The following is a 144,179-nucleotide window of genomic DNA, read 5'->3' as shown; positions in this document are numbered from 1 at the left end:
CAGAGCAACCAGGACTAAAGCTCTCGCTGCTCATGAGCTGTTGACTATGCCTACTTCCTATACTCTCCCTTTTATCAATGTGTGGTAAAAAAAAATGTAGATCGTGTTAGAAGCTTTGAATTCTACTAGTGACCTTGACTGAGCTATGTATTCCAGGACTTATGTGTGTCCACATATATAAAATGTGGCTGGATAAGGAATAAGGTTCTCTATTAATGAGGTTCTGAGGCTATCCCGTAATTATTACTGACTTTGCCTTCACAGAGAAAGAAGTCATATCAGACCAGAAAAGAAGGAATCAACTGTAGTCTGGTTCTCTTCCTCTAGGACTGAAATTCTGACCAGTTTCATCTAGTTGTAGTTGGCTTTTATACCACCAAGACTCTATTACATTTAGGATATCCTGTTTCATCTGTGAGTTATAAGACTATTGCAATATTTCCACAATAAAAGATTACCTCAAAATCCTAACATTTCTTCCATTTGAGCTCAGTGCAATATTACTTCCATAGACATCTGTGAAGAGCCTGCCTTGAATAGTTATTAATGTTCCTAAAAGCAAAACAAAACAAAACAAATCCTCAAATTGATTCTGGTTGAGAGTATCTGTCTGTACATTTCATTCCAAAACATTATAGATTTTCCCAATAAAACAGAATCTAGACATCTATATTGATTTCTCAAAACTATTTTCAGCATTGTTTTGAAATAGCTAAAAATACAATAAAACATGAGAACATCGCTACGGAGTCCTAGAGTAATGTGCTATAAAATGAACAACAGGATGAATTCTTTAGTAAATATTAGTTGAGTCAGTATTTAGCTTGCTTGAAAAAAGTCCCACATTATTCCAAATGTTAAAAATGTAACTTAAATAAGAACAATATAAAAATGAAATTAAAAAATCCTGAAAACCAAGTGGAAATTTTATGTCCTATTATATAATCAGGATGCAATGGTCTTCCCCAGGATAAACAGGGAGAAAATACATTAAAATCTATAGATTGAATGAAGAAAATTACTTCACAGAAAAACTATTAATGGAAAATTTTTTTTTTTTTTTTGGTTTTTCGAGACAGGGTTTCTCTGTAGCTTTGGAGCCTGTCCTGGAACTAGCTCTTGTAGACCAGGCTGGTCTCGAACTCACAGAGATCCGCCTGCCTCTGCCTCCCGAGTGCTGGGATTAAAGGCGTGCGCCACCGCCGCCCGGCTTAATGGAAATTTAAAACAAATTATAAATTCAAAATATGTTTCCTACATATACGACAAATATAAACATCTAATATCACTGAAACAAAGAATTCCTCGTATGGAAAGCATGACTACCATGAAATTCAGGAAAGACCCAGGCATGGTAGTCACACCTGGGCTTGCACCACAGGTGCAATTTGCTGTGAATTCAGGTCCAGCCTGGTCTACAAAGTGAGTTTCAGGCCAACCAAGGGTACATAGCAAGGTCTTGTATCAATTTTTCGAAAACCAAATAAATGAACAACCATTTAAAAGAAGACAATGAGAAACAAATCTTAGATAAATTTGGTGGTAGACATCAAAAACAGGGGGAAGATTTAAATGCAGGGCTTTTAAGCAGTTATTTTTTTTAATCAATCTTTTTGAAACTGTCACTATGTATCAGCTAAGTCCTGCCTTTATCTCTGGAGTTCTAGAGTTATAGGTACATGCAACCCATACCTGCCACAAAATTCTTGACAACAATTAGGACATCCACTAGTCCAGGCTGAAGAAAAGGGCATTCTCACATATTTCTACAAGATTATAAACTGATAAGATCACATTATCAAAAAGAACACTAGATACCAGCTCCATCTCTGACAAGGAAAATACATTATTAGTGATTAAGATTCAACCTTTGAAAATAATTTTAAATTAGTCATTATTATTATAATCAGAAAAAATAATATTTATAAATTAAATATACTTTCGTATGATAAAAATAAATCAATTGCCACAAGTCTCAACACGTTTCAATTGCCATAGAACAGACCTGGAGTCCCAGATAAAGGCGTGATGCTTCTTATTGTTGGGGTTCTAAAACCTTTTGCCTGTAAAATATTAATAACCATGTCAGCTAGCATTCTTACCTCTATTTTGTTCCTAATTTCACAATTCTGTTTCCTCTATCAGTTTTATTTCAACATTACCCATAATCTGACTGTTAAAATAGTTTTTCATATAGAATATGAAATTTGGGACACTTTCTGCTTTTTTTCAAGATCTTTTCTTTATCCTCTAAAAATTGACTGGAATTTCATAATATTTGTAGTCGAATTTAAAAAGTCAATCATGCCTTTGTAAACAGTGTAAGCGAAACCACAGCAATAACCCTCCAGTAAAGACTTTCAGGAGTGGATGAAATACATTTTTAAGACTTATTTTTGATTTATCTTTTGAAGAAAAATAAGAAACAACATATATTTCAAAACACCAAAATGTAACATAGAAAGATCTCAGCAAGGCTAAGTCACCATGCAACACTGGTGTAATTCTTAAGAATGGCAGGGAGGTCATCAGTATGACATAAACTCCAATCCCTGGGACAACAGCCCCCAAAGGCGCCTGTGTTCCAGTCTGTGAGTCCATCGGGATACACACAGATGGCTAAGTGGACTGAAGATTGCTAAGTAGTTGGCCATGAAATGACGTTGGAAGCAAAGTGAGAGAGACGTAATGAAGCATTAGACCACCTTTGCTGGTTTCGAGACAGTGGGAGAAGACCAGGAGCTAAGGGATGTGGACAGCATACAGGAGCAAGAAAAGTCAAGGAAACATGTTCTCCTCTTGTCTCCGGAAAAAAATGCCACCCCTCAAGGCACCTTGCCTACTTAGACCGACACTGGACTTCTGATCTTCAGAAACGAACACTTAATGTTTCAGACATGCTTGAGTACATGCATGAAGGGGAGAGAGTCAATGGTCCAAATTGATATTTAAGCTCAACCACCTACTAGTCATGTGATTACATGCAAGTAATAAAATTTTTCTGTGCATCAACTTGGTAGAGAAAACAATATGAGACTGTTATATAAACAAAAAGTTTATAATCACTAAACACTTATAACACAGCCAGACATACAATAAATGATACATTGATTATTTTGAATAATTACATTGAATTATATTGATTAATGTATTATTAATAAAATAAACATGTCCATTTCTTTTTGCAAAGCAAAATCAGAGATAGCCAATAAAAAGATAAATACTAGTGTGCAAAAAAGTTAATATTGATGAAATAAAGAGTGGAGCTAAAGGAAAAATTGGTCATCCTAAGTAGCACTGAGACATCTCGGTATATAATAATAATAATAATAATAATAATAATAATAATAATAATAATGAAACCTAAGTGGAATTTTAAAGAAAGTATAAGACAATAATTGGAGAAACGTATTTTCCTAAATGTCATTATTTATAAAAACCTGAACTTGAGGGGCGAATATGTTCCTTTAGGCTCATTACATTGGCAATTATATAGAAGGAAGGCACATTAATATTACTATTTAAAATGGGGGGTAGCTCCCTTAAAAGAAGAAAGGAGAAAATCAAACCAAGAGCAGAATTTAGAAGGAGGGGAATAAATGATCAGCAGGAAAATGAGTTGAGGATATGAGCATTTAATTCATCGATAAAGTAGTGTAAAGGAAGCAGAGACGAAGCGGCAGGAAACGAGGTTAAGTTACCATGGAAGTCAATTAAAATGGAAAATTACATTTCGCTACTTGTTAATATATCTTTTAATGTGGAAATGGATGACAATCTATAAAAACTAAAAAAGGTTCAGTTTTGTGAGAAAGACACAAGCTCAATTATCGGCGATGAAACGATCCCACATACACTGAAGCTGCATGCTCGGCTGCTGGCCAGTCCTTTGCAGGTGTTGTTTTCTGCAATGGGCACCCCATCCACACTGACTCTGACGGTGTAGGTATCTTCTGGCATTGCTCTGGGAAAGACGTGAAGAACACACGAGACACAGTGACTTCTCCCAGGATAGAGTAATAATGAGAACTACTGCTTTAGTTAGAATCAAGCTTCAGGTCCTCAGTGATCTACTACTAAGTTCCACTTTTATATTATAAAACCACCTTCGTTCTAAATCACCCTACATTGCAAATTACAATACCATATAACGAATGTTCATTGTGGGTACACATATGGGTTTGTGTTAAAAAGTAAAATAAATGGTACCACATCCAGCAATAATAATCATGTTAAGTGTGCCATCTTGGTAGACTCAATGACCCTGTGCTATGCATTTCAAAAGCTGTTAACAAGGTCTCTCTTAAAAGTTTCTACAGCCCCCATACAGTCAGCAAGGGTAATGCAGACAGCGTCCTTCTGAACACGTGTTTGGGTCAGTACTAGAAGTCGCATTTTAAAATGGTTTAATGCGCCCCTAAATTATTGATAATGCTGATCGATTTAAGGTGCTAGCAATGAACTTGACATGTCACCACACAAAATTATCACCTTTAATTGTAGTAAATATATGAATATTTGAATAAGGTCAGTTAACCTGAACAGGAAGGCGTGATTTGAATATTTTGAGACACATCATTACTAACTACAAATAGCAGCCATTCATGTGTTAGAAGAGTCCAGGAATGATAAAATATGATAGTGCCCGCAACAGCAGAATGAGTGCAGGGTATATATTTATAATGTCATCATGTATAAAGGGCATTACAATTGACCATAATGAGGGTATAAACTAATATCAACATCATGAAATCAAATATAATGACTGTTAACTGTTAAAATACCAACACACATAACTGATTCCTGACATGATGAAAATAATGCGATTAAAGGCATGTTTAAACGGACCTAGTATAGCATGTAATTTGAGTCGAATGGCTTGAATCTTTTTCCACATCACAAGTAATTGACTGGAAAGACGAAACTAATTGCACATGGTTTCCCAATTCAGTATTGTCGGCTCCATAGTTGAACTGATTTGCTTGCGAAAAGCCTGCAAGAGTAATGAAACCATTATTAATGACATTCTATTTCTTGAGCTCTAACAGTCATAACCCAATATTGAACCATTCGTAATGTAATAATGAACAGTGCTGAAGGAAGAAGTTAAATTCATTTCATACTTATGCCCATATTAATACTCTGGGAGCATAAGTATTGGTCTTGAATTAACTTATTCATGCACATTTTTCTTCGATACGCATAAGGTGGAGAGAGAGGTCACACTTTCATTTATATACTCTACAATCTTGTATAATGAAGCTTCCTGTTGGCATGTACTATATAAGTTCCAGGGCTCTACGTGATTTGCTGATTTCATCAGCAAAGCCATCTGAGGCAACAAAGATGTAGGAACTTTGAGGAAGAGACAGGCACAGAGTGAGCCAAAGTGTATAGATGTCTATTTGCTGAGTTGTGATTAGAAAGTAAAGGGAGAACAAGAGAGTGTAAAACCAGCCCCTTCCAAAGCACGGAGTAGACACTATTCCTTATTCTACACAAAACCACTATGCTGTACACTTTCTTTCTTTTCTTTTCTTTTTTAATGAAGGGTATCCTACATCCCAGACAGGACTTGAACTCCTAATTCTCATTATAGATGCCTCTCATCCTTATCCACTTTCGCAGTGATCAGGGTGACAGCAACCTTCAGGTCTAGGTGGTCAGAAATCTTAATTGCCTTCCTTTTAATTAATTACAGTGCTACAATTACCCTGTCACAGTTATCCTTAGATACAGGAGCCAAGAGATATGCCCCCCAAATACCATAAATTCCAGATACACTCCCCCCCCCCATTATGATGAAGCAAAACATCATTACTTCTCTGTGATAAGCAGAATGAATTATCTCTAGTAATTAACTCAAAACGCTTGATGACATCAGGCTAATAAGTAGTACTGGCTATTTCCACGCAGTTAAGGTCAAAACATACATTGTAATCCTTAGGAGAAGCATTTCCTACCTAGGAACTTGGACAGCGAGTTCAAGTCCAGCATAACTTAAGATTTCTCCGCTCCTGACAGAAAAGGCTTTCAGTGATTGCTTTGGTGAAAAATGATGCCTTTTTCCCCCCATGTGCAGCCTCTATCACAGGGCCATTCTTCACAGACCCATCGCACAAGTCTTGAGCTAGCCAAGGAGAGAAACTGTTGTCTTGAGTCACGGAATCAGCTTGCGTGTTCCATTCCTCTGTGAGGACACTCCCTCATGGGAGTTAGCGTGAGACAAAGATTTGCCTACTTTGTTCTTGGTGCCATGAGTGTCTTCACCTGCTCATTTCTAAGAATTCCTTGTTCTGATCTTTCATTGCTTTTCCTTTCAGACCCTGTATAATTATCAGCTACTCCCTTGGAGCCATGCACAGATATCTCTTAATGCTGAACCACTCCCTTCTGCATGTGAAGTCACTGGCTGTATGATCTTCACTGCTCCAACTACCAGGGAAACTGGACGGGGGGAAAGGAGCCAAACATTGGCTGTGGCTTTGTGGTATCTGGACTGAAATCAGAAGTCATGGTGTTACGTGACAGAGATGCAGAAGACATATCATGAAGATGGTCGTGGGAACTTTTCAGAGGGTGGAAGGCCTATGAATATCTAAAAGAAATGCCTCTCAGGTAGAAGGAAGAGAATGTACCCAGGCAGGGGTCAGACCATGTTTGTTGAATCAAATAATAGAAGCTATGATTGGGGAAGTCTAAGTATGAAAACGAAGAGAATGTAAAACAGGGCAAGTGTTTAGATCATTTCTGTGTGTGGAGAAACACTCAGGGCTTTGAGGTCAGTGGCCTTTCTAGATTCACTGCTTTTCTGACCACGAACTTCTCAGCAAATGAAGGAAAATGTTCGGGTTAGCAACTTATCTAAAAGCAATAAGCACAGAAGACAGAGCTTACTAACATTGTCCAGGAATTTTACTATAAAAGGAGTCAGAGAACTTGGACTAGAGCTAGATATGGCAGGCACACAGAGTAAGGAGGCTAGTGACATTTCTTTAACGTTATTTTCAGGTAGACAAAATGAGAGTGTATCGTCAGGCTGATGGAGATAATGAAACTGAACCCAGCAAACGGCTAGTGCAAAACAGCAGAAACTTAGTTTAATCTTACTTATTTAGTTTAATCTTACATGGTAATGAGAAAGTATAGGCAGGAGTAATTAAAGATATACTAAGTAGTCTATCTTTATGATGTACAAACTCTTTTAAGATGTTAAATAATATTAATGAAAATAAAGCTAAGAATCACTTACTGCTATTCTATAAAGTATAAAGGTAAATCATGTACACTTATGGAATTATCTAAGGTACAATTGTTTTATAAATTTAATTTCCTACAATTTTGTCTACATTGCTTAAAATCCAAAATTGTTAAATTTTGAATTTAAAATTTAAAACTGTTAAATTTTGAATAAGTACACTTAAGAATATTTTCCTAAAAATATCAAAGCACTTTGAAATACTGCTATGACAAAATTTTTGACTCATAGTGAGTTTGAAATTACCAAAATTTTAATGCATATTTATAAGCTGTTTCCATCTCATAACATAATTACCTTCAGACTGTATCCCCAGAGCAGTCACTTAACACCAATGAAGAAGAAAAAAATGGTGAACCCTGGTAGGTCAATAAACTTTAATTCCTGTGTATAGTACTACTTATAATCATATAAATGACATAAATATCCTGTTTACTACTAATTAATTAATCCTAATTAATTTTAGGAAATTGTAGGTAAGTCTAGGAAGTTATGGTGTGACTCGCTGTCCAATTCCTGGACATTTTCATTGTTCTACAAAGGTCACACATATGCCATGCTGCCTGGTTGAACACAGGACTAGAGCAAGACTTCACTGTGACAGATGCCCACCCCACCCCACACTCCTGCCTCCGGCTCAGATAATGCCACCTGTGAGATAGTGCTTTTCAATGGAGGAGTTCAGGCTTCAGTCTGAGAGGTCCTGGGCTGGAGTCTCAGTGCAGGCACTTCCTGCCTAGTTGACTTTAACAAACCTGTAAGTTCTCTTGTTCTCCTCATCAGAAAATCCCCCATCATCTCTGCTGTTGGATGGTCAGATTGCTAAGCAGTGGTGTATAGTGCCTAACTTGTTAGCGGCTCAATACCATCTGACCTAGGAGTGCTTTAATTGGCTGCTGTCCTCATGGAAACTCTAACATTTAGGTCCAGCATTCATATCCTTTTTAAAAATAACACAGGATCCAACAAGCGCTGTTATTTGTTACCAATTCTAACTTCCACCATCCTCTATTGTTCAATTTTTCTCCCATCTTTTCTTTCATGGGCAATAAAAGTAAGAAGAAACTCAGCAAAGAATAGACCTTATTCCTCAAAATGGAAACTGGAATCAGAAAATGTATTCGGCATAGATTCACAAAAAATACATTTATAAATCTTCCATATGAAAGATACTATCATATAATTTGAAGTTTTAAGACGATCAAGGCAGTTAGTAATAAAATAGAGTTGTGAAAAAAAATCCTTAAAAAGCCCAAGACAAGCACTTGCAAACCCAATCTCTTTCTTTGCCAACTTCTGCTTATCTTTGGGGTTCACGTTGAGTTCACAGCATGCAGGAGGGCTGCTGGAAACTAAAGAATGGAATATTTTACTCGTGATATGCTTCAGGATGTGACACATGTGTTTGTTTTTATATCGGGTACATGCTGCATTAGTGATATGCTCACACAGGTCTGCACTTTGACATTCTGTAGACAAGTACAACATTCAATAATAAAATTCTCAAATGATGATATCAGTTTTACCTTGGGAGGATCTATAATATCAAGCATAAATGTGTGAAGTTTTCTAAGTAAAACCAATGAGAAAATATGAAAAATTAGCAAGATATTCAAACATTTTAATTATACATTTTGCCTTAAAAACAGAGGTTAATGGGACTGGAGAGATTGTTCAGAAGCTAAGAGCACTAACTGTTCTTCCGAAGGACCTGGGTTTGAGTCCTAGAACACACATGGCAGCTCACAAACACTTGTTACTCCAATTCCATAGAATTTCACACCCTCTCTGACTTCCACGGATACCAGGCATGTATATGATGCACAGAAATGCTTGTCAACCAGGTGAAATAAAAAGAAAAAAAAAGAAATGCTGAAAAAGTATAGAATATATCTGAAATTAAGTTAACTCAGGGAGTAAAAAGGAGTACAAACAGATTATTTGGTAGAATTAATTCTAAGTATAATTCTAAATAAGCCATTGGATAAAAAGCTGACGCCTCTGGAAGTTTCCCGAAGCACAGATTACAGGAAGGGTTGGGTGTAACCTGGAAACAGAGAGGATGAGGCTTTGGATGGAAAGTCCTGACATGTTCATGTACTTTTCTTTTCTTTCCTTTTTTGAAGAAAAGCTGGAGACAGGCATTGCCAGGTACACAGGCTGGGTCCGCTGATAGCAGCAATCCAGCAGTTACACCCATGCTGTTATCGTGGAAAACGGCAGTGCTGTTCAAACTGGCCGTTGTCATGAAGTGTAGGCTGTTTTGGTTTCTCTAGCTTACAAAGCTGGCAGGAGGGTGAGATGTCCTTAAATGTTGTAAAACCACGGGGAGGAAAGATTCAGAGGAATAGGTGGGAGGATAAAACCAAGCCTGTAGATATAGAAGAACAGAACTAAAACAACGACTAGAGCTTACAGTATGGAACAGGTACCTGGGCTCTGTTCCACAGCCATGTGAATACCAGAAGCTGGGAAATGATACCTGTTTGACCGATGAGAAGGCCAGCAATCACAGAGTTAACTTGCTGCAATGTAAAGTCCAATTAAAAGTCAGTTGGACTGGACCAAAATGTGTGTCTTTTCCAAAATATTGTAAAGTGTCTATGATTGAATGCTTCAATACAATGTGTCTGCCAGCTACTGTTATAGAGAAACAGAAAAAGTAACCAAAGTTTCCCTCATCTATTGTAACTTCTTAAAACAGAGACTTGATAGCGAAGCTTGGAAGATAACCAAACAATATAAAGTATAGCTCGAAAGCAACACGATCAACACAGTTTTAGTTAACCACAGAGAGTTACTGAAAAAACAAAAACAACAACAAAAAAAAACCCTTTTTTAAATTTTACATACCAATCCCAGTTCTCCCTCCCTCCCCAACTCATACTCCCCCCACCTTCTCCCTACCCCATACCCCATCCACTCCTCAGAGAGGGTGAGGCCTTCCCTGGGGAGTCAACAAAATCTGCCATATCACTTTGAGGCAGGATCAGGCTTTCTTTCCCCTGGATCTAAGCTGAGCAAGGTATTCCTCCACAGGCAATGGGCTACAAAATGCCAGTTCGTGTACTAGGGATACCTGATCCCACTGCCCACAACCCGACAAACTGCCCAAGGCAGACAACTGTCACTCACATTCAGAGGACCAAGTTTGGTCCTAGGCGGGTTCCCCACTGTCAGTCTGGAGTCACAGAGAGAATTATTAAAGCAGAGAAAAAGAAAAGATATAAAGATAAGGATGCAGGTGTCTCCAGTTCAAATAGGACCTGACTCATCTATAAACTGTGCCAAAGTATTTAGATACCAGGGATCACAAGGAAAATAAAAAAGTATATCTTAACACCTTATACTTCATTACTGAGAAGTCTAACCCTGATTGCCTCAAAGGTCACCAAAGGGCAAAGATGACAGCTGAGGGACCGTGTCTTTGACAACATTTGAAAACAGTCCCAACCAGACATGCTCTGACTCTGGGTAGCTAAGCTAGCCGAGGCTCTTGTGCCAGGAGTTCGGGTTTGGAAACAGAATGCAATGCTGGGGTGTTCGCTTTTCTTCGTTTTAACCCGAACTTTCTTCTTGTGGCATTTAAATTTATGATGAAACCTAACAGCTGCCAATATGACAGCATTTTACAATATGAAGTAGATAAGATTGTCTTAAAATCTTTAACAAATATGTCTCCCATTCCTAACTAACAAAAAAGGGGGGGCTGTTAAATGTATTGCTCGCCATTCAGGAATATAATCCTCTTTAATCATATCATTGAGGTACTGAATTTTATAGAAGTGTTAAATGTAATAAAAATATATTTTAATATATATTATAATAAGTATTTCCTTATGTCAATTCTGACTCCAAAGGCTTATTTGTTAAAGATCAAATAGAAGATTTTGCTAATGTTTCCTTTTTTAAATGCTTCTTTCATGTCTTTCAAACATTCCTACGTGTCTGAGTAGTAGTGCCACTGTTATTACAAAGGCCTGGTGGCTGACAGTCCATCTATTTATTTCATGCTAGGGGGAAGTGCACTTTAAATCTATCTCCCTTCTATCCTTTCATTCGGAGACCAGGCAAGGAGCAGGCGTCATACATAACTCATGTCTTGATGCAGCGTGTGATAGGGCTTGGGTGGCAGCGGGAGGGAGCCCACGTTTGGCTTCCTGCTATCTTTCATCTTTCACTAACATTCCATTTCTATCCCAACAGCCGGCCTCTCCACCCGCAGCGTGTTACATTCAAACTCTGAAAGAGGAAAATCACCAGACCTGGGAGGAGTAAGGGAAAGAACTGGAGTTCACTTAAACTGTTAAATCCAGATCTTGCAATGTCAAACAAGTCATTGCAATTAGAGTACAGGTCATCAAGCTGACAATAATGTGGTGGTGTTGCTTATTTGTTTATTTGTTTGTTTTGCTATCAAGGAGGAAGATTTTTAACCATGTTGGTCAAGTGCAGAAACTATACTAGTGGTGTGTGCTTTGTTTTGGGGGTTACTTTACACATAAAAGTCTAAGAGGGGTTGAGTGCCCACCTAGAATGTTTGAAGTCCTGAGTTATGTAGAATATTGAAGTGGATCCCCAGTACCACACAATTAAAAGAGGAAAATACCCCAGTCTTGGATATTTGCATGCAGGCCAACCCGGGGAAACCATACCTTCTCCCTTGATAGTCAGTCTTGTTGCTCCATTTATGCTGCCATATTTAGGTATAACTTCTGTCACTTTGGGGATTGTCTCAGAGCCATCTGAAAGACGCACAAAGATGGTAGTTGTGAATCAATCATGAGCTCATTTCAAACACCGCATTTCCCATTCGTATTGTAAGATGTGAATGAAGGTGACTAATGCCCAAACAGGGATTCAAATACTTAAGTAACACTCACTGGCCTTGGGTGAAAAACTTTTGGGGTTGACAAAGAGGAAGCATTACATAACCATTCTCAACATGCGCACACACCGTGTTATAACACACATGTAATTACATCTCACACTCCACTAGCTACAGATCCAGAACCACACGCAGCAGCTTGCTTACACACACAGGCAGCACCTGCCCGGAGAAACAGACTGCTATCAAGCACGTACGTGCAGTGATGGGGAGGTGCAAAGGCAAACACTGCATTACAAAGAGAGAGTGTGTCCTGTCACTTTAGGAATGACAGACAGTTCCTACAGCCTAAAGGCGTCCTAAGGATGCTGAGTGCTTAGTGGGAAGACCACTGATCCTCTCATTAAACTAGGCCAGCTTCCTGCAGAGAAGTGAGCATTAGTACCTGCTCCCCCAAAGTCTAGGTTAGTACAAAATGACAGAAAGAACACAGGGTTCCAGGTGTCTTGGAAAAAAAAAAAACCATTTTACTCACACTTCTGGGATCACACTAGTTTCTAGAAAGGGATTCCTCTGCTGTATCTCCAAGGGCAAATATGAGCTAGTGAGCCTGGATCTACCATCAAGAAATAGGAGGAAGGTTCTAACAGAGGGAGTTGCGTTCTGGCAGAGGAAGCCAGACATTTCTCTGGGGAACTGCTCAAAAATTTTTAGCATGAATTAGAAATACAGTGAGTGGTGGCCAGAAGTGTTTTATTTTCTGCTTAGAGTGGCATTTTAACTAGAAGCAAAAACAATTTGTCAGAGCAAATAGAAAATCTTAAGACACAAAGAACAACCACAGAAATTATTGCTTTGAAATGGATGCTTGGGAATTAAATGTTGAGGAAATTATGATTGTCTAGTTCATTGCGGTCTGAAAACATGTAGCACAGACTTGATTTATGGCAGCCGTAGCTCGTCAGTATAAAAGGAGGCAAAAGGAGGCACCGGAGCCGAGACCTGAGGTCTGTGAGCTTCAGGTTAGCATAGATCTCGAGTTTGCCACGTATTGCAATATGTTCCTACTTTCTGTGCCTGCCGCCAGAGAGCAGAGAGAGGATCTGCAGGGAGCGGGATCCTATCTCCAGACATTTCTGCCTCCCCTATCTCAAATTCATCCTCTCCTTACCTCAGCGCTCAACTCCAATTTCTTATCACTTTCTCCCCAGCCCGCTCCTGGGGATTGCTTTGAAGACTCTGGGCAGCTTACCCTGTAGTTGACTGACACCCACCACAAGGACCTATTCCTGGCTTCCTGGGACTAGTCTTCCCTTTAGTAGGGAAAGAGATCCAAGAAGATGAAGGGGGGGGGGATGATTCAGGTGGGGCCTACCGACTGTCCCTCACCCATCACCTAGCAGCTTTTCTAGTCTCGTTTTAACTGTGTTATTTTGATGGGAGGTGAGGAACTTCCTCAGTTCAAACCCCAGCACTGATAACATGTGTAAGAGGTTTTTGTTGTTGTTGTTGTTTGTTTTTTGTTTTTGTTTTTAGCTAGCCCTACCGGTATGGTGTCTTTCTCTGGACCCCACCTCTGTCTCAGTCTCTCTCAGTACTGTCTCTGTACCACATCAGAAGGCTCGTGTTAGGTCCTGGAGATCCAGGACCCCAGGAGTGCCTCTGCCCAGGGCAGATGGCAGGTGGTCCCGCCTCTCTGTGACATGTGGAGCTGGATGTCTGGATTGGCTCCCTACCTTCTCGACTGCTTACCTTTGCTGGCGTCTGCTGCACACCGAAACAGCCCCAAGAGAAACCAGGTTCCCGAGAGCCACAGGTGTCCCATGGCCAAGCCGGTGCTGCGAAGTCTGCACCAGCCGCTGGCTCGCAGCAGCCTCCTGCGCTGAAACTTGGCTCCAGACGCTGCTCAGGCGCACGGGACTCGCCCCAGAAGCCAAGAAGAACTTGGCCAACACAGGACCGCCCCGCCCCGCCCCCAGCTTGCCCGCTGTGCCTTTAGGATCACACACACACACACACACACACACACACACACACACTTTCCCTTTATTTCCCCCACCTTTTATTTTCCTTCTTTTAAATTCTGTAGTGATATATTTTTATTTGTATCTTTATTTGCCTGTCTTGCTCATTAATCGTCCGAGATATGTTAATTGCAAGACCAGCTAATACACAAACCCCACTCACTGTCTTTTACACAGGATAGCTGTACAGATAGCTCAAAGTTTCCCAAAGCCCGTGTCTACGGAGGAGCAGCCAGAACTCACAATTGATGACTTCCTTGCTAGTACTGGCTCCATTGTCTTAGGAGACTGAGGCAGAGTGACTTTAAGCAGTTTGCTCAGTGATATGCGACTACTGGAGGGAGGGCTTAGCTCTGTGCCAGAGTCGTCGAAGCGTGCTTTTTCTACCCAGAGACTCAGGAGGCAGATTTCTGCAGAGCTTGCTGCAGGACAAGGGTTAGCAGGCGCTGCTGCTCTGTGCAGCAGGGTGCCAGGTAGCAGAAGAATGAGCCATCAGTGCCCACCTCTGGACTTTGTGGTTCTCACAACTACGGAACACTCCTCGAGGCAATTCTAGAATCTACACTGTCCTTAATACTCTAACCGTGACTGTCCACCTCCTCCTTTTACTCCACACATCCTGCTTGTCAAGGTACCTGCACCTGACAGGATGCTTAAGGAAGCTGACTATGGACCGAGAACTAAAAGACAGGGTGGAAGGGTTTGTTTGAAAAAGTAGAATAACCGTGTTATTCCACGAGGGGAATGTTAATGTGTTAGAACTGCATGCAGCAGTGTTTAGGGTTGCAACATCATCGTGCCTAGAACTAATCTCATGTGTTTGACCAAAGAAAATATGTAAAATTAAATGTGAATGGTGATTAAATAAAATCCAGAATTTTTCAATAATTTCAGAATTTAGGGATCCATATGCTTTCCCGTTTTGAAAATTGTAATTTTGAAAAATTTCCTAACTAGAGCATTTAAAATTCTCTGTTCATATTTCCATGTTTCCTTCTTTTGGGAAGAAATACTTTTCTTCCATTGCATGCCCCCCTTGTGCACCCTCAAAGCCCATTCTTACCCAACTTAGTGCTTCATCAACATCTCTTTTGTCTCCTGATGAGTGCCCTCTCCTCCTGCCCACTTTTCCTAGAAATAGGCACAATTTTTATTATGTAAAGACTAAAAACAATGTGTTGTGCATGGGGGGGGGATGCATGTAATTGTGTGTGTGTGTGTGTGTGTTCCTGACAGTGTCTTACTATATATATATATATATATATATATATATATATATATATATATATATATATATAGCTCGGGCTATCCTCAAACTCTGGATCCTCCTCTCTACGCATTTCTAAGGGATGCAATTACAGGCCTGTGCCACCACACCCAGCTAGACCTTTATCTTTTTTAAAAAAAATTATGGTAGAATGCCAAACTTATGTTTTTACACTTCTCGAAATAGCTTTCAACATTAATAAACTCTCTGTCCAAGGCCACTGCTCATAATATCCATCTACTCCAAGAGGGAGTCCATGTTCCAAGCTCTGTCCCAAGTGCTTGAAGGAGATGGGGGACAGGTGGAATTTAGAGGGACACTTGTCAGATAAAGCAGTCATGTATTTAATTTTGCAAGAAATATATAGGTATAATTTGAATTCAAGATAATAGCAACCCTTCTTTTCTCCTCCTCTGCTTATTTATATCTGATGAAATGCACTGTTTAAGATATAACCTATACTAAAAATTTTCATATCATATCTGAAATTCAAATTTAACTCGTGTTTGTCTTGTTATTTACCAATGGCAACTCCAAAATTAGTAAGATAAATTCCTTGTTGTTTAGAATCTGAGGCACTGAGCCTTCAAAAATAACATTCAGGGCTGGAGAGATGGCTCAGCGGTTAAGAGCATTGCCTGCTCTTCCAAAGGTCCTGAGTTCAATTCCCAGCAACCACATGGTGGCTCACAACCATCCGTAATGAGGTCTGGTGCCCTCTTCTGGCCTTCAGGCATACATGCAGAGGGAATATTGTGTACATAATAAATAAATAAATATTTTTAAAAAATAACGTTCATTATTCAGGGCATTCTATAGCTCTAAGAGATCGCTGCAAACTGACCTTCAAATGACTGCTCTAGCTACCGCAAGCAGTTAGTGTGTAGACACACCAGGGGTCCTCCGCTCACATACATTCTGACATAGGAAATCCCATTCTCTGAGCAGACTTCCCTTTCTGGCCATCTCTCTCTCTGGCATTCTTTCTGAATGTCAGCATTGCTGTGGCTCAGTTCATACCACAGGGCACTCTTTTATAGATGCAGGGAGTAAGCAGGAAATCAACAGCAAGCAAAGTGAAACTTAATATGAGATTTTTTTTATTCATGGAATTGTTTGATTCCTTTAGAAGATTCAGTTTTAAAGTTAACCTGAATTACACTTTGAGAGGTTTACCTAAACTATAATTTTTTTTTACAGACATTTTCGTGTTATGCTTTGTGGAATTAAATCTGGAGACCCTTTTCACGCTGTGCAAATACTCTACCTCTGGGGTTTATCCCCAGCCTTTCAGATGCTTCTGAGTTTACAAAACAAAATGGATTTGAGGACGAGGCTAAGCGAAGCTAGAAGAATATTAAAATGCTTTCAGTACTAAAATTATGAAAATGATGCTGGAAGAAATTATTAAAAGGTTAGAAAAACAGTTGAAAACATTGGTCCTTGTATCTGGAAGCTATGACTTCTATTAAGGGGTCACTGGGGGAGACAAGCTCTCATGCAGAAATGATGTTTACAGTTAACAACAGAAAGGAAAACTCTGCTGCATTCCGGGCGTCAGTAGAGTGATAACATTTATTTTTACTAAATGTATTTGTCCTTAACGTTTAATGGTTTTAAGATTTCTTTTTTTTCTCCCCTAGCTTCTGCAGTTGGGGAGAGGTGAGGAAGGCCCAGCTGAGAACGAATCCAGAGTCCACCATGTGGTAGCTAAGTGCTTTGCCATTCAGCTATATACTTAGCACTGATTTCTGTTAGCTCGCTTGATTTTAAATCTGAGAAAGCCTTGCTAAGTTACCCAGACTGACCTAGAACTTACTTTGTAGTCCATATAGGCCTTCAAAATGTGGGATGCTCTTGCCTTAGCCTCCTGAATAGCTAGGATTACAGGCCTCCATCACCGAGGCCAGCTTTTACCGTTCTTCTAAAACTTTTTAGACAATATGGTCTAAAAAGTTGCATATAGTATTCACTACTTAATATACAATATTGATTACTTCAACTGCATTTTATTTTTAACATCTTAAAATTTACATTTATTTATTTACAAGAATGTTCATGTGTGGGCATGGGTACTTGTGCCACAGCGAGTATTTGGCAAACAGAAGGCAACTTTCAGTGGTCAGCTCCTCCTTTCTACCTTGTCAGATCCAGGGATCAATTTCAGAGCATTAGACTTGGTGATAAGTGCCTGCACTCTCTGAGACATCTTTCTGGACCTATTATGCCCTTATTTTACATTTCTACTTAACGAAGACTAATTATCTGATCCATTCCAGTTGTCTTCTCTACTGAGCCTCTCCTTCATTAACACTAGCCTTTTTAACAGGTTAAGTTTGTGTATGTACATGTAATTATATGTGTATGTGCAGAAAAATGTTTGCATGTATATTGCCACATATGTGGATGATGCATATGTGATATCCAATATGACTGATTTTATATTATAATAATATGTATCCCAACTAAAAAATCCTGTTAAAAACAGACAAATATTTCTACAGCCATTCTATTTGGCCACCTTGACAAATTGGTCACTCAAATACATCCTCTAGATCATTTGGCTAATTGGTCTTAAGAAAGTTAATTTTTTTAAAGGCTATTAGCCTGCTTTCTTATCATGCTTGACTTCTTAAAGATCCAAGCACTATACTTGGCATATATAAATTTTTAATAAGCTTCTGTGCAATGAACGAGCATCTTTAAATGATTTTCCCTCTTTACATGGTACTTATTTATATGATAAATAAATCCATGAGGTAAAATCACACTAGGGAGAGTCTTAATCTGAATTTTCAAAATAATTTGAGAGGATAATGTAGCAATAAATAAATGTAACCTAATGAAAATTCATGTAACTAAAGGTCTCCTAGGGTCCAAAAATGTGTCTATGTGTTTTATGACTAAAACTCTATTCATCCTCAAACTCTTTTGTAATTTAGAGCCATCATGAGCAGGAGCATGAGAAGGCACAAAAGCAAACCCTAATCATGATGTCATGTATTTCCTTTTTAAGATTAAACAAAACAAAACAACAACAAAAATCCTAGCTCTAACAAATCCTTGCCTGCAGGGCTGTGTTGTGGGCACCTGAGTATTGCTGTTTCCTGTGTAGTTTAGATCTGTCCTGAATCCTTCACAGTCTGAGTCAGAGGCTCCTTGTTCTCATTTTGCGTGCTGCTGGCGCATTGCACATCGTGCCGCTCTCCTTCTTAACTGTGTGCCGAGACATGGAGACATTAAAACCCGATCTCTTGACTCTAAAACAACCAGAAAGTGAAAGGGGTTGGTAAAAGTTTGTATGGAAGCAGAGGGAATGGAGCACCCACCTGTGAGTGTTTGACTTAACTTTGAAAACCAGGTGATGCTGAGGCCTGACTTTATGACTAGACTTACCTGTGAGGATAAACAAAATGAACTATGTACAAAACAGTAGTTTGCTTTTAGCAAATATTTAACATTAGGGGCAATAAGAATATAGTTATGCCTTGTCTTTAAATTTTCCATACTTAACAGAGGCTATATTCTTGCAGTAGACAGTAAGTGAGGAAAATGTGTAGAATATATGACAGTTGTATTCAGTACCTGGAAAGAGTTGAGATCTTATATTATGTGTTAAAGTAACACATAACTGGAATAAGTAAAATTCCTCTCTAAGAAGCTATATAGCCTAATCAGTGTCAAATACATTTGACTATTTAGTCAATTATTAATGTTAAAGTCATTTATTTTTGCTAAAAAAATTACAAAGAAATAGAGATCTTGTAGTTTGTTAATTTGTAGAAGGGCAAACTTTCTTCAGTTACTTTTTGTACTTTGTATACTGTAAAAAGAGGCATTTGATTGTGGTTATTATCCCACAAACATAGTATGTTGTCTTCATTTGCTTGTTTGTTCCTTCTGTGGTGGTGTATATTAAACTCAGGCCCCAGGGCATGGCCCACTCTACTCCTGAACTGCCTCCCATATTTTTAAATTAACTGCAAGAAAATTATAGCTACAAACCAAACTCAAGAACACATAAAAAAAATCATCCATAGCTATCAAGTTAGCTTTATCCCAGAAAAGCAGGAATAGCTCAGCATATGCAACTTGACAAAAAAAATCTTTGTGATTTATTTATTTATAATGTTTTTTTTATTTTGGAATGCTTAATATTTATATATATATATAATTTTTCCATTCATCCACTGATGTACATTGCTATTAATTTCATATCTTGGCTATGGTAAATAATTCTTTTGGATATATACCCAAGAGCAGGGTTGCTGGACCATGTGGAAGCCTTATTTTTAATTTTCAAGGAACCTCCATAGTATTATTATTATTATTATTATTATTTTGTTTTGTTTTCTGAGACAGAACTGACTCGGAACTGTGCCCTTCCTATTTCAGTCTTCCTCCTGCTAGGATGCAGGTACACACCACCATGCTGGTCTTTGTGTTGCCTTCCACTATAGCTGCACCGATTTGGAGCCCTTCCAACAGTTGCATTTTCTCCAGTTTCTCATCAGCATTTTTTATCTCCTTTATTTTGAACACAAGCAATCCTAGTAGGGGTGAGATAATTCATCACTGTGCTTTTAACTTGTACTTCTCTGATGACAGGTTCTGTTGAACATTTTCTGCATATTTTGAAATAGATAACTCTCGTGGAATTACTATATCCTTGTCTGAAAGAGAATGAATTAAATCAGAGATAAAGAAGTAGAGACGGCATCTATAGATCACCCAGTTGAAAACCCTTGCTTCTCCTTTAGTGGCATGGAAACAATGTTCTTGAGAGATGTTGGTGATCAAGAACGTTTATTAAAAGGTCAGATACCCCGTCAAGTGGCTGATGCAACACAGAGAGAGACTTCCGAGGGAAGAGGGGAACAACTGCACAAAGAATCTGTTGAAAGAAAAGTAGGGGGTGCTGGGATCTAGAATACACTTGCTGGAGGCAAAGCATACATTTCGGTCCAGATCTGTTTCAGGGAAGCCAAGAGGTTCGGTGGTAGGTTGCCGTTTCTCCACAAAGCTTGCGGTGGTGTGGTGAGTGCTGGGAAACATTTTAGTGAATGGGGGAGTAGATACTAGAAAAATACACTAGTCTTGGACAGGAGAACATGCTCACTTGTGAATGCGACCATTAATTTCTTTCAAATCGTGTGAATGGCTTGAAATAATATTGTTAGATTTTTCAGATGATATTGTTAGACTCTTAAAGAAATCAACAGACCTATTGTAAGCAACACTATAGGGTGACTTCTGTCTTGGTGCAGCCACAATGGGTTCGTATGTCCAGCGTTGGGGCATGTGAATTAGAAAAGGAGGAACAGAGATATGAAAGAAAAACAGAGACACAGGATAGTACAAGGAATGCAACTCAGTGAATACTGAACACTGAATTCACCTGTGTTTAGTTTTCAAATGCTTTTATACACCACCCCCCAAATGGGGAGGGGAAGGGAGAAGGCAAAAGATTGCTTTAACATGACGCAAAGGACAACCAAAACAGTTACTTGATTCAATACATGAGACACCAAGCTGTTATTTCCTGAGTAAAGCATTTGATGTTTTGGGCAGGGATATGCAGTGAACACACCCTAGACCAAGACCAAGTATCCTGTAGACAGCCACTCCCTATGCCAAACCTCCGATTTTAAACTGAAGGAGCGGGAAGAGGCTTGAACTCTATGACCTTCGGTCAGGGTGGAGCAGATCCACCTCTACGGCCATCTTAGTGTCCAAAACACCAAGTAACCACACCCTAGGCCAGGGTTTCTTATTTGTAGCCACACCTGTTGTCAGTGACTTGGAAAGAGTACAGATAAATTCCAACTCTCTGATCTTTAGTGGAACAGGCTCACATCTGTGTCCCTCCACACAGACCCAGTGCAACCCATACTGGCCTAGTTTGCTTTTTGGTTGCTGTGAAAGACCACTGATAAAAGGTAAGTAGGAGCGGAAAGGGTTTATTTGGCTTGCATTTTATAGTCCGTTGTTGAGGGATGCAAAGCAGGACACTGAGGCAGAAGCCATGGAACAATGCTGCTCATTGGACTGCTTTGCCTGGCTTGCTCAGTTTGCTTTTATGCAACCCAAGACAACCTGCCCAGGGTGACACTGTCCACAGTAGGCTGGTCCCTCCCACATAAATCAGCAATTAAAAAAACCTGCCACAGACATGCCCGCAGGCCAGTGTGGTGGAGGCAATTTTGCAGTTGAGGTTCCTTTTCTCTGCTGACTTATAGTTTCTGTCAGGTTGACAAAAGCTCACCAACGCAACTGACCCACTGATGTAGGTGTGTCTTCTATCTATCTGATGATTTCATTGGTTAATAAAGAAACTGCCTTGGCCCATTTGATAGGCCAGCCCTTAGGTGGGTGGAGTAGACAGAACAGGAAGAAGGAAGTGAGGCAGATGGTTCAGACAGCTGCCATGCCTCTCCTCTCCTAGACGGTCACAGGTTAAGATCTCTCCTGGTAAGCCACCCCTCATGGTGCTACACACATTACTAAATATGGGTTAAATCTAGATGTGAGAATTAGTCAATAAGAGGCTAGAACTAATAGGCCAGGCAGTATTTAAATGAATACAGTTTGTGTGTTATTATTTCAGGTTTTAAGCTAGCCGTGCGGAAGCCAGGCAGGACGAAAAGCAGGCCTGCCCGCAGCTCATCACTACAGACCCACTATCAACTTCATATACAAACGTTTCACTACTCAACCATCCCTTTCCCTCCCTTGTTTATCCTCCATGTCTCATGGTAAAATCACAATACATACACAGTTTAACTTTTTAAAGTACCACAGTATTCTAAAAGTTTCAATATTCTCTTTCAAAATTCAGTATTTTAACTGCGGAGTGTTGTAATATAAAGAACAACCTATATACTGTCTTATTCCAAGAGGGGAGGGTGAGGGTACAGTCACAATCAGAGCAAAGCCATGCCAACATTCAAGAGTGTAAATAGCTCAATGCCCAATATCTAGGACTCACCCATGATATTTTTGGATGAAAGGAGCTTGGATAGCCCTATGTCTATGGCTTTACCATCCACCTCATATGCCCAGGCCAGATCTACTTAGCTGCTGCTGTCCTTGGTGGTCATTCCAGAGTACTGGCATAGCCATACACTGGGATCTCCACTACGAATGAGGCTCTACCTTCACTGATGTCCTTTCTTGGCATCTTCAGAGACTCTGAATGGTGCCAATCCTTAACTTTTCTCTATGATCCTTTCAAAACCTCAGATTCCATGTTGCCAAAAGCAGTACCATGTAAAAGACTCTTAGTCATTACCAAGCATGGTTGCTAGTTTGAGATGCAGCCTTGAGCCTGCTCTTGACCACAGCTATTGTGTGTTGACTATGAGGTAATACTTCTTGGAAGATGTTGCCTTAATGATGCTAGTCTCTTTAATTGCAGCTGATTCTTCATATCCAGCTAACTAGCTTTGGTTGTTCCAGTACGTCAAAGGTTTTATTTCAGTGACCTGGGTCTCTTGTTAATCGTTGCTGATTATTCAGTGCTAGCTAGCCAGAAGCAACAGATTTAATCTTAAATCAAATTATCACACAAACGGCTCCTAATAGTTTTTGAGGGACTCTCAAACTTCTTCATAAAATTTGTAAGTCAGGCCTCCATTGTTTGCTCTCAACACCATTAGCGTCCAGGCTCCCACAGAATAGGCCATTAAGCTTGGAGAACAACTGCTTTTCCAACCCAAAGTTCTAAATTCCTTCTATAACTAACTGCCCCTGAAACCAACATGGTCAAGTCTGTCACAGCAAGATCCTACTCTCTGCTACCAATTACTGCCTTAGCTTGCTTTCTATTGCTGTAATAAACCCACCATGGCCAAAAACAACTTGGGGTGGAACAAATTTGCTTGTTTATGTATCCTGACCACAGTTCACCTTAGAGGGAAGTCACAAGAACTAAAGCAGAACCAGAAGCAGGAACCATGGAGGAAGGACATTCACTCAATTTTTTCCAGCCTCATATTCAGTCACTTTGTTGTTGTGTTTTTTGTTTGTGTGTTTTTGAGACAGGGTTTATCTTTGCAATAGCGCTAGCTGTCCTGGAACTAGCTCCGCCACGTTGTCCTGAACTCACAGGTATCTGCCTGCCTCTGCCTCCCGAGTGCTGGGATTAAAGTTGTGTGTCACCACCACCCAGCCAGCCACTTTTTTTTTTTAAATACCTCCCAGCCACCACCCACAGTAGACTGGGTCCTTTCACATCAATGAGCAGTCAGGAAAAGGTCCCACAGACATGCCCACAAGCTAATCTATTGGAAGCAATTTCTCAATTGAGGTTTCTTCTTCCCACTTTAGTTTTTGTCAGGTTAGCAAAAACAATGCAGCACATTTAATCAATATTTGATATACTTTGAATATAAAATGTCTCCCATGGGCCCATGTCCTCAATGCTTTGTTTCTATTTTGGGAGGTGGGGAGCTTTGCTGGAGGAAATAGGTCCCTGTCCCCTTTCTGTCTGACATGAAATAAAGGGCCTTCTCTACCATAGGTTTCTGCCAACATATTGTTCTGCCCAAGTGCACAAGGCCAAATGACCTTAAGCAGAATCCTCTGATACCACAATAGCGCCATATCAACACCAATGCCAAGTCATATTCAGAATTCTGTTATTTTTTTAAAACAAACTTAGAAGGACTATGAAGTATTCTTCAACAAGTTCAAACGGTAGATGTCTACACTGAGTAAGTTTGGGGCAGTCGTGTATAAGTTATATGGAACTGTGTGTGGTTAGAAACAAGGAGAAGCAGGCAAAGGGGTTCTAATGATAAACAATAAACTCTGAGCCCAAGGGAAGTACTTACAGGTCTGAGGAGTTACTATAGGAATAAAAGGCTCGGTGGTGGCCATGCTTTTAATCTCAAAACTCGGGAGGCAAGGCAGGATCTCTGTGAGTTTCAGGCCAGCCTTGTCTAGAAGAGCTAGTTCCAGGAGGTTCCAAATCTACAGAGAAACCCTGCCCCCCCCAATAAATAATTAAAATAAAAGGGGGCAGTGACTTCACTGAAGTCTGTACGAAGTCACTACAAAGTGACAGAATTGGAGAATAGAAAATGCAGCAGATAAATGTCGTATTTTTACTAAATATGCTTGTGTGTGTGGAAAACCTGTCTTTATGGATGGGAAGAATATGAAATACAATCCTTATGTGTAGCGCCATTTTTGAGGACCAAACATTAGAATATGTGTGCTAGAGTCTTTCCATTTCTTTGACTTTCTATCACCTTCCTTAGGAGGCACACCCATAATCTCATATTTCATTACACTGTGACTGTTCCCAGCAAAACAGGAGATATCCTATTGATAGGCACTGTCAGGTGGCACTCTTAGATAACTAAAGAAGTCCTTAAGCATACTGTGGTAGGAACAATACTCCTATGTTGGTAGTATCTTGGCCTCGGTGTCTGTATCTCCACCCGACTGAATATGCACACCACACAATGCACAGCATTACTTCAATCAATGGAACAGAACCAAGTTATAGTTCTGTGGGCATTTCTTTATTGATTATCCTGCCCTGTGGCTCTTACTGGTCAAAGCCCAACTTAGCTGTAGGTAACTACCTAGAAGGGATACATTTTGAAGGATATGTCTTCAACCAAAAGTAGGTCAACTGAAAGTCGTTTACTTAATTCTGGCGATTCAAGCACAACGCCAAACTATGCAGTAGTAAATATGGTGTCGCCTTCTACACTTTGAAATCTAGTGCAACACTGCGACATGAGCCTAGAGCCCATGTGCTCTTTGATTTGTTTTGATTGCTACTGTCACTATAAAACAGTGAATGTCCACAGGCTTTGGGTATTACATATGCCCTATATCTTTCCTCTTTGAAATAGAACAGAAAATGAAAAGGAAAAAAATGAGTATTATTCTTTTGGGAAGAATTAAAACATTTTTATTTCATTTGTTAAGACCCCTGGGCCTGGGATGCAGCTCAGCAATAACCATCTATAGTGTGAATGAGAACCCTCCCCTGTGATTAAAAACACAGGTTAATTAAAATCTATTTCCCTTTCTTGTTATAAATCAGTGAGATCACAGTATTTTAGGACTCATACATGCTCTTTGTATTTTGGGAATCATATATGCTCTTTAAGTCAAGTTCCTAAATTTCTGAATTGGCTTCTGAAGATCCTGTCATCTACACCATATGACAAAGGCACCTTATTTGTATCAGAAGCACATTATATGTTCTCATATTAAGTTTTAATCCAACAACACTTTTATTTTGAACAAGCTGGTTGGCCTCTAGATTGGAATTGGGCCTGGTAAAATGTGATAGTTCAATTAGTGAGTTCCAGAGAGGAACAAGTATGGGTGCCAGGGGCCCCCTTGTGGCTGACAAGCAGAGTAACCAAATACAATTTGAATCTGGAATAAACAGGAACATATTGACTGTACTTGCCACAAATTTATTTTTATCTTTCTTGCCGTTGATTCAGTTAAAAGACCGTCTTAAGGATTCTGTTAGGTACTGAAGACAGAAAGGTAAATGTGATACACTCCAAGCCATAGAGGAGTTAAGAGGCTAAAAAATGACTACATTTCAATTCTCCTTGTTATGGGCTTCAGTGACATTGATCCATAGAACCAAATTTGAATCATTCAGAAGTATGCAGCTAAAACTGAACTAGTCCCCAACCCCAAAAACACCATTTTTGAATGCATCTCACAGTGGTTAATACCATCTAGAAACTCCCGACTAATGGAATTCATTCCATACACGTGTAGGAAAATACACAATCACACCGTTTCTACAGTTTTTGGTAACATAAATCCACATGCTCTCATTACCCTATCAGTATTTAAATCTTTATTAATTCCAGACAGGATATTATATGATTTTCTATACAGAGAAATCAAGGCAAGAGTTGTTCTCATCTGTTAATCCAGTTTCATAAATGAGTTCAGAACCAGAATGATCTGGTTATATTTAACAGTATTCTTGATAGGTTCACTCAATTTCTGTTCAAAGGTTCCTAGTAGAAAATATGTAGGATTGTATGATGTCAAACACAAGCTAGGCTTCTGCAAGGGTCAGGCACATGCAGGTGCATGTGTGACACACACCCACACGCATGCAGGATCAGTTCCAATGCCAGCTACTGAGCAGCTGTCACAGTTCTCTTGTGTTGGGTGGAACTGTCTACCACGTCATATAAAGTCCTGTATCCAGTTACTAACCAGTCCCTAGCTCGGCAATGCTTAACCAAATGATACACTTGTAATGCCCAAAGTGATTGTATAAATAATTTAGTTGGGTCTTCTTTTACCCTATAACAGAGGATACAGTGATGCCGATCATACTAACCCAGAGCAGGCATGGAACTGTATTACATTTCCAACACTCAGTGTGAGGGTGAAGTGGTTTCAGTGTATTGCTTCTTTACATAAATCAATGAGAGCCAAAATGTTCACAAAGTTGATTTATTTACAAATACCAGTGATTCTAGATTCAATCTACAAGACATTTATAAGATGCCAAAGAAAAAAAGTGGTAGGGGAGTCTTAGCATTATTTTAAATCTAGACTTAGTTATGGGCCCCGGCGGTGGCACACACCTGTAATCCCAGCACTTGGGAGGTAGAGGTAGGAGGAGCAGGTATTCAAGGCTTACCTAGGCTACATAGCAAGTACAGGGAAAGCCTGGACTACATGTGACCCTGTCTCAAAACAAACGGCAAAACCCCAAAATAACATGAAAAACAAAACAAAAAAACACCTTCAAAACCCAAATCTATGTTCTTACTTAAATTTCTACAAAGTATTTTCAATTCAGCTATTTTTCCCATTTTCAAGGTACTTCCAAAACTTGGTTATTTCTTTTAACCTTTTAGGGTATTAAAACAGTATCTTTATAAGCCCTTTTTCCGTTTGTTTCTATGTACAGAATTATGAAGAACTACCCCTTATCTCTAGTATTTTATGTGTACCATGTAAGACTATTTCGTTTCTGAAAATGGGCGACAAATGAACCACCCTATCAATACTCTCTATTATGAAACTGAAACAATTACTTTGGGTAAGATTTTGTGTGTGTACATAGATCAAGCTCCAAATATAATTTACATTTATGCAAATTACTCGATGACATTTGAATTCATGACATTAAGTGTGTACTATGAACCAAAAATTGAGAAACCTTTTCTCAGTTACACCCCCATTTATCAGGACTTTATCTCATGTTCCTGCAGAACAGCCCATGCATTCCCTTACTCATCCATTCAGAAACATACATCATACAATGAAGTCATGTTTCCTCCCCTACAGATGTACCACCAAATGCCTGTAAACCCAGCTCTCAGGATTCATGTTCAAGGCCAGCCTGGGCTATGAGTTTGAGGCTATCTGGCCTATACAGGGACAGCCAATCTCAAAAGTCCAAAAAAGGAATCGGTGACAAAGAATTTAAATCATAGGACTGTCAGAACATTTAAAACTTAAGCTCAACTCTGAAGGGAAAGTAGTAATGAGATGACGTAGAGGGCTTCCCAGGCTGATGGGTTTTGAAAAGGACTAAGGGAGAGAACAATGTAATATGCTGGGGATGTAATATGTTGGGGATTCTACAGATTGGGGAGATGACTACACACTAGACTTAGGAAGGCCTAGCTAATATGTAGAGTTTGGATTTCATCCAGAATTGAAACATTTCAAGTAGGGGAATAAAATGATCAGACTTGAATTTTATAAGGCCACATAGGCAGTAACAGTAAGGGAGAGATAATGGAGGCACAAAGGGGTCACTGCAGTCACTTGGGCTTAAGAGGGCCAAAAAGGATGATCCAAGTTGATGTCGGGTATTCTCACAGCGGTTCTCAATCAGCAGCAGTAACACAAGCTTAGGGTGTCTCAGAAATAATCCTCTTATCTCTTACCCTCAGAAATAGCATTAACAATCATCTTGAGTCATCTGTATCTGAGATATTCCATGAATAAGGAATACAGCAAGGGGAGTTACCAGGGAGAAAGTTACTATTTAAAGTATGGTCATTTTAAGGTGTTTGTGTAATATCCAAGGAACTAGACTCATTGATAGGTATATGGGTATTGAGGCTGGAATGAAGTCTGGCTATGAGGAAGTTTAGCGTTTATCAATCTGTTGATATTTGAAGCCATGGTCAGACCCATTTCCTGGGTTTCAAGCCAGGGAAAAATATACTGTTAACTAGAGGACTCAAAAGAAAGTCCTACAGAACATTACTTGAAGGTTACATAGAACAAGAAGTACTCAACAAAACACCTGAAAAAAAACCCAAGCAACCAAAAACAAGCAGAAAGAACTTCCAATGGTAGTAAGCAATGCGAGGAATGGGAGGCAAAGTTCCAAATGGAAGGATGGTCAACATTATCACCCTGCGTCAAAGGTCACATTAACAGACAAGAGTCCATTAGATCTAGCAATCCTGATGGCAGAGGAAAGCTAATGGGTACAGAGTATTAGTTTCCATTTATGTTCTTTCTTGACCTCAGTATATAGGGATGCAATTTAGAGATGCTGCTTTCAAAGTTCAGATCGTGTGCAGCCAGCTTGTAAATGTTGTCTTCCACTAGATGGTAAATTCTTTGAAGCACAAGAAAGGCACATACAGATAAGACTCAGTACTAACCCTCTGAACTTGTAACAAATAAGACAAATAACCTACAGTACAAGATGGGGGCATAACAGTTATCAAATATGAGAATTCAAAAGAGGAACATACCATAAGTAGACAACCCAGAAAGCCTTCTCAGTTGTTAGTACAGAGAATCACACATAGAAATACTGAATTATAGTAAGTAATTGCTGGCATTTCTCTTAGCATATCTACTCAATCAGTAATAAACACAGTTCCATATTCCAAAATCGAAAAAAATTGAAACTCATTCATGAGATATTTATTAAAATAACACATTTAGGGAAAAAACCAATACAATGTATACATCATTACTGAAAACTGTATACCATCATACAAAAAAGGACTTTATTTTGGGAAATCAATTTCTAATTTATGGCAAGTTTTACTTTCAGAAATAAACCCACAGAACAACACATTCTAGTTCACCCTTAAAGACTGGCATGCTGAGCAAGGAATGTTCTTATTCTTTGTAGGAGTTCCTTCTTTACACTGTCAGGTACCAGGGCTGAAACATAAAAATCAAAGTCACATGATCAATTTGACTTGATGTTTTATTACAGATTACCAGTACAGGGATTTCACAGAACATTCATATTTGAATGAAGAAACAAAAAGATGGTATCAGGACTTTAACATTTAATCTAAGACCTAAACACCTAGCACATCAATGAGAAGCAAAAGCCTGGGAAATTCTTTAAATTAGATATATACAAGTCCATTTGAAAATGCAAAGGCACACTGATAAGTCCGACTTAACAAGACTGACACCAAACGTGTCACCTCTGAATTGTCTGACTATAAAGTCATTAATAGAGCTGAAGAGAATTTTTATGGCGGGGGAGGGGTGTAAACCTTCTAGAGGTGGTGGCTAAATAAATCTAAACATGTGTACAATATACACAAAACTTTTCTTTAAAACAGAGGTCATAAATTTGAAGAAGTAGGGGAGAGGCGGGAAGACTAAGAGGGAGAAATGGGAATGGAAAAATGTTGTAATTATAATCTCAAAAAACATCAATTTTTACTGGAAACCAATAGAAAATCTGAAAGATATGAACATATCCAAGACGGAAACATTGAAGGAGAAACAGGATAATTTCTTACTTAAATAAACAATGTCTAAGCAATGTTAAGAGATTAAGAAAAAAAAGTAGAAAAAGAAATCAGAGAACCGGGCGGTGGTGGCGCACGCCTTTAATCCCAGCACTCGGGAGGCAGAGGCAGGCGGATCTCTGAGTTCGAGGCCAGCCTGGTCTACAAGAGCTAGTTCCAGGACAGGCTCTAGAAACTACAGGGAAACCCTGTCTCGAAAAACCAAAAAAAAAAAAAAAAAGAAATCAGAGAAAATTATCTTAAAGTATAAACAGATAAAATGAACAAGTTTTTCCTGAGTCATAGTTGATGAAACAAATGTTTTTCAATGGTAAATAAACTTTACGAAAAGGACTATGGGTTTTATACTTCCTTCTTGACATGGAATGAGTATTCTGTATAATTTTCAGATCTTTATTTTATAGTCAAGGATTTTGACTGTGGTCATGTGTAAAGATATCCTACAACTCAGTTAATTTAGATGCTTTCACTTCAAGTCTTAAATATGTATCACCCTGAATTACCAAATTCTTAATTAGACATTCAAGAAGACAGACTTTCATTAATTGTTAATAAGGAAAGAGATAGTAGGACAATGACTCAGGACTGGAGTAAAACTCTGAATTATTAAATATTTAAGTGGAGCAGGCCATATCTAATAAAGTTTATAAATCCAAGATTCAGGTGACATTTTCCTGTATAAAATCTCATGTCAAAAATGATCTGCCTTACTAATACTAACCATCAACCTAACACCGCAGACAGGGAGCATGCCAATTTATACCAACTACTCCAGACTTTTCCAACAGTCAGCTGGGCAACTGTACTTAAACCTTTCCTACAGGAAGAACAACTCCATGATTTTGGCAAGGATGTTTTCTTACAGAAAGCCTGTATTTCCTCTGACACAATTTGTGCTTCTTACCTCTGCCTTTTGGAGTGATTTCAGCCACCAAGTCATCAACAGTAACGTGTTCTAGTCCTTTTTCTTTAATTACCTCTTATGCAAAAGCAAAAAACAAATCATATCATTTAAAATCATTATCTGTAAGAAAGATTTTCATAGAGGAAGGGTTAAAATCATGTTTTTAGAGTATAGATTGGTCTTTATATAAAAAGAGGACACTTTTTTCTTTTTTAATGAAAATTAATCACCTCATAAATGTATCAATCTCCAGATTACAGTTGGTTCAATCTTCCACTAAATGACTTAAGCAAACAAATAGCAGGAATGCTTAGGATAAATAAGAAATGTGCAGTGTCAAATGTAACTTTTGTAAAAATCTGGAAATTTGTAATTTAACAGATTTTATTATAATTATATTAAGCTTAAATGCATCAAGGAAATAAAATTTATTATTGGAGCCTATGTTATAATTTTATAAACAAGAATTAGGATGTTGAGCTACTTTGCTCTTTTCTCTTCTCCAGTCTGGACCAAAGGAAACAAGAGGAAACATAATCATATTTACTGGACCCTTTAGCATTTACGACTTTCAGTGCCCACAATAACACCCACGTCAAAGGCGAGGCAACTAATGCATAAAGTTCAGTCATTTGTACATGGCCAAAAATGAGCTCTGGGCAAGGTTTGCACAACTCAGCTTCCCCTTTATTTACTTGTCCAGATTTTTTTAAACAGTTAATAAAGACACAGTCTATTATTTTTTACTTGTAGGAAATGTAATATTAAAAATATTACATAAAATAAAATAATTAAAAATATCTAGAATTTCACTCTATCAAAAGCTGTGCCAGAAAAGGGACTCATAGCTACCAAAAACACAAGACTTTTATTGTATATTTTCTACAGTATACTTAGTTCCCTGACCACACTGTAACAGAACACATGACACAATCCTCTACACCTACCAACCATCAAGTGCTTTATTTAGCATTACTAAAAAACACAGGCAACTATACTTTGGTCCCAGAGAATCTTTAGTACTTATTCTTCAATTTTGGAAAATTCTAAAAATTCAGAAATTAAGTCTAAAAATATCACCGAGAAGAAAACTCTCACCATAAGACTCACTTTCCTATCTGCTTAAAATGATGACTGAGGATTGACACTGTAAGATATGAACTATTCTTTACTGTAGTGACTCCCAGACCAACCCAGTTCAGACAACAGCCATGGCGTATCTAAGTGAAACTGATTACCTTTACAGTGTGCCTTCAACTGATCCTTCCAGCCGCACTCGATTAATTTAGCTCGCAGCAACTCTTTGAGGCTGTTTTAAAAGAAAATGTTTTCAAATCAATCGTAGCAAGATACTTTAAATAGCAATGTCTGAAGCAATGTACCAGTACAAACTGTTCAACTAAAACCTTTGCTTTCTGTCCCCAGGCTTTACCTGGGGCCAAATCCCGAGTCACTGCTTAGTTTTCAGACGTTCACAAGCCAGTACTCGGCCTCACTTATCGTTGGGTTCCAAATCCATTCACTGACTCCAGTCTTAGCCTGCCCCACATCTGTCCCCATCCACTGACTCCAGTCTTAACCTGCCCCTTGTCTCTCCCGATTCCCACACTTCAGCAAAACTGGCATGGCTATTGTACTATAATTAGCAGGATTTTCTTCTCTTAAACACTCTTTCTCTGCAGACCACCAGTCTTTCAATAGCCCCAGAGACTGACTGACCATGTGACACGTCAACCCTGATGCCTGAGTAGGGCTTTCGAGAGCCAAAATACAACTTCATTTTCCCTCCCACTTTCTCCCCTTCTTCTCAAAATGATAATGTCATTCTTCTGGACACTTGGGAGCATCCTTCAACTCACTATGCATGCAATGTATGAGTAAATCCTGCACTTTCAGTTTTAAAATGTTTACCTAGAATTTAAATGTTTCTCTGCCAAGAGTACCATAGTTCTAGCCACCATCTTTTCTTGTCTGGACTAACACCTAACTTACTACATCACCTCCCCACCTGCTCCCTTGATTATGACATTCTCCTCAAAATCTCCCAGTGCCTTCCCAAATGATCAGGTTAAAAGTCTAAGATTCTACTACAGGCCAAAATGCTCTGCCTTCTCCTCAGTTACACTTCTGAGTCTATCTCCTCTCCCTTTACCCGCTTTATTCCATGGCTAGAATGTGCTTAGGAGACAAGTTTATCTTAGGACTGTGACTCTCTGAGCGCCCCGATTCCTTCATACTCGTCAGATCTCTTTACAAGAGATATTTTACTTTTTCTGTCTAAAACTTCAGCCTCTCTGCATATCCCTTGGCTTTATTCTTTCCCCAGTACTCATCACTGTGTGACATATCACAGTTATAATGTGTTTCCTCCATGTAAAGTGTAAGCCCCATGAAAGTACACATTACTACTGTATCCAGGGCACCTAACAGGTAATGGTGCATGGCAGCAGTGCATGAATAAGAAAGAGAACGGCAATTCTCCACACACATTGCTACCCATGCTGTCTGCACGCACTCAGCACAGCATCTGATCTCTCTCCATATGGGTGTCTGCTTTACCTCCCATTTGGAAAAAGTACACGGCTATGTCCTCCTTTCCAATGGCTGCTTTTCACCTTCACCCCATCACTTTTCTAACTAATTTTCCTACCGTCTATCTTAGCCCCTTCAAATCTACATTCACAATGCCAAAATAATATCCCTACAAGGACAATGTAGCTTAGTCACTTCCTTTCCAAAAATTCCCATCACCTAAGGACAAAGACAGCAACATACACTTTGTGCAAACTCAGTTTTCTGCTCTGTAACAGAAACACAACCAAACAGCTCTACTGAGTCACTCTCCCCATACAAATCTGGAGAAGATTCTTATTTATTTATTTAGAAGATTCTTGTAATTTGAAATATGACTTGGACATGGCTGATCATAACTTGCCTATTACCTAAGCATGATGGTAAGTAACCAAGTGAGGCTCTTTGCAGGTAGGATGTAAATTTTGAACTGCTAACCTCTGCCACCTGTGTGTAGGGCTTGCTTGAGAATAAAGACAACAGAGGAAAGGAGAGCTGAGGGAGGAAAAGACACAGTGTGCAACTGTTTCTAAGGGCCCGGATGCAGTGATGTAAAGAGCATCTTCAGATCGTCAATGTTTTCATTACATGGGCTTAAATACGCCACTGGTTATAACACTTGTAAAATTCAGTATGTTTTCAAAGGACAGAATTCTTAAACGAAATTCCACACTTCTGCACCCTCTCCAGTCACAAGCTCTCACACTCTCGCTATATTCTATATCCTGCAGTTCCCCGAGCACTTATCAGGTACCAAAGCTCTGAATGCGCCTCCTGTTCCACAAGCCTAGACCATCTTTTCCCTTTCTGACCTAGAGAACTGCTGATTCTTCTTCTATCCTATGTGAAAATCTTTTGGGAGCCTGTCCTGGAACTAGCTCTTGTAGACCAGGCTGGCCTCGAACTCAGAGATCCACCTGCCTCTGCTGGGATTAAAGGCTCGCACCATTACCATCCAGCTTTTATTATTGAAATTTACCCAATCACCTTCAGGTAAAATGGGAGAAATCCCCCTGTTCCTGTATATGCACATTCCTTTTGTAAATTTTTGTTTGTTTTTTGTTTTGTTTTTTGAGACTTGGTTTCTCTGAGTAATAGCCCTAACTGTCCTGGAACTAGCTCTTGTAGTCCAGGCTGGCCTTGAATTCAGAGATCCACCTGCCTCTTCCTCCCAAGTGCTGGGATTAAAGGTGTGCGCCACCACTGCCTGACTTCCTTTTGAAAATTATTGCTCTGCTCTGGGAGCCTTTTTGTATTTCTTTAAACATTTTCTCCTTAAATAAGGTTTTAAGCATAACGTTATATAATGGGTATACAAAGGCATTTCCCTCATGGAGCCTGGATTACACTGATGACCATAAACTAATGGAATACACAGCGGATACAAGAGCTAGAATTTGAAGATAAGTAACTGACTAGAAGAGGAAGAAGAAAGCACTTGAGCAAAGAGTAACAGCCCAATTCTGCAGAGCTAAGAGCACGAGGTAATTAAACCCAGGCACTACTCCCCGGCTGTAGTTATTTGTGTCCATGCTCTCTTCTCCGTTTTGTGAGACATGCTTCAGCAGTGCAGTTTACTGCTTATCTTTGTATGTGACTCTTCAAACCTTGCAATGCTTGTTTCGACTATTATAGATGTTAAGAACAGAAACTTTGGTGATCTTTCCTTTTCTCTAGTTCTTTCCAGATAGGTTTTGTCCCTGTACACTAGAAATTCTTCCATTCACACGTAGCCATTAAGGACGGGAAAACCTGACTTGTGAACCCAGTTGACTACTCACCGTTCTCTTTCTCCAGTTTCTATTAACTTTTGGTTAATCGCTGCTCTCATCTGCGCATCTTTGTTCATCTTGCTAACCTGGACAGCAACACGCAGTGTGAGATACGTCACATTTAGAGAACCGGTTCCTGCTAAGTCCTCTCTAGACAACCATCCTAACAACACATTCACCATTCTAGGAAGGAGAGGATGAGAACTTCAAGTATGTGACATGGCATCATTATTCCTAGTACTAGTTACCGCATCCAATTCAGCTTCGCTATGCTACCCCCTCCCGGAGTCAGTGCTCTTCATTCACAACTACTATTACAACATCATCAAGCGCTTACTATCTAACACCGAGCATCCTGAACTCCCACACTCGCTCTGTAAACACGACTTTATTTTACAGATGAGAACACTGAGGCACAGAAACAGAAAATGGTGATGGGTAAATTTGAACTCAGGCGCACTCAGCCACCAAGAGCCCCAAACACCTCACTGAACTGCAGATTAATGACTGACTACTGCTCTTTTCTGCATCTTAACCGCATTCAAATTTTGGGACAGGCATATAGTATGCACACCAATAAGAGATACTATCGTGAAGAATGAAATAGGACTTTGTGTGCTTTAGTGTTCACTAAAATTTACTGAGAATTACAACTGCCACCCTAACTGTAGGTCTCTGTGCCCACAAACACACTTTTTCTGGACGGTATGATAAGAGAAAACAAATCTCAAACTAGTCCTTAACTGAGAAAATTCTCCATTCTCATTTAAAAAAAAAAAAAAAGCAAGGTTAAGTTTTGAGGACATGTTTGCCCTTTAAAGGTTTAAAATAAAATCAGAACTAAGTTAATGTTTTCCTACTTAATGTCACTAACACGGGACTACTGGGTAGTTGCCTACTTCGTCTATATGAAAACTCGGACTGACAGAATTTTCAGAGTCGGGTTGGGCAAGGAACAGGAGAGCAGAGGGTTAATAACTAGGAAATGTCCTACTCCTGTGGCTGGCGTTTAACCTTTTCAAAATACCTGCAAAGTTCAGTGAGACCCACACCGAGCACAGCGAAACTTCACCTCGTCTGGGCCCCTAAAGAAATCACGGCTGGTGACCTTGGCCAAGTCACTTACTTCCCAAAGGCCTCAGTTTTCTCACTGGTAAAACAAGGGCGCTAGGGAACCCCTCCCCGCTCTGACATTCTTGGGGAAAAGGCACCCCGGCCGAGACAGCTGGAGAGGCGGGAGAGGAGGAGCCAGAAAACAAAAGCGAGGTCTGGCTCCGGGCCAACTCCAGCAGCACGCCCTGTCGGAGAGCCCTACAGGCCCGCGAGCGCGGGTCGGGGAAGCTAACGAGAAGACAGCACATCGAAAGGAGCCTGGGCTGGGCCCGGGTCCCGGCCCTGAGGACCACGGGCATAGCTCACCACCATCACCGCGGGCGAGGGCCGTCCCTTCCCAGCGACGAAATGACCCTTGCGCTGACGACCGTTACCTACCACACTCTTCTGCTGCCCGGACTTAGACCCTCAGTAGCTCGGGCACCTAAGCACACAGAAAGCTAGACCACGCATTTCCGGGGCGGGATCTGGCCACCCTGCCTATATAATGTGAGAATTCAACTAGCGCGGGCCGCCTTCTGGTCGCTTGGCCTTCTGGGGAGGGAAGTCCAGAGACAGCTTAGCGGGCGGGCGTTCGTCCTCGGTGAACTATACTTCCCAGGAGGCAACACGAGTCAGCTTTCTCATGGATACTACATTTCCCAGACGAGACTGGGCGCCGCAGAGTCCTCTGGGATGGGAACCACGCCGCTTCCCACCCTCAGTTCCAGGAGAGAAGCGCGGACCTTTCAACAAGATCTTTATTGATTCTCTCGCTGGGCTCCCGGAACGCTATGGAGGCAGCCAATTGCTCCCTGCGGGTGAAGCGACCCTTACTGGATCCCCGCTTCGAGGGCTACAAGCTGTCTCTCGAGCCGCTGCCCTGCTACCAGCTGGAGCTCGATGCAGGTGGGATCGGCGGCGCCCTCTCGCACGTGGTTCCTTTTCGTTTAGGCTGCCATCGGCGCGACCCTCTGTCACTCTGGCTGGCCAGGCGTGGTGGCCTTTCCCTGGACGCGTCCTGCGGGGCTGCACCTAGAGCGGCAGTCCCCGGAAAGCAATACCCACGCGGGGACCCGGGGGCACCCCCTTCGCTCTGCGTCCGAGCCTCGGGACCCTGGGCCCTGGCTGGCACTCGCAGCCGAGCTTGGAGGTTCACCGCATCCCCGGTCCCCGCTGCGCTGGAGGTTGCCTTTCCTTCCCCAAGCACCTTTTAGTAAACGTGTTCACCAGGAAGCCACGCCTCCTTGGAAAATTCCCAGCTCCCTTTTCTGACGCAGAATCATTTCTTTGGAGAATTCCCCCCCCCCCACACACACATTTAGTTAGCAGTTTCAAGTACCCAGGTCCCCGATACACACGCAACGACCCTACAGGTTATTGAGGGAAACAGATTTAGTGCTCTTAGTACTGCATACTGCTGCTACTTACTTCATTTGTAACGGGCCAGATCTCAAACTTCTCTCTCTCCTTTATATATTGTTTTATTTCTTTCTGTTTTTTCGAGACAGTGTTTCCTAGTAGCTATGGAGTTAGTCCTACAACTTGCTCTGTAGACCAAGTTGGTCTCGAACCTCTGCCTCCCGAGTGCGGGGATTAAAGACGTGCGCCACCACCGCCCAGCTCAAACTTCTTTTTACAACGTTCAAACTTCTTTTTACAACGTTAAGAACTGTAATTTTGCCGGGCGGTGGTGGCGCACGCCTTTAATCCCAGCACTGGGGAGGCAGAGGGAGGCGGATATCTGAGGCCAGCCTGGTCTACCAGAGCTAGTTCCAGGACAGGTTTCAAAGCCCCAGAGAAACTGTCTCGGTCGGAAAACCAAAAGAAAAAAAAAGAAACTGCAATTTTATTATTAACGAAAACGCCCAGAGATTTTTTTTTTACGTGTTCCCGAGGGTTACGCTTAGAGAAATACTGATCTAGAAGTATTAGTAGACATTTAAAAATTGAGCAAATGTTCATTTGTTTAGAGAGTGACTCTGTAGCCTTGACTGCTTGGCACTTGCTTTGTAGCCGGGGTAGGCCCCGAACTCACAGATATCCAGCTTCCTCTGCCTCCCGAGTGCTGGGATTTAAAGGCATACTTTCCCATGCCCCCATTCAGGCCAACAAATGCCTGTTTTTTAATTTGTTTATTTAATTTAGAAGTAATCTTGTGGGTCTATTTTGTGTTATACTGTGATGGTCATGATTGGTAGGAAACAGTTCATAAGAAGCCGACGAATCCTGATCCGTTTAAGAAGCATCTACAGTCTGGGCAAGCAGGGCTAGGAAGTGAGCACGCAATGGTGTATCAGGGAAAGCATCCTGGAGAGCTGAGTTGAGTGTAGTTGTTGGGCAGCGGCAAAGAGGAGCTTCCTTTCTTTTCCTCTTCCTCTTGGGCGTTTGATGTTTTTGTCTCCTTGCCAGTAACAGATACTGCTATGTTCAGTTAGCTAATTCATTGGAAACAAAACCTAAAGGCACAAAGCCTTTTGGCTCAGAACAGAAGGTATTGTTGCTCTCAAATGGACGGGTCAGCAGGTCCTCTCACAGGGCTCATTCATGCATCTTTGCTCAGGGATGGGTTGCCAGGGGCAGTTCTGGTCATCTTGGTCTGAGGAGACTGCTGGCTAGTCCCTTGTTTCAGATATTGTCATATAATCTTGACTTGAGCCCCCACGTGGTTGGTCATCTTTTCTGCAGGCCAGCTCAGGCCTTTTGCGGGAGGTAGGTCACTGTACAAGTGCTGGTTCAGTATGCTTTTGACAAGTTTCTACTTGTCCTATTGGCCAAAGCAAATTAAATGATCAAATCAAGAGTCACTGTTGGAAGGCCCTAGCAGAGGGTCTAGATCCAGAGTGATAAGTTTACTTTATTTGTTCATCTATTGATGAACATCTAGATTGATTCTGCTTCCTAGCTATTGTGAACAGAGCAGAGCACACTTGGATGTTCAAGGATATATTTTTTATTGCTCTACTTCAGACATCAAATGCCGTATTAAACAAGATGGAAAAAGTGAGTACTTTTGTCTCATCTTAGTTTTAAAAGAAATACTTTCAGTTTTTTTCCCACTTAACGTATAGGGTTGGTTATGGGCTTGTTACTTCTTATTTTGAGGTGAAGTCCTAATTTCTCTAGGACTTTCGTCATGAAGATATTATAAACTTAGTCTGGTGCCTTTTCTGAATTGATTAAAAAGATGACATTGTATTACATTTGTTGGGTATGTGGATGTAGAACATTTTTGCAATCTTACAGTCTTCTTAAATTTTTTTCTCTAGGCTATACTCAGTTACTTGGAAACATTATGACCAGTGGGCCTTGTTTTTATCGCGAAGCTGGTAGGGAATAGTGCTCAGGGTAGGACAAACTATCCTTAGTACTGAAACAAGACCTTCCCAATATTCCTTGAATAGCACATTTCCCATTCTACCTGCTGGTGTTAGTCATTTCCAGCCTTGTGTGAGGTCCAGCACTGTTCCTCTAATCCTTGCTGTGTCTCTTACTTTGGCTGTTACTTTCATCAACTCACACAGCTTCTGCTGTGCTGAGTGCTTGAGGAAGACCTTGTGTCCATCTCCAGCATGTGTCTTGTGCTCTTCGTCCTTTTGCTGCTGCTCTGCCCACGGAACTATGGCCCCTTAGGCTTTCTTAGAATCACAGGGCAGTGTCTTCAAGTCTAGGACTTTGCTGTCTTGTCCCATGCTCTGGAAGCTTTTCAGGACTGTCAGATGGGGCATGGTAGGCTGCCCTTCTGTGTGTCTGGTGTCTCAATGATCGCGGTCCTTAGCTGCCTGTGTATCAGTCTTGGAAACTGTTGTTTCATGTAGTTTTGTTAGATTTATCTTACTGCTTGTTTTGATGAAAGAGAAATTAGGTTCTGTTATCGTGCCTTGGTTGGAAATAAATATTGTTCAAGATGTATTTTAAGTGAAACAAATGATTTCTGTGTGAATGGGAAACAGTTGGGAATGGCTGCTAAGGGTGTGTAGAATAGAAGAGGACCAGCTCTGTAAAGAAGTTTGAGAAGTGCAGGGAGACTGTGTTAGTTGCTCGTTCTTGTCACAAAGTAAAGGAAAAGTTACGGTGCTCATGATCTCCAAGTCAACTTTGCAAACAGTGTTCCTTGTGCTCCCTATTGTAAACTAGTGACTTATAAACATATGAGATTGTTTCATACTTCATTGGCCAGGAGTTAAATACAGAGGATTTCATGGGTTCAGCAGAATACTATATTTCCAGAGGTCAGGAGTAGTAGCAGCGAGTAGTGTTGTTAACACCTTTAGTGCAGGAGTGACGTCGACTTTTCTCAGCAGTGTGTGCTCAAAGCCAAATCAGTCAGTGCCTGGCCTGTAGTAGATAGTCAGTGTATAACCACAGTGGCTTTTGAGGGTCTGTTGGGGCAGAAGTTGTAAAGGTTTAGGGGAGATCTCCTTGGATCCTGAGTTCTTTCTAAAATAATGACTTTTTTATTAATGCTTATTTATACTGCATTGTTAACATTAAATAATAAAACACTGACTTTCAGCTTCTCTGTAAAACTGATCTTCACCAGTTTCAAAGATCCAAGAGAGATCAGGTCCAGCCTGGGCCCTCGTCTATTTCTTGGGATGGGCAGGCTTTCTGGAAGAGTTCTTCTTTTGCTTAAGTTCTGCCATGGACCGAACTCTGCTTTCTCCTTTGTGGTGCTCTGTCCCCCTTCTTGTATTTAAGGTGATCGGCGTGATAGCTGCAGTGACAGCTCTCCATTGCTCGTCTGGGGCCAGAGAGGCAGCCTTTTTCTGTGACCTAACAAACAGATTTATAAAATACTCATCATGTTAGAAACCCACTGCTGGCTTTTGTATTCTAATGATATGTGAATATCTTATAAAAATCTGTCAATCAAATCCAGATCTATGTTTGTGGGTGGTGTTATAATGAGGCAAAAGGTTAAAGACTTGGTTTGTTTAAGGTTACCCAGGACTCTTTATCCAAATATGACAGAACATACTTAGCTTATTATTATCTAATATCATTACTGCTTTGAGCTATTATGTTCATACACGCTTCCTGTATTAGTAAGTTTCATCCACACGGTGGAGCTAGAAAACCAACTCACTCTTATTTAATAGAGTATGTATTTCTAACCGCTCCTTATAAACCAATACTTCCTTAAACTAAAGGGGATGTTTCCACAACCCCCATCAGTGTTTATATGCTTAGGAGTTTGCCTGTGAAGTTGAAGTGTTTCCAGGCTTCAGTCATCCTTTTGGATGTGAGTTGGATGTGACTTGATAATCTTAGTAGCTTGCTAGTGGTTTTGCTTCTTCTCTGTCTGCTGCATTAAGTACTGTCTCAGGAACCCAAATCTGAACTTCCCCCTCCTGTTTAGAAACCAGTGGATCCTTACAGTGAGTTTATAAAGGAATAAATGAAGATGAAGTCACATTGAATTATAGAAATCTAATCGTTGTCCTCATTCTCCAGCTGCATTCCTTTGCAGCTGTTCTTGGTACATAGTTCTTGTATTTTACAAAGCCAGAGTGGTGGCTAGTTCTACCTGTCGCCTTTACACAAGCTGGACTCCCCTTATTGAGATCATAAGGAATAGATTAGGTTGGCCTGTGGGTATGAGTATGAGAATTAATTGAGATTAATTAATTGTTCAGTTAATTGAGGTGGGAAGGCATACCATTTAATGGGTTGGGCCCTAACTTGAGTGACAGGAAAAGATGATTTTAGCACCTAGTGCACATTCATTCTCTTTCTGTTCTTTTTTTTTCTTTTACAAAATTTATCTCAAATTTGTATCAATATACAAATTTTGTATACAATATACAAAAGTCCAATCCAATGTAAAACATTTAAAACTTTTTGTTTGTTTTTTTTTCTGTTTTTTATTGATATTTATTGAGCTCTACATTTTTCTACACTCCCCTCCCTGCCTCTCCCCTTTTCCCCTCAGTCCTCCCCCAAGGTCCCAATGCTCCCAATTTACTCAGGAGATCTTGTCTTTTTCTACTTCCCATGTAGATTAGATCTATGTAAGTCTCTTTCAGTGTCTTCATTGATGTCTAAGTTTTCTGGGATTGTGGTTTGTAGGCTGGTTTTCTTTGCTTTATGTTTAAAAACCACCTATGAGTGAGTACATGTGATAATTGTCTTTCTGTGTCTGGGTTACCTCACTCAAAATAATGTTTTCTAGCTCCATCCATTTTCCTGCAAAATTCAAGATGTCATTTTTTTTTCTGCCGTGTAGTACTCCACTGTGTAAATGTACCAATTTTCCTTATCCATTCTTTAGTCGAGGGGCGTTTAGGTTGTTTCCAGGTTCTGGCTTTGTCAAACAAAGCTGCTATGAACATAGTTGACGCATGTCCTTGTGGCACGATTGAGCATCCTTTGGATATATACCCAAAAGTGGTATTACTGGGTCTTGAGGAAGGTTGTTTCCTAATTTTCTGAGAAATCACCACACTGACATCGAAAGGGGTTGTACCAGCTTGCATTCCCACCAGCAATGCAGAAGTGTTCCCTTTTCCCGATAACCTCTCCAGCATAAGTTGTCATCAATGTTTTTGATCTTGGCCATTCTTACAGGTATAAGATGGAATCTCAGAGTTGTTTTGATTTGTATTTCTCTGATGACTAAGGATGTTGAACTCCATCCATCAAAGACCCCAAAAGGGTGAAATGTTACTAATGAAAGGGACAATAGGCTGCCTGGACAGTCATCCAAAGTTTCTCTGTAATATTGAGGCATTTAACTCTGGCCTACAGTCCTAACATATCTGACAGATTTTCTGTGAAGCAGGGAATTCTGAAGGACTATCCTTCTATTTGTCCTCCTACTTGTTTTTGAAAAGTTTGGTAGTTACCTTTCTTGCATCCTGCTGGTCCAATTTGGATAGTAGCTGTTAGCAATTGAGGCAAGGGTAGTTTCTTTGCTCAGTGACTATCTTTTGCCTCAAAGAAAGTAAACTCCATATAGAGTTTCTTCACTGCCCATCATTTTCTTTGAAGTAGATTGGTGCTGCCAGAAATAGATATGTCTCACTGTCGTGAAAAGCCTTAGATATTAAACATATTAAATGTCATATTCTGAGGTCTTTGAAGTGTTTGAAGATTACCCATCTGAAATATATCTCTCTATGACCTTGAAAATATCTAACATAACTATAAGTTTGACTATTATAGATGACTATGAATCTGTATTTTTAATTATCCATTATATTTTAAACGAGCTGTATAAGCACAGTATTTCAAACAAAAGTAGAAAAATGCAGTATAACAGAAATAACTTTAAATTTGTATCAGTAAACTAAACTCCATGCCAACGTAGAATATCCTGAGATTAATAGCTGGTTTTTTTTTGGGGGGGAGGGTTAAAGTAGATTCAATAATCTATCCTTTTATCCTATCAATACTATATATTATCTCTTTTTTCCTTTAGAAAGAGATCTTGGAATTTAACTCATTTGTTTAGTTTTTTGTTTATTTGTTTGTTTTTTTTACCATGACCCATAATAATTTGAAAACAAACCCCTAAACAATGACAAATATCCATAAGTTATTTTGGGAATGTGGTCATAGTTCTCTAGACTTCTTGTTGATTGGGGGGCATTGGTAATCTTTGGGATTATGGTAAATACCTGACTGGAGTATTCTGTGAGGCTGGATTATTTTAGACAGCAGCAGCCTTGAAGGTATTCTGGATGCAGAACTCAGATGAAAGTGGAACAGAGATAGTCTGAAACATTGGATCATCTGGGCCATCTATTCCCATCAGAGATTTTTTTTCAGGGGTTCTTCCTCAGTCAAACCTGATTTTTCTTAATCCAGAGTGAATCAAGAGCCTCTCATTTCCTGTGGAAGTAAAAACAGAACCTCTTTTCCAATGTAACATATAATTTTGAAGTTAAGGTGTTTTAAAAATATATATATTGGTTTAATCTAGCAACTTTCATAATCAGATGTCTCTTAGTAGTTATCATTTGTTTATTAATAGTCAAAAAATTAAAGACAACACAATAACATACAGTATCTAGACTGTATTTTCCAGTTTTACATGGCTTATTATGGTTTTTATTACTCTATTTCCCTTTTAAGGACTTTACTTTAAAACTATATTTTTTAAATCTAAGACGATATATTCTTTTCCTTATCTTTCCCAAGCCTATGCATATTTTTTAAAAACACGGTGTCCCATTTAGAGGCTCTTTTGTCTGAATCTGCCCTTGCTGTGCACCTGTAACCTTTTCTGTCTGCATGAGCAAAAACATGTCTACATGAGCTGCTGTGTAACTTAGGTCATGGCGTGCTGGTACTGTCTCTCCTCCCTCTGTTCCCTGACAGCCTGGTCTTATGGCGGAGGCACGTTTATTGCCCAAACTCTGGGAAGTTTCTAGGTCCATGCCGCCACCGAGTAGTGTGCCAGTGGTTGCTCATAAACACCATGTGTTTGGTAGTAGGGCCTCTTAAAGAGCCACCACATTTTTGCTGCTAGAACTGAGCCAGGAAGCCATCTCTTAAAGGAGCTGTGCCCCTGCTTACTGCCAGCAAACAGAGCCCACTAAAGAAAAGGCAGCTACTGAGAAGCCATACTTGGCTCAGTATGTCTAGAATACTTTTTAAAACTTAGTCAGGTTTTATGTGGAAATTTTGGCTGTGTGTTGGAATGGCATATGTAAGCGAAAGTTTCCTGTCCTGACCACCTAGTCCCAAATTACTGACTCAGAGGCTGAATATGAATTATAAATGATGGGCCAGTAGCTCAGGCTTGTTACTAGCTAGCTCTTACTTAAATTAACCCATATTTCTATTTATGCTTTGCCACATGGCTAATGGCTTGTTACCTCATTTTCTACACGTTCCATTTGCTTGGCAGCTGGCTGGCGTCTCCTGACTCTGCCCTCTCCCAGCATTCTCCTACTCTGGCTCTCCTGTCTAACCTTATTCTGTTCACCTGCTGGCTAGTCAGCTTGTTTATTAAACCAGTCATAGTGAAAAATCTTCACAGCATATAAAGCTATTATTCTACAGCAGCCAATTCTTTTTTTAATATCCTTGTGGTATTTGTATTCCTTATATAATGGTTTAATTATATAAAATTTGTTATAGAACATTTGATTATTTGACTAGTGCCCCTTTGCTTTGTTTGGGGTGGGGTTATCATCATCATCATCATCATCATCATCATCATTATTTGGGACACTATCACTGCATAGCTTTAGCTAGCTTGGAAAGTGTTGGCCTCTAAATCACAGGAATCCATGTGCCTCTGCTTCCCGAGTGCTGGTATTAAAGTGTGCACCTGGCCCATTATCCTTTTACTCACCAGATCCTAAGTTCTTAGAAGGTAGAGTATGTTCTCTGTGTGTCACTGGTGTCATTGGTGCTTATTAAAGGACTTGCTAAATAAATAAGTGAATAAATATGTAAGCTAGGACTCAGTGCAGGCATTGAAGATAGGAAAACTGAGGCTGGAGAGATGGCGCTGCAGGTAAGAACTTGTTTTGTTTTTGCAGAGGGTTCAGTGTCCAGGACCTAAATGGTGACTCATAAGCATCTGTAAAGGATTGGATGCTTTTTCTGACCCCACAGGCACCAGGCATATACATTCCTGCAGACAAACACATATAAAACCAAACAGAAAAGTAAAAGAAAGTGGTACGATATCCTGGGTGGTTTTGATTGTCACCTTGACACAAGTAAGAGTTATGCAGAAGAGGGAGTCTCAGTTGAGGTATTGCCTCGATCAGACTGGCCTTTGGTCCTGTGTGTGAGAAATTGTCTTTATTGTTGATTGATGTAGGAAGGTCCAGCCCACCATAGACAGTGCCACCTCTGGGCAGATGGTATACAGGGTGAGTATAAGAAAGCTGGCTGAGCACAAGTTAGAGGAAATCAGCCAGTAAGCAGCAACAGTTCTTCCTGATCTCTACGTCAGTTCCTGCTTGAGTTCCTGCCCTGACTTCCCTGTGAGGAACTGTGACATGACGTCAAAGCTGGAATTAACTGCTTCCTCTCTGAGGTTGCTTTTGGTCATGGTGTTTACCACCAGCAACAGAAAGCAAACCAAAACAGTGGGCAAAGAAGAAAATAGTTGCAATTAGAATAGAGTTAAAGTAAATTTTATATAAAGGGAACATTTAGGTTTAGCATAGTTTTCTTAGTATTTCTTGTTACAGCAGAAATTAGTTGTAGGACATGAGTAGTCTTGAGCTGCAAGAGTTCTTACCTGCACAGAATCACAGGAGTGTGGGGGAGAAACTGTATTTGGCCAATTCAAAATTAGGAAAACAGCTAATGTTTTAGTTCAGAGAGCCCTGTTCTATACATAGAAAACCTGTGTATGTAGAAACTGTGATACTGTTTTATTCTTTTTATTCTCTGTAATTGAGAAAGATAGACTGTGGTGGTGAAGTCACTATTTGTGTTTACACATAGTTTTCTAGTTGTAAAATCAGATAGTACAGTTTATCTGTATCTCTTTTTGTGTGATAAAGATGAACAATACACTGGGGTAAGAATTTATAAGCCAGGCTTGTTTGCTCTTAGATTAGAAGTCCTTTGTTTTTAGAATTTCTATTCTTGTAATTCAAAATTGTAGAGGTCCATTAAGGAAGAGGATTGTACTATGAAAGTCCTGCATGTTCTAGCCTCTGTAGCTGGCACTGCCTGATTTCTGTGACCTGTAGGCATTCTCCACAAAGGAATGATCTGACGTGTGTTTTGATGATTGTGTTCATAGCTATATATATGTAAACATATGTGTTTATTTACTTATATTGTCTTTCAGCTGTAGCAGAAGTAAAACTTCGGGATGACCAGTATACACTGGAGCACATGCATGCTTTTGGAATGTATAATTATCTGCACTGTGATGCCTGGTATCAAGACAGTGTCTACTACATTGATAACCTTGGGAGAATCATGAACTTAACAGTGATGCTGGTAAGAAAATCATGCAGAGTGTAAAGACAGAGCTTATCCTGTTGTGTTTGCTCCTTATAATCTCTTTGAGTTTGATACCCTACAGTCAAGGTGCACATTCCTCTGGAATGTGGAAACATGTCATCAAGCTGTAACGCTCCTTTCTGCTTATGTCAATTGGAGCTTTTACTCTTGTTCTTGTTTTTATAACCCCTCCACCCAGCCATTTCCACCTATGTGTTGTACATCCTCAGTATAATGAGGGATTTCCTCTTTCCTCTTAGTTAGTGTTTAAATTTTGTAATTTAAACTATATTAACATTTATGTTTTGTTGTTTGAGTTGATTCTTTTAGCATTATGAAGTAGTCCTTTTTTTCTCTAGGTCTTGGGAATAATTTTCTTTACCTTGAAATCTCTTTGGTTTGATATTAATAGAGTCACAACTGACTTCAAAACTAAAATTCTGGCTAGGGAGAAATCTCAGTCAGTAAAGTACTTGACTCTTGTGAATCTGAGTTCCATATCTAGAGCCTGTGTCAAAAGTCCTGGTGTGATGACACTCACAGGTACACACACGGTGTTCTTTTTCTTTTCTCTTTTTACTTATTAGTGTTCTTACTTTCAAAGGGTTAAAGTTAAAAGTGCATCTCTTATAAGTAGCTTGTAGTTAATTTTGATAAGGGTTTGTCAACCTTACTGTTTTTTCTCAAAAACCCAACTGTATGCTTTACTAATTCTTTGTATTTGTTGTTGTTAGTTATGTTTTTTGGTTTTCTGGTTGTTTCTGTTTTACTGATTTCAGCCCTGAGTTTGATTATTTCCTGCTGTCTACTTTTGGGTGTGATTTATTTTTGTTGTTATTGAATTCTCAAGTGTACTGTTAAGTTATTACTATGAGATTTCTGTTTTTTTTTTTTAATGTAGGCACTTATTGCTATGGATTTGCCTCTTAGAACCACCTTCATTGTGTTTTGTAAATCTCAATATGTTATGTATTCACTTATCCAAGTTAACAAAATTAGAAATGAACAGAGGAGTATAGCAACAGATACCTAGGGAATTGGAGAACCCTAAGGACACACCTTAAAAACCTGTACTCCACCAAATTGGAAAATCTAAAAGAAATGGCTAATTCTCTCAATACATACCTACCACTCGCCAAAGTTAAATCAAGACCAGGTGAGCAATTTAAACAGACCTATAACCCCTTGTGAAATAGAAGCAGTTATTAAAAGCTCCCAACCAAAGACAGCCTCAGACTAAATGGTTTTAGCACAGACTTTCTAAGAAGAATTGATGCCAATACTCCTCAAATCATTTCACAACATGGAAACAGAAGGAGCATTGCCCAATTCATTTAAGAGGCCAGTCACCCTGATACTCAAACCACAAAGACCCAAAGAAGAAAAATAATTACAGACCAGTTTTCCTTGTGAACACAGATACAAAAATACTCAATAAAGTACTTGCAAACTGAATCCAAGAACATCAAAAAGATCGTTCATAACTCAGTAGGCTTCATCCCAGAAGTACAGGGATGGTTCAACATACAGAAACTGATAAATGTAATCCACCAGATAAAGAAACTGAAAGACAAAAAACACATAATCATCATTAGATGAAGAAAAGACCTTTGACAAAATCTAACACCTCTTCATGATAAAAGTCCTGGAGAGATTATGGATACCAGGGATATGCCTTAACATAATAAAGGCAGTTTACAGCAAGCCCATAGCCAACATAAACTTGAATGGAGAGAAGCAAAGAAGCAATTCCACTAAAATCAAGGACAAGGTAAGGTTGTCTACACTCTATACAAATTTGGTATAATACTTGAAGTTCTAGCTAGAACAATAAGAAAATTGAAGGGGATCAAGGAGATAGAAAAAAGAAGAGGCAAAATACCTTTATTTGCAGATGATGCTAAAGTATATATAAATGACCCTAAAAATTCCACCAGGAAACCCCTCTAGGTGATATACACTTTCAGCAAGGTGACTGTATACATAATTAACTCACAAAAATCAGTAACCTTCCTAAGTACAAATAACAAGCAGTCTGAGAAAGAAATAAAAGAAACAGCACCTTTCACAAGAGCCTCAAATAATATAAACTATCTTGGGGTAACTCTAATGAAGCAAATCAAAGACTTGTATGATAAAAATTGCAAGTCTTTGAAGAAAGAAATAGGAGATGATATCAGAAGATGGAAAGATCTCCCATGATCATGGATCAATAGGATTAATATAATAAAAATGGCCATCCTACCAAAGCAATTTAAAGATTCAGTACAGTCCACATCAGAATTTCAGCACTATTCTTCACGGATCTTGGAAGGACAATTTTCAGCTTCATAGGAAACACACACACACACACACACACACACACACACACACAAACAAACAAAAAACAAAAAACCAGGAGAGCTAAAAAACAATCCTGAATAACAAAAGAAATGCAAGAGGTATCGCCACCCCTTATTTCAAGTTTTACTGCAGTGTTATAGTAATAAACACAGCATGGTACTGGCACAAAAAGAGACATTATCAATGGAATTGACTTGAAGACCTAGACATAAATTCACACACATATGAACACTTGATTTTTGATACAGAAGTCAGGATACACACTGGAATAAGGGCATCCATCATCTTCAACAAATGGTGCTAGTCAAACTGGACGGCTGCATGTAGAAGAATCCAAATGGATCAAAGACTTCAACATAAACGCACATACATTGAATTTTATAGAATTAAAAGTGGAGAAATAGCCTTGGACTCAATAGGACAGGAAAAGACTTTCTGAACAGAACTCCATCAGCATAGGCACTCAGATCAACAGTTAATATATGGGACCTCATGAATCTGAAAATCCTCTGCTCTGTAAAGGACACTGTCCTTTGGAATAAAGCAGCAGCATATAGAATGGGAAAAGATGTTTACCAGCTACACACCTGATAGAGGATTGGGTAGTTTTATGTCAAGTTGACACAAGCTAAAATCGTCAGAGAGGAGGGAACCTCAATTAAGAAAATGCCTCTGTAGGATCGCGCTGTAGGCAAGCATGTAGAGCATTTTCTTAATTAGTGATTGATGGGGGTTGGTTTCGCCCATTCTGGGAAGTGCCATCCCTGGCTGGTGGACCTGGGTTCTATAAGAAATCAGACTGAGCAAACCAGTAAGCAACACTCCTTTTTGGCCTCTTCATCAGCTCCTGCCTCCAGGTTCCTACCCTGCTTGAATTCCTGTCCTGATTTCCTTTGATGATAAACTGTGATGTGGAAGCATAAACCAAATAAACCCTTTCCTCCCCCAGTTAAGGTGTTTCATCACAGCAATAGTAACCCTGACTAGGGCAAGGGCTAATAATCAAAATCTATAAAGATCTGAAGAAAACACATAACCCAATTGAAAATGGGATATGGATCTAAATAGAATTGTCAAAAGTAGAAACTCAAATGGCTGAGAAACACTTAAAGAATGTTCAACATCCTTCATCATCAAGAAAATACGAATGAAAACTACTTTGAGATTTTCTTACACCGATCAGAATGACCAATACCATATTCATTGCTGCTCTATTCATAATAGCCATAAATTGAAAATAATCTAGATGTCTGTCAGCAGAATGGATAAAGGAAATGTGATACATTTACAAAATGGAGTATTATTCAGCTGTTTAAAAATGAAATAAGTAGTTTTGCAGGTAAATGGATGGAATTAGAAAAAAATCATCTTGAGTGAGGTATCCCACACTGAAAAAGACAAATGTAGTCTGTGTTTTCTTTCATTTGGTAGTAGCTGTGAAATCAATTATACCCAATTTACAATGCATAGAAGCACAGAAGTTAGCTATAGAGTAATAAATTAGGAGGGACAGATAGATGTTGTTAGGTACAAGACATAGAGCATATTAGTAACTTATTTTTACTTTTTAAATTAACTTAAAAAGTAATAGATTGCCATATATTTGTGTTGTTTTGGCTGATTCTCCCTCCTCCTTTACTCCCCCCTTCCTCTCTGTCCCCCTTGCCTGCTGTAACCTTTCACCTTTGGATTGTCTTCTCCACTCTCCACTCCGTTAAAGCCTCTTTTTTTGGCCCTATTCACTTGGGCTTTTTTCTAGTTTCCTGCCTTTACCCATATTTACTTCCATCTGGAAACACATGTTTAACACTTGGAGTCTAGGATCTGTTTATGTGTGCCTGCATCTTTTTATACAGTATTTTCTGGTTCTATCCATAATTTCATAAGTATCATTGTATATATGTTCCACATTTTCATTATCCATTCATCTAGCTTGACTCCATTTCCTTGCTGATGTGACTAGAACAGTATTAGCAATGGATATGCAGGTGTCTCTGGGTTTTGTGTATACGTCCAGAAATGGTGTACCTGGCTCACATTAGTCCTAAGGCTTGTGTTTTGAGAAGCCCCTGCACTGGTTTCCATAGTAGCCACACTACCTCCAACAGTGGATACGGATCCTCCCTCCTTTATTTTTCCCAGGATGACTCCAGGGGCAGCTCTGTGTGTTTTCATCTGCTCCATATGGTTGGTTGGCTATTTATCTATCTATCTATCTGTCTGTCTGTCTGTCTGTCTGTCTGTCTATCTATCTATCTATCTATTTATTTATTCGTAGAAGTTCCTGTCCAAATTGGGCATACAGAATAGCAATCAGTCTAGAATATGATTTTATTCTTATGTAAATCTTAATGGATCATTCCACAGAAGGTACTTTTTGAATCCCAGGTATAGTGGTCATTCCTTTAATTCTGGCCTATGGATCTGCTGGCAGGGAAACTTACCTGGTAAAAACCACAGGCCTGCATGATCCACAGGTGACATTGTGTTTCTGAAATAACCACTTGCACTCTATATACATTTCTAACTCTCGTCAAACGATTTCTTAGGGTTTTTATGTGATTGTCACTAGAGTGTTTGATATTGACTTGAATTAGTAAGGTAAGAGCGAACCTCGTTAGCACACGTGAAGGAAGAAGAGTGGGTGGCTAAGGTGGATGCTCTGATTCCCATGTAAATAGCCGATCAGACTGCCTCTTTTGGTCTTTGTCCTCTGAGTAGTGTCTCTGAGCTCCTTGTATTATGTGCTGAGGATCAATTTGGCCTACTTTAGACATGCAGATATGCTACCATTATTCATCAGGGAAATCATATTTCTTTGTTCATTTTTCTCTCAAAATTTTTAGTAAAGTAGAAATAGCTTGCTATAAGGGGAATATTTTCAATAAAACATAGTGTTCTTGAAGGGGAAAGCTCCATTAGCACTCCATAAAAGGCTCATTTCTCACCCCTTTTATTCTGTTTTACTAATTTTTCACCATTTAGTATTTTTTTTAAAAAAACAACATGAATACACATTCTTAGTTATGTTTAGTTTTTGAGATAAATTAATTTCATGAGTAAAGAAATATTTTCTTCAAACATGATTGAATGTTTCTATATGATTAGTTAAAAATAAATTGCTAGCATGCCAAAGTGAAGGACAGCAGTGAGATGCGCAATGGTACACGGGAGCAAATGGCAGATGCTAGGGATGCTTGTTGATGTCACCTCCACAGAGATTTGAAGGGTGGAGTAGAGTTTGCCTCACAGGAGCTGGGCATGACGGCGCACACCTTATTCCCATTCCTCAGGACATGGAAATGGGAGAACCAGAAGTTGGACTCAAACTGAGCTACCTAAACAAAACTGTCTCTAATGGGGAAAGAAAGAAAAGAACTTGCCCTTTACATCAGGGTGATGGGCATTCTGGCAGCATAGAAACACACTTGACAAAGTTAAGGCATGGTGACTCCCTATAGGCACTGTGTTGAACTGGGAGGGGTGGGTGGACAGGGTCTCAGTTAGAGCCACGAGCGTGGTTGTTATCAGTTGTCTTGCTGATGACCAGGACTTGCAGTACCATGTCCAGCTTAAATACTTTATTGGAAATCTGAGGTAAAACTTATTTTCCCTGGAAATCAACAGAACCACTGTGGGTTGGTCCAAGTATTTTTCTCTGTTGGAAACTACCCCAGGAAACAAGTTACTGTAATTATACCCAAACAGATTATTTGATGTGTAATTGGGGCAAATAGCAATACTTCTGAAATTCATTTTTTCTTACCTAATTTCTCTTCTTTATGGGCAACTTAGAGAAAGTGGTTATACTTTTTTTTTAGTTTAGTTATTGTTTTTTCTCTTTTCTGTAATATTCCTCTGTTTACCCCATCAAGTTTTAAAAAGATGCTGTTACTCTAATGTATATGTTGTATTATAAAAAGCCAGGTTTCGGGGGTTTTTGTTTTGTTTTATTTGCTCTGTTTTCTTCTCCATCAATTCAGCTTTTTTCTTTGATTTTCCAATTCCACTTCACTTGAGAATAATGCATAGTACTTAGCTAACATAAGAACTAATTTCAGAATCCCATTTTCAAAGACTGAATCAGAGTGTTATGGCTGACAGTGGTCTGGAAATTTAGAATTTTATCCAGCACAGTAGGCGATTTTCCCAGGGCCCTAGTGGTGATGAAGTCTTGCTGCCCGGTGCTGGCCAGTGGAATAGTATGCTTAGTATTTTTTTCTCCTAAGCAACAAAATAAATCAGCACATTCTTTGAACTGCTCTGTTGAGAGCATGTGAAGAATGCAGACCACTAATTAGAGACCAGCCTTTCCTTGTTAAGTCTGCAAAAGGACACTTTGTGAAAATGAAAGAGCCTTCCCTACCTGTGAGAGCCAGCAGATGGCAGCAAATCAGTGTAGCTGTAAGGTCTTCCACGCCAAGCAAGTTTCACTGTAGGCTTGCAGTATTTAAGCTTCTAGGAATGTCAATGAGGAGAAAGTGTGCTTAGGGTGTAGAAAAAGCCTTGGGGGGCTACTGCTACTGCTCAATTTACTGAAACTTGCTGCTTCTCAATATTTAGAATATTTCTGTCATAACAGACTTCTGTTTACTTGGCAAGCTTTCTTGTTTTCTCCAGTAACAAGAACGTCATTTTCTGTGGTGACTTTAAAGTGTGGATAATAGCTCTTGGATTTCATGTAATGTGTGACTATGCCATAGAGACACAAGTTATAATTACCTTGTAGCCCAGATCCTTGGGTGCCAGCAGGCTGCTTCGAGTCCTGAAGCGTGCCTTGTTTATTAACTTTACTATATTAATTCCACCTACCCAAGAGCATGGGAGATCTTTTCATTTTCTGCTGTCTTCTTCAATTTCTTTCTTCAAAGATTTAAAGTTTTTGTCATACAGGTCTTCCACTTGTTTGCTTAGAGTTACTCCAAAATATTTTATGTATTTGTGTCTATTGTGAAGGGTGATTTTTCTCAGCCCATTTATCATCTGTATAAAGGAAGACTACTAATTTTTTGAGTTAATCTTGTATCCTGCTACATTACCGAAGGTGTTTATGAGTTATAGAAGTTTCTTGGTAGAATTTTTGGAGTCACTTTTGTAAACTATCATATCATCAGCAAATAGTGAGATTTTGACTTCTTTTTCAATTTGTATCCCCTTGATCTCCTTTTGTTGTCCTATTGCTCTGCCTGGAACCTCAAGTACTATACTAAACAGCTATAGGGAGAGTGGACAACCTTGTCTTGCTCCTCATTTCAGTGGGATCACTTTGAGTTTCTCTCCATTTAGCTTGATGTGTGTTGGCTTGCTGTATATTGCCTTTATTGTGTTTAGGTATGTTCCTTGTATCCCTGCTCTCTCCAAGACCTTTGTCAGGAAGGGATGCCATATTTTGTTGAAGGCTTTTCCAGAATCTAATGAGATCATGTGGGTTTTTTTTTCCAGTTTGTTTATATGGTGGATTACATTGACAGATTTTCTTATATTGAACTATCCCTGCTCTCTGGGATGAAACCTGCTTGGTCATGGTAGATGATTTTTCTGATGAATTCTTGGATTTGGTTTGCCAGTATTTTATTGAGTATTTTTGCATCAATGTTCACAAGTAAGAGTGGTCTGTAATTTTCTTTCTTAGGTAATGTCTTTGTGTGCTTTGGGTATCAGGGTAATTGTAGGCTCATAAAAAGAGTTTGGCACTGTTCCTTTTGTTTCTATTGTGTGGGACAATTTGGTGTTGGTTCTTGAAAATCTTGTAGACTTCTGCACTGAGACAATCTGGTGCTGGGCTTTTTTTGGTTGGGAGACTTTTGATGACTGTTTCTATTTCTTTAGTGGTTATAGGTATATTTAATCTGCTTATCTGGTATTAATTTAATTTTGGTAAGTGATATTTATCCAGAAAATTTCCATTTCCTTTAAGTTTTCCAATTTTGTAGAGTACGGGTTTTCAAAGTATAATCTGTAAAGCAAAGGACACGGTCAACAAGACAAAATGGTAGTCTACAGAATGGGAAAAGCTCATCACCAACCCCACATTGGATAGAGGTCTGATCTCCAAAATATACAAAGAACTCAAGAAATTAGTCATCAAAAGAACAAATAATCCAATAAAACAATGGAGTACAGACCTAAACAGAGAACTCTCAACACAGGAATCTAAAACAGCTGAAAGACACTTAAGGAAATGCTCAACATCCTTAGCCATCAGAAAAATGCAAATCAAAACAACTCTGAGATCACTTTTACACCTGTCAGAATGGCCAGGACCAAAAACACTAATGACAACTTATGCTGGAGAGGTTGTGGGGTAAAGGGAACACTTCTGCATTGCTGGTGGGAGTTCAAACTGGTGCAGCCCCTTTAAATATCAGTGTGGTGATTTCTCAGAAAATTAGGAAACAACCTTCCTCAAAACTCAGTAATACCACTTTTGGGTATATATCCAAAGGATGCTCAATCATACCGCAAGGACATGTGTTCAGCTATGTTCATAGCACCATTATTTGTAATAACTAGAACCTGGAAACAACCTAAATGCCCTTCAACTGAAGAATGGGTAAGGAAAGCGTGGTACATTTACACAATGGAGTACTACACAGCAGAAAAAAAATGACATCTTGAAATTTGCAGGCAAATGGATGGATCTAGAAAACATCATATTGAGTGAGGTAACTCAGACCTAGAAAGACAAATTGCATTCACTCACAAGTGGCTTTTAGACATAAAACAAAGAAAAAAACAGCCTAAAAATTCACAATCTCAGACAATTTAGACAACCATGAGGACCCTAAGAGACATATGTGGATGTTGGGAAGTAGAAAAAGTTAAGACCTCCTGAGTAAATTAGAAGTGTGGGGATCATGGGAGAGAGTAGAAGGGGATGGAGGAGGAAGGAAGGGAAGCAGAGAAAAAATATATAGCTCAATAAAAACAATAAAAGAAAAAATAGAAAAGGAAAAAGTTTAAGAAATGAAGTTAATATTTCACAATGGTTGATGTTAATCCCATTGTAACAGCACTGCTGGGTGGCATCCCTCCCAAGTTCTGCTTGAACATGTTTTTAACCTCCAGTTTCCCTATGTTAGTGTAAGTATTAAAAAACAAAAACAAAATATTTCATTTATTCAAAGCTTTTCTGTTTCCAGCTGTAACTACAAGGACTCCAAAATCTAATTTAGATAAATATATGCAATATAAATGCTATTGACTATTCCATTATAATGTCATCCGCCTATAATATATGAACATTATGACTTATTATGCTTATGGCATAGGAGCCAATATAGCCAAATGTTTACAGACGGTGGCTGTACTGCACTGTGTATAATGCATTTCAGTACTGATATAATACATAATCTTGATATAATCCTGTTTTACATTGTCAGTATTCAGATTTGATGATTCTAAAAGCAATTGTTGTTTGCTATGCTTGCTATTTTATATTTCTTATTTAATTTGACATTACAAAATATAATAATGTGAATAAAAAATAAAAGATAATTTCATAGATGACTAAAGTGGTTGGTTTTTTCAAAATCTTATAGTTAAAAAGTATAGATTAAAACAATTACAGAATCACAAGAATAAAATGCATTAATCAAGGATCACTTTCCTCTGTAGGAAACTCTGACAATTAAACATTTTTTAAATGTGCAATTGAATATAGAAATATAGTGATTTATGAGCATTTATTTCCTAAATGGTAAATTTTGAATATATTTTTTTCATGAAACATTTTGGTGATTTTTCTTATCATAGCTCTATATTGTAAAGGCAGATAACAACGGAAAATTTGTTAACAGAAATGTAAGTTTGCATTATCTAAATTTAATACTTACCCTTGCCTTCAGACAGGGCTTCCCTGTATAGCCCTGTCTGTCCTGGAACTCGTTCTGTTTACCAGGCTAGCCTCACTCACAGAGATCCAACTGCTTCTGCCTTCTGAGTTCCGGAATTAAAGGCACATTTGTTTTTCAGGATTTTTGAGGAAGTTCATTTTTGTTTAATAACACCTTTTTTTTTTTTTTTTTTTTTTTTTTTGCTATAGAACCTGTGGGTCATGACCCATTTGGAAGTCACAGTCCTTTCACAGGGGACGCCTAAGACCATTAAAAAGAAACACAGATACTTACATTGTGATTATAACAGCAGCAAAATTATAGCTATGAAGTAGCAACAAAAATTATTTTATGGTTGGGGGTCAGCACCATGTGATTAACTGTATTTAAAGGTCGCAGCAATACAAAGGCTGGAAATCACTGGTGTAGAATATTATCCACATAGGCATTTGAAATACAATGTGGTATGTCTAGTTAGAAAATTAACACTAGTGATCATTAGCTCTAAAGCTAAGAAAAAGAAATGAGATTACCGTGCTGTACTAGCATCTTTGACATAACAGCTACAGTACCCAGTACTTGGAAAGTAAACAGTGATCATCTCAGTCTCTGTCAGGAATTGCAAAGTGGCAGTCTCCCTGTTGGTTTCCCATGGGAAACTCTATGACAATCACAGGGTTCTGTGATTGTTGGGTTCCTCCTTGTGTGGGTCTTTACTCCCCTATCTGATCATCACCACAGCTTCCGGCTAGCCCCCTTGCAGCGTGTAACCTAAGAAAGGGCAAAGGTGATGATGTAAATTGTTTCGTAATCTCCCAGAGGTTGTACGCCACCTGTCCCATCTACTGTTCTTATTTGTTAAAATCAGTAAAGTTCATACTTGAAGGGAAATTGACGCAACTTTCAAATATGGAAGAATCAGCTGTACTGTAGGTATTTTGCATGTGTACGGATCAGGAAGAGGAAGGGATTTGTTTATAATCCTTGGTTTCGTTTCAGGACACTGCCTTAGGAAAACCTCGAGAGGTGTTTCGACTTCCTACAGATTTGACTGCATATGACAATCGTCTTTGTGCATCTATCCATTTTACATCCCCTACCTGGGTTACCTTGTCAGATGGAACAGGACGATTATACGTCATCGGAACAGGTGACCGTGGAAATAATCCTGACAAATGGGAAGTGAGTTATTTTTGTTCTTTGTAAGACTTGTGTAGAAACCAGAAGGTGTATGCAAACTAGGTGGAGAGCCACTTACTGCCTGTGCTGTGTGTTTTGTGAAGCACCCCTTTCCCGCCAGGATCTAAGTGATTGCTTTTATTTTCCTCCTGTCCATTCCTTTCAAATGTCCTGTTATTTGGTCTTTTTTTTTTCTTTTGTCAAGAGTGCTGATCATATTTCTCTTTTATAAACTATGCATTTAAAATATGTGTAATTTTTCCCCTACAGATTATGTTTAATGAAGAACTTGGGAATCCATTTATTATAATTCACAGTATCTCATTGTTGAAAGCTGAAGAACATTCAGTAGCTATGCTTCTTCTTCGAATAGAGAAGGAAGAATTGGACATGAAAGGAAGTGGTTTCTATGTTTCTCTGGAGTGGGTCACTGTCAGTAAGAAAAACGAAGGTAAAGTAAACAAGATTCCAAACCCCTCTAGTTAGCCTTCCCTTGTGTGGGCTTGAAATGGAAGATTTACTGCTTGCTTCTTGAGCAATGTAATAAACTTTGCTTCTAAAAAGGCTACGATATGCTTCTACAACCAACTATGCAGTTTGTTTAAAAGAATTACATGAATTTTCGAGACCTCAAATTGTAAACAGTAGTTTCTTGTCCCACCTGCCAGTTCCCAAGTGCCCAGCCACTGCTTCCCAAATTCCCACATAGAGGCTTAATAAAAATTATAAGTGCTGGGCCAGTAGCTCAGGCTTGTCACTAACTAGCTCTCACCTTTAAGTTAACCCATACGCCCTATTTACGCTCTGCCACGTGGTGGGACCTTTATTAACATGGCATGTTCATCTCCTGATCCCTCTACATCTGGCTGACAACTCCTCAGACTCTGCCTTTTCTTCTCATTATCCTTAGTTTGGTCACCTTGTCTGTACTTTCTGCCTGATTACTGGTCAGTCACCATTTTATTGAACCAATTTGAGTGACAAATATTTACAGTGTACAAGAGGATTATTCCAGAGCACATATTTATAAAAATATGAAATGTATAAAGGTATATAGTCATCTGAAATGATTTTTTTGTTTGCTCACTGGTTTGTATTCTTTCCTTCTTTATTATATTTTTAAATTATTACATTTTTAAAATTTTTGTGTAATTTATTTTGATCACATTCTTTCCCCTCCCCCAAGTCCTCCCAGATACTCCCTACCCAACATCATGTTCCTTCATTCTTTCTCAAAACACCAAAAGGTCCCAAAACAAAAAAACAAGAAAGCAAAATAAAACAAACAAACAAAAAAAACAAAAAGTGTGTGTGCGTGCGCGCACACACACACACACAAGAAAACCATCCTCTTGGAGTTTTACATTTATATTTTGCGAACCAAAGTATTGGTCAACTACTCTGCCCTGAAGTGTGCTTGTCTACCCAGTGATACTGCATTGGGAAAAGCTGATTTTCATTTTACCAGCAGGTATCTATTGCTAATTACCTCCTCATTAGTAGTGGGACTTTGCATACACTTTGACGTATACTTCTTTGTGCTTTTGTGCTAGAGTTTTATGTGGCATGAACTTGTACAGGTCTGTGCATACTGTCACACTCTCTGAGTTCATAGGTGTATTCGCCCTGTTTTGTCTAGATAACACTGCTTCCTTGAAGTTACCTTCTACCTCTGGCCTTTCCACTTCATCTTCTACATAGATTCCTGTGGTAGTTTGAATGTGATTGGTCCCCATAAGCTCATAGGAAGTGGCACTACTAGGAACTATGGCCTCCTTAGAGTAGGTGTGGCCTTGGAGCAAAAATGTCACTGTGGGGTTGGACTTTGATGTCTCATATACGTTCAAGCCACGGTCAGTGTCTCAGTTTACTTCCTATGGCATTCTGATTAAGATGGAGGCCTCTAAGCTCCTTCTCCAGCATCATGTCCGCCTGCACATTGCCAAGTCCCACCATGATGATAACGGACTAAACCTCTGAACTGTAATCCACCCAGTTAAATGTTTTCTTTGTAAGAAGGGAGTGACACTGTTAGGAGGTGTGGCCTTGTTGCAGGAAGTGTGTCTATGCAGTGTTCAGGGTCCCAGCCAACCGTGTTGCCTGTGGGGTTCTTGGTAGAGAGTAGTTCTTTTATCTGAAGTGTTTGGAGTATGTAGAAAACAATCTGTCTTCATTAGAGAATAAGTTCATTAAAACTTTAAAAATCAGTTAAATTGGTATTTATTGTAAAGGTTTTAAGTTGTTATTTCATTATTAATTATAATAATTGTATAGTTCTATTTTGTATATAAGAATCAATTACTCTGTTAATGTTTTATTTTTAGAAGCCTTCATCAGTAAAGAGAAAAAAAATTCATTCCGCACATTCTCTCTCGCTCTCAGCTAATGTCTCTTTTCAAAAGGTGCCTATTACATGCCTGCGGGGAAAGTAGTTAGTCCCCTTGAAGGTCTAGACTTTGTTCTCCAGACGAAATTGTGCAGGTTGGATGTACTTTACGTATGTGTCATTCACTGGGATTAGCCATCAGGCATGTGTGACTATTGAGCACTGGAAATGTGGAGAAGTAACGGAGGTAGTACATTTTAAAACTTACTTAATTTTAATTAAGCTGCCATTTGCAGCAAGTGGCTGCTGTACTGGACAGTACAATTTAGAGCAAATTTCATCAGACCAGTGTATTAAAGTAGGGATTTATTTGAGGTAGATAAAGTTGTCAGGAGTGTGTGTGTGTGTGTGTGTGTGTGTGTTATGGGAGTCAGTTCTCTTCTTCCACCATGTGGGTCTTGCAGATCAGACTCCTGTGATCAGGCTTGGTGGCAAGAGCCCTTACTCACTGAGCTAGCTGCCTTGGTGGCCATAAGTTGTCAATTTTCTATTCCTAAAAAGGATTTTTTTACATTGTAGCTTTTCATAATACTTCCTTTCCTACAGACAGTAAAAAGTATGAAATTACGAAGCATCATGTTCTCCGTGGAAAGTCGGTGCCACATTACGCTGCTATCGAGCCTGACGGAAATGGTCTAATGCTTGTGTCCTATACGTCCTTCAAGGTTACTTCGGTTGCTCAGGATCTTGGAGAAAGTATGGATGAAGACAGGCCAGAGAAGATCAAAGGTAATTTAACACTCCAGGGGGCGCTCGTGTGTACTTATAAACATATACATGTATGTCTGCTTTGTTATAAGTCCCACTAGGGCACAATAGATTGCTTTCTCTTAATTTTATTTCATGGCCCCATTTTTTTGGAAGATTCTCCCTGAATGATGTGAACTAGTTTATCTTCGTAATTTTGTAATAATATGGTGTTTTAGAAATTGCAGTTGGCTTACTTGATTCTCTGTTTAATAAATAATAAATAATAAATAATAATAATAAATAATAAATAATAAATAGTACTTAATAGATAATAAATAAATAATGCTTATGTTAATAATGGATAAGGCATTACGATAATGCTCTTCTAAAATAAAGTCTAGTATCCATATTATTAACCTTTTTTAAACTGGCAGTTTCTTGACGGTAAGTGGATAAAGGTCATGAGGTCATGCCTTAGAATAAAAACGTTAGCAAGGACTTCTGGAAGAAACTTGTATTTATAAATAAAGGCTATTTTTTGCATATCCCAGAATAGTATATTTAACAGAATTATATAGCATTTGATAATCACATATTCTTTGCATCTGCCTTTTATTCTGAAATGACTAAATTATTTGGAATAAAATTGGGGACTGAAGAGATGACTCAGAAGTTAAGAGCACTTGCTGATCTTGCTGACCTGGGTGTGATACCTAGGCACCCACATGGTGGCTCACAACCACCCTTATCTCCAGTACATACATGTGAGCACTCATACATATTAAATAGAAATAAAGAAAGCTTTAAAATAAAATTGGCCTCAGTATATTTGAGTACTTTTTAAAAAAAGATTAATCCTTGATGGCATATTTAAATATACTATTGTAATTAATGTTAAAAATATGTTCCCAAATTTATGAATATATGAGCCTCTGGATACAGAAAGAGTTGTGCCTTTAGGGCCTTTTCTTCTCTTTCTTCACTTTGTTTCCTCACATACAGTTTTTGTTAGACGTGGACTTCTTCCCAATAAATGCAGTAACCTTATTTCATTGCTAAATTACTAAAGTCTTTACCAAGTCAGTGTTCTTAAAACAAACCTCCGTGCCCTTAGAACTCAATCACTGAGCAGGTGTGAAGGACCAAGAGCCTTGATCACTGGGGATGTCTCCGCCTCCATGCTGCGACCACGGCAAACCAGTCCCAGCAGAGAGCACACTGTGCGTTTATGTCTAGCTGCTGGTTTTCTTGTTGATGCTTGGTGTTACATCTTGTGTTCCCTTGCAATTTATCAATTATTGTTTGTGATATTTTCACAATGATAAAGGAAAAGAGGATATTTAAAATTATATATGTTTGATTGGTTAGCATTCTTAACACTTCTGAGAATAGAAACTGGTTTCATTCTCTATAAACCTCATGAAAATGGTACTTGTGAATTATTTGGTATTATCATAATAATTTTCTTTAGTCTGTTTTCACTAAAACATGTAATTTTACAGGTTCCTCTTAGCCTTATTGTCAGAAGTTATCCGTTATGTGATTAGGTTGAGTAACTGATATGTTCACATTTCAGGGAGACTGGTGTGTGTGTGTGTGTGTGTGTGTGTGTGTGTGTGTGTGGTAAATAAGAGGGAGAAGGGGGGAGGTAAAAAGAGGCAGAAAGTGCAGTAACAAAGTAAGGGGTTGCTGTCAGTAGTATTTATGAGTGCCATCTCTTAATGTATTGGGTGAGCCTGGAAGAGGAAAGTATCATGTGCATTTGTTACAACTCTTTGTGTCAAATTCCTTGAAGTCTGTGTACTTACAATTTGTGTATGTGTGAGAGAATACTCACTAGGAAATACAGTGATTGGCTGGATAGGTTTTCTCTTCGATTTTGTGTGTTACGTCTAATTTTTATTATGTAATGCATTTTCTTTTTCCCAGTAGAACCTCTGTATTACTGGCAGCAAACTGACGATGATTTGACAGTAACAGTAAGGCTTCCAGAAAACTGTGTGAAGGAAGATATTGAAATACGGTTTTTGCCTGATAACATCAGCGTTATGCTGAAGGATGTCCAGGTTTTGGAAGGAAAGCTCTATTCATCTATTGATCATGAAAGCAGTGCATGGACAATTAAAGAGAATGACAGGTATTTTTGTAGTTTTACATTTGAAATTTTAATTTTTATGATTTTACTTTTTAATATTTTCTCTCTACAGTAGTTATGTTAAAGATGAATGTAATAGTTCCATCCATATTGGTGACTTTTTAGATAGATTAAAATGCTGAAACTACATCAAAAAGTGGTAGAGTAAAGATGCTGCTGGACTTCTGTGATTTTTTTCCCCTTTTTTTTTTTTTTTTTTTTTTTTGGTTTTTCGAGACAGGGTTTCTCTGTGGCTTTGGAGCCTGTCCTGGAACTAGCTCTTGTAGACCAGGCTGGTCTCGAACTCACAGAAATCCGCCTGCCTCTGCCTCCCGAGTGCTGGGATTAAAGGCGTGCGCCACCACCGCCCGGCACTGTGCTTTTTCATTATCGGCTGCAGATACACTGACAATAAAAGTTGAAGCTATTTATTTTAATTTGTATCTTAAAGCTTTGTAATGAAATAATATAATCCCATTCTTTAAAATTTATTTGAAGTGTATAAAAGGTAATACGGTGAGACATTTCCCTCAACCAGTCCTGCCAGTCATCAGTGCATCTTCCCTTCTGGCTATTGTTACTAATTTCCTTCTAGAGTCATCTTTTGTTATTCTCTTAAATGCTTTACTTTGTTTTTAAGGAAAAAATTCTCTGCTATATACTATATATACACATATACATATATATGTATATATGTTGGTTGTTTTTGCTCTTTTGGGGTATACACCAGCCAACTCCCAAATAAATCACATACGGAGACTTATTTTTTCTTATAATGCCCTGATGTGGGACTCTCCTCTGTACGCTGTGAATATATTTTATTGCCATTGGCTAATAAAGAAGCTGCTTTCAGCCAATGGCTTAACAGAGTAAAACCAGGTGGAAAATGTGAACAGAAATGTTGAGAGAGAATAGGGGAGTCAGAGACATGCTATGTAGATGCTAAAGGAGAAAGGCGTGAGCCGCCAGCCAGAACCTTATCAGTAAACCACAACCCTCGTGGTAAAATATAAAATACTAGAATTAAGGTGTAAGAGCTAACTAGGAATAACGCTTAAGCTATTGGCCAAACAGTGTTGTGATTAATATGGTTTCTGTGTGATTATTTCAGGTCTGGGTGGCCAGGAACAAACTAGCAGCCTCCGCCTACCATGCCCAGCCTCGGCTTGGTTCATTTCTAACCAGCTTTCCTTAAATTATCCCAAGTACCTTTTGCCTCTGGGCTTTTTCCTTTTCTTACTCCTGTATATATTATTTCACCTTACTCTGTGGCTGGCTGACAGGGTTGCTGGGTGGCGGCCCCTGCGTCCTCTCTCCTTGTTCTCTGGCTTCTTTTAGCTTTCTCCTGATTGTACTCTGTCTCCCAGCCCTGCCTGTCCTTTCTCCTGCCCCACTATTGGCCGGCCGTTCATCCTTTCGTTAGGGCTGTCAGATGTTTAAAGAGTCACAGATTCACAGAGTTAAACAAAGGAAACATAAACAAAAGTAACACACCCTAAAACAATAATTTATAACATACATATATGCATACATACATATGGCTATACATGCTGAGTTTTTTGCATTTGCAAACAATAAATTTTAAATATTTTTCCATTAAGGATGATTATTTTTAGTACTTTATATGTCTTTGTAAAGTTAAGTCTGTTAGGTAGATCATCATTTAAACAGTTTTCTGTTGTTGAACATTTAGGCTATTTCCAGTCTTTTGCAACAGTGAATAATTATCTGTTACTTTGCATATGTAGAGTATATATGAAAGATAAATTTCTGCCTTTGAAGAATTAACTTTGAGAAACAAATTTTACTTCGGTAAAACTGATCATTTATATTTCTTTTATATGTTCTGTGTTGAAGACACAAAAAAATTAAACCATAAAAGAAAGGTAATTGCAGTTGATCTAAAATGTTTCTGCTCTTCAGTATTAAAAAGTCAAGCCAAGTGTGGTGGTGTATCCTTATATCCCAGTACTTAGAAGGCTGAGAATCAGTAATTCAAGGTCATCCTTAGCTCTGGGTTACATGAAACCCTATCTATAGAAACCAAAATCAATTTTTAAAAATTGAAATTTTTTGCTCATCTAAAATGTTTTTTAAAAGCAAGACATGAACTGTTAAGAAAATATTTATGTAAAAGACATTTTCAATGTATAAAAGCTCTACAAACTCCTAAGATAACCAAGGGGCTTAGACTGTATTTCAGTTGATAGAGGGATTGCTTAGCATGCACAAATATACTGTTTTTTTGGTTTTTATAATATATGGAAAAATAGTTATGTTTGAAGTTCTTTTGAAAGGACAGTATGTTTCCACATCTGTTTGACTGTGTTTATGTATATGCAAAAGTCTTGATAGCAGTTAGAATTGGCAATTAAAAATCAGCCAATAGCCAGGCGGTGGTGGTGCACGCCTTTAATCCCAGCACTCGGGAGGCAGAGGCAGGCGGATCTCTGTGAGTTCGAGGCCAGCCTGGTCCACAAGAGCTAGTTCCAGGACAGGCTCTAAAAAAGCTGCAGAGAAACCCTGTCTCGAAAAACCAAAAAAAAAAAAAAAAAAAAAAAAATCAGCCAGTACAGTTGGTAGCTCGAACACAATGCTCAGTGCAGTGCTTTCCTAGCTTGCCAGTTGGAAGTTGCTTAACCTCTTAGGTGTTTTCCATTCCTATTTGGAACATGGACATAAAGACAGAACTTTATTTGGTTGTGTGAAGCATTAGATGAGGGAAAATATGAAGTGCCCGAGGTAGTCCCTCTCACAGGGTAGAGTGCTAGGTGAGTGTGAGCCAGTGTGGTTGCTCTTGTTATCATTCTCATCAGACTGGCGAATTCCTTAGAGAATGTAACTAAGTCTGAGCATTATTGATTGTGGTGGTAATTTTCAGTTTTAATGATGAGAATTTTTATTATGTAAGTGATATTATTTTGTATAGTTTCTTAAATAGTTGCAGAAAAATTTAGTGCTTTAATTGTTTTATGATTTCGTGATAACAGCCTTGCTAAAGAATAGTTGATAAGTTTGCATGTTTACTTTGATAATTACAATAATAGGTTATATTGTGTTCTTGGATTTGTGTGCTTGAAGCAGTGTTCTAGGATGTGAGTTAGTGTGCTACACATTTATCAGAGATGGTGCATGGAAAAGCTTCCTTACTGTGGAGGCAACACAAGGCCTGCTACCTGGGTTGCCTTTCCTGTCCAAAGGACACAGGCGGCTGCTTCCTCCTCTGCCCGTGGTCTGCCCTTACTCAGGACTTCATTTTCCTGCAGAATAAGTTTCTTATCACTGGGTCTCTGGTGCGGCCTGCCTAGTGCAATTGGAGTTTCTGCTTAACGGCTTAAATGTGTAGAATTGGATATAAAGCAAGTTATATAGACTGTATTAACATTTTTCCTGTGTTACAAAGTTTCTTTTTAATTCCTACATTTGTTTTCAGTTCTTTAAAAGTTCATGTTTTAAAAATTAACATTGACATTAATTTAACTTGCCTTCTCTTTGATTAAAATTGCATTTAAGGCTATTAGTTTCTGATAGTAAAGTGTTGAGTCTGTATCTTAAGAGGTTAGTTGTAGGTCAGTTGTTGTTGTATATGCTCCACTGCACATCTATCTGATGTGTCCCATAGGTCCATGCTGCTTGTGCTTTTATTACTTGGATTTAGTAGCACACTACATACCTGCATTCCATTTTCTGTTTTCTCAGTCACTCCAATTCTGTCTTCGGCCACGTGGAGCTCCATTTCTAGTGGCACTGTCATGTTTAGTTATGAAGTTTAGGTTATTTATTATTGGAGTATACATAAAAGTCAAAGTGGGTAAGATTTTTGTCAAAATACTCTCTAGATACTAGATAGGCAATTTTTAACTCCCTCTCCTCCTCTTTTCTCTCTACTTTTCCCCTTCACTCTTTTGCCTCTCTCTCTAGTTTTGATATGTGCCATATCCTCAAGTGGCCATGAACTCTTGATTCTTTGCTGTTTGAGCCTACTTAGTGCTGGGATACTGTAATGAAATACCACACCGGTTTAAATGAATAATATTTAATGTAGCATCATGTTTCTCATTTAATCTTTTAGCTTGGAGATTACCTTGATTAAGAAGAATGAAGGTCTGATGTGGCCAGAGCTAGTAGTTGGTGATAAACAGGGGGAGCTTATAAGGGACCCAGCCCAGTGTGCTGCAATAGCAGAACGCTTGATGCACCTGACCTCCGACGAACTGGTAAGCAAGTACAGTAGTATAAGGCACCGTCCAAGAATCCAGGAGGATCTTATATGAAGATTATGCCATGTCAAACATTAGTGTGCCTTTCCTTATATAAATGCCACCGATAAGTGATTATCAACCTAATTAATGTTTTCATATGGATTGAAATTCTAATATTTATATGTTTTACTATGAATATATATACAGAAATGTGAAGGCATATCTTACATGGTGTATGTGCGTAGCTGTATCTTGAGATTCCTTAAAAGAATCAACCAATGTTGAGAGCAGCAATTACAATTGTGCCATTTATATGCCAATAACCGAGACTTGATTGTATAATAAACTATTGTAAATAGTGCTATAATAAACGTAAATGTACAGATGTCTCTGCACTACATATGTAAGCAGTGTAGAAATTACTAAGGAGTTTCCTCACAAAACTAAAAGCAAAGCTGCCATGGGTGTGAGCTGTACCGCATTCCATGCCCAGCAAGTGTGTAAGTCCCTCCTTCCCCACGTCATCACGAGCATACATTGGTGAACAGAATAGTCAAAGCCTAACCAATATAAAACATAATTAAAAAAAGAATAAAGTGAGATAAAAATAAAGTAGAAACAACAGTAGCCATGTCTCTCTGGTAGTGTCACCGAGTCCCTGCATCCCTTTGCTGTCTCATGGACTTGGAGCTTTGCTCCTTTATAAGTCTGACAGTCAGTGTTCTTATCTTTATCTGTTTTGTGTCTGTGCTTATTGCTGTCCCTTGCCTTTCTGCTCCTCCTACTTCTTTCTCAAGTCCAGTCTTGAGTTAAGATTTGTGGGGAAGATTGCTCTTTGTTCCCACTTCACCTTCTTCTAGCTCAGTAATTGTTGTAATGGATGAAATATTCCTTGATGACAGTGTCCTGACAATGCTGATTCAGCTATGGGGTAGAAAATGTTAGTAACTTGCAATAGCCTATTGATAATTTGAAAACATTTACCAATGCTTTAGAAGGTGGGTAATATGATCATTTACCAAAAGTGCTATTGGCATGTGTAATTGTCTGACTTATTGCCATGTTGAATTATAGCTATAAAGAAGATTCTGAAAAATTATTTACTCTGTACCATTAGGTGCATCTAAGACTAGAAAGAGATTAAAATATTGAAAGTGAATGTCTTTATCAAAGAGAAGTCTGGCCCAAATAGAGAATACAAGTTTCATCTTTGCCAAGTCATTAACAATTTCAAGAATATTGGAATTCATGTACCAGACGATGAAGTATGATTTCCTAGCTCTTTTTTACAAAGCCCCATTTCTTAGACTCCTTTGATCAGCAGATTTTATTATGACCAGCTTTGTTGAGAGTATAATTTTCACACTAGAAGATACTGTAGATAATTAAGCTGAGGGCTTTTTAAACTTCATGGTTTCAAGGAAGCATTGATATTTATGAGAGAAGTTACTTATGCCCAAACAGTGTTTTGTGTTTGATGAAAATAGAGACACACAGTATTGTCATGTATATCTCACATCAGTAAGCTAGGGAAGTGGTAGATCGTAAATTGCTCTCTTTTTCAATATTTGGAAGTTGTCTATCCAAAATCGATACCTAGGTAATGTTTATATCATAAAATGGTTAGGGAAATCATCCTCCATCATGGAAGAGATTATGTAATGTTGCTGTTGTGTCTTAGCCATCTGAGCTTTGAGTTCCCTTTTTTTGGTGTTTTTAATGATTCAATTTAATACATAGAGTGTTATCTTAAATATCACTTTCTGTTGACTTTAAATTTTTTACACTCTTAATTGCTACATTTATCTCTCTTCTTTGCTTAGTTTGTTATTTTTCTGCTTTGAAGGTAGTTTAGATAATTAATTTATAAAATAATCATTTAATGTATACACTTTCTTGTGAATATTTGTGTATATGTCATGTAATATGGCTATCTCTGACATTATTTGTCTTTGAAAAAGTATTATTTTATGTACAACTTAAGAATTATATAATCTGTCCATTCCCTTATCACTTGTATTATTGTCATATACTTTATTTCTGTCTCCGATCCCTCATAATCCAGTATTTTTAGCCTGAGTCAGATTTTGGAAGAAGAGCAGAGGTGAGAGGAGACAAGCCACTCACTCGCGTGGTCCTCACGTCCTCTGCTCTCCATCTGTGTTGACTCAGCCGGCACTTACATGTTTTCTTCCTTGAAGAATTTCCCTCAGTGTTGCTTGTGGAGGTGTATATATTCTGGTGATTAATTCTCTCGGCTTTCGTTGGTAGACTTACTTTTCTTGCTCAGCTTCTTTCAGTTGCCTTTGTTGGGATTATAATGCAGTGGTAGCACAGTTATTGTTTGTTTTAGAAAGGCTGTATTGTATTTGGCTGAAACAGCTTTTGTGAGAAGTCAGATATTTGAATCCTTGTTCAGCCATGCAAAATAGTTTCTTCCGACTGCTGTTAGTGTTTCTCTTTGTCACTGCTTTTCAGCAGTCCTATTATTGTGACCTGCAGTGCTCTGATGTTTTTAACATACCGTGATTTCTGATGTGCTGGAGTGTTTAGTGTTCTCTCTATACTCATGCTATTTTATGTTTTGGTTTTCTATTTGCATTTTCATATGGAAAAAATTCACTAGGTCCTTTTTTTCTATCTTCCATATCTCAACATACCCAGTTTTCTTTTCGTCTTTGAGTATATAAAATATATTTACAGTACAAGTGTTTTTGTTGTTGCTGGCTGGTTGACTAGTTGGTTGGTTGATTGGTTTTAGTTTCTTGGTACAGGACGCAGGTCCAGCCTGAACCAGTCTCTCTGTGTACCCCAGACTAGCTTTGAAGTCATGATGTTTGGTCCTTCTGTCTCCAACATTTGAGTCCTGGGTTCATAGGCCTGAGACACTGTGCCCAAATGACCAAAGCTGTCATTTTGACATCTTTTTAAAGGATGAATAAATTATTTCTTATTGTTTGGTTATTACTTGTTATTTATTTATTTATTTAATTTTTTTTTTTTTTTTTTTTTTTTTTGGCTAAGAATCCAAATCCAGACAAAGAGAAACCTCCATGTAATGCTCAGGAATTAGAAGAATGTGATATTTTCTTTGAAGAGAGCTCCAGTTTATGCAGATTTGATGGCAATACATTAAAAACAACCCATGTGGTAAGTTCTTGATAATAGGGATTCTGAAAAACTGTGGATAATAAACAGAAAGTAGACATATAAAAATTGAACGAAATATATGTTTTGCAAAAATAGTTTGATTAAAAGGTATTGGATGTGATAAATTGCATAAGCACATTCTGCAATGCCAGAGTTTGGTATACCATGTATGGGGGAGGGGGCTACAATTCAGTCCATAACTCAAATCTTAGCAGTTGCCAGGATTTTGCCACCACTGTTTTTTTCTCTGTTCTTCCTTTCTTCTTCTTGCTGGAGAGTTTAAGAATGAACTGCATTTATTGTCCCTTTGCCTACTTGATGTAGGCACCAAAGATGAAGGCATTCTTTTAGTGTAACTACGATACCATTAAGGAAATTTAATATTGCTAGAACAATCTCACTGTAAAGCTGATACTCAGACTGCACTGTTCGAGTGCTGTGCTTTCTACAGCTCTTGGTCGTAACTCCCCCGCTCATCCCATGCAGCCCTACATTTAAACCTAAATTCACTTTAGAACAGCCAATTACAAAATGTTTTCGACATAAAATTCATTTGTGTAATTCATTCAATATGTTTATATTTTCTGTTTGAATACTTTGGTCAGATTTGATGACAGTTATGATTTATTAAACATCAAATATGATCAGTTTTGAAATGGGATCATGATAAGCATTCCAGGAACAGGTAATGACTGGACTGTGTGTTGGGGTTAAGAAGAATGTGTAAGAGGACGAGAGGCAGACTGGAATTTCTGGGCTTGTGATCAGTAGCACTTTGATACACTGTGTAGCACAAGTATGGGTAAACGGAAGAAGAGAACGAGCTAATGTTTGCATGGTTGATCTCTCTTAGATAAGCTTTTAGTTGGGGTTTGATTTGTTCCTTTCTCACTGCAGTCCAGTCATGCGCAGGAGGCTCAGGGATGTTAGTTCTATCCTTAGGAATGGTAATGCTCACTTCACAGTAAACACATTTTTATGCAAATTCTGCTGTAGCCTACCTGTACCTCAGTCCGGTTTGTGTGTGTGGGAAAGCCCTCAGTAATCCAGAGGAAAATGATGGATGTGAGGAAAGAGCTGAAGCAGTGCTGGGTCCTCCGCGGCTTTCGTAACAGGGCCACTTGCTAATGGTATTTTGAAAATAAGTCTCACTTAGCTACTGACAGTCCAGAGCAAAGGGAAGGAAGAAATAAACAGCAGCGAGAGCACAGCAGCCCATTTCCTTGCTGCAGAGTGAACTCTGGGACTCTCTAAATGCCCTGCTCCTGGGTTGTTCTCATGAGCGGGCAGCTTTGTAGATTGCCCTGGTGAACCATTGAATCCTCACGCTACAGCCTTCGCAGCTTTCCTTACACAGTGCAAGTCAGGCCTCAGCGTCCTAACCAACATCTCATTCTTCATTGGACTGTAGAATTTATGGACTCACGTCAGCATATATCATACACTGGGCCTCTCAGCCCTGACCCTAACCTTACTATCTACATTTGATATTATTTCTGTTGATATTTAAACCTCCGATAATAAAATGGTTGATGAGGAATATGGCTGCAACCTGGCTCTGTTAAAGAAATTTCCCTGTGAGTGAGATCCAACTGTGAGTCTCAAATTAGTGAAATGAGTTCCTGAAGTATAGGTATTACAATAACAGCTGCTAACAATATTATTGATAGTAATAATAACATGATTCAGGAACACAGTGGAGTTATTGATAAGTAGATCTGAGGCCTTATCTGATATTGTGATTTTTTTCCCTTGTAGCATAGAAGCAATTACTCAAAATCTCAAGGCACTGCTTTCAACTATTGCATGAAGATAACAACAGCCTCTTGAGCTATGGAGATTAGTACTTAGAACATGCCTGGCATATAGAATATGCTCAGAAGTTGTAGTGGCTGTTAATTATTCTTGGTATTATTTACAAGTTAGCACCAGCAAGTTTAATGTTTGTGTTCTGTGATTTAGCACTGTTCTTGTTTTCCAGTTGGCACTTCCTGTCGTCTGTTAAACTACTGGCATTGAGGGCTACATAGTGAAAGGACCCAAGGCCAAGTTCTCTGCACAAAGATTTCTTTGGCCCAGAGGGACAGAGGGCAAGGAATAAGAGACAAAGACAGGAAATAGAGGCTGGGGGAGAAGGGGAAGGGGACAAAGGACTGCCTCTGAATAGAGAGGAGACAGATGTGGCCCATAGGAGAATGGCTGTTTGTAAAGGTAAAGGGGGAAACCCGCATTAGGATGAGGTGTTTAATTTTAATTGTGCGTGTTAATTGTGTGAGCCAAAGGGAGATTTTGATTTCTGGACTTCCATACTTTGGTAGCTGGACCTTGGTAGTCAGCCTCAGGAGAAGGAAGTGGCCAAATAAGGGACTGGACCTTGGGGGCTAGCTTCAGGAATGTAATCTAATGGAGGTTAGTAAGGCAGAGGAAATAGGAGAGGGGCAAGGCCTGCCAGAGCCACATGTTCTAGTGGGCTAGTGTCCCTTCAGATAGCATAATGGTTAAGAACAGAGTCTGGGTCCAAATTTCATGTCCATAGCTTCAGTGCATCCTGACCTTGGACAAGTTAAGGGTCCTACATCATTGCTTCCGTCAGCTTTAATATGGGTGTAACAGAGACATTCCTTTCAGGATCTCTACGAAGAATCAGTCCAGAAACTAGGTTCTCAGAGTTTAGAGCAAGCAAAACATGGTGGCCGGTATGCGCTGAAATCCTAGGCTGGGACAGGACTGCCAGAGCTGCAGACTTAGACCTTGTCTTAGGAAGAATGGAAGAGGAAAAGTCGGTTTCAGAACAGTTATGTCTTATGTCCGTTTTCATTACTGTTACTAACTTTTGAATAAATTGATTTTTATCCCTTTAGGTGAATCTTGGCAGCAACCAGTATCTGTTCTCAGTCACTGTGGATCCTAAAGAAATGCCCTGTTTCTGTCTGCGCCACGATGTCGATGCCCTCCTCTGGCAGCCGCACTGCAGCAAGCAGGATGACATGTGGGAGCACATTGCCACCTTCAATGCCCTAGGTAGAAAGCGTGCCCTGCAGGGGTGTTTCCAGTCCGCCCAAGTAGTCGTCCTCTCAGATGAAAGCTGTTCTGTTTCACTTGAGCCAGGCCTGCTACGATTTGGGTGTCTGTGTTCTGTTGACCGGGGTTAAAGTGTTAAATACAAAGATGAACCTGTTATTACAGTTGCATGGAACATAACACAGAATGGACATGGAAGTGGCAATATAACCATTTGAATCTTTCTAATGAGTTGAGTTAAATACTGACTTAAAATACATTATCATCAGGGTCTTTGACATTGCAGAACATGTAACTTGTTTAAGTATCTTCAGAGTAATCTTCTAAAACGTTATACAGCTGCTGTATAGGGATGTACATTTTTAATGAGAAGACATACTTCTTTGAACTTAAGTGCAAAAGAAGCCAGACCTGGTGGTACATACCTACATTCCCACCACCTGGATGGATGAGGCAGGAGTGTGATGCCAGCCAGTTACATAGCAAGAGTCTGACTCAAAATCCAAACCACAGTGAAAACAAGAGGAAGTAGTAACTATAGTAACTACACTTTAATTGGTTTTATGTTGAAATATACCCCATATTATGTAGGAGGTCTGTTATATGAATTAGCTACAATTATTACTTTATTGGACACTTATTTTAAACTGGCAGCATAAATGTAAAATTGTGGGTTTTAAAGCCTATGTTTGTACAACTTTAATTGATGAGGAATTTATCATCTAGCACATGTGACTAAACTGCTTCACTTGGACTCTTAAGTGGATTTGTATGTCTTGGAATAGTTTGGGAGGTTTGATGGATTAACTAACTGCTCTACTGTAATTCCTATTTTGTAATTATCTTCTTTCAGGAAGAGGAAAGTTCTTGCGGGTCACTTTTAGATTCTTAGAGTCTTCATTGCATGGCAACACCTGTTTGCAGATGTCTTCTGTGCTTGATCTTAAGTTAAATCAATTTTCTAGTAGATAGGACTCTTGAGTTCTTATGTATGTTACTATTAAAGTTGCGTGTACAGTTTATGTTCATCTACTCAAATAGATCTCTGTATTTTCACTTTTCCCTCTTTGCATCCTACATCATGTTTTAAAAGCAGTATTGACCTGCCACATCTCATGACTTACTCACTTCACGTGTATATGTAAACCCATGTAAAGATTATGAATATATGTTTGCATTTAAATCTAGTTTGCATCTGAGAAAAACTGATATTTTGTCTCTTCCCTTTTCCTTCCTTCTTCACTTCCCACTTCCTTTAGAACCCTTCCTCTCCCTACATTGTCATCTGTCTGATCTACTTTTCTATCCCTCGCTGTGTTTGCATATATTGTGTGTATGTGTATGTATGTGCGTACGTGTGCATGTGTGTGCTTAAATCTAGAGTTGGTGTGTGAAAGAAGCCTGCAGTGTTTGTCTTTTGAGTCTGGTTGATTCCATCTAGCATGGTAATGTCCATTCACATCTGTTCCCTTGTAGATGACATAATTTTGTTTTTTCTGGTGGCTAAAACGCCACATTTTGGGAGTGTGTGTATAGCATTTTCTTTATGCATTCATTTGTTGGGTATCTAAGCTAATTCTGTATTTTCACTTCGGTGAATAGTGTTGTAATAAACATGGGCGCTACCTGGTTTCTGCCGTTAGGTGACCCTCTAACTGGATCGTATGGTGGTGCTGACTCCCATAGTCTGCACAACGTACACTCCCGTCAGCTCTTTTTGCCCACATTCTCCTCGACATTTATCATCCTTTGTTCCCTTAACAATAGCCATTCTGCCTACTCCCCAGTAGAATCTCAGTGGAGACATAATTTGAATTTCCACAATAAAGATGTTGAACATTCCTTGTATGTCTACTGGACATTTGTGCTTCAGCTTTTGAGAACTGCCTGTTCATTTTGTCACCCATTTATACACTGAATTGTTTTGGATTGGGGTGTTTGTGACCTCTTTGTATATTCTGGATACAAGTCATCTCTCCAGTGCATAGGTAGCTTCGATACTCTGTCACAAGTAGTTGTTCCCCTTGCTGTGCATTACCTCTTTAATCCCATGTGACCCAATGGCATCTTTTGGTTTTATTTCTGGAGCTATTGTAGTCCTTCCCAGAAATTCATTCCTTTTTTATTAATTATTATTTACATCTTTCTTTACTAGTTTCAGAATTACAGGTCTTAAAGTTTTTGGTCCACTTTGAGTTGATTCTTCAAACTGAGACTAGTCTCCTTCTTTTCCATGTGGATACCGTTTCCCAGTATCCTTGTTACCGAGGCTGCAGGGTGCTAATGCTTGTTAGCGGCACCTCTGTTGTCAGCTGTGCTGTGTTTATTTATTTATACCATTCCGTTTGTCCGTGTGTCTGTTGTTGTGTCTGTATTATGTATGCTGCTTTTGTCTTGTGGCTCTGTAGATGAATAAGTATTGTCGTAACCTCTAGCCATTATTTTCTACGTAGGATTTCTTTGTCTATTTGGGATCCTTTGTGTTCCCTTATGAATAGTAGGATTGTTTTTCTGTTTCTGTAAAGAATGTCATTATAATTTGATGAGGATCTTTTTTAAACTTTCAGCTTCACTAATATAGCCATTTCTCAGCACTACCAAGGGCATGGGAGCTCTTCCCATCATCTAGTGTTTTCTTCATTTTGCTTAAAAAAAATTTTTAAGACATCATTTTAGGTTTTTTATTTTTGACCTAGGCATTTAAATTTTATGTGTTTTGGTATTTAAGATTTCAAATTCTTATTATTATATCTCATGGAAATTAAATGGAACTGTATTATGCTTTGTTGAAGAGAAACCCTGTTTTGTTTCTTAGTAATTAAAGTTGTATTTTTGCACTTTTAGAAGAAACTGTGGCTTAGAATAATGACGCTGAATTCATTCATTGTTGACTATGGTATATGTCTGACTTAAGGATTTGAGTTTGTGATGGTTACTGTGAAATAGTAAGCCTTAAATCCTGACTTTTCTCCCTTTATTTTTAACATATCAATTTTTTTCCCTTATGTTTTTGGCAGGTTATGTCCAAGCATCAAAAAGAGACAAGAAATTTTTTGCCTGTTCTCCAAACTCCTCCTACGCAGCCCTCTGTGAGTGCCTTCGCCGAGTGTTCATCTATCGGCAGCCTGCTCCCATGTCCACTGTGCTCTACAACAGGAAGGAAGGCAGGCACGTGGGCCAGGTTGCTAAGCAGCAAGTAGCAAGCCTAGAAACCAATGACCCTATTTTAGGCTTTCAGGCAACAAACGAGAGATTATTTGTTCTCACTACCAAAAACCTCTTTTTAATAAAAGTAAATACAGAGAATTAATCCTCCAATATTTGGCTGAAATCAAGTATCTAGTGGTACCTGGAGGGCTGAACAGTTGTCCTGTAACTTGTTAGGTTTTACTGTGTTAACTACAAACATCCTTTATGAAGTTTTATTTTTAAAGGATATTGGAAATGCATTCAAGAGATTATGAATCTATAAAAGCTATGTGATAGATAAAGCTACAGATTTAGAGAAATTGGCTTCTGTTAAAAAAATGAAGATATTGGCAAATATAGTTATTTTTTAAAACCTGGTGATTAAATCTCGTCTTTTATATGAAAAATTATGAATTCATTGTTTAAAAATAAAACCATTTATCATGTACCTAGCTCATTGTTTAGATTGGTATAGTCACTCTATAGAATGTGTGGGTAGCAGTCAAACACTGAGTATTATAAAGTATTTTAACAGGTTGAAATCTACAGAAAATTGTTGTGAGTCTAGAGTTGTAAGAGTACAGCAGTTTTGATCATGTTTGCTTATAAGCCTTAATTATTTTCATAGTAAGCATAGATTTGCTTATGTAAGCATAGATTTGCTCTATTATATCAGAGAAGCATTTTCCTTTATTGCATAACCAAATACCACAAAATTCAGGTGTTTAAGAGATTATTCTAGCTCCTGGGAAGCTAAGGCTGGAGAATTACCAGTTCAGGGCCAGCCTGGGCCACATATCAAGACCTTGTCTCAAGAAAGAAAAGCAACTCAAGCTTTATGGTTTTTCATGGTTCTGTGAATTGGGTCTTCGTGCTCTAGATGGTCTCTTGTCTTCTCGTAGGCTGTCTGTGCGTCCTGCCATGAAAGAGAACACATTCTAAGAGCAAAGGTGTGCAAGGGTTTGCCAAGCTTGGATTTTCATGATTGCTAAAAAAACATGGACAGTGTGACTCACATGGCCAAGTCTAGACAGACAGCAGAGCTGTGATACGTTGGGGCCATTGATGTGACAGACACATAGAACAGATTATAATACATATTTCTTACTAAGATGTCCTTACTTTTCTGACAGTTTATTTATTTCCACATTTTTTTCTTCATAAATATTTGTGGCTCAGAATTATTCTCCAAACTTCTTTCAATTTGTATTTATTGTGGATTTGTTTTGTTTTATTTTCACATTATTTTTAGAGTTCATATTTTATAAATGTCCTTAAAAGTTTAATTAAAGAGAAAGAAAATAAAGGATCATGAGATAGAAAATATTTGTATGAATGTATGTTTTGCCTATCTGGAACAAACATGGGACTGAATTCAATTTAAAGAAGTTTCTGGTCTAGGGAGATGGCTCTGTCAGCAAAGTGATTGCAGCATAAGCATAAAGACCCGAGTTTAGATTCCTGTTACTCACATTAGAAAAAGAAAAGAAAAACAAGTGGGCACAGCTGTATGCATCTATAATTCCAACACATGCTAGGCAGAGACAGGCGCAGTCTAGCCAGATCATCTGAACTCCGGTCATGGCAATGTCATGTTCCTCGTGCACATGTGAACATTTGTCCTCCACATGCATGCACACACATGTGCGCATAGACTCATAAACATGAGAGAGAAAGAAAGAGAGGGAGAGGGAGAAAGAATTTTAGCCAGTATTTGACTGGGTAGTTTCAGTTAGGTGTAACGTTGTTGTTTCTGTTGTTGTTGTTGTTGTTGCTAAGTTCAATTTTTGAGACAGTTCTCACTGTAGCCCAGACTGGCCTGGAACTCATGATCATCCTTTTCTTACCTCAGTCTTCTGAAGGGCAAGGACCACAACACCTAGTTTCAGTTTAAATTTGACTGAATTTAAAGTTTAGTGTGTGTAAATTCTTGCATTCGCTCCCCAGCATAGTGAGTGAGAATAAGAAAGGAAGGAGCGAAGCAAGGAAGGCAGGCCATCTTGAGAGACAAAAGAGGAAAAAAGATTACACATCTAAATTCTGCATTGCTCAGTGGTAGAGCTACTATCTAGCACTGAGTAATAAGATTAAAGATCACTGCGCTTAGACCCTTTTATAATCATCGTGTAAAACAAGGAATGCAAACTGTGGAACCCTGATTAGTAGCCAAAAGAATGGGATCTGAGATCCCAATGGAACTATTGAAAAGATCCCAAGGTTACTATCTGGTGAGGGTTTCTAACAAAGAACAAAGATGCCCTGTTCTCTTCCCTTAAGAGTTAATTCAGATGAGCCTGTCAGTCACCTGGGCCCAGGAAGAAAAGGCCCAGGAAGGAGTTTTCTAAGGACTCAAAGAAATAATACGAAGCATACCTAAGAATGTAGGTCAGTACAATAGTCTCTCTGACCATTGCCCACTTCCACCTTGAGGTCCCCATGATGCCCCCCCCCCCCCCCAAGAGGCCGCTCTGGCCACTGCCCTCCTTGTTGTCAAGAATGACTCTTTTTACCTTCTAATAAACTGCCTGTCTTCTACACTGCATTGTGTGTGTGTCGTCTGAATTCTGAGCAGAGATCCCAAAGACTGGCAAGGCCAGGGTGAAAAACAGTAACACTGCTGAAAGCGCTGTTCGATGCCCAGTACTATAAAGTGAGCAGCTGTTCGATGCCCAGTACTATAAAGTGAGCAGCTCAGCCCTCCTCCAACGCAGGTTCCAGAGAGAAATTAAATGGCCTCAAATTCCTAGAGAACAATCCCTCCCCATGTAGAATAAAGATGTGTAGTTCAGATAGAGGAATTTCTGAACATTTTCAGGATTGAAAGATTCTGCAACGTTTATCTTTCCCTCTTGGTATCAAAGTATCAATAGTTCTTCTTTTTTATTTTTATATAAATATGTATCTTTGAGGAGTTACTAAACTGTTTGGAAATGAAATGAAAAATCTTATCCATAAACTGAAATGGAAGTAGAATAAGATATGGAGGGTGTAGTTACACACACACACACACAGAGAGAGAGAGACAGAGACAGAGAGACAGAGAGAAAACTCACATGAAGTCAGGCCTCTTCTGAGTACATATAGGAAAACCTGACCTAAAGTAACTTGGCCGAAAAGAAGCCATAGTGATTCACATTACCAGGAAGTTTAAAACCAGAGCTGAGCCTTGGTAGGTAATGCCAACATATCACAGCTCTACAGGCACTAAGTTCCATCTCTCAGCTGGCTGTGTAGTTTGAAAAGTTTTTGCCTGACTGCAATGACCAATACAAGTCTTTAAACCTCATCACTTGTAATTGGTTTAAGTGGATCAAGTGCTCACTGGAGCAGAAAACAGTCACCAGAGACCTTGCAACTGGCTTCTCTTTGCGATACTCTCCATACTGGTGCCAAGACCGGATCCAGTAACATACAAATACACGGAATTAGGAATGTTAGTGCGGCTTCCACCGTGAAGGGGAATGGATGGTGATGCTCAAAATACGAGAAATGAGTATTGAGAAGCCATGGCTTTATAAGAAACGTCAATAAAAATGGAACTGTAGCAAAATAAGGATTATATGGAGAATTTTGATAAATTTCAATCCCTATTTTAAACCTTATAACTGTCACTAAAGGATTGACTGAAATTCAGAAGAAAGATGTAATGCAATAAAGCTGGCTTTTCAGACTGGGAGCTATTAATCAGCGTATGCACAGCCCCAGGCGCTGCCTAGAATATGGCCCCTCCATTCCAGCCACAGGCATCAGACTCTTGGATTGTACTGTGCCCAGAGGGTTGAGATGTTAGCAGACTTGACATATGGACATTACTGCTCTGATCATACAATCTTTTTTTGCTGTGTCCTGTGTCCCCTATTTTTTCTCAGACTTCCGTGTCCCATTTAAGCTCCTACTTGTTACACCTTGCTTGGGACACTGATAGACAGCTACCTAAATCCCTGAATCTTCTCCCGAACTGCAATTATGAATTCCTCTTCCGCAAAGACAGTCTTTTTTTCTTAATCTTTGTGGTATCATTTGAACTGGTTAACATACAATAAGCTGCTGCACAATTATGAAATATATGTTGATCTAACATTCCTTTTATTGCCATATAATCCCTAAATCTATGGATGTGTTTTTGTTCATCTTTTAGAAAAGCACCCCAAATCCATCTGTGAAAAAAGCTCCCTGCTGAGGGCTCCTTGCAGTCACCTGTAGATAACTTCTGAGCTTGTCCTTAACTTTAACCGGGCTCAGGCTCCCTTCCTGGTAAGTGCATGCCTGCCCCTGATTTTAACCAGGTTCACTTTGCTCTCCTTGCCTGTATGGTACGTTTTCCACATAATCTGCTCTGCTTCCTTCTCAGACTGAATCCATTTCTACTCTCTCACACAGCAAACCCATAGTGAAGTAAGTGGAATAGCCATGCCACTGCCTGGACATTATGTTGTCTTGAAATGTCTTCTGCCAAAAAACCTAGTGTTGGGGGCTGCAGACCCCTGGCCCCTTGACTTTCTTTGCCTGCCTCAGACCGTTGTCCTGCTGGAGTGAACTGAGCAAAACAACTTGTTTTCCTGTGTTTGCAGCTGCGCTGAGCACGAGACCCTCATGAGTTCCTGATGGCAGGGGAGTGAATTCTGGTGGGTTTTACAGCTGGAAATCCCAAGAGCTGGGGCATGGCTATCAGCTAAGGATCCCTATATAAACTTCCCTGGAGCACAATAAAGTTGGCATTCTTGTTTCAAGGATGACCCGTGTCCCCGTGTCTCTGTGTGCATATGTTTTTAAATCTCAGCCTAGTTCCCGGCTCGCGTACTGTCCCGCAGTGCAGGTGCTACAGCTTAGTCCCTGGCTTTTGAATTTAGCCTCATCCAACTTTGCAGTACGCAGGCAAAACGATCAGGTCCTTTGTAATGGTTGGTTTTAATGCCAAGTTGCCACAATTCAGAATCAACTCAAGAGAGACCCTACCTGAAGAACTGACTTGCTGTGGGAAGGCTGATCACTGGGTAGCGAGCCAGATAATAAAGGACATTTTATTTTTTTATATGGTTTATATTTTTTTATATTTAAAAATTTCCATCTCCTTCCCTCCTCCTTCCCCTTCCCTCCCCTTCTCTCCACCCATACCCCCTTCCCTCCCTCTCCAGGCCAAGGAGCCATCGGAGTTCCCTACTCTATGTTAAGACCAAGGTCCTCCCAACTCCCCCCAGGTCCAGGAAGGTGATCAACCAAGCTGAGAAGGCTCCCACAGAGCCTGTCCATGCAGGAGAATCAAAGCCCAGCGCCTTTGTCCTTGGCTTCTCAGTCAGCCTCCACCGTCGGCCACATTCAGAGAGTCCAGTTTGGTCTCATGTTCCATCAGTCCCATTCCAACTGGAGTTGGTAATCTCCCGTTAGTTCTATCCCACCATCTCCATGGGTGAACGCACCCCTCATGGTCCTGACTTTCTTTCTCATGTTCTCCCTCCTTCTGCTCCTCATCAGGACCTTGGGAGCTCAGTCCGGTGCTCCAATGTGGGGCTCAGTCATTTTCTTCATCTATAGGTGGAGGTTCTATGGTGATATGCAAGAAATTCATCAGTATGGCTATAGGAACTGGCCTTTTCAGGCTCCCTCTCCTCAGCTGCCCAAGGAACTAGCTGGGGGCGTTTCCCTGGAAACCCGGGAACCCCTCTAGAGTCAAGTCTCTTGACAACCCTCAGATGGCTCCCTTAATTAAGATATATGCTTCCCTGCTCCCATATCCACCCTTCCTGTATCCCAAGCATCCCATTCCTCCGAGCTCCCTTTCGAAGGAAGTTCATCGCTTACTGACTTGGTCTTCCCTCTTGCCAAGCTGATTTGCCCTGTTGCTCCTCCCACTCCTCACTCCACCACCACCAGTAGCAGAATCAGCCTTCCCAAGCTTTCCTGAACTAGGGACCAGCGGCTCTCAGGGACTTTCCAGGCTTCCAGTACCAAACTGGGACTACTAAGGCACCCTGCTTTGTGGACTGAGTACTGCTGGTCATCACCCCCTAGTGAGAGAGAGCTCTTCTGGGACCATTCTGACTGTTGAGGCACTCAGCCTCGAGGACCCAATGCCGTGATTTTGCTGTCTTATTATTTAAAGGCTCATGTAATCCAAAGTTCTGAGGGGTGTGTGTGTGTGTGTGTGTGTGTGTGTGTATGTGTGTGTGTGTGTGTTTGAGAGAGAGACAGAGACAGACAGACACACACACACGAGAGAGAGAGAGAGAGAGAGAGAGAGAGAGAGAGAGAGAGAGAGAGAATGTGTGTTCATCTTGATCCTGTTCCTGTAGAGAACCTAACTGATGAGCCTCTATCAGAATCGACTGAAACCGTGACTCCCTGAATTTGGCATTTGGCTTGGCGTTCAAGTCTTCCGAACTCACAGGAGCAGCCCATAATCGCTACTTCCCCAGCTTCCCACCATTCTAGGACCTCTAACCCACAGCTGCACACTGTTGTGCACGAATCCACAAACCAATGGTCCGTGTTCGCCACAGCAGCATCTTTTCAGTAACAATTTTCTATCTAGTTGCTTTTCTCTCTGGGACAAGATGTAACTGAAGGACCGCAGGTTTTGCTCCATGGTTAGGGGATACGGGCTGTTACCACGGAGACCTATAGCAGCAGGAGCGGCTCCCAACTGTGGGAACAGAAAGCTGCTCACCCTGAGGTGGGGCAGGAGGGAATCCTGGAGCTCATCTGGCTTTCTCCTTTTTGCTTTTCTTCAGGCTGGGCCCCTCATGGGATGATGCCGCACATTTAAATGTGGAACCTCTACTTTCAGTCTTCTAGGTGTTTCTGAGTCTAGTCTTTGACAATGAAGACAGCCAAATACGTGTTGGGAACAAAAGTGTTCATGGTGGGCTGCTGTGATAGAATAGTGAGCTGATAGGGGCAGATTTGGAACATTAAGCTATCACCAAATTGGATAGGGCCTTAAAATTTAAGTTTTAGAAGACAAGGAACTGAAGGAATTTCGGGGCTAAGATGTACAGGAAATAAACAGACCCTTGCAAACCTTCTCCAGGTGGTGTAGCTCAGCAGCACAGTGTTTGCTTGACAGGTGTGAGGGGTGGGGTTTGTTCTTCGTTACTAGGAAAAAAGATTTTGTATAAGCACGTGTATAGCAGACAACAGAGAAACTGGAGGCATGAGTTCTTTGCAAGAGCTCTTGAGCAATGGCAGAGGCAGGCGGAGGAGAGGGAGGAAGAAACTATGAGGAAGGAACTAGCAGAGTAATGGCAGAGGCAGTCCAAGCAGAGGGCAAAGAGACAATATAAGACAAGCATGGCAAAGAAAACCATGCAGTGAAATATAGTACGAATTTCTCTGATTTCATGCTTTTAGGATTAGAATAAAGTAGAAGAAATACAGTTACACTTAATGAAGTCATTCTCTGTTGAAAACGTCAGTCTTAAATTCCTTTGAAAGACCTCACTTTAAAGACAGAATCCTCCTTTCAGAAACAATAGCAAAGCCTCTTGAGATCTTGAAACAAGATGAATGAACAAACACACCTTAAACTTACACATGTAGTGGCGGATTGAACGGCTACTGAAATAAATACGTTTAGAGAGCTACTTTGTACCAGCCAGTGTTAGGACACTTTATACATTAATCCTATTTTTATACCAACCTGAAAGAGAAATTAAGTAACTTGTCTAAGTTGCGTAGCCAGTAAGTGGCGAGGCCTTGATTTGAACCAAGATAACCAGGTCTGCTTTCGACAAACAGCAGCTTATCAGTGCTTTCCTTCCGTGCTGAGAACCAAAGGTTCCTGGTGTGCTAAGCTGGCCGTGTAGCACTGAGCTGGGTCTTAAGTTGATGGCCGAGTTTTCATGATTCTGATGGAGATGATTGAAATCTCTGCCCCACGTCTTTAGTATAATAGGCAGATAGAGCATGGGGCATGCATGCGTGTCTCAACAACTGCTTTTATCTTGGTGTTTGTGACTTTCCTTACAGTTGTCAAAATTTACTATCTTCAAGGACAAGGGCTTTGAAAAAATGGTTCAAAGCAGTGGGAAACTTGATTTGTGATGTTAGAAGCTCATGACTTTTTCCTCATACATGGCGGATAAGTTGCTTTCCACTGTGATTTTCATGAACGCTGTTTCTGAAATTGCTTCTAAATGAATTCCTTTTTATGACATCTGCTGTGCTCTGAAGGAACCAGCGACTCAAGCTGTGGGATAGGATGGCTCCAAATAGGCTTTAAAAGGTTAGCGCTTGGAACCATGGAAAGGAAAGGAAAGGAAAGCTGCCTGAGCCGCTCCTGAATATCTGTCTCTCAGGCAATGGTTCATTTGTGGGCTTATGTCTGTTCATTTATTTTAGGCAGAACGGGTCCTGTGCAGGTCAGTGAACATGGAGTCAGTTCTCTTTTCCTAGTGAGCTGCAGGATCCAACTCAGGTCCTTGGCTTTGGCACTGGTGCCTTTACCTGCTCAGGTCTCTTACCAGCTCCTCAGCGGGAATTGTTCGACTCTTGGCCCCGTTTTAGTTTTTTACTCACAGTTTCATGCGTGCACGTGATGTGCCTTGATGGACTGAGTGGATCGATCAAATCTCTTCACCTTTCCCTCCCTTCCAGTTTTTCCTACATCTGCCCAGCACCACCGCCATTTTTCCATTTTACCTTCATGTGCTCTTTTCTTTGTTTTTTTAAAAAAACTACTGAGTCCATTTGGTGTTTCATGTATGTGGGGGAGTGTAGGGCCACCGGGAGCGAGCATGTGTAGACTTTCAGGGATTGTACAGCTGAATGATATCGACTCTCGTTTCCCTCAGACCATTGGCAATAGCTCAGCTCCTTAGTAAGGATGGAACATCATGGGCCCCTCCCTCATCCTATTTGTTTAATAAGTTCTCTGGTTGTATTTTCTTGTTTCTTTTCTGTTTTTTTTTTTTCTTTTTGTTTTGTTTTTGTTTTGTTTTGTTTTGTTTTGTTTTAGAGACAGGGCTTCTCTGTGTAACAGCTCTGCCTGTCTGGAACTAGCCCTTGTAGACCAGGCTGGCCTTGAACTCAGAGATCCACAGTCTCTGCCTCCTGAATGCTGGGATTAAAGACATATACAACACAACTACTTAGTTTGGATGTATTTTCTTAAAGTACTATTTTAATGTTTGTTTCATCTTGGACTAAAAGCACTTGTTTCCTTGTTTTCCAAAAACAGCAATCATCTAAACTCCCTGATAAGCCTGGTGTTCATGGGTTATTAACAGAGCAGGAAAACCTGGGGACCTATTCGTCACATTTGCCTACTGTGAAGACCGATGCACTGACAGGCTTTTGTAGGTAGTTTTTGTAGACAAGTAGCTGGTAGCTTCCATTGTTTTCCTGGCAGTACTTTGAAAGCATGATTCTTGAGAGTTGCCTCATTGAAGAGAGGGTGAAGAATTGGGACACCATCTTAACCTTAAGAAATGTGTTCATTTGGTGTCAGCAAGTCTTGATCTCAGGTCTGACAACAATATGAAAACACAACACAGACTGATGTAGACTTAGAAACTCTAATTGAGTCATGATAAGGCGCCAAAAATAATGGTGTTTTGGGTCAAAAATTCTGATTTTTAATCAACAGAGAAATTCAGTTTTGCCATATGTATTTATTGATGTGGGATTCCCCTCTGTATGCTGTGAATACCATTGGTTAATAAAGAAACTCTCTTGGGCCTGCACAGGGGGTAGAGGGAGGTGGGGGAAACTAAGCTGAATGCTGGGAGACAGAAGGTGGAATCAGAGAGAAGCCATGTAGCCCCGACAGAACCAGATATTGCCAGTAAGCCACTGCCACATGGCAATACACAGATTAATAGAGATTGGTTAAATTCAGATGTAAGTGCTTGCCAATAAGAAGCTAGAGCTAATGGGCCAAGCAGTGACTTAAATAATATGGTTTCTGTGTGATTATCTCAGGGAACCAACAAGCGGCCTCCTCACAACAATTTATGACTGGTTGGGTGGAAGATTTAAGAATTATGTTCCCTAATTTCCCCCAGCAACGGCATTTGAAAGCACATTAGAAGGCGTTGTTCTATGTTTTTATCATTGGTTTCTTTTCACCAATAGGGAAATAAGGTGTTAAGAGAGAACATTCTTAAAATTACGTTACTAAGTTTATTTTGCCCATTCTAGGTATCCAAAAATAATCAGGGTAAGAATTCTAAAGATTCATTAGTTTGGGATATTCATTGTTATACTAGTGTCCTAATAAAATAGATATCTAAAGTAACAAAAACAAAACAGACTGGAATTAAGAATTAAGAATTAAGTTTGTTAGTTATATTAATATGCGCTAGCTTTATAACAAATAGAAAGATTGTCTGGGAATCCCCATGTAATCTAAAGGGCACGGAGATGTGGAAGTATTGTATAGCGTGGAGAAAACGCAACCATTGCTGGCTTCCAGGTGGAAGAAGACTGAGTCACGGAGTGCATGAAGCCTGTGGAAGCTGCAAAGGCAAAGAAAAGGGATGCTCCCCAGACCCTCGTGGACATGTGCTGCCTTGCCAGTAGCTCCCCTATGGTGCTGTCAGACTCACCTGGACCGCTGGTCTCCAGAACTCTGTATTCATCAGTTTGTATTTGTTTTCTCATTGCTGTGACCAAATATCTGATACCAAGAGACTTAAGGAAGTCCTGATTTCGGATTATGGTTTTAAGAAGAGGTGGTCCATAGGGAGAGGGAAGACATGATGGCAGGAGCCGGAAGCAGCTGCTCTCATGTCTGCAGTCAGGAGGCAGAGAGTAGCTAGAAAGGAGGCCAGTCTCTAAAACCTCAAGCCCTGATCCAGTGACTGACTTCCTCCAGTGGGGCCCCACTTCCTAAAGGCTGAATCTTCCAAAACAGGTAGGGTCCAAGTATGCAAACTCATAAACCTATCTGTACTTTTCCATTCGAACCACAGCACAATTGAATTTCTGTGCACAAAAACCTGTGAAGGACATTTACAGTCAAAGCACGATGTAGAACGTACTGTTTGTTGTAATTTGCTATTTTTGTGATTTGTTGTGTTAAAAAGTATAAAACAACATACCAAATTTAATAAATCTAAGATACATATTGTGATTGATATTAAATTCTATACATGTGTATATACCTACCTATCTACAAATAGATTAAAAGTAATCTCTACTTAAACTCCTGTTAGAAATAAAACAATACACAAGGATATTAGTGGAAATGTTTGCTAAGACAAAATAATTCATAAAGTGATCATTGAATACGGTAGTAAAAATGACCTGTTAAACAAACAGGAAGGTATCAAATTAAGCACCTTTCAAAGCGATTTCTGGAAAGCAGAAATTAGAAGTAGGCTTATGATGAAATGGGTAGAGGAAGATACACTTTGAGAAGGCTACTGAGGGTACAGGAACCTGATCACCAAGATGGAACTCCATGGTAACCCTGGACTCAGATTCAACCACCTGACAGCATGAGCGATCCACAATCAGACACAATCAGAAGGACTACTTAGACAACGCTCTTGTTTCTGTAGGAGCAAAGACCTGTGGCTTCCTTTTTCACCCTCTTCCATGTTCACAGGCCACAAGGATGTAGCATTCTTCAAGACAGAAGAGCATCTGTGGCCTTTTCTACTCAAGTGCAAAAACCAGGACGAATTCTCTGAACCCAGATTCGTGGTAAAGACGTTAACATTTCTGAGAAAAGTATCTCTCATTTGAGAATTTGGACAGAGCTGTAGCTTCGCAGATGGCTCTCTGCTGGCTCACAGCAGGGTACATTGTGCTAATGAACAGACACCGAATTCCTCCCTAGATTTCCTAGGTTAAGGAGGGGCCTGGTTGCTGTTGTTGTTCCTTGGAAAATGACTTCATCTAAAAAGAAATCAATATTCCCAATATCAGAGAATATGATCAGTGGAGCTATGACATGACATTTTAAACAAAATTGGATGGTTATTAGTAATGACAATTGTGTGAATATTAGCAAAACAAAGAAGAGTCCTCAGCCGAAAAGGACTGAATTATTACAGGGAGACCGAGCTTTCACAATAACACCACAGAATTCTAATCCTGCATACTTCTAAGGGGGAAAAAAAAACCCAGTTCACTAATTTCCTTCAAGTTATACTGACAAATAAAAATAATGACACAGTAAATTAAAAATTCTGTCATGAAGAAATTTCCAATCTAAAAACTTTTATCCTTCAAATTATCAGTTCAAAGTAAGTTCAGGTTGGATACATTGCCGTGTGCAATCTCTCAGAATGGTGAAGATTATCTTACTAAGTACAGTTTGTCAAATGCATGAGAGAAAGAACCAAGAGGAAGCATAAGAAATACCGGACCAGGAAATGAAGTGATAAGAAGAGTCTCATTGGGCAGCTATAGAAGCAGAGGAATCCGCAGTTGATGGACTGAGGAACAAGGATTCAAGATGAAAAGCCTCGGGGAGTGGAACCCATGTTTGACCTACTCAGTGTTTGCTTAGCATACTTAGCATGTATAAGACAGCAAATGGTAAATCGGATTTCTGAACAAAATACAAAATTGAAGATAAAGAAGGCATGATTCAAATACTGTGGTGTGATCTCTGGCTTTGAAATTCAAATTTTAACCTTCGCCTTTGCCTTTGTGAGATATTAGGCCATGGTATTGCATTCACAGAGGTGGAAGTGTAGTTGTAACAACCAGATAACCAATATATAAACATATATGAGAGAGGAGGAAGGAGTGAGAGAATGTGGCACTTACACTAAAAGGGCCTGAGGGGAACTGGTGAGGGAACTTAGTTGGTAAAGGTGCTTGTGGCCAAAACCGATGACCTGGGCTTCATCCTTGGGACCCACATGGTGGAAGAAGAAACCAACTCCTACAAGTTGTCCACTGATTCCCACAGATGTTCCTTGGCACACTTGTGTGTGGGCACACACCCAGGCATGTGCGTATGTACACACAAACATAAGTCCAAATAAATAAATGTGGAAAACAAAAGGCCATGAGATACACCATGTGGCTATTCCTCAAGTGCCTCTAAATCATTGTACAATATGTTGAACTCACATATGTGAATGAGTGCATTTTATGAGGAGGTTCACACAAGAGGCTATGGTGTTTTCAACTCGTGATTTGGTGCAGGTAATTTACTTACAAGAAGTGGAGTCCACTTACTCAAGTGGTAGGAAGAATATAAACTTCCCCAGGAATTAACTTTTGTCTTTGAAAATAGGGGAGAGGCCTTACCAGGGCAAGGAGGGGGAGAAAGCTTCATGAATAAAGAGGTGGTTTTAAAGAAATCTCATGGATTTGAATCAGTGCTGTTACACCTATAGCAGCTATGTTAAGCAAGGACTTTGGTTCTAACAGATGAACTTCTGCAGAGGAATGAGCTTCGTGAACCAGGAGCTATGTGGGACTTGAGAACATGAACTAGAACTTCAAAACTATTGACACACATCCTGTCTGGGTTCTTTTTCTTAGTACATCACCTCCACGCTATCATGCTGCTCCTAGGATTTCTCCGTCTGCTGACAGTTTGACTTGTCACAGTTTACAGTATTCCGCACTAATAATGATTTACGATCTGCTAGTCACAAAAAAAGAAGAAAGAAAAAGGAAAGAGAAGAAATCCCAGTGTTGGGCTTCAGATGGTCTTGGTCTGTAAACACATCTCTCAGCAGTTATTGTGGTGACAGGAACCAGGCTTGCCAGCAGCTCGGCTGTGGGATGGGAATTCCTCTGTTCCCTGATTTTAAGAGGCCAAGCAAAGCTAAGAGTTCTGAGCTCAGTGTGTGTGTGTGTGTGTGCACAGCACAATAAGCAAGCCACAAAACCCCCCAAAACTAACACACACACAAACACACACACTCAAGTATTGTATATGCTCTCACTTTCTCCAAGAAAAATAATGGCAATCATCAAGCACAGAAAACTTTATTTATTTGGATATCAGAATATATATGAACACCTCAACCATACACACACTTGTACAAGTTAGTGATTGCTTAGCAAGTTCCTAACAACAAATCCAGAAAACTTCCCCTAGCAATCCACTCTTCTTGAAGTGATCTTTACTTTATATCCCAGCCCATCTTCCCTCATCTCCACTTGGCATCCTGGGTAACTCATCCTTCTGCTGAGCTCTTCCACTCACTTTCAGGTTCTGCATGTTGCTTGCAGCAACTTATTGTATAAATTCATCTTTTGTAATGTGCTATATCACCCAGGTAACAGAACTCACGGCAGATTATCTAGGATAAATTCCCCCTGTATCCAAACTATCTCTCTCTGGGCCAAATTAATTTCCTCTAAAATGCCAGTCTATTTTTCATTAAAATGTTTGCAAATCCTTCAGGTTATTGAGTTTACAGTAGCCCCATTAAATAGAACAATAATGATTTATGTAAAATGTTAGAGCAATTTTTTTTTTGTTTTAACAGAAAGGTTCACGGTCTGTGGACAGACTCTTAGTACAACTGTGCCCCATACCCTCGTTGTTGCCACTCTGACGACTTGCCTATTTATTACCCTATCTTCGTGACTTAGACTATTTGCCTATTTATTTCTCAGAGCAATCTTAGTCGTTCTTAATACTGCTCTTTGGGGTTTAAGAGCTGAAAGGCCAGCTATGATATTAGAAAGCGTTTTGGGAAAAGCTGCAGAGACTTTGGATTAAGAAAGGCCTGGATAAAGCTATCTGATATCAAATCTGTATTACATGCTCACGTGATGTTGTTTCCTGGTCAGTTCCTGAATGATACAACCACTTAGCAGAGTCACAGTGCCTAGCGTGGATAGATGTAGGTTTGTTACAAGATTGTTAAAACTTATACTTAGGGTGATATGTTAGAACATCTAGAGTAGATGCTTAAGAGGAATTATATTAACTCTGGTCAGGGAAACATGGAGGGTAACTTACACCAGATCTTCTTCCCCTCTGTCTCTGTCCTGCCAACCCCAATCACCCAGCCTCAACCCTGGCTCTAGCAGAGCCTGTGACAGTCTCATTCCTCTTCTTCTCTAGTGGATCCCACGGATCTTCCCCTCCTCGCCTCTCTCACCCCGCCCACTGCTTTATCCCAGCCCCCACTGCAGCAGGCCCTTCCTGGGACCCTACAGACCACACTGGTCAAGGAAGCAGGTAGGCTAACTGCAGCCCTCCACTTCTGCTCCTCCAAGTCCGATCCCCTGGTCACATCCCCTGCTCTTCAACAGAACACCTGCTGCAGCCTCCCGTCCTCCCATGGGTCCCTTCTCCGGGGGTCCTACAGACTTCCCCATCCTAACTTGCCTTCCACCATCTGTTTACCCTTGCCTCCAATGACAATAGGCGGTTCCTGGAAACCCACAGGCCGTTCTGGTCAGGGAAACAGGTAGGTCAACAACAGACAGCCACCTCTTCCTCCCTCCCTCCAAGCACAGTCCCCCAGTTTTGTCCCTAACCTTGGCAGACCACCTTCTGAACCCCCTCCCCCACATCTGCAGTGTACTGATTAGATCTTATCCCTCCTAACCTTCCCTAGCCCCCAAACCTCAGCAGGCACGCCTTGCTAACACACAGGGAAGAAGGTGTACCAACGGCAAACCTTCACCTTGCCTTCCGCCTCTCCAAATCCAGTCTCCAGCAGATCTCCAGATGCGGACTCCCTTCCTTCAAGCATCTCCCATGGCCCACACAGATCTCTCCATCCAAACTTCCTTCCCAGCACTTCCTGCTTTGTCTCAGCCTCTGACTCTAGGATGCACTCCCTGGAAACCCACAGGCCACTCTGACCAGATAATCAAGTGGGATTCATTGCAAGTTCTCACCTCTCCCTCCGTTCATCCCCGTCCACTCCCACAGTCTCATCCCCAGCTCTGTATCAGACCATCTGCTGCCGGGTGTCCTCACCCTCTGCCCACTTTCCCAGCAGAACTTCCTCTGGTGAAGCCCCTGCTCTGCTCCCAGCCCATCCATACTCCTAAATCTCAGGTCCCAATACCCAGAAACACATTTTACCTGCCCATATCTATGAGGACACCAGATTTTCTTGTAGGCAACACACAGCTACTGCATTCTCCTAGGACCCAGAGAGAAAAAAAACAAATAAGAAAACATACAACCCCTAACAAGACAAGATCAGATATTAGCACCTTGAGTTATAGTCTTCCCAATATTTGATCATACTGAGAACTGCCGACATTCCAGAACCAGGTGCCTCAGAGCTCCCCCATCCTCTCCCCCCAACCCCAACTTCAGTGATCAGCACCGATGGCTCTCAGCATCACTAGTGACCAATGTGACTCATTTCCCACGCCACTGTATTTTCCCTATGCACAATCTCCATAACCCCTATGAAGTCTGCTATAATGGCCTAGCCTGTTGTTGTCTCCATCCCCACTCAGAGGCTGTGATTTTGTGCCCCCAATATATCTCATGCATGAGGGTTATGAATGATGTGATTTTTGTGGTATTCTCTGCCCCCTGATCACCGAGATACTTTTTTTTTTTGCCAAATATTCCTTTCCTCAATTCCATTTCTCTAGATTCCAGCATAAAAACACAATCAATAACAGCAGGACAATGTGTCTCCCTCCACCAGAACCCAGCAACTCTACCACAGCAATCCCTAAGATGTTGCTGCCTCCAGGAGGCCATAGTAACGTCAATGCAATTCAGGTAGTGTCAAGTGAATCCAGAAGTGAGGGCACCTGCTGTCCCCAAAGGAGCAGCAGGCCAAATGGGGAAAGATAAGTTGACTAATTTTTAAAAGCCAGTGTAGGGCTAGGGCTGTAGTTCAGTGGTGGAGCCCTTGCTTTGCATGCTCGAGGTCCTGGGTTCAATTTCAGTCTCACCCAAAAGGAAACCGAAAGGAAAGGAACAAGGCTCATGTTGGTTCAGTATGACCAGGAGTAATAGCATAAGTGGCACATGAAGAAGGCAGTTTGAATCCTTGTGGGCACCTCGTTGTTTGAAGCAGTCATTGTCTGGGGAGCTACATCTATGGTACAAGGACAGGCCGTTGTCCCTGCCGAGTTGGAGAGGAGGGCAGACAGGACTGCCAAACAATTCAGCATTCTTAAACATTACACTCCACAGATTTCTATGACTCTTCTTTGATTTGTGTGGTTACTATTGACATGTAATAAACTCCCTTAACACTTGGTGCTCAAAACAATGACTATTTTATTGCTCTCATGATTCTGAGGATTCTTTCGTCAGCGTGTAGTGTAGGTGACTTGTTTCCCATCCAGAGTCTGGGACCTCAGCCAGAAGGATACAAAGGGGGACTCAATGGTTGGATTCATATCTGGTTCCTCAGTTGTTTAGATCAAAGACTCTACTCCTGACTAAGGTGTCTGGATATGTTTTCCTCATATTGCCTGGTTTCCGTGTAGACTGTTGGTCCCAGGCCAGGGTTATATGTCTTGAATTGCCCGTTTCTTCCATAGTGGTACACTTCTCCAATCTCAACAGCTTCTGGGAATCTGGCAGAAGATGTGTCACACTTCATGGGTCAGTCTTGGAAGTCAAGTATCTTCCTACTATATTCTACTATATTTAACAGAGTCACAGACTCCATGATTCAATGTATGGAGACTCTACTTCTGGTTGGATGAGTCAGAATCATACTAAAGAGCTTATAGGTGGCAGGCATCGTCATCAGGGATAAAAGATTCTTAGAAGACTTATCTCAAAAGAATTTTTAGTAAACAGAGATGAATTCTCTCTAAATGATAGAGGGAAGGACTGGTATGGTAGAAAGTGTCCTACATCTGACAACTTCTGTCCAAATTCTAGATGTGCCCCCAAGTCCAGTGTTGAGACCTTAGAAAAAGCAATTCTTTTTGTTCTTGCTGTTGTAGTATAACTGTTTTTCCTTTTTATTTATTTGCTCATACAATACATCCCAACCACAGATGACCATCTCTCTATTCCTCCCAGTTCCTACCTCCTCTCTCCTTCAGATCCTTTGCACCTCCATTTCCCTTCAGGAAAGAGGAGGTCTCCCGGGGGTATTAACGACAACACAACAATAGGAGTATACAGAAACCATCATACCAAGGCTGGCAAAATACACAATACTTAATGGCAAGTTCACAATACTTAACAGCCTAAGGTTAACAAAGCATATTTATAGAACTAGGGGCAATTTGCCAAAAACTACATGCACACAGTTAGCTTGTGTTTCTCCAACTGTTCCCTTGTCCTACAAAAAGGTCCTGCACAACTAAGCCTCTCTATAAGAGACCTGAGAAGTGTTAGTGCCCAAAAAATTTTAGGGGAAAATATTGGAGAAAAAAAATGGTGTTTCCAGGAATGATCACAACTGTCCCATGCATGGCTGGCAAAGTGAAACCAAGAGCTGCCAAGAGAATCATCCACATTATGAGGGAGAAGAGAACTTGCCAGCTGTGTGGTCTCAGCAGTATTCCGTGCTGTCCTGAGATCCACCGGTTCTTGTCAACTGAGATACCATCTGCATGGGTTTCGCCTCTTGGAGACCCACTGGACAAGTATTCATATGCTGATCCAAAACTAAGTCACGGGGCTCCCAACACTAGGGAGAGATGTCCTCACCCCTCACCTAAGAGAGGGTTGGAGCCCCAGTGGCCTGGAATAACCAGCTCAGCTGCTACCCAGGCCCACATCCAGGGCCTTCAGTTGGTCCACCTTAACATCTACCTCATCTATATCTGCTGGATCACATGAAGGGGCTGGTCCTGTGGAACTAGAACCACAGGATCTCCATGAGTTGGTGAGACTACAGGATATCAGAGGAGTCTCAGTGAAGGCCCAGTGATGATGGTGTACGAGAAACCAGAGGCCTTGGACCAGATCAGTGACTCATTGCAACGAACATTTGCTAGTAAAGCTGATTGGACAAAAGGGTCCACTATGTGACACACCTCAGCTCCCAATACCACTAAGAGGAATGAAGAGGTGTTGGACAGGCAGGAAAGACAGAAGAATGAAAAGTTTTTATATTTTTAAATTTTTTTGTCTGTTTTGATTCAGATTTTTAAAAAGTTTCTTTTCGGGGGGACTCTGCAAGGGTGAAGAACAGATATGAGGAAACTGGGAGATGAGCAGAATTGGAGTGCGTGAAGTTCACAAAGAATCAATAATAAAAACGAAAGCCAAAAATGGAAGCGTAACTGAAACCAACAAAAACATTGAGCAATAGGTGCAGTGAAAGATTTCAATTTATAACCCATGTTTTCATTGCTGGAACAGAGCCCCGATACTTCTTTACCCAGTTGGTACCACTTCTGTGAATTCTGAAGACACAGTGTGTCTGAAAGAAGGAAATTCTTTTCTTTGTGTATTTTTTCCCCCCAGGTAACGATCTCGAAGCATTGTTTACATTAGTTTCAGATGCCTCATATTCTTGTTGATATTCGCATCACATGTGTCAGTTTTTTTTTATATTTATCATTAGGAGAAAAAATGAGTAGCTGAAAGAATTAAAAATAACGTAATGAGTTAAATGTATGGGAATATACACTAATTTTTTTGTCTTTTTTGGCGGGAGGGAGCTTATTTGAGACTTAAGAGGTATTAGTCAAAAACATAAGGCTATGCTATTTGGCAAGAGTAGGTATTCCTAAGAAAAGCAAAAAACTAGATTTAAAAATCTCAAACAAAATTGATAAAAGTTTCTTACTGAAAACGGTAAACCAAACTTAAGCATTATATACTCAGTGGCTTAAGTCCCACAGATGCTTTCTTTGAAACTACTTCTTTCCTTTCCATTACAAACTAGTAACAATGAGTAGGTATTTTAGAAGAACAGAAAATGAGAAACCACAGATTTCCTTTATGTGATGAATTATCGAATTCTCTACTCCTGAGAAGTGATTTCTATGGTATTGTTACAGTATCAAAATATTAAGATAATACAAAGCAACATAAAATGTCAGCAGGAAATCAAATATAAAATAAAACTATTGCTAAAGCCCATTACTTATAGGGAAAGCACTAAATATTTCAAATTGATACTAAGTAATGGTAGATGTAAGGTTGCATGACGCTAGGGAAAGAAATTACATACTCCTTTTAAGAAGCCTAAATTTCCTCAATTACAGTCATTGTCATTTTCGAAGTTTTATTGAGTAGATAACACATAAAAAGCAATTAAGCCCCCAAATTAGTTTTTCAATGAAACCTTATACCACGTTTATATTCTCCCTGTCTGCGCTCTCTTAACCTGTAACACATCCAGAAGTAAATAATAATCGCGTTCTTACTTTCCTTTAATCTCCTCCCACACAGCTCCCTAATTTCTCTTAGCAACCTGCTGTAAGGTCTCTTACTAAGATATCAGTTCTATTCCAGTTCTCAACCCAGTAGTTAGTTTTCAGCTTCCACCCACACTCATTCTTGGTACTGCACAGCACTCCGTGAACGTCTTTCTGCCTTACTTGTTACGACACCATTATCTCCTATCCTTTCCCATCTCTATGGGTGTTTATTCTTGGTCTCCTCAGTTGTAATACTTTTTCTCTCCACAATTCCTTACATGCTCTAAAATAGAGCTATAATTCACACAGTCTTGTTATTTTAAAGTTTCAATGGCCCTTAGGTACTCAGGAAGTTGTCTGCTTGAGTTCGTATTCTGTGTTATATATGAATATCACATACTGCTCATAGAAAAGAATAGAAATTTATCTGGCTCACAGTTCTGGAGACTGGGAAGCCAAGCATGTGGTTCCTGAATCTCTTTGTCGGGAGGTTAGACATGAATGAAGATCAGATCGGAGGGCAACAGGCGGACTTCACTTCTTTAACACAATTACAGCCTAAGCGTTCCTATGAATGGACTATTGGACGAACTAACCATTTTTTAGAAGCACTACTTCCAAATACCCTTAATGTATCATTTTGAGGGTAGAGGCTGACATACATGAATCTGGAGGAACAAATACTCAAACCATTGTGCCACGGTGATCTTTATCTCATTGCATTCGATTTCAGCATCCCTCAAGGACACTTGAACTCACAGCCAACCACACGACTGCTGTCCCCTACTGACACCAAATGCATTTCAAATAAATCAACCCATTGGATAAGAGATGCTCTTAGTCTGGCTTCCCTTACTTACCAAATGTATTCAAGTCTTATCTATGCCATAGCATATAGCAACACTTCATATTTCATAGATAAATTAAGAAAGCCTGAAAAAAATACTCTTGGAACCAGCAGGAAGTTCAATGTGAGTGTGACTGAGGTTCCAGAGGAAGGGTGAAAGAAATGAGACTAGCTACAACCTTCACAAATTTGGTGAATAATATTAAAGTACAGATCCAAGAATCTCAAAGAAAATCTACCAGAATAAGTACATAAGCAACACCCAGGCTATCAGAGTTAAAGTAGTAAATCTTGGAAGTAACCAGAAAAGGTGATATTTTTAAAAATAGAACATTTATGTTATATTAACTACCAGGAACAAATATATCTTGTATAACTTTCAATAATGAAGATTAAATATAGAAATAGTATATTTTAAGACCAAGAGAACAAGTTATCACTGAATTTATACTATAGAGCACTGCATTCTATTCTATTCTATTCTATTATAGAAAGTTTTTCAGGTAAATAAAGTTTTTTCCAGATGGCAATTCAAACAATATAACAACAGATGGAAACATTATAAATGATAAGCTGATATATAAGTACTTATAAATCTATTTGCTTTCTCTTTTTATCTTGTTCTCTTCAAGAACATATGATATTTGGAATCAAAGGTTATCATGCTCTGGCCAGGGAAGCAGATCAAAGCATTACTTACCCATCAACAGAAACTTTCTTCCTTCTGCAGAAGATGAGAAGAAATGCAAAGACTCACAGTCAGATAATATGCAGAGAGAGAGAGAGAACAGACAGACACACACACACACACACAGAGAGAGAGAGACAGACAGAGAGAGAGAGAGACAGAGACAGAGAGAGAGAGACAGAGGGAGAGAGACAGAGAGGCAGAGACAGAGAGAGACAGAGAGAGGCAGAGACAGAGAGACAGAGAGAGACAGAGACAGAAAGAGGCAGAAAGAGAGAGAGAGAGACCTTGGAACACTCAGCTCTAAATGGGATATTTTCATCAAATCCCTCCCTTCAGGTCTCAGGGAACTCTGCAGAAGAGGAGGCAGAATGAGTGTAAGAACCAGAGGGGATGGAGGATGTCAAGGAAACAAAATTTTCTAATTCAACATGACCCAAGCACATATGAACTCACAGACTGAGGCAGCAAACACCAGAGTGTGTCTTAGAACTGAACAGAGAAGTGGCCACATGCTTCCATCCCTAACCCAGAAGCAATCTCCAATTGATAACCACTTATGAATGAAAAGTTAGTTCCCTCCCAGGGAGTCTTACTGGGAAAACAAACTACTCTTAAGTAGACTGCATGGCCAGCACAAGGTGATCAACAGAAAATGAACTCAGTGGCATTTTTGGAGGTTCCCTGTCTCATAATGTCATCTCTGGGCTTTTCCTTTTATTTCATTTTTTAAAATTCCATCTGTGTTTTACTTTTTAACATTAAAAATTTATTTGTTTATTTATTTATGTTATATCCCGGCTCCTTCCCTCCTCTCCTAGCAGCTCCTTGCCACCCCCTGTCTGTTTCCATCCCTCCCATCCACTCCTTTTTTTTATTTCTGTTTAGGAAAGGGCAGGTCCCCCCGTTCATCAATGAAACATCGCATATCAAGTTGTAGTAGGACTGAGCACACCCCCTATGTATTGAGGCTGGGCAAGGTACACAGTATGGAGAGTTGGGTCTCAAAAGCCTGTAAAAGAGTCGGAGACAGCCCCTGTTTCCTCTGTTAGGAGTCCCACAAGAGGACCAAGACACTGCTTAGTTATGTTTATATATATATATATATATATATATATATATATGTATATATATATATATAAAATCTTTTTACCTTACTGTTCCTTCATTAACTAAAGGGGAGTAGAGAGAGGTACATGGAAGAGATTAGAGGGAGGAAAGGGAAGGACAGATATAATCATAATCTTCTAAAAGTTAAAAGTCATTATTCCATATAGGGAGGTCTCTATCAGAAAATGGTCCTATTTATATCAATAAAATGATTACGTGATATAGATTTTGTATATGTGTTGAATTCATTCTAAGTAGCATTCAGAAACTGGCCATATTTCCTACAAATCAAAAAGCATTGTATGAATACATTTGAGAGGAAAAAACAAAGACCACCACCAACACTTGTGGAAACCCTGTAGGTTGTTTTGCAAGATGATGCATTTAAATAATTGATCAAACTATTCTTTTAATTATTTCTAACAAATGAGTATTGGCTTCATAGAATAGGTCCAACATTAATGCCTTCCGAAAATGGTGAGAAAAAGCCATCAAGGATAGGCATATTTTGAGAGTTCTTGTCTAAACTAATGTTTGAATACCTGCCTTACAGGAAACAACAATAATTGAGATATGGTGGTTTGCTGTGTGACTTTCATGGGATTCTTTAGCTGCACCTTGTATTTGGATGGCAACCAAATAACAATGCTTCATTGTTTGACCCATATTGAGTGGGTCACTCATTCCAGAAACTTGTCTCTAGACTAGTAGATGCTCTTGTGACTCTGATCCATGAAGACTCCATGCTTGCTTGTGCATCACTGTGGTGCTGGGTTATGCATCTTGTGTTTTCACTGACACTTAGGGAAGAGTCAGGCAGGGACAGTATTCAGTTCCTCAGATAAAAAGCATGAATTTACTACACTAGCAAGAATTTTGCTTATAAGTGGAAGCCAGGAAGAAGTAGTGAATCTGGAAGGCAGTCCCTGTCCCTTGTTGCTGGAGGCAGACATGAAGAGATGTGGAGCAAAAGATTCAGTGTTGCTCCAGCTAAAATGGTATGCAAAAGAGTGGAGGTTACTATAAGTTCTTCAAATACCAGAATGGTCTGTTTAAAGGAAGTGACAGGGCAATCCAGTGAAGTGAGCTCAGTTTATCGGCAGGATTTTCCCAAGAAATTTGGAAAATGGTCTTGAGTGGAGTGTCCTTTGAGGAACACAAAATGGATAAAAAAGGATTGAAATTATTTTTTTATCTTAAAATGAAGAAATTAACATTTCAGGTTTTTAAAAGTTGCTAACTGATGGGTGGAACTACAAATGAGGTATTTCTCATTTTATATGAACACTAAATCACCATCTATAGCTAGCACCACTTTAGAATTCAAATCATTATTTCTGGTTTTATTTCACAGAGAAGACAGTGCTTCTCCGAGACTATCACAGGATAAATCCATCTCCTGGGTGGGCTGTAGTAAATTTAAAAATACCACTACTAATTAAAAAACAGCATTTAACTAGGGAAGGCATGACACATGCTCAATGAAAGCGAGTAACTTCATTTCTAAGCTTCCTTTGAGACACATAGCTATCCCAAGCTGTTGCTATATTTTTAAGAACATTGTTGAGATTCAAAGTATACCGAGAACTATTCTACCTTACTTTTGGAAGTCAATCACTAGTCAGCTGTTGTTCTCTATGGTGCATTCTAGGACTTTGGACACATTAACTGTCTTCTACACAGTACTTCACTGCACCAATTCATTCAGTGTGAGCATACTGAGTATCCTTTCAACTCAAAACACGACTCTAGATACTTGGGATAGAAAGCCAGAAAAATGGTAAAAGATGTAGAAGTCAATTGATTCCATAGTTCATGTTTTAAACAGGTGACTGTGGTTGCCTCAGGAAGAGTAACAGAGGACAGTGGGTGTGTTTGCACAGTAGAGTAACAGAGAACAGTGGGTGTGTTTGCACAGTAGAGTAACAGAGGACAGTGGGTGTGTTTGCACAGTAGAGTAACAGAGGACAGTGGGTGTGTTTGCACAGTAGAGTAACAGAGGACAGTGGGTGTGTTTGCACAGTAGCCTTGGTGAAGAATAGTGTTGTACTAGACCAGGAAAGAAATGGAAAGATGAAGGCATATCATATTTTAGGGATGCATCAATGTTTTCCTTCCTTCTTTCCCCTTACTTTCATTTTTACATTTCAGTACATAGTAATTACTCTGGCTGGTTATATTAATATTCCCCTCTTTTAAATTTTACTTTCTTTTTTTAGCTTCTCATTTGTATTTATTTCTCATTTTTTAGGGAATATTACTTGCAAAACCTGTAAATGTAATTATTTCATACAGCATAAAATACAGTATACAGTGTAAAAGTCATTCAATGGTTCTAACTTAGCAATTACAGTGTATAAGTAATTATCTCAGGAAAAGGTTACAGACCCACTAAGGGAGTGTGTATTCTGGATACATTGGTTGGATTGTGTCTGGTCCCATAGTTGCCCCTTGGGTGTGAACAGGCTACCCAAAGAACCAGCATGATACTTAGAGTTCTTGTAAATCACTAAATCTTAAAGGAACAGGACAAAAGAAGACTAGAGCTCAGTAAACATAAGTCCATAAGAGACAAAGGAAAGCTTCTACTCTAATAGCAGCCTTAGGGGAGAAAGATGAAATAAATGACAGTTGTTTATGTGTGCATCTTGAATGAGTTAGAATATTTTTTGATGATTTTAGAACTCAAATCCCCACCAGTCACCATATTAAATAAATATTTATAAGAGGTTATCATGAGTCACGTACCATGGAGTATTACCTTAAAAAGTCAAATCTGTCTTTTTTCTTGTCCCTATTGAACTGTGCATTAATTAGTTTTTAGACAAATATTTATTATTAGCTGCTTTGCCACATGTTAACTCAATTTGTGTTGTGCATGCTTCACCCTCAAAGAGCCAAGCAAACACAACTCCAAATATATTTTACATATGTATGAATTTGCAAAGTATGGGTTTAATTTAAACTTCTAACTTATAATGAGGACATAGATGTTAACGAATCATTTAAGTAGCAAGAACTGTTATGCAGGTTACTAGTTACAAAGTTGATCTTGGTTCCACATAAATTTTACTTTCTAAATGACGCAGAAGAATATCCTGAAAAGGAGTATTGTTCCACCATCTTTAGGCTGTGAGAATGTGGGTAGCTACACTCTCTATATTTCAGTTAAACAGAGATGAAAACATAGTGCCTATCTCATGCTGTTGTGAAAACTAAATGGATTTCTACACAATGAGCCCTTGGAATAGTACTTAGCAAAGGAGGGCACTCAGTAATTGCTGTCTATGATTATAATCATCATAATAAAATATTCTGTGTAAAGGTCATTCATGAGGACTCTTGGACAAATATAATGTCTCAATATCTTATGATAACCCAGATATCTTTTCAAATTCAATTAAACTCTTATAAGTATTTAAAAATAATGAGTAAGGTTAAAATTGCAGAATGCACAGACGTGCACAGTGCTGAGTAGGAGAGAAGGTAGACAAGAATGAATCCATGGACAGGTAGTTAGGAGGATCATGTGTCAGGAAAATATTCACCCTGAACAGTGTTTATTAGGTTCCACCATGTAACATCCACTATACTAGGTGTCCCTAGCATAAACAATAATGCTTTCTACCCCAAACAATAAACTCCTTGCCATCCTGGAACTGCCTGCTAAAGAATTTGAGGGGAATCAGCTGAGACATCTGTAGGAGATGAGGACGACTCAGAGGGAAAATGAGAAAAATGAACACTCAGAGAAAATATTACATAGGTTTCTTGCTATGTTAAGATTAAAATTTGAATTTTAAGTACATATGAAAGTATATATAATTTCCTCTAGTAACATGATTTCTCTGGCAACATTCACTTATTCTGGCATGGAAGCCTAAGATAGAGTTGAGCTCAAAGACAAGTCTATGGCTTAGGAGATAACTTGCAAATGCATCTTTTTAGGAATGGTTCATACACTCTAATGTGGCTGGCAGCACTGATGATGTAAAGGGGATATTGGAAAAAGGGGGTGAGCTGATTAAAAGAATACAAGGTCTATATGGGGCGACAGAGAGTTCCAGTAGGAGACAAAGAGGGTGGGTAGAGGTTATAAGCTGTCGTCAGAGATGGGTGACATTGATATCTTCACATATTATTGGCTGAGACTTCCACAGCCAATATAGAGCTAGGAAATTGAAACAAAGGAAGAACCAAAATCGCTTTGAGGGAAGGCTATGTGACTTGGATTCCCAGGACTGGACGGGTTCCCAGAAGTTATTGAAACAACTGTGGATGCTGGCAGAGGGAGCCCTGAAGGGAAGGAAGTGAACCTGAACCTCCAGCTCAGACATCTGCCAAGCCCATATGCCTGAGGGGAGCAAGCCCCATGCCAGGTTCTTCTTCAGCCCCAGCTGAGTGTTGCCAGGCAAGCATTCAGATCCAGAATCGCAAAGGGTATGTATTTTTCCAGACAAGTCAATGTGAATTTATCTTCCATAAAATTCCCCAACTAAAAAACGTTAGCATCTCATTTCATCTTGGAAAGATAGCAGGAGACACAGATAAAACCTGTATATTTGCACCAGATTTGGAACACAGATTTTTACTTTGCCATCACTGAGCCAAAGCCTTCAGTCGATGAGGAATAAGTTGGGCTCAAGAACGTGAAATCTGAGGTGAGGCACAAATGATGATGTTAGACAGGCCACACAACCCTCAGGAAATTCAAGACAAAACAAGACTACTCTAGAACCATGTCTGAATGAATACAGACAAAGTATTGTCTGAACATGATGGCCAAGTGTTTTCCCGCGTTAGCTAACAACTGTGCTGTTGTCCATCACATGTTTATCCTCGTTTCATAATCTTCCAAAGAATACCTAAGATTTACTGAAATAATTCATAAAATGATTGCACTTCTGGGTAGCTTCTCTTTCAAAATAATGTCCTGCCAACTTGGATGTCCCCAGCACAAATTCCAATTTGCTCGAACAAACAAAATGAGAGATCAATTCTGTGAGTCCTCACTGAGAAACCCCATGGGTCCCTGTGGTGTATCAACTCCCTCTTCAGAATAAATCAATAAGCTCAACTTTGTCCCAGCACAGGAGTGTTCCTGTGGCCTCTGATCAGAGGGTATCAACATGTAGAAGGCTTTAATCTTGCAAAACCTTTTCTCTTGTTGCAACGTGCAATTCCTTACTACTTGAATTATGGAAAGAACTAAACATAAAAATAGATTCATTGTCCAAAGAGGTAAGAAGGGTAGCTTTCATTTTTTATAATGGCTTTGGGAATATTTCAGTTTTTATTTGTGTGCTATGATTTGAAATCTTGTGACTTACAGCACCAGAGTAAAGAAATGAAGAGTTTATAAATAGATTTTTCACCATACTCAATCTTTTGACACCAAGAAGAAAGTCGCTTTCTTCCTTTTTATCTGCCACCAATTCATTTGGATACTATTTTAAAATAAAAGAAAGCCTAGATGCCAACTGAGGTGAAAGTAAATGCAAAATACGACACTAGATAAACCACACCTTTTCTTTTACTAGATGGTTATATTGAATAAGAGAAAACTCATTTCTTCCTCCATTAAAAACCAATTCTTTACTATTTGGCATATAAAGCATTTTTCTATTTATTGGAGGTGCAGTGATGAATGAGGCAGATAGTTTTTATCTCTCGAGAATTGGTATGGGAAACGAGAAGACAGTTGAACACATATTCGAGTGATTTTAAGGGAAAGTAAACCCTGTGAAAATCATAAATCAAGTTAAAAGGTCAGAGATTAATTGATGGAAGCAAGGGGGAGAACTAACTTTGATGAGATCCATGGTCAGGGAATCAATCTTTAAAGGGGACATTTGTGTATAGACATGAATGGAGCATAAAGGTTTTGAAATCCTGATAAGCCTAGCCATACTAATCAATAGTAAGAAAGACACTGTCTGGAAGACCCTAAGCCTGGGGAGGGAGATGAGATTAAAGAGGTAGGCAAAGGACAGAAGAGTTATGGTGTGCCATGAGAAGGATTTGTACTTTACTCTAGGTACCTTGGAAAGATGTTGGCAAGGGAATTACGTGATCTGAACCATTTGACTACATGTGGACTGTGGAGAAAAAAGAGGGGGGGGGGTCAATGAGGAGGCAACTAAACCTAGCAGGTTCAACCAAGGAAGTCCCTTCCAAGTATTTAAGGGCTAAGGTCTGTTATAGCAGGTTTTATTTAATAATATCTGTGCCATTTTGGCATTGGATATGACATTTCCATTGTGCATGGTTAATGAGATCTATGAACATATTTGATTTTTTTTCTAGATTTGGTTGGACAGTATGCATAATAAGTATTGATCTTTTTAAGGGCATTGGATCTCTGTTTTCCTGATGACTTCTCCCTTTGCAGTCTTGCCTTTACATAGGGTTTTTATTGTTATGTTAGAAGAAATGACGTGTTGTTATAATTTGAGGAGCCATGGAAGAATGGGAAAATAATCATTTAAGAAACCCACGAAGTAAGAGCTAACCGGACTTCCTGATGCATTGGGTATGAACTGTGGACTATACGAAAGGATTGCAGCTGGTTCCTATTCACCCCAGCTAACCAGACTTCCTGATGCATTGGGTATGAACTGTGGACTATACGAAAGGATTGCAGCTCGTTCCTATTCACCCCAGCTAACCGGACTTCCTGATGCATTGGGTATGAACTGTGGACTATACGAAAGGATTGCAGCTGGTTGAACTGTAGACTATACGAAAGGATTGCAGCTGGTTCCCATTCACCCCAGGATTAACGAGCAGTGGCATCACTAATTGAAATTGGGGAAAATTTAGCATAAAAACTCAGATCGAGCTTTCTCTTGGGGTATGCTATGTTTACAAAATGTTACCGTGCTACGCCAAGTATAGAAACACAAAAGGAAGGAAATATTTGTATGCTTTAGGCTCATGAAAAGACAGCTCAAGTCTGTGTAGCCAGTTCCACTTAAAAGACTCTAGGTTTTTAAGGACTAGGGTTTTCTATTGCAGAACTTATTTAATAATATCCGAGCCCTTTTTTTGTAGTCACCATTTCCAGCCTGCCATGCCCAGTTAATCTAAATTAAATTAGAAACATCTCTGATCTTCATTATTCCATAGATGTAATAAACATCGTTTCTTTCCTGGTCCCTTAGATTCTATGTCCTAAAGACTTCTTCCTCTGGCGTCCGACTTATTAAAGTTATTTTTATTCTGCTTTGAGTATTAAAGATGTACATTGCAACTATAATTCCAGGAAGAAATGTTTTGAAGAAATGACTAGGTTATAGGAGATCTGTGGAATTAGAATTGGGAGGTAGATGTAAATGAAATCAAAACAGAGTAGACGAGACACACAGTGAACGTGGAGCAGAGGAAGGACTCTCAGAGAAAGCAGAAGTAATTGTTTGGGGTCGTAGCCTATCTGATTGTGATGCAACATTTATCCACTTTATAATACTATCAAAAGAATGATACCACAAACTTCAAATGGGGAAAATATTAGCAAAAGAGTTTGGAAAAAAATCTGCTCTCTGAAAGCATATAATGAAAAGTTCTGTATCATTTGATTTTAGTGTGAATGGAGAATGCTGTATAAGAAGCCTTACAGTTTTCAAAAATATTTAAACAAATAAAAGAGAAAACTGGAAAATAGACTTACAGTTCAGAAAAGTAGGGAGCAAAAAGCACAGCTTTTGGGGCTAGAGAGATGGTCCGACAGTTAAAAGTGCTTGCTTGCTGCTCTTAGCAGAGGACTTCAGCATGGTGCCCGTACTACTGCTCCCAAGTACTAATCACAAACACCTGTAACTCCAGCTCTAGGAGATGCAGTGCCTTCATCTGTCCTCCCCAGGCACCTGCATCCACATGACTCAAACTGTTGGCTGACCCTATTTCTGGAGAGATTCACCCCAGAGAGTAAATTATAGGTGGAAGTTTTTGCAGCCATTCAGTCCCAACAAAACACAAAGAGGCTTATATTAATTATAAACTGGTTGGCCTATTAGCTCAGGACTATCACCAACTAGCTTTCAAAACTTAAATCAACCCTCAATTCTTATCTATGTTTAGCCACGCACCTTTCCTCAGCGCAAAATTTTCATCAAGTTTCTCTGCATCTGGGTGGCAACTGCAGGCTGAGTCTTTCCTCTTCCCTGAATTCTCTTAGTCTGGTTGCCCCACCTATAATTCATGCCTGGCTACTGGTCAATCAGCACTTTATTAAACCAATATGAGTGACAAATCTTTACAGTACATAAAAGCATTATCCTACAGAAGTGAATTGCAAACAGATTTAGATACCACCAAGGTCCAATTTGGTGAATCAATGAATTTTTGGGTGATGGGTATTTTATAGGGACAGAAATGACACTAAGACAGCTGTATTATCAAAACCACATCCTAGTATGGATAACACTTCATGAAAATTGGAATCCTAGAGCTTACTGCATAACTTGCAGGCAACTCAGTGAGTCAGAGAAAGTCTCTTCCAGGTGTCCTGGCTGTTTTGTACATTTTTCAGTAGCTCGTCTTGTCTGAGATTGTCTCTAAGCAGTCATTGCTGCTCATTTAAACTCAGAGAGGGTGGGGAACCTAATGACACTTGTCAGTTTCAGATATCTCTTTGCTATCTATAGAACCAGATCTCACCTACATCGCCCAGAATGTTTATCACAAAGATGTTCTTGTACTTTTACTAGTAGCCACATTTTGATTAATGAGTGTGTGCGCGCACATGTATGTGGGGGTGGGGTTGGTGTACATGCTATGGCATGTATGTGAAGGTTAGAGCACAGTTACTGGGAGTTACTTCTCTTCTACCAACTTGTGGGATATAGATACTGAACTTAAATGATAAGACTTGTGTATAAGTGCCTCTACCCACCAAGTCATCTTGCTGGCCCAGAATCTACATTTTAAAAAGGTAAATTTAATTTTAATACTCTATTTTACTTAACTTCGTTAGCCAAAATTATCATCATGATAATATATAAGTCTGAAATATAATTAGTGTGACCTTTTAATAGTCTTATTCATATTAAAGTTGAAATTCAGTGTATGTTTTGCATTTAAAGTACATCTCAGCTTTTTCTACTAATATTTTCATTATTGTGTGGACACATGTAGTTAGTTGCTGCCATGTTGAAAAACACAGTAAAGCATTACTTTAAGATGAACAACTCAAATCAAATTACTCAATACTGGGATTTTTTTAAAAGGACCTGTAGTGCTATAGGATATCTTGGTCTCTCATTGTGTAACTATTTTCTTCCTTTTCTTTCCTTTTCTGCACTCTCAGAAGAAAAATAAAAAGAAATTAAAGGAAACTAGTCCATCCAGTCATGCAGAAAAAAGTTACTCTTCTCAGCCCTGAGCTCATTTTCCAACTTTTCTTTCAAATAATTCAGTTATTGATTTGCTGGGAACTGTGTACAAATGGTCTCCAACTTAAGATGAGACATCTTGTGTTCTGGTTTGGTTATTTTCTTTTGTTTGGCAGGTTTTCTTTCCATTTTTGTGGCTTTGTTCTTTGACTTCATATATGTGTGAAAGCATCATATATTGACTAGAAACTGTAATTTGAGTGTAATCTCTTCCCAGGTTAGTGCTGTGCTGATGAGTACATTTTAGCAATGCTAAGAGAGAGAGGCATTGTTTCCAGTTAGCCTTGGGAAAGCTTCTATACCCTGGGTGCATTGTTCTGCTAAGCTAAGATGTGTAGTAGCTAAGGTGCATTGGGTATGTTTTTTAGTTACAGTATTTTCAATTTACGACTTTACTGGGACATAGCACCCATCCAATAGCTAAGGGTTCTAGGGGAGAACCAACTACTGCATTGTCCTAAACCAATATAATTCCTAGGTGTATTTTAAATAGTTAATCTTATGCCCGCTAATAAATGTAGCTCTCACCCCTCATCAAGCTTCTTTTTGTAGCAGATGCATGCTACTATAGAGATCCAAAGATGATCGCAATGCAGATCAAGTGATGGTTGGATGCTATAACTCAGGTGGTATATGTACAAGACAAACCCACACCTAAGACTCAGATAGCATCACACAAGAAAGGGCAAAATACTGTAGGAGCCAGGGGAGTAGGATGCCTGCTGCAAGATAGTGTTTTCTAGATGTGACACCGATGTTGCACTCAATCAATGTCAGGGTTATGGTTCTCTAAAGAAGATATGTGAAAGGACAAGAGCAGTTGATGTGTCAATATGAACAGGAGAAGTTTTACAACGTCCCACATCCAGATGCAGAGCTAGAGGCAATCAATATGTGTGGAGAGGAGAATAATCAGTCTTTTCCAGGATGACTCCCTGATAGGTCAGTCAACCCTCACCCCAGAATCTCATGGATTTTGGGCAAGCAGTCTACCAATAACTACATTCTAAATCTTCTTTTCTGATTATGAAAATTTCACCTTGGATTCTTGTTACTGTCTATATGTAATTCCTCTCAGATGTGACATTCTTAAATGTTTACTGGGAACTCTTGGATTTGATTCATCTTTGTATAACAAAGGCATTTATAGTCACTTTTATGTACCTAATAATAATCCATATGTTTCACTTACATTGTTTTAATTCTTTCAGTAACCATAGTAAGAAGTGAGTTATTAGATGGGAAAAGAGGTAGAGAGGTTAGGTCATTTGATTTCATTAACTCATTTAGAAAGTCTCAGATGTTGAAATTATTTACTTCAAAAATTTGCTAGTTTAATATCTGACAGCTATATTCACAATGATAAGATGTGCAACATCTCAAAAAACTTAACTGAAAAAATTCCAGAGTACCAGGAGTAGAGATCACTCAGAGGTGAGGTTCAGAATTTCTAATGTTATCTTCTAGAAAAACAGACACGAATTTAATGTATAAGCTTTTTAATATAGGCAATTTGACTAATTAGATTATTAATGGCTCACATATTTAACAGAGGTCCATTGCAGAGAGTGTCATACTACACCTTATGACTTTTCTTACAAATTTCAAATATTAGACAAAACACATTTTAGTCTCTTTGGTCTTTTTAATGGTTTCTGAATTATCTGCAGGACACTTTGATTTCTTTATAGAGTCTCAAATGTGTCCATCATTAAATCAAAATCACACTTTACATCAAATTTAAATTGTCAATTTGATATGAGCTAGAGTGGTGTGGGAAGTCCTTCTGTATATGTGTTGCTTTTATTGGTTAATAAAGAGTGGCTCAACAGAATATAGCCAGACTAGAAGAGAGCTATATCGAGAGAGAGTAGGCGGAGTCAGAGAGACGCCATGGAGCCAAAAGAGAAGATGCACGCCACCAGCTGGAACCTTGTTGGTAGGCTACAAGCCTCATGGTAAAATATAAAATAATAGAAAGGGGTTAAGTTAAGCTATCAGTTAGCCATAAATATGCTTTAGCTTTTGGCCAAACAGTATTGCAATTCATAAAGATTCCCGTGTGATTATTTTGGGAGTCTGGGCCGCCGGGAAACAAACAAACAGCTTCTGCCAACACTAGAGAGTACTTAATTGAGAAAAAGCCTTCATCTGATTGCCTTTAGACAAGTCTGTGGGGATGTTTTCTTAACTAATGATTGCTGTAGAGGGCTAGTCCAATGGACAAATGGGCCTGGGTGGCGTAAGAAATAGGGCCGAGCAAGTCAAGAGAGCAAGCCAGTAAACAGCATCCCTCCATGGGTTCTGCTTCAGTTCTTCCCTCTACATTCCTGGCTTGAGTCCTGTTTTGCTTCCACTGATAATTAATTATAACTTGCTATCCAAACAATCCCTTTCCTCCTTGGGTTGCTTTGGTTACATTAGTATCATATCACATCAGTAGAAAGTAAACTAGAAAGAATATTTTCATTGATTTTTAAGGCATTTGTTCTCAACCTTCATCACAGGAAGAATACAGTACCTTCTGCAAGGTATATATATATTGGATAAAACACTCAGTTTTAGATATGAGAAGGGCTTCATTAAGTTGTGGAGTGAAGCTTCATATCTCTATCTCTATATTTTCACTTCATTACTTGAAAGATAAGCTCCACTGAGAGAGCATCGGGATTAGGTAGATCACCTCTATAAACATCAGCATGATTTTCTCTTGACATGTTGAATTTGAGCTGTCTCATGACGGAGGGTATCAGAACCTCCTGATCTGTAATTAGACCCACTGTTCCTTATGCCTCTAGGCCCTGCACACTGAGGGTACCAGAGAGAAGCATGTCAGAGCTCTGACTGCTGATCTGAAAAGGTCTCTTGATGTAGCTGCAGAATGTGCTCCACTGTCAGAACGTTAAGGGATTCTTTAGAGAAACTCTCAGAGATTAGCTTGAGCCCTATGGCACTTCCCCAGGCATTTCAATTTAGAAAACCTGGTTGTCAAATGTGTGGATTCATCAAACCAAATCTTACAGTAAACTTCAATGTTTTCTATTACCTCACAGAGTGTAACAAGTGCTGTAGTTCACGTACTAGATGCAAAGTTTGTCCTTGGGAATTTCCCCAAATGCGTCTGTGAAGATAAAACATGGGAAAACTGCAACAGGAACAATCCAGTTAGAATTCATCGCTCTCCTTATGCACTTTTGCCATTGATACCGTTTCATTTCTGTTGTTGTGGAAACAACCTGAGGACAAAGCCACATAGAGGAGAGAAGGGCTCGTTTTAGTTTACAGTTCCAGGTTACAGTGCATTGTTGCAGAAAATTAAGGCAAGAACTTAAAATACTACACTCACAGTCAAGAGCAGAGAGAGAATCCATGCACAGTCTTCGCTGACTTGGACACCATTTTTCACTCTTACATGGCTTGGGGCCCAGTCCTAGGGAACGGCGTGACCCACAGTGGGATGAGTCTTCCATCACTGACTAACAACCAAGGTTGTCCTCCAAGATATGCCCATAGGCCAACTTGATTTAGTGAATTCCTCATGAAGACTCTATTTGCAGATGCTTCTGGGTTGTGTCATGTTGACAGTCTGCACCAGTCATGCATCTGGAATCACAGAGCCTACAGAATGAATCTATCTATCTATCTATCTATCTATCTATCTATCTATCTATCTATCTATCATCTATCTATCTATCATCTACCTGTCTGTCTGTCTGTCTGTCTGTCTATCATCTATCTATCTATCTATCTATCTATCTATCTATCTATCTATCTATCTATCTATCCATCCATCTATCATCTATCTATCTATCTATCTATCTATCTATCTATCATCTATCTATCTATCTATCTATCTATCTATCTATCTATCTATCTATCTATCTATCATCTACCTGTCTGTCTGTCTGTCTGTCTATCTATCATCTATCTATCTATCTATCTATCTATCTATCTATCTATCTATCTATCTATCTATCATCTATCTATCTATCCATCTATCATCTATCTATCTATCATCTATCTATCTATCTATCTATCTATCATCTATCTATCATCTATCTATCTATCTATCTATCTATCTATCTATCTATCTATCTATCTATCATCTATCATTTATCTATCATCTATCTATCTATCTATCATCTATCTATCTATCTATCTATCTATCTATCTATCTATCTATCTATCATCTATCTATCTATCTATCATCTATCTATCTATCTATCTATCTATCTATCTATCTATCTATCTATCTATCATCTATCATTTGTCTGTCTGTCTGTATAAATGGAAATTTATTGAAGTGACTGATAAGCTTCAGTCCAGCAATGGGTATCTGTGAATGGAAAGCATAAGAGTCCAGTAGTTGCTCAGTTCCACAAGACTGAATGTCTCAGCTGGTCTTCTGTATGTATTGACAAGGTGACGTTAAGCAGGTGAAGAATGAACACTCTTCCTTCCTACTTCCATTGTCCTTAGATAGGCTTCAGGGAAGGAAGGCGTGGCCCTGATTAAGAGTGTACCTTCCCACCTCAAGATCCCTATTAAAGAGCTGTGTCATCCTGCCTCAAGATCTGAATCACAATTATGTCTTTCATTCCTGGATTATAGTTCATTTCAGATAAAGTGCAGTTGACAACCAAGAACAGCCATCACAATTTGATGCACAATCATATCTCCTTATGTCATGATTAATTTCCAAATGAAACCAAGAATCAGGTCATAATAACACTTAAACTATATAACTATCCCATATCCAATTACAAATGTGTTATATATCTAACCAGGCCATGATTACACCTAACATGATATAACTATCCCTTGTACAACTAACTACAAAGGCATTGTAAGTTTAGAATAGATAGGGGGGTCATCTTTCTAGTAACTCAAACTTACAAATGCTAACTTAATTGATGTTACAATGTATGATAAGGGAATTGAAAGAAAACACAAATATCTGTACAAATGCATTCTTAACAAATACAGCAGAAGAACTCAAGTCAATTATAATCCTCATTTCTGTAACTGATCATATGGCCTTAGATGGTATTTAGAACTCCCTCCTCTACTACACACTCTGCAATTCCTCCTCCCTCTGCAAGCAGTTCAGCAGACTCTGGCTCTTTTGCTACAGGAGTGACCCTTACCTTCATTCTTGGTGGGTCTGTGACCTTTAGCATCCTGCCTGGATTAGGCTGTTATAGCTTCCCATTGATTTTAATCACAGGATATAGTATCACCAAGAGACACCTTAAAGGATTTCCTGTACTCCAAACATAATCTTTCTTACTTCCATTCTGGAGAGGCAATCCAATTTCCCCATGGTAATCTGGATCTATCATCCCTCCTAACACTGTTATCCCTTTCTTAGCTTATTGGTTTAAGGGCATTAGAAGCCAAAAGTGACCAGGGGGAAACCTGAGCTTCCAGTTCAATGGAATGTTTGCTGTGGCTCCTGGCAAGAGCACTCCCTCTGTGGAAACAAAACTTTTTAGGCCATCAGAATTAAGGGTTGCAGGAATAGGAAGCAAACACTCTTTCAGTGGGCTACAGGGTGACAGTAAGGGGAAATAAATACTCCCCTTTTCACCACTTTATAGTGGATTTGATAACACCCAGTTCATGATGGGCAGCTCAGCTTACTTGGTAACTTAGTGTCCCATTGTCAAATTTTCGGTTTCCACTAAGGTCCAATAGCAAGCCAAGGGCTTTCTTTCCAAAGGAGAATAGTTGTTCTCAGATGGCATTATTGCCTTGCTCCAAAATCTCATTTATTTTTGTGATCCACCTGTACTAGCCTGCCAAAGGCATTCCTAACTGCCACTAGCACCTCAGGTACCATAGGGTCTGCTGAATCCTATGGTACAATGGTAGAACAGCCTGAACAGCAGCCTGGACCTGTTGATGAGCTTGTTCTTTCCTGTTCGAGGCCCCAAACAAAGCTAGCAGCTTTTCTTACTCACTTGGTATATGGGGCAGGGTAACACACCCAAGTGGGGAATGTACTGTCTCCAGAATCCAAATAGGCCCACTAAACATTGTGTTTCTTTCTTAGTTGTGAGAAGGGCTAGATGCAATAGCTTATCCCTCACCTTAGAAGAACTATCTCGGCATGTCCCACACCACTGGACTCCTGAGAATTTCATTGAGGTAGAAGGTCCTTGTGTTTTGGTTGGATTTACTTTCCATTTTCTGATAAGCATATGTGTTGCCAATGAATTCAAAGTGGTTTCTGTCTTCTACTTATTTGATCCAATCAGCATAATGTCACCAATATAGTGTACCAGTGTGATATCTACTGGAAGAGACAGACAATCAAGATCCCTTCGAACTACATTATGACTCAGGACAGTAGAGTTAATATATGCCTGAGGCAAAATTGTAAAGATGTACTGTTGACAATTGAAAGCAATTTGCTTCTGGTGGTCTTTACAGACATTACTAATAAAAAGGCAGTTTCTAAGTTAATGGCTGCATATTATGCATACCACATATTATGAGATGTGTTAATTTACTCCCTGTACCATTACATATGGTACAGCACCTGCAATTGGAGTTACTACCTGACTGGGTTTTCAATAGTCAACGGTCATTCTTCATGATCCATCTGTCTTCTGCACTGGTCAGAGAGAAGAGATAAAGGGAATATGGCGGAAACCACCACCCCTGAACCTTTCAAGTTCTTGATGGTGGCACTAATTTCTGCAGTTCCTTTAGGGATGCAAGACTGGTTTTGATTGACTACTTCCTTTGGCAGCAGCAACTCTAAAGGCTTCCATTTAGACTTTTCAACCATAATAACCCTCACTCCACAGGTCAGGAAAGCAATGTGAGGATTCTGCAAGCTTCTAAGTACATATATCTAAATTATTCATTCTGGAACTGGGGAAATAACCACAGGATGAGTTTGGGGACCTACTGGACCTACTGTGAGTTGGACATCAGCCAAAATTCCATTAACCACCTGGTCTCCATAAGCTCCTGCTTTAATTGGAGGACCACAATGTTACTTGGGACCTCCCAGAATTAGTGTGAATTCTGAACCAATACTCAACAAACCCCAGAAAATCTGATTATTTCCCTTCCCATCAAGTGTACAGTTATCCTTTTAGGAGGCCATAGTTTCTTTTTGGAAGGGATGGGAAAAAGGCTAATTGTAAAACTATTTAGTATCTTATTAGGGTCCTACCTAAAGTGAACATGGCCACCCTTTCATTCAATGGGTTGTGGGTCTGTAAACTGGCAAAAGATTGGAAATTGATTCATGGCAGGGATTGCTTTTTGTTATGATCCTGTGCAGCCTTTTTTTTCATTTTTTTTTCTTTGAGAATTTTTCTGTTTATACACAGATCAGACAGAAGTGCTGTAGAGTTTTTTTTTTTTTTTTCCAATCTATTTCATGCTTGGAAGCACCATGATTGATTAGCCAGTTTCAAATGTCCAAATGAGTCATGCCACTATAAAATTCACCTTGCCTGTGTTGACCTTTATGGGTTTGGTCATTATGAATATTGTTTTTTTCTGTGTTGCTCATTATAATAACTATGATCCTATTGCCTTTGGTGATTCAATGCTGCCACCTGTCCCCGGCTATTTGAGCCAAATTAAAACCATTACATTTAATTCATCCAATCGAGCAGCAGCATCTCCAACCCTCGGGTCTGGCACAAGGAAAAAACCAGAACTCTTCAACTATGCTGGTGCCCCTCTTGCTATTTTATGGCTTACAGTGTTTGTGAAGGGCATGTCTTTGGGCCTTTCCGTTGCGGATGGTCTTAGTCAGTGTTTGTATTGTGTGAAGAGACACTGTGGGCACGGAAACTCCTATAAAAGAACACATTTATTGGGGTGGCTCACTCACAGGTCAGAAGTTCAGTCCATTCCACCATGGTGAAACTTGGTGGCATGCAGGCAGTGATATCTTGAGCATAGGAGACCTCAAAGCCCACCTCCACAGTGACACTCTTCCTCCAGCAAGGCTACATGTCCCATTAATGCCACTCCCTTTGGGGCCATTTTCTTTCAAAGCACCACATGAAGGATTGGGTTTTACAGAGCATACCTATTCTGACATTACAGTTTCCTGGAGATTTAAAATGCCTTCATCAACTCTAACCTAAGGGATATCAGGCATTTCCAACACCTTTTCAGTAGGCCATCTTTTGATAAACTCTTCAATCAACCATTCAAACAAATTTTTGATACCTTTTTTTCAACTGCGCAAGCTTCCATATTAAACTGAGACTCTCCACTCAGAGTCCATATTAATATACTCAGTCTGATTTAGTTTTATTTTTATTTTTTTTCTTTTTTCTTTTTTTGGTTTTTCGAGACAGGGTTTCTCTGCAGCTTTTTAGAGCCTGTCCTGGAACTAGCTCTTGTAGACCAGGCTGGCCTCGAACTCACAGAGATCTGCCTGCCTCTGCCTCCCGAGTGCTGGGATTAAAGGCATGCGCCACCACCGCCTGGCTTAGTTTTATTTTTTTTACCCTATCCCACACCCTTAACATGCATTTCCACAAATATTCCCCAGAATTATGCTTGACTAAATTAGCAAATCATTAAGCTCCTTAGTAGTATAGTTTATACCGCATGGACTACACTTTCTTCCTTCCCTCTAAAAGCCAGCTTTTACCTTGAGTCTGGTTATAGGTCTAGAGGCAATAACTGGTGGGCCGTAAGGAACACAGTATTGTCCTACCTGGGATTTTCTTTAGAAAAGTCACTGCTGGTTTAGCAGACACTGAAGGATTAATTTCCTCAGTGAAAGCTTTAAAAAGGAATATTTCAAGGGGTGGGGCTAAGGCCATTATTTCCTCAAGCAAGATAAATCCCTGAGAATCCGAGGCTTCAAAATTCTCAGTTTCAATAGTCCTCCCACACTTCCCCATCCCAAGTTGCGGCATCCCATTCTCTACCTATTAATGCCCTGACTTTAACTGTTGGCACCCTCTGAGGCTGAGACTAAAATGTGTGCTATAATTCAGCCAACCTTATAATGAGGCCTTTGGTTTGATTTTCCATCACTGAAGTTCCGGGGCTGCTGGAGAGAAGTGTAACATGCCCAATAAAAACCAAGAGATAGATATTGGGGTTCAAACTGAAGATCAGAAAAGCAAAGAAGCCAATTTACTAGAGTACTTTTTCCTCTATGAAATCTTCAGACTAAAAAGAGAGCAAATTTCTGTCTCATCCTACCTTATCTTCCTCTCTAGTGCTGGGATTATAGGCATGCACCACCATTGCCTGGCCTCCATTGCTAACTAATGTGGCTGCTGGGATTAAAGGTGTGTGCCACCACTGCCTGGCCTGTATAGCTGACTAGTGTGGCTGCTTTGCGCCCATTTTCTCACCAAATCTGCTGCCGGTGATGATGAAGATGTGTGGCCTATTGCTCCTGCATAGAACAGTAAATCAGTTCACCTGTAAAGATTTGCTAGCCATTATTGAAGTCATTTATTTTCTCAGATGCTGGGAGTTGTACCAAAAATACTTTTCCAGTACCCTTCAAGTTACTAGTAATTATATCTGTTATTTTTGCACTTAGAATGATATAGTTTAATCCAGTGAACTAAGAATGGAGGTAAGATTCAAAACAAAAATAATTTTGACATAACTTTGTCAGGATACTTTTATAAAATTCTGTCTCTCATCCATTTCATATGTTTTAAATAAATTTTGTCAAAACTGGGGGCTTTAGGCTCTTAATTAAATTAATAGAAAAATCTCCATTCTGTTTGTTATCAGAAAAGCCTATACTAAATCACGTTCTCAGCTTGTTGAGAAGAAATGTAGCTTCATCTTCTGAGTAATGCCTTAACACATGCTTCAACAACTACTGAAAAACCAATTATGAATGCTTCTCGAGTGATAGATTCCCCAACATGGTCTGTTCTCATTTAAAATGATATAGAACCAGAAGTAAGCAACAAGGCAGTTTTTAGAAGTTATAAACCAATAAATCATCTTACCACAATGCCACTTTGTTATAATGTAATTACATGTAACATTCAATGTAATGAATAACTACTATCAATAGCTGTGAAGAAAGGGTATAACAAACATATCTCTCTTTCCTAAATGGGTTTGTAGATATGCAATGACATGTCTTCAGAGGGTTGGAACTCTTGAATATCATGTATAGATATTAAAATCCCTATCAAAACTTGGACAAATTTAATTTTTCTCTGAATTTTGTGAAAGAAATGTTTCTATTGCTAATCTGGTGGGGCAACTAGCATGTAACTGCATGTTAATTATATTATATTATATTTTAAATTATGTCATAGGATATATAAAATGTTGACCCTTTATAAAATAAAGCATCACAAAAGTATAATAAATATTTTAAAGTCTGGTTTGATATATTTTAATGACTTTATTGAATGATGAACACTAAATTAAAACAAATCACATAAAAACTTTCTATGTGGAATTCAATTTCTACTACAACTGCAAAAATGTTCCAGACAACTAAAAATTAAAAACCAAAACCAAAACCAACAACAAAAATTGTGTGCCATTAAGATACAACACTCCAGCAAAAATAAAATGGTTCTTTCATTGATTCAAATTATGAATGTCTGAAAAATTGCTAATTTTAGGAGTGTAAATTTTAGCTTCTTGTGTTTCTTTTAAATTTTTAATTAGTTAAAATGCAAATATTATTATTCTTTGAAAATTTCATATATGTATGCAATATATTTTTGATTTTATCCATCTTCTTCTACCTATTTTCAACTTTTCCCAGACTCCTAAACCCATATCCCTTCTGACTGCAATGTCCTATTTTTATTATTATTTACTATATTTACTATTATTATTATTATAAGTTCCCTGAGTCCAATGAATGTTGAACAAATGCAAATAGCTCTAGGGTCATCCACCAGACTATAGACAGCCTATCAGCAAACGTGTCTCCAAAGACAATGGATTCTCCCTTCCTCAGCAGCTGCCACTCGACAATAGCTCCTTAGCTAGAAGTGGGGCCCTCTGGCATCCATGCTGGAATTTTGACTGGTTTGAATTTATGCAGGTCTTATGCAGGGATCCACAACTGCTGTGAATTCATGTATACATCAGCCTCGTCATGTCCAGGACTCTGAGTGTCATATTCCCTGAAACGTTGATGTGGGAAGGCTGATACAGCTAACTCCGTTGGGCTAAGCATTCATAGTCACTTAGTGTCAGGACATTGGCAAGTAATAGATCTCTGTCAACGCTTAATTGCTTTATATACCTCATTTGTTTTATATTTTCATACACATCTATTATGGAGTCAAAATACATGTTTCTACCCCCTCAACAATTAGTTTTAACCTGAAAAAATTCATAGCAATAACATTGAAAACTAGGATATCAAGAAAAGATGCAACATTTATTTCCATAAATTGAATCTCTTCTTGGATATCCCGTTTTTGCCATGAGTCATGGAGATCCTGTGGCTATGGTTCCATGGGACCAGTCCCTTCACTCATTCTAGCAGGTCATAGATGGGGTAGATGTCGGGGTGAACCAACTCAAAGGCCTGATTGTGTGTCTGTCTGGTAGCTGAGTTGGTCAGTCTGGACCTCTGAGACCACCTTCTCCAATGAGGGATGAAGCCAGCTCTCCCACATCCATATTGAAGGGTGGAGCCAGCTTTCCTATGAGGGGTGGGGCCATCTCTCCCACACCGGAGTCAACATGGGTCAGCTCTTCCAGGGCCAGTGAAGAATGAAATCTTCTCTGAATGTCTCTCAGACTTCTACATGCATGGTTTGAATGGGCTCCCATGTTAACACAGGCAGAATATTGACACATACCTCAGTTGCAGCAGGACCATGGACCCAGATGTGGCCTTCAGCAGCAGCTTGGGCCCAGATGTTGCCATGACCCGGAGTAGCATCCCAAGTCACTCAGATCTTTATGGGGCCCAGATTCTAACATGGCCCCAGGTGGTGGCCCAGACCCTGGTCATCTACATGGCCCTGAATGATAGCAGCAGCCACTGATATTAACACAATGTAAAGGAAGAACTTAGAAGTCTTCATTCCCGTTCACAACAAGAAGTGGTAGAATACATTGAACACTGAATGTCTATGACTTTCTTTATGGCCCCAAGGCAAAGTGTATGTTCAAATCTAGAAAACAAGATGGATAAGTAAAGCCAGGCTGAGATTTGCTTGCTTGGAGCAGACTGGGAGGATGTCATCATAAAGCACAAAGCATTGCAAATCTCCAAGGAGTCCTTTGAGGGAAGAAAGGAACCTAGGATGGAAGGAGGACTTCAACTTCCCTACAAGGCACAAAACAGCCTTACTGAAAAAACAAAAAGAGATGAACTAAGCGACACTGCAAACGAGTGGAAATCAATGGGCTAAAGGCAAAAAGACCTGCACGAAAGCTCTACAGTTTAGTTGATAAAGTTGTGTTTTACAGAGACATGAGCCAATGACTTGAAGTTATTATCCAAGCTTACTGTGATTGAATAGCTTAGTAACAGGAAGGCAGATGGGTGTAACCAGATTTTTACTGTTTGAGATAGAGGTTTAGGTGAACAAGGGGAGATGTCTAAATTAATGGATTGAAGTTGGAGGTTTGGCTACAAATTCATGCTTACTTCAACGTGAAAGACTTTATCTCTGTCTATCCCTATATATGCTAAAATGCACAGACCACACACACACTCTTTCTCTCTTTTTCTCTTTAAATTTTCTTCCTTTTTAAATTTTTGTATGGAAAACCTAGAAATAATGACATCATCTCTCAGTATACCTAACACCACCCAGTTTATATATGTGTGTGTGTGTGTGTGTGTGTGTGTGTGTGTTATTTCAATAGAAAGGACCATTTTTCTTTATGAGTGAATATTTCTAGGACTGGGATAGAATATATACAGTATAATCCTGAAGCATCTTGCAAGGACAGAAATCAGAAATAGTGTAGGGTTAAAAGTAAAATAAGCCCCCTTTCAACAGGCAATGGTGAGGGAAATTTTAAAGGAGGTAGAAAAGCTGAAAGAGATTATAACAAACTCAGCAATGACACAATTATAATTTTATTATGACTTCTGATAATACTGGCAGGAATGCAAGATAAAGGATCATTTCTCAGGACCTGGTCACAACCTGGAAACAGATAACTTAGTCCAAAAGCATAGATAGGATGATAGGCTGCAACCCTGTACAGTCTTTCCCCCATTAACCCCCCAATCTCCTGCCAGTCATGGTTCCACAACTTCCTACAACAGCACTGTCATGTTAAGTACATGAACTTGTGGGAGCATCTCATATTTGAACCATACCAGCCATGGGGGAGCGATGGTTATATGATTACCTGGAATACGCAGAGGTTAGAGAAGATCTAACAGATGATAACAGATGGCTTGAGGACCTGGTTCAAAGCAGCAAAAAAATTGAAAAAAGAGAAAAAGAAGGGAACAAGCATTTCAAGCAGAGAAAACTGCATGTGTAAAGGCCTACTAGTCACATCTGGCCTGATGAAATTTAAAGGAAGGAGAAAGGACTGCGTTTTGAAATGAAAAGGTGTGGTTGTGTGGTGGAGTGGGCCAAAGAGGCACACTTCAAAGAGAACATTTAAGATCTTTATCATTTGTCCTCAGAGCATTGAAGGTCATTTTGAAATTTTAACTGAAAAACTAATGCCATCGTTGGAGAAGAACTTGGATGAAGTTTAGAATGTAGATTAAAGGAGGAAAGATGTGAATATTTGGGCTATAGCAGTGAAGAGGCCAGCACACTGGTCCAGGTCAGATGATGGGGGCTTATCCAGAAACAGAGAGTAGGCGAGAGAGAGGATGGAAACATAGTCCTGCTTCTACTGAGCTAGCGGTCTGAACATGAACAAGTCCCTGACCTTTCTTGTTCCATTAAAGCACCTCTTGATAATGACATTCAGGGAAGAATCCACTTAATGTTCACCTCTTAAAAACACCGTATTACAGATTAGCAATACTTGGGTGTTGTTTAAAATAACATTATCTCTTATGTCATAAAATTGATGGGTAATTTTCCTCCTTATAAAAGCATTGTGTTTTCCTCTGATCTTCATATTTTTCAAAAAGGTTTTAGCACTGAGAACCTAAAAACAGATCTTAAAGAAGGACAAGGAAGGAAGGAAGGCTAAATAAGTTGAAACTATTTACCTTACACACAGATATTAGGCAATGATTTGATGACTGCTTTTGGGGGGAACTGTAGTTACAGGAAATGATGCAGCCAATTATTTCTCTCTTTTCATGGTGGCTTTACAGCTAAGAGATGGCTTAAATTGCTAGGAAGACATTGCAAAATATGAATAAACATTATCAAATGCAAAATTCCCATGCCTAAGTCTCAAACTACATAGGAGAACAGCTTACTTTGTGTTCTGCATTTTCCTTCATGATAGTGACCCAGATAGTCAGATAGTCAGATAGTGACCCAGAAGACACCTGAAGGTCTCATCCATCCCTTTTATATCTTGAGAGAAGGATTAGTGTTTATAGATTCTCAATTGGTGACAGCTGCTTTCATTTTACTTCTTAATCCTTACCTTAATGTGTCAAGAGTTCCTCCCTCATAGCTGCCAAACACTTGTTTCTTCATACCTTAGGAGGCCATCTTTCTGGATGTGAAGAGAATAACAACTGGGCCCTCAAAACTGCTTGTTGATCCTTTTACATGCTGCAATTATGTTCTAGATTCAAGATTGTAATAGGAGTCTGCTTGTTTGTTCATGGCTCCTCAGCCCCGAAATAACCATACAAAAACTATATTATTTGCAATACTGTTTGGCCAATAGCTTAAGTGTATTTCTGGCTAACTCATCTTAAATTAACCCATCTCCATTAATCTGTGTATTGCCATAAGTCTGTGGCTTACTGGGTAAAGTTCCAGCATCTGTCTTTGGCAGGGCTACATGGCTTCTCACTGACTCCACCTTCCTTCTTCCAGCATTTAGTTTAGTTTTCCCACCTAGCTGACTTCTTCCTTGCCATAGGCCAAAGCAGTTTCTTTACCCATTAACCAATAAAAGCAACACATAGACAGAAGGATCTCCCATTGGCACCCCAACATGTGCTAGCTAAATCCACATAAAACCTGACAAGACTTAAAAAGGAATTCTAGAAAAAAAAAGTTAAGCATTTTTTGGGGGTGGGTGGGCTCTGTTTTCTAAAAGCAAACAAAGGCAAGGTTTTTTTTAAAGAGACAGTTTCCTGACTCAGCAGTAGCAGCAAAAACCATATGGTTTCAAAATGGCGGCTTCCTAGGCTGTGCTGCCAGCACAAATTCTGGATCTTTCAGGAGGCTGAGCATTTAAATGGGTTCTGTGAGCAGAGTGCTACAAACTGCTTAATGGCACAACATAAACCTGCTGCATACTTGGAACTGGAGCAGTGTGTGCTGCTTGCAGAGGCAGTGAACATGCATTCACCAAGTTCAACTAGGCAGAGCCAAAAGGCAAATCAGTCTTGGTCCTAGTCATGCCGCTGCTTAGCTTTTTAAGAAGCACTTAGCATTTTAGGAAACAATCCTGGTCAGAAAAGGATTACACATACACAATAAAAACAAATTCAGATGAAAAAGACCTCTAAATGGATCACAGTGTTAGATAAATCTATATAGGCTTGGGAGAGAGAAGAAAAAGAGTATAAAGAGTTATAAAAGGAAGTAAATGGTTTATAATAAAAAAATAAAACAAAGTCCTTAAAGAGACAGAGTAAACTTGTAGAAAAAGTAATAAAAGAATAAAGAAAATAAGCAACATAAAGATGGAATATACACAGAGAGTCTGGATTATGTATATCGTTGTGTTTTCTTTGAATTTCTTGACTGCAGAGAGGTGTTTGATTCTGGGGGCTGCTAAGCTAAACCAACACATATGTTTTAAAGGTTTCTTGACTTCAAAATTTGAATCTAAGGATATATTGCTTTGGAAAAGAGGTTCTTCTTTTGTTTCCACGGAGGATGAGAGCCTGTGGATTGCTTCCAGACTAATGTTGTTTGATGGAACAAGACCCTTGAAGGATCACCTTGAACACCTCTCAAAAAATTGCTTTGCCCAATAAACAGCAGGAAGAAGTTTGAATAATGACTATGCCCATATTCCCAAATATTGCTTATAAAGGTTTGTTTACATTTAAATGGGGGATATACTACAGAGATGGATATTTTGCATTGGTATGGATTTTGGTCTATTGATACTGTGTATATGTATTTCTGCTTTTGATTAAGGTATTGTGTTTGTGCAGCTCATTTAAAAATGTAATGTATAAATAAGAAATATAAATTAGTAGATAATCATCTATAATAGTTTTGTAGTCATGTTAGTTAGGTTTTCTAGATATATAGAGATATATTTCAGTTAGATAGGCATTCTTCAAATTTTTCAGGGACCTTCAGAATATGGCATTTAAATGTTTTAAGAATTTAGGACATTTTTTGACATGAGACACATCTGCTCCTGGCAGCACCAATTACTTCAAGAGGAAGATGGGTGTCAAAGAGGCTCTTTATGGAGTTTTCTAGCCATTTGGGCAAGAAATTGCTCTTGCCTGAACTACTTGATGCTATGCTGTAGAAACTGGACATGCAGGACCCACAGAGAAATGACTGCTGAACTTGCATAAAAATAAGATCATTTTTCAGAGTTTCTGCTTCATGAAAGAATCTGCTAGACATTCTGCTGGACACAGAAGAAAGTAACTGACATACTGCCAATATAGGCAGAACTGTCTTTGATATTTCCTGCTTTATGGGAAAGTCAGATACTATGGGCCTGTAGGCTGAAGATGGATGTTCCAATGATACAGAAGAACATTGGATGACTGTCCAGACAGCAAGATGTCTCTGTCAATTCTAGAGTTTTGGAAGTTGCCTACAATGCACTACCTGTTTACTTAGGTAATATTATCTCCTACTGGAGTCTTTGATGGACTTGAAGAACAGATAGTTACAGTTATAGTTTTTGTTAGTTATCATAAAAGATAAAGTAGATATAAACATTGTAACTGTAATTCTTGCTTGATAACTGTTTTATATATGTAACTTTACTATATTAAAGTTAAAACCTTTCTTTTTATTTAAAAAGAAAAAGGGAGGCAATGTGAGATTCCCCTCTGTATGTTGTGAATACCATTGGTTAATAAAGAAACTGGCTTAGGCCTGTTCAGGGCAAGGGAAAACTAAACTGAATGATGGGAAGAAGAAGGCAGAGTCAGGGATAAGCCATGTTGCCCCACCCGAGACTGACATCGGAACTTTACCCAGTAAGCCACAACCATGTGGTGATACACAGGTTAATGGAAATGGGCTAGTTTAGGATATAAGAGTTAGGAATACACTTAAGCAATTGGCCAAACAGTATTGCAAACAATATGATTTCTGTGTGACTCTTTCAGGACTGAGCAGCTAGGAACTAACTAGTGGCCTCCCACTACACAAGGCTGCAAAATAGATCCTTTTTCCTTCTTTCTGCTTGGTGGTGAAATTCAGTTTCCCAGCTTAGAGTTCAGATTCCATAGTCATCTCTCTCCTTTCATTCTTCTCCCTGTATTCTTGTGTGACATCTGAGATTGGGGTAGGTGTGGAATTATGGTCAATGTGACACCAAGAAATGGCCTGATGAGAATTTTCTACCCTTGCTTTATGACCCAACTTGTCTGTCTTTATGGGTGTTTTAGTTCTATCATGTAGAAGTTTCTTTCCTGCCCAGTCCTGCAAACTTTCAGTCTCAAAGAAACACAGAGGCTTATATTAATTATGAACTGTTCGGCCAATGACTTATGTATATTCCTAGCTAGCTTTTACACCTTAAATTAACCTACTTCTATTAATCTGTGTATTGCCACAAAGCTGTGGCTTACTGGTAAGGTTCTGCTATCTTTCTGCATCGGTAACTACATGGTGTCTCCTTGACTCTGCCTGTTCTCTCTCTCTATATATATATAATCTGTTTAGATTTCCTGCCTGGCTTTATCGTGCTAAGCCATTGTCCAAAACAGCTTTATTATCAAGCAATAAAAATAACACATATATATTAAGACATCTTACATGACTACCATCTCTGGGGACCTGCACCTGCTGGTGTTGTACCTCCCTTTGCCTTTAATCATCTGTGCATCAGAGACTATATTTGAGTCATCTCGACCCCTAACTTTCTCCTGGTCCAGTGCTCGCTTCTATGTCACTCTTGGATACTAATGTTTAGCTATTTAACTCCCCAGATGCCTTGTCATGTGGCTGGAGATCTTGAGATGTAAGGTAAGTGTGTCAGTTCACCCCGTTTTTCTACTCTATAGAAATGTGTGGTTGAGGGACTTCTCCCAGGTTATGTAGTCTTTTTGAATCAACGCCTAAGAAGCAGGGCTGGTATTTCTTAACTGACTCGCTGATTGAGGACAGAATTAAGTACAGGAGGGTTGGTGAGATGGCTCAATGAGGAAAGATGCTTGCTATCAAGCCTGATGAACCATACTTGTTGCAAGCAGAGAATTGTTTCCAGTAAGTTGTCCAAAGCTCTCCAAGCTTGTGCTCTCTAGCACATGAACTGCTCCATAGATAGATAGATAGATAGATAGATAGATAGATAGATAGATGGACAAATAGACAGACAGATGGGTAAATAGAAAGAGATAGACATATAGATGAATGACAGATAGATGGATAGATAAAAAGATAGATACATACATGATAGATAGAAAGATAGAAAGACAGACAGACAGATAGACAGACAGACAGAGTGGATAAATAAATAAGTAAATAATTTTCCCTGCATGCACAGGCTTGAAACATTCTTTCTGTGAGTGAATCTGTTTGAGTAGTCCCACATTCTTCTCTATTCCATGTTTTGAATTTTTTGAACTTCGCTTTTTATTAGTTAAGCCAAACTTAGTAGTCGCCAACTCACCAGAATATTCTCAGACAAAAACTAAGCCAACACAAACTATTATGTCTTTCAAGTGCCTAGCTACTGCTGTAAAGACCACTGTGGAAACAAAACCTCAGATTTTGACATTGTTTTTTTTTTTTTTATTAATTCGCTTTGTATTTACTCTCCTAGGTATGAAAATGTCAACAACATTTTGGTTTGTTTCAGGTAACTAAATATTGAAATGTAATATATACATGGAAGAGCACACACAGAAACAATGAAGGATACCTAGTTACAAAGACCAATGAGCCAATATCCCCACCAAGAAACAAGACATTACGAGTACCCTAGGAACTCGGTAGACACTCCCTTCCAGACATCACTTTACTTTGAAAGGAACCATTGGTCCTCTGTCTAGTATGGTAATGCATCCTACATTGCAACTTACATACATGAAAGCATAGAGGATACATTTTGTGTTTAGTTTTCTTAGAGTACTATTAAAATTGTGAGAAGTATACACATTGCTATTGTACCCGCAATTTGTTCATTTCCACAACTGTTTTTGTTGTTGGTGGATAATTAAGTCATTTCCAACAGGGGTTATTGCAAATAATACTAAGTTCATTCTTTGAAATTTGATTTGACCTTAAGTGTGTACATTCAAGTTTCTACTGGGTACACTTTTAAGCTTAAAACATCATGTTACATGTTTAGTCAGTATGCTTTATTTTTACGACATTAAATTTTTTCTGCCTCAATGTCTTGCCTTTCTTTAATGCCTTCTCCATAGTGTTTATGGAATATTGTTTCCAAAAAATCCTACCCAAACCCAGTCATTTTATTTTTAAACCACTTCCATTGTATCTTATTGCTTTGGGAATTAATCTCAAACGACTGCCATGCATGGTCCACAGAGCCTTCTGTAACTTGGCATCTGCTTTTCTCATGTTTCATCTTTTGTTCAAGCTAAACCTTGTTCACTTTTCCCTCAGGGCTCCTTCATAAACAGCTTCCTTTCCAGTAAACACTGCTTCTTGCCATCTTGTGCTCTTCTGTCTTTCAATTTCTCACCATTGCTGGGCCTGATGAAGGCCAACTGAGCCTTCCAGTCATAGCTTGTCATTGTTGAGATAACACAGACATCCGAATTGTCAGATGGAGAGCATCCTGCAAACAGCAGCGTTCAAGTGAAACATGATTTTAGAACATGTGGTGGAACCTCTGAGGGTCTAAGTGGTAGCTTGTGATAGGATTTATACAGTTGGCACCATTTCCGTTCTGGGGTATTACCTTATATTTTCATTAAATAGACAGTTGTATGGGAAAATTTTAGTGAAATATTTTTTTTTCTGATTGAAATTTTCAGATTTTTAATAGTAAGCCACCTGGGAAAATCAACCAACACATCACCAAGAAGAGTTCTCTCATAGAAAATGCCAGAGGGTAATTCATTATTGTATTTGCATGATGATCGACAGTGTCACCTCTTCCTAGAAATTTGCTTATGAGACTTTCCTCCTCTTCTAGGAGTAGATTATCTGCAGACCTACTGATAATCCCTCCCTTCTTCACCATCTCATGTAAACAAGGCTAGCCATCTTAACCCAGGCAGGTGTCCCTTCTGTGTTTCTGGAGTTTCCTCAATACTATGAATCCCATGAAAATGATGTTTGTATAGGTTTTACTTATGACTGTAGACATAGGCTAGCATCTAATTAGCAACATTTTAAAGCGCAACAGTACTTGTGAATTGCTGAGCTGCTCAATTCTGTTTGCTTAAACTATTGTCATTTGCTCAGTCTATGCAGACACGTTGCTTTGAGTTTCCTGAATAAAGTTGAGAAATAGTTAACACTGATGGATGAATTGTAGCATAGCATAAAGAAAAGGACTCATAGGCTTCTTGTACAAATCTTATCATAACAATTAGATTTCATACTCGCCTCAAATATAAGGCATAATGTATGTGTCTGCCCTTTCCAGAGATTTTTCATTATATTCTCAGGCACATTCATGCTGAGTTATTTTCCCTGTTTCATTACTCTCTGTTTTCTGTCAGTTACTCCATGTTCTTACTTTGTACTTTAGTTTGCATCCACATCTGCTTGGGGTTTGTAGTTCTCTCATATTAAAATACGTTTTTGTTCATTAGCTTTTGGCACCTCATAGAAAGAGTTTAAAAGAGATTGAAACACTAAGCGTCTCGTTACAGCGATAATTAGAAGTCTAGTGGCAGCTTTGTCTTCCACGGCTGAACTCCAGTTACCCAGGAGGTTGCCTGATAAGATTATAATTAAAGACTGCTAACCCTGATAAGATTATAGGCACTGGAAGTTTCAAAAGTTTGGCAAAGCAGCTCAAATGAGAAGAGATGTATTCTCTCCTACTGATGTTCCAAACAGTCTTTCACTGAAATGCAGTTCTTGGAATCAATGGCAACTAAGTCAATGTGAGAACTCATATTTTCCCCAAGCTAAATCATCATTCCTCAAGAGAATAGGGTCCGTTTGACCAGCACGTGTCTATTTGGATTGAGATTTGCCTGTATTTCTTGAGCTATGGATGGACAGTGCCAATCTTTCTCTGCTGCATGCTTTGGATTCCAAATGCTGCTAAATCTTTGTTCAGTCATGCTTTAATCTCATTTGATTTTCGCCAAATATGAATAAGCCATTTATGTCATCATTCAACCTCTATATCAAATTGTCTAGTTTTTTATTAGCAGCAACTAAAGGAGTGTTATTTAGTATCAATGCAATTTTAATTATAAATGCAATATAGATACTGAAATTATATGGAAATGATGTGGTTATTTAGATGCTTTAGAACAAACTATTAACTTTATATAATTATCATGATACAAACATGCTAATCAAAAATTTTTACAGAGCAAAGCCAGGTCTTTGACGCTATTTTTGGGTTCTCAGGCAGTGACATCTACTGCTTTGAGAAATATTAGTTTGCTCTTCTAAAGCTTAGACCAGTGACTCTCAAAGTCTGACCCCCGAATAACAGCGTCTGTGTGACTGGAGGACATAGAAATACAATTCCTGAGCTATGGGTGTAACTCAGTGGTAGAGCACTTACGTAGCATGAATGACGTCCTGGGTTCTATCTACCCTAAGCATTAACAGAAGAGAAATTCCTCAGCTGCTCTATCCGTTGATTGAACCAAGAACTTCAGAAATAGAGCTCAGCTTTAGCTTCAGTTTCTGCTTATTTTGAATACACCTGGAAACAGTGTTTTAAGCTATGAAGAATGTTTTTTTTAGTTGTTTCCTAGGATTTCATATGAATTAGTGTTTATATCATAAATCATTAGAATATTTTTAAACTATCAACCATATAGTAGGGAAAACCTCTTATAAACAATTCTTTAAAGAGGGGGTGAGGAAGGTCAGAATCGGGCTACTCAAAGACTGGAGGGTAGGCCACGTGAATGGTCCCTATAATTTTCCTATGAAGATCAATTGATCCAGGAGACAGTGGATACAAAAACACAGATAACATGTCCTCAAGAAACAACATGGAAGCAGGGTCAGGGGTTAATGATCAGCATTTATGAACAAAGCAAGCCTGAATTCTGAACCAGTTGGAGACAATAAGTTGGTTCTTTTCTGTTGCCATGGAGACTTATTTGGACTAGATAAGACCTGTGATTGTGAGAGGGCAAATTGCTAGTACTCTTAAATTTTCAGTGTCCTGATAATTACAGTTTCGAGTGCTATGTTGAGGGTTATTTTCTGACATTGTATTAAAGAACATACCAGAATCTAAAGACTGCAGCCATCTGGCTCTCCCCTAATCATTCGGGGGTCAGAATAAGCTTAACTTCTCAAGGGAGGTTTGCCTGCCTTTGTAAGGACACAGAAAAGATTTCTCTTTTTGTGTTCCAGAGCATCCTGAACTCATTCTATCATACATTTTTCATCATCTAACGTAACCTGAGGACCCCGACAGTTCATGTCATAAATTTACAAGGTATTATTTTGGAAAAGTCAGAAACTCCTTATGAGATTTTCAAGAAAGGTCCAAGAAGCCTTCCTGTAGATGACTAACAGTGGAACTATATGGTAAATTACATACACGGATCAGAAGGGAAGAAGAAAAGGTTTTTAAGGCTCCGTGATCTTCCTTATGTCATCTCCATCCCACAAAGAGACACAAAGCATATTCTCCACCAATACAAATGCTGTATGACCATATAATGTTTCTGCCTAGACAGGCCTATGAGAGAAGATGCCTATGGCTATTGATGGAGGTTGGACAAATTGCATCTTCTACAGATAAAGTGACAGAATTCCACACTCTCAGATGTAAATCTGATACCCAGTTTAAACTCTGTAGCTGTAGACGGGTCACACTCTATCAGTTAAATGTTTGCTGAGAACAGCAAGAGTCAAATTCATATTTGCCAGGCACAGCTGACTTTGCAAACAGACCTGTCTCTTTAAGGATTACAGTGTTGAGACAGGACCACACCTACCACAATCCCCATTCTTTTTCTAGAAAGTTGAGATCTGGAAAATCTTGAGGAAATTATTGGTAAGTGAATTTCCTAAGGCAAATCTGATAGACCAGTACTGTCCTAGAGACTTTAGCTTATCCTATTTGCATGCACATGATTGCGTGTACACACACACACACACACACACACACACACACACACACACACACACACAGAGAGAGAGAGAGAGAGAGAGAGAGAGAGAGAGAGAGAGAGAGAGAGAGAGAGAGAGAGAGAGAGACAGACAGACAGAGACAGAGGGAGAGAGAACTTTAAAAAGTTAAGAGTTACTTGTGGTGATATTTTGTTTGTTCTTTAACAAATAAAGCTTGTCTGAAGATCAGAGTGGGAGCTAGCCACACTAATAAGTCACAGAGGCCAGGCAGTTGTGGGACATACCTTTAATCCTGTCACTTGGGAGACAGAGGCAGGTGGATCTCTGTGACTTCAAGGCCACCCTGGGCTAGTGAGAGAGAATGAATCAGTATAAAAGAGAAACAGAATCAAGCCCAAGCGGTGATGACTCACACCTTTAATCCCAGCACTGGGGAGGTGGAGACAGGAAGTGATATGCCTGGGTGGAGAGAGGAGTGGGAGGGCAATCTTTTTATGAGTTTGTAAGGACAGGAGAACTGCATGTTTTACCACTTTGTAGCACCTCAGCACTAGGCTGCACACACAGCAATGCCTTCCAACATGACCACATGATGACTGGCTTTGGGTTCAAAACTCTGGAAATATTTTCTCCTTATTCAGTAAGATGAGGCTTAAAAAGGATATTTCATCAGATCATTCCTGGGTGAATTAAATGATATGATGAACATTAATGACCAGCTAAATCCTGACACGTATGTGCTCATCACATGGGAAATATTGTGAATGTTTTGGTTCTTATAGAGAAATCTTTTACTTGTTTTTATTTAAAAACATTTTTTTTCATTTATTTTACATACCAACCAGTTTCTCCTCCCCCCTCTCCTCCTGTTCCCTTCCCTTTTCCATCTACCCCTCTCCCTGCCCCCTCCTCCTTCATGTCCATTCAGAAAGGGACAGGCCTCCTATGGGCTTGCATGAAGCATGATTGACTAGTGAGACTATCTTTTGATAGATAGTCAGAAAAACCACAAAGTAGTTATTGGAAGGTCATTCTTAGGTGTTATTTATAGTGTAGATGTATTGAAGGGATTTAGTCAAAAAGGGAAGAAGTCTAGGGCCTTGACACAAGACACAACACAGCATAAATACAAGTTGCAAATAATTTGCACTTCGTACCAAGCTGTCAAATTATTGAAGATTTTTCCAAAACAGCATCTGATCTGATTTCTCAGACCCTCCTCTTTAAGAGGAGGTGCGGCTAATTGGGAGAAAAAGCGTCCTCAGACCTGGAGTTCTGAATATCTCAAAGCCTGCTCGGTCATTGCTCTCCATCATCACCTAGCCAACACAATATCTGCACCATCAATTAGGGTGCTTACACTTGCCTCTTAATCACTATTTTCCTAATTATTCTGATGTCCTTCATTTCTACTGATAAAATAACAATGTGACACAGTTCAATTTGTTCAGAGCTTCAAACACCATGACATTGTTTTTAATCCTAGAAGGAGGATGAGAGTAAGAGAAAATACAGACATGGGTTTAAGGCTGTACATGATGGCTTGTTTATGCTTGAGTTTTGCAGTTTTGAATTTTAATTTTCTGCTTATCTCCACAGAGAAATTACTAGCATTTTGCTAGGGAAAGAAATTAGGGATGACTTTTTGTGGAGAAATACCAAGAACTGTGTAAACACCAATTTAATTAGCATTTACCAAGACAACTCAAAGCAGAAATGATCTGCCTGACATCTGGTTGATCATCTCCTTGGCAGGATACTTCTCAGGCAGACAGCATTGGGGATGACTTCGGGAGTTTAAATAAAGCAATGCTCTAGCCCCACTCAGAACCCGTCAAACTTCAATCTATGAAGAGGGATCTGAGACTTTAATATTTAGTAAAAGCTATCTTTTCAATTGACTTTAACACATGTCAGAGTTGAAAAATGTGGTGGTCCCCAATGTGAATGAGAGGGGTCCATGTAAGGCCCCCAGGGTTATATACTATAAGGTTTTAAGAAAACACAAACGCAGCACCAACAAAGCTCAAGACAGCGAAACCAAGCCAAAATATAAATGAAATAAGATAAATTTATATCTCGGTTAAAACTGTACCCTCCTCCCTCCAAAAGACTACATGTCTGTTATCAGAGAAGACTGTAAGAACACATACACCCAGAGTAAGACATGGATCCTTTAAAAATCCCTGATTCTCAGTGTTCCATGAGTTGATCAAATTCTCCAAGCTCAGTGGTCTCCAGTGGTCTCTTGCTCTTTGGTTTTCTCCTCAGTTCAGCAGGCTACACCTGGACCCCAGGAAACAGCTGTCTCTTTTTTTTCCCCAGGGGACCATGGGGGATTTCCTTCAGGGCAACACACTCCACCACCTATACCTCTACTCTCTGTGTTTGAATTCCCAAGGGACCTCCGAAATGTATATGCACTCTTGGACTGTAACAGACTAGTGTATAAAGTCCCCACTCACAGAGAACTGCCCACATAATGTAGAATGAATTCCAAAGGTTTCCTGTCCTATTTCTGAAATCTCAATCCTCACTCCTTCCTCCAGAGCAATCACCCTGGTTCCCACAGGAAACAAATACAGCAGGCTCCTCAACCAAGGCAACTCTTCTATTTAGAAAATGGCACTGCAAATTAAGAGAGAGGAAGAGTAAGGGACGTCAGTAAGAAAGGACTGAGTCATTTCGTTGACCCCTGAGTGTTCCACCCACTGTAAGCTCCTTGGATTAGCCTTATTTGAAATCTCCTCTGCACCCAGGAGCCAGGGACGATTAGTTATGTGAGTCACATCATGCCGCTTTTCTTCTCAGAACTCTCTAATGATGTGGTGCTGCTTAGTAGTTTTTTTTTTCCATCTTGACACAAGCTAGAGCTGCCTAGAAGGAGGGAACCTCATTGGGGGTTTGTGTTTAACAAGCTGGCCTGTTGGCAAGTTTGGTGGGGAAGATATTCTTGATTAATGATTGTTGTGAGAAGGCACAGCCCACTGTACATGGTACCACCCCTAGGCAGATGGCCCTGGATTGTAGAAGAAGACAAACTGAACAAGGCAAGGGGCAAAAGCCAGTAGCAGCTTTCTTAGTTTCTGCCTCTGCAATTACCTGAGTTCCTGCCCTGACTTCTTCAGTGACAGGTTGTGACTGGGAGGAATAAGCCAAATGAAAATGTCCTCCACAGGTTGTATTTGGTAATGCCATTTTTTTTTTTTACAGCAATAGAAACCGTGCTATGACAAATAGTCTCCTGACATGCGCAGAGAGGAGCTCATCCTCCATAAGACCCCTAAGACGTTGCGAGGTCTCCCACTTCTCTAGTCTTTTCATTCCAGTCTCCTGTCACTCACAGACTCCAACAGAGTTGTCCCTGAGACACACCAGGCACCCCAAGGACTTTGTGACTGTCATCTGACTGTCTGATACTCATCTCTTAGAATGCTGATGGTCCTCTCCCCTCCTTCCTGGATAGATAAACTGACCCTCTTTATATTTCAATTTTTTAAATTTCATTTAGAGTTGCAAAAGTTTCGATAAGTATGCCCCAAAGCTCCATGTTCCTAACAAGTTGAGAGTCCTTCTTTAAGATAGGACCAAGCCTCACTTCTGGCCTTTTCCGCCCTGCCTTCCTTTATTGCATTGTGGCTTTTGCTCATGCGTCATACTGTGCTTTATAGTTTAGCAGAACTCTTCTCTAATAAGAACTGCATTTCAATCAAAAGAAAGGCCTTATTTTGCACATGACTGTATTTCCAGTGTTTCGATTGGGAGCTATTAAATCTAAACTGATGTTAAGTTTTAGGCCAGATGTTGGAACAACACTGAAATAGCACTTTTTGGCAGAGATACTGCTTTAGAACATTGGAAATAGTTGTTCGGCATTTTTGTTTGAATGTCTCTGTATTAGCAGATAAGTCACAGCTCACCAGGGACTCATTTTCCCCACAAAAATTTTCTCCAGCACCCAAAGCAACCCAGGGCTATTGTCTCTGCTCAAAAATATGTTTGTTGAATAAATATGCAAAATTGAACCTCCCACGATTCTCAACACAACCTCAAAAACCTGAGAGTCAGCCTTGACATCTATCTCTCTTTCATTATACCAAATCATATAAATCCATGGAAATTCTGCTGCATTTGTATTGATGGAATTTGTCTAGTCCTGTGGCTCTTCCTTTAGGTTTTGAATATTGCCCTCCTCATTGTTATAACTGTCACCCACCTGGTCTCCCTATAGAAATTCAGTTTGATTCTAATTAATTCCTTTGTTCTGTAGCAAGAATGCAGGTTATTTTTAGGGTATTTCTAGATATGTTGTAAAGGGAAACTTGTTAAAGACTTCCTGTTGTGTTCTGGGTAAAATCTAAAGTTATTAAAGAGGCTGACATGCATTGACTGGCTGGGCCATGACTCACTTTTCATGTTAAAGTCTCCGCCAGGCAAACCGACTACACTCTTCATTAGCTCTGGAACACAAGGGTGAGGGGGATTCCTGTTGCGAGAAGAAAAGCCTTGATCTTTCTTTCCCATCCATGTCCCTTATTTCCTTTCAAGACTGGACTATTTGTTTTGTTGAAATATTTTCCGCAAACATTCTTATCGATTTTACCTTCTGAAAGTAAAGGCAGTGTCTAAGTAGTTCACTAGTTTCACTAGTCCCAAATGCAAACCCTGGTACACAGCAAGGATAGAACAACTGTTTATTGCATTAAACCTTGCTCAAATTTAATGAACATAGTACATTCATACAAAGGTCACATAGTACCATATAGACTGTGCTGTGTGACTTAACTCTGAACATTTGTTGTGTAGAATAAATACTATATATCACAACTATTAGGTTTTTATTTTTATGAAAACATATTTTCCTAGAACACAATACTTTGCATGGCAGGGAAATTGAGACGGTGGGACAGATCTAACGGGAGACCACCAAGTCCAGTTGGAATGGGACTGATGGAACAGGGGACCAAACCGGACTCTCTGAATGTGGCTGACAGTGGAGGAGGACTGAGAAACCAAGGACAACTGCGATGAGCATGAACTCTACAGCATGGACGGGCTCACTGTGAGCCTTGTCAGTTTGGTTGCTCACCTTCCTGGACTTAGGGGGAGCTGGGAGGACCTTGGACTTAATATAGTGAAGGGAACCCTGATGGCTCTTTGGCTTGGAGAGGGGCAGAGTAGGGGTATGGGTGGAAGGGAGGGAAGGGAAGGGGGAGGAGGAGGGGAGGAGATGGAAATTTTAAATAAAAAAATGAGAAAAAAAGAAAGTATAAAATGCATACCACATATATCATCCCAGCAGTAATTTCAAATGCTACCTTGTTCAGTTTTGGAAAAAAGCCAAGATGGTGGCACTGATGAGAGTTTAGACAAGGAAGAAAAAATTAAGATCAAAGACGAAAAAGTTAAGATCATTCTATTTGTGTCAACATAGACAATTCCTGACTAATTTGTAGAAATTAAGAAATAATCATCAGTGTTACCAAACTTCCCCTTTTGTCTCTTTTAGCTGTTCTTTAGAGACACAAATTGATAGTAAAAATAGGATAATTATAAGGCAATGCACACACATGCATACCAATACTAACAATTCTGCAATCGAATGATGGGATGTGGTAGTAATAAGAACCTGAGCCTAAGCATTTAGACAGATTTGTTTACAGGTTGTTTGGTGTATAAACCTGTCTAAATGTACAAATTTGGCTAAATCATAGTCTCTGACGTCTTCATGTATCTACTTGTAGCTCAATAATAATTACGCCTAAGTTTTTAGAATGGTTTGAATTAAGTGAGTTGAATTCTGCATATAGTACTTGGCATACAGAAAACACAGAATTGTAACCATAGTGTCTGACATTGTTATTATCATAACCATTAAATGTATTTCAATCATTTTTTATGTAATTGGATTGTTATTGAGGAAGAATTGATCCTAAGTTCCAAGACATCCCTTGAACTATCTAGTCATTCATTCATTAACCCTTGACTTGCTTCACTACAAAATTGTAAAATGTTTAAGAAATTTAAGAAGGTAATTATGAATAAATGGCTTCCAAAATTTCAAACCAGAAGAATGTCTGGTAAGAAAATAACATAGATTATGCACTTTGGCAAAGATTATAACAAAAGAACATTATTTCAATACTGAGAACTTAATGCTGTGAGGTTTGATGTTTCCATGATATCTATACCACCCTGAAATTAATAGTTAGATGATCCAATAGAAATTTTATGAGCTCTATACTATAAGATAAATTCTTAGAATTACAATACAAAACATGTATTGCACATAATAATGACAGAACATCCCAGGAAAAACACCAAAAGTTTTCACATAAAGTATATTACTTGGGTTCAGGGGTAAAACACTGGCCCTCCAAGTGCGGGGAGCTGATGTTGAGTTCTCAGAACCCATATAAGCAGGGTGCAAGAGTACCTGTCTGTAGTCTCAGTACTACTGTGGAGATCTAGGTTATGAAGACACAACAGTCTTCAGAATCTTCAAGGTCACTTAGCAGCAATTTCAGATATCCTCCCTCAAACAAGGTGGAAGATGACAGATACCCAAGGGTGTCCTTCAACCTCTACATGTACATTATGGTGCTTACACTCACACACATGAATGCACACAAATTATACACACACACACACACACACACACACACACACACTTATACATAGGCACAAGTAAAAATTATGCATACATCCAAATGCATTTGATAATTGCATACATTAAGTATGTACCATACTGTTTCCTGTAAAAAGTCATACCTCAACAGGACTGCGTAAAAAGAATCCTTACCAGACTGAAAGAATTACTTTTGATTTTCTGAAGTTCAGCAAGAGATCAAGGGAGCTGACATCCCAAAGGCTTTCTCTAAGCTCCAAGTAATGAATCATTTAGAAGGAACATCTGTTGCTTCTAGAAGTGAACTATTGGGAGCTGAAAGCATTCTTTGGAAAACAGAAAATCTGAACCTGTGTCACAGACAGACCCACAAATACTTTCCAAGTTTAAAGTAAAAAGCAGGAAAAGTATCAGTTCTCATGACTACCCACACCCACCATGGTTCACGCACTGTACCAACCATTTGTTTTTGCTCAATCATAAAATCTGATCTCTGAAACTCTCTTCTCTTCAGAGAATCCATCAGAATGGAATTTTGAGTACAAAATTTGATTACAAGGCACCCCAACTCTGTTCTCTAACTCAGTGTATACACAAATTTCTTTTTCTGAACTTTAGTTACTGAAAATCAGAAGTGCCTCCCCTCATCTGAGATCAACTCTTGGGGGCCATAACCTTGTCACGGAAACGTAGTTAACTTGTAATAAGGTTTAATGTGAATCCCGTGTCTGCTGCAGACAAGCATTGGGATTGCAGGTAATTCAGATGGCTAATTTCTTTTTAAAAATATTTATCTATTTATTATGTATACAATATTCTGTCTGTGTGTATGCCTGCAGGCCAGAAGAGGGCACCAGACCCCATTACAGATGGTTGTGAGCCACCATGTGGTTGCTGGGAATTGAACTCAGGACCTTTGGAAGGGCAGACAATGCTCTTAACCTCTGAGCCATCTCTCCAGCCCCCAGATGGCTAATTTCTATTTGGCAACTTTGACTTGTCCTATCCATCACTTGGGGATCATTGTGTTTCCCTTGAACAACTGCTGTACTGAATAAACGGGCATTGAATGTTCTCATTAGAGACAAACCCAAGTGCCTTCCCTGCTATCTTTACAAAATTCTACACCAACTATAACAGAACCCTTTGATAGCCCTGGAAGAGAGGACAAAAGCAGAGAGCAGCAACAGCGGGAAGCATTTCTGCATTGGTCCTTTCTCCACCTCCCCAGTCCTGGGGTTATGGGTGTGTACAGCTGTGCCTGGCTTTTAAGAGACTTCTGAGAATCTGAACTCAGGTCCTCATAATTGCACAGCAAATACTATATTGAATGAGCTATCTCTATTGCCTCCATGGGCACTTTGTATATTTTACTTAGTTACAATAGTAGAATTGGCACTCTTTTTAGGTTAATTAAAATATTTTATTAATTTTTGAGTTTCATACAATGTATTTTTATCACCTTCACCCACAACTCCTCCCAGTTCAACCCAACCTCTCTAACTTCCCAATTTTGTGTTCTCCGTCTTTTAGAAATAAGCAGGGCAGTCTCTCTTTCAATAGAGTGAGCAATATTTGCTATTCATTACTTTGTGTCACCTTCTCCCTCCAGCTCCCTGGAAAATTACCCACTTACGTGCAGTGAGTATCATTTATATCTAATTATTTTGTGGTATGATAACAATTATGTAAAATCACTGAATTAGGTTAGCTTTAACTTTTCTTTTTGAGTGCAGCCCAAAATTTTGCATGCTCAATAATCATATTTGGCTGTTTCTGTAATGTGTTGGTTGGTGTGGTTTCAAGTATAGTAGCCGAAGCTGTGAATCATCCTAATATAAACAAGATGGAGCTTCACTGGGCTGGGCTGCATCAAAATTGTGCAATTATCATCTGCGAGGAGTTTTGATTCAGTGGCTCTCATTTTACCACCAGGGGCCTGGAATGTTTGTCTTTCTGCTCTACTCTTCGAAGTGGCTGGCTAAGTGTCCTAAGGGTCTTTCATTTTCGCCATCAGATCGCTACTTGCTGCAACAGAGCAGTGAGCTTCCTTTGTGTCCATCAAGACTGTGAGAAAGAAATACCCAAAGACTGTGTGTAGCCTTTTGTTTTAGTCTGAGGGAGCTAAACACAGAAGCCCATCCCTGTATCAGTAACAGTTGCAGGGGGCTGCCGTGTGCTGATGACTTCTGTGAGACAATTATCCACCACAGATGTTTGAAATTGTATCAATCTCCTCTTAGTCATGAAGCTGGAAAACAAAACAAAACAAAACAAAAAAAAAAAACCAAACAAAAAAACAACAATATTTGGGTCAAGGAAGTAAAAAAATAAAAGGATGAATGTTAAGTGACTAGCCAAAAGTCTTTGGCTTCATAATCATGCGGAGGAATAGTATTATGGTTTGAATTTTTATTTGCTCCACAGGTTTACATTTTAAATACCAGGACCCCAGCATGAAATTCTATTTTGAGCAGTGCAGAAACTTTGGCATGTGGGGCCTGACTGCAGAAGTAGGTCATGGGATGAGTGAGTATTTGACAGTTAATCTTAGCCCGGCTTCTGGCCTTTGGATATATGAACAAGTGGTCCAGACATGTTCCCAGCGTCGTGGATGGAGCCACTCTTATTGCCACGCCTTCCTACTATGATGGACTGAAATCTCCCTGAAATCATGAAAAAAAAATATAAGCCTTGGGTCCTTTAAGTAGTTTCTAATAGGTCTTTTAATCCCAGTAACAAAAATATTACTAACAGGAAAAAAGAGGATATCAAGGATAAGTATCCTCTCACAGTGTCTTCCATGTGTAAGACGTGGCAGGGATACTTGCAAATTTTGTGCAATTTAGGATTGAAACTTTATAAATACCTGAAACTATTTCTGTTACTGGTATTCAAATAGTGTACAAGATAAAAATGGCCATAGAGATTATAAAATTGATTACAATAGTCATGAGCCAAAAAGTATGCACTTGCTAAATTCAAAATACTCCCTAATATTCCTCCTAAGAGTTTATTCATTACCATTTTGTTCATTTTGTGTGAGCTACTCACAATGAAAAGTGTTAGGTTTCTCATGAATATCAGTTGCTGTGACTCTATTCTGCCACTGTCCTCTAGACACACGGGATATGTCTGAAGCTGAAGGCCCTCTGGGTTCATGCAGTACACCGTGTGTGCTCCCTTTGGGTATCTCACTATGTTGTCAGCCTCTAGCTCTGAAAGAAGAATTGAATCTGAAAGATTAAACATCCTTCATGTAAATAAGGAAAAGCTACAGTCTCTGGAGAATTGAATAAATGATTGTTCGTGCTAAAATCCATTTCACCAAAAGAAAGAATTGATGTCATCTAATTAAATCCTGTTAGACCCCAAAGGCCAATTTTTTTTAACAGACTTTGTGATATAAGACAATGACTTGAATTTATAAATCCTTTACATGGCAGCTACCCCTGTGCATCAGAGCTTTGGAGAGTTAGCTTAGATCAGGCATTTTCCAATTCATAAATTCAGTTGGAGCAGTTGGAGCCAGTAAGTGAACGAATATGAACGCCCATTGGTTAAGTAATAATCTTCAATCACATGCAATGCTCCAGCCAGTGTGCTAGGTCAAGGCCACCCTGTTCTTGCTTTTGAATTGACATATATATAATTGCAAAGAGATACTTTTTTGATACAGAAATCTGCAAAGTTCAGTATACAGAACAAGTGGTAAATTCTAAGGATGTCAGGATGTCCTTTACAGAGAAATCAACACTGAAGCAATGGCTTTGAAATGGATAAAATCTCCAGAGAGAAATGAGTCTTTCCTCGAATTTCAGATGCTTTGGGACTGTGTAACTATTTCCTCTTAATTGAATATTCTCTCCCAGAGAAACCAAGGAGTCTCGTAAGACCCAGAAAACTAGGGAAAAATAAGGAAAAAGTTCCTTAATTTACTCCCAAAGCTAAGAAAGTTCCAAGACTCACAGGTCCTAGCTCCCCACCCCCGATTATAAAAGCAGTAAATAGTTGCTTGGAAGAGGTGATTCTGCAGCAGAGCCCCCTGGATTTGGGCAGGGGGCTCCAGAGAGGTCGTTGAGGAGAACAATTACCAGTGCTGAGTCTTCCTGTCTAGGAAGGAAGTGTCTTTGAGGTACCCACACTTCTGTAAGGTACACCAGCAATCTTTATTGGTTCAGAAAGCAAAACTGGGTGGAGTCATTTCTTTTTTCTGTAGTCAGTGTTCTGTCTGAGGTGAGTAGATGTTTGCTTGTTCATGTCTTCACAATTATCACTAATAAGAGGTCATAAGCTATTAGGCAT

General features: G+C 39.4%; 3 protein-coding genes and 1 long non-coding RNA gene across 9 annotated transcripts in view; 2 read left to right on the top strand and 2 right to left on the bottom strand.

Annotated features, from left to right (window-relative positions):
• Pkhd1l1 (PKHD1 like 1) overlaps positions 1–13,938 on the bottom strand; it is a 133,030-nt gene extending 119,092 nt beyond the window's left edge. Inside the window, 6 exon segments of the mRNA XM_042055713.1 lie at positions 459–552; positions 2,006–2,063; positions 3,856–3,964; positions 4,849–4,993; positions 11,914–12,003; positions 13,839–13,938. Of these exon segments, the coding sequence (XP_041911647.1) occupies positions 459–552; positions 2,006–2,063; positions 3,856–3,964; positions 4,849–4,993; positions 11,914–12,003; positions 13,839–13,911 (569 nt within the window). The 5' untranslated portion in view covers positions 13,912–13,938.
• Positions 13,939–29,266: 15,328 nt separating this feature from the next.
• Positions 29,267–36,965, bottom strand: Eny2 (ENY2 transcription and export complex 2 subunit). 5 transcript variants are annotated; one of them, XM_038341766.2, is made up of 6 exons: positions 36,881–36,965; positions 36,417–36,474; positions 35,399–35,475; positions 32,285–32,355; positions 31,047–31,121; positions 29,267–29,534 (listed from the first exon to the last, which is right to left on the bottom strand). In XM_038341766.2, exons 3-6 carry the CDS (start codon positions 35,464–35,466, stop codon positions 29,458–29,460), a joined length of 291 nt encoding a protein of 96 aa, XP_038197694.1. In that variant the 5' UTR covers positions 35,467–35,475; positions 36,417–36,474; positions 36,881–36,965; the 3' UTR covers positions 29,267–29,457. The 5 variants fall into 5 exon arrangements, with proteins under 5 accessions (XP_038197694.1, XP_038197693.1, XP_038197692.1 ...); XM_038341765.2 differs by having other exon boundaries at positions 36,809–36,945; XM_038341764.2 differs by lacking the exon at positions 36,417–36,474 and having other exon boundaries at positions 36,881–36,964.
• A 215-nt stretch (positions 36,966–37,180) lies between these two features.
• On the top strand, positions 37,181–77,991 carry Nudcd1 (NudC domain containing 1). Of its 2 annotated transcripts, none has more exons than XM_038341760.1 (10): positions 37,181–37,390; positions 47,253–47,407; positions 58,588–58,770; positions 59,038–59,218; positions 61,700–61,882; positions 63,776–63,980; positions 68,050–68,194; positions 71,204–71,329; positions 74,191–74,350; positions 77,368–77,991. In XM_038341760.1, exons 1-10 carry the CDS (start codon positions 37,276–37,278, stop codon positions 77,658–77,660), a joined length of 1,746 nt encoding a protein of 581 aa, XP_038197688.1. In that variant the 5' UTR covers positions 37,181–37,275; the 3' UTR covers positions 77,661–77,991. The 2 variants fall into 2 exon arrangements, with proteins under 2 accessions (XP_038197688.1, XP_038197687.1); XM_038341759.1 differs by having other exon boundaries at positions 63,773–63,980.
• A 27,495-nt stretch (positions 77,992–105,486) lies between these two features.
• LOC119824055 lies at positions 105,487–130,071 on the top strand. Its single transcript, XR_005287015.1, has 4 exons — positions 105,487–105,615; positions 127,975–128,011; positions 128,811–128,846; positions 129,991–130,071. It is a non-coding gene; the product is annotated as an uncharacterized LOC119824055 (long non-coding RNA).
• The last annotated feature ends 14,108 nt before the right edge of the window (positions 130,072–144,179 follow it).

This window comes from Arvicola amphibius, chromosome 9 (genome assembly GCF_903992535.2).
Source record: "Arvicola amphibius chromosome 9, mArvAmp1.2, whole genome shotgun sequence".
In the NCBI taxonomy this organism is placed as follows: Eukaryota; Metazoa; Chordata; class Mammalia; order Rodentia; family Cricetidae; genus Arvicola; species Arvicola amphibius.
The sequence above is the reverse complement of the archived record's forward strand: the minus strand, read 5'-3'. Positions and strand labels throughout refer to the sequence as shown.

Excerpts from the sequence above, each read along its gene's own strand:
- Nudcd1 (XM_038341759.1), top strand. The coding sequence starts at position 37,276 with ATGGAGGCAGCCAATTGCTCCCTGCGGGTGAAGCGACCCTTACTGGAT. Across the intron at positions 61,883-63,772 it reads CAGGCCAGAGAAGATCAAAG|TAGAACCTCTGTATTACTGG; the intron begins GTAATTTAACAC and ends TCTTTTTCCCAG. Across the intron at positions 63,981-68,049 it reads ACAATTAAAGAGAATGACAG|CTTGGAGATTACCTTGATTA; the intron begins GTATTTTTGTAG and ends TTAATCTTTTAG.
- Eny2 (XM_038341762.2), bottom strand. The coding sequence starts at position 35,571 with ATGGTGAATGTGTTGTTAGGATGGTTGTCTAGAGAGGACTTAGCAGGA. Across the intron at positions 31,122-32,284 it reads GTTGAAGGCACACTGTAAAG|AGGTAATTAAAGAAAAAGGA; the intron begins GTAATCAGTTTC and ends CTTTTGCATAAG. Across the intron at positions 29,535-31,046 it reads AATCACTCCAAAAGGCAGAG|CCCTGGTACCTGACAGTGTA; the intron begins GTAAGAAGCACA and ends TTTATGTTTCAG.